This window comes from Haliotis asinina, chromosome 5, assembly GCF_037392515.1.
Source record: "Haliotis asinina isolate JCU_RB_2024 chromosome 5, JCU_Hal_asi_v2, whole genome shotgun sequence".
Taxonomy (NCBI): domain Eukaryota; kingdom Metazoa; phylum Mollusca; class Gastropoda; order Lepetellida; family Haliotidae; genus Haliotis; species Haliotis asinina.
Window position 1 is genome coordinate 35,129,609 of NC_090284.1, and position 119,734 is coordinate 35,249,342.

Below are 119,734 nucleotides of genomic sequence, written 5' to 3' on the forward strand. Positions count from 1 at the left end.
CCTTGCATCTTATGTCAGATGAACGATTATGGCTATAGACTTTTAAGCTGTAAACTGTGCATTGCTGTACAAGGGCACTCTCACTGCCATAAATGATAACCTCACTTACAGCGCCCTCATAAACGCCAAACACATTCCTGTCCAGGGCGCAAGTGAAACGTACAAGCACTTTGACGTCAGACCGTGAGTGACTTTGTAAAGAGAACATATCGTGTTCCCGACCTGTGGATGACACATATTTCCATCCTGGCGGGAAACAAGTTCACGTAAGACAGCCTTACCGATGGGAGATTGAGACAGGAAAAACTTTCCCAGCAAACCTATCATTATATACATATACTTATATACTAAGTCTCAATCGCAATGGACGCAGTGGAGTGAAACAGATCGGGTAACACCTGTGTACAGTTCACTGCAGATGTACTGATTAGACATCTTAAAGATCGTTTTCATAACTGAATACTCGGGTTGCGGTTAAGTGGAAGAATGTAGCGATCGAAAGTCGCTGTCTATGAATAAATATGGCATGAGAGGTGAGAAACTGCCATTAACGAGGAAGTATCACTTTTGCCCTGGGGCATCTGCAAGAACATCACAAACATTTACTGACAAACGTCTGCAGTAGCACAACAGTATAATATATACTACTTAAGTCAGATTGTGAAATCAGTCATTTCGTGGGAAAAAAACCGAATAAAACAGTTATCGATATATTTGAGGGTCAACCATTTCGCGTCGTTTCGTGTAACAGCAATCAATATACGTCTGTCTTTTCATGAAATTCCACTTAATAACTTAATCTGCAAAGGTTGATCACACATTCAACATCACTTATTGTCATTAACAGATAAAGCTATTGTGGCAGCGATTGTTGCACTTCAGCTTGACTTTGAAGCATTTACATCTGTTCTTTTAACACAGTATATCCAGAGCAGCCACACCTCACAAATGCCTGTCCACAACATATAGATGAAATGAAATTTCATGAAATCAGTGAATTGTGTTGATAGTTATACAAAATGAAGCGAAATGGCTGACCATCTTAGTTATTTCATGTTACGACTGAAACCCATAACCTGTATATAATTGTACCCATACACTGCACATACCTGCGTGAACGACATATCTTCCATAATCCAACTGTTCTTGTACCTTTCCATATGTCCAAATTATCATGACTTGAGAAGTCGAATACATGTATATTATTACATACTAGGCCAGACATAAACGTAGTTCCTTTTGGTAATACAAAGGAAACTTCCACTGTTGATTCACTGTAGACAATGAGATTAATTAAGCACCCCTGTATATTTGCAATGATAGGTTCTTAACACGTACATAAAACTTCTGGTGGTGACCACGATGGAAAAAACTCTTTGGTGTTTTTCTGACCAGTATGATCCTTTTACTCATAAAACTACGACAAAATGATTGGAATCCCTAAATATATTTAAAACACTAAAGGATGGAAATAGTAATTATATTATTGCAGGTGTTAACCTTACAAATTTATATGGACCTAACATCGATGATTCCAGTTTGTCTTTAAAACTATTTGAAAACATCTGAAATTTTCATACTGAATCCGTATTTATTGTTGGTGACTTGAATTTGGTTCTGAATTTTTCCAAAAATATTTAACAACCTCAAGGCCAGAGATACAGCTTTCGACAAACTTGAACCCTTAGATTTTATTGATATCTGGCAGGAAGTAATTCCTGATTTAAGAAAATATACACTGTGGAAAAAAAATCCTAGACAGCAAGCAAGATTGAACTTTTTCTTTTAATTTCGCAGAACATGTTTAATCTTTGACTGGATTTTGACTTCATATCTGGCTATAAAACTGACCATTCAACTATTAGATTTACTTTCTCAAACACTGTTAATAATAAAAAGAGGGAGGATTACTGGAAATTCATTACTTCTTCACTCTTAAATCCCGAAAATGATGGTGTAGTCAGATCAGTCTTAAAGGTGACGACCAAACAATACTCAGATATTGACTCTTATGTTGAGAATGTGAATGACTCCCATATCAAAATGAACATATATGACTGCTTATTCTTAGAAACTTTTCTGATGAATGTTCGAGGTAAATCAATATCTTTTTTATCTTAAAAAGAAAACAAAGGACAAAGGAGTTAGTAATTAAAATAACTGATTGCTAAGAAAGTATTAGAAAATATTTTCAAAACGTAGATGAAGCCTTACTATCTGAACTTTCTAAATTAAAATCAGAACTGCAACAAATTAAGAAGGAAGAGATAGGAGGAAATCAACTCAGAAATAGAATGTTATGGTATAAAGAAAGGGAAAAACCAACAAAATATTTCTGTCACTTAGAAAATAGGAACTATGCCAGCAAATCACTAAACAAAATTATTGCAGATGAGAAAGAAGAAATTACTGACAGCGATGTGATCTTAAATGAACTTAAAGATTCTTCTGATGAGAAGTGTGAGGACGATGCCTGTTATAGAAAATGTGATAGCTCCAACCTTGAGTCACCAACAGAGAGACACATTGGAAAAGGAAATAGACATAAATGAAATATCATTAGCAATAAAAAGTTTGAAAAATAACAAAAGCCCAGGTATAGATGGATTTCAAGTTGGACTTCTGGAAAGAACTTAAGGTCTGGATTTTCAGATTTATCAAAGATATATCAAAACGAAATACCATGTCTCTTACCAGGAAGAGGGGAGTTATCACCTGTATATCTAAAGCTAATAAAAACGGAACCTTGTTGAATTACGGGGGATCAATGGCTTTATCAAATGCTCTCTATAAATTGTAAGTGCATGTATATCAAATCGGTTTAAAACTACCTTTGACTCTCTTGACTTGATACATAAAAACCAAACTGGATTAATACCTGGCAGAACATTAAATGAAAACATAAGGTTAGTGTGTGACATTATGATGAAAATTAAGAAGAGAGACATCTCGGGTTTACCACATTTTGATCGACTTCGAAAGAACATTTGACACAGTTTCTGAGGATTTTATCAATTCTGCCCTTGTAAAATTTGGCTTTGGTCCAAAGATTATACGTTGGATTAATATCCTATCATATGACACATCTTCGTGTGTTTTTCAGAATGGGCATCTCGCTGATTTCTTCCCAAATCAACGGGGTTGTAGTCAAGTGGACTCAACTACTGAAAAGTATACTCTGTAATGAACTGTTTAACTGAATTGTGCTTGTAACACATGTTATATTAGGGATTACACTTTCTTGGTAAAGTACAAATTTTAGTACGTTTTTTGAGTTGAGTCCCATCCGGGATTCGAACCCACACCCTCAGAGTCAGGAACCTTCTCGCCTGCATACAAAGTCAGCCGCTGCCTATCATTCAGTTTTACTTACATGTACACAGGTTTCGCAATATGATACCATATATACAGACAGAAGTACACACACACACACACACACACACACACACACACACACACACACACACACACACACACACACACACACACACACACACACACACACACACAAACACACACAACACACACACACACACATGTAAAAGCCTATTTTATAAGTCCCTTTACTCACATTACCTACTCTACAACTCACATATGTAACCATTGTTCTAGTAGACACAGATGAATCAGTAATGCATGGTGACGAACAACAAACCCGGAGAATCGATAGACGGTCATTTATGTTCTTGTCTTGGAATCAATAATGCTATGAGATGCTTGAATAACTGTCGTAAACATTTAGAAGTGTCTGATAACAATGACATGTACCCTTGCCTGACATTAACATCACTTCCGTTAGGTCAATATTACTGTAACTACCACGATCCCAGATGAGACGCATGCCTAGAACAAACAGACAGCATTATCGGCTCTCCTCCACCCACTCCCCACTACTGACAGAGCTACTGTACATGCTGAATGTGCTTGTCGTTTGATAGTATAGAATGTCGGCGACGTTTAATACGTACATTCATATCCATGTTACGCTGTTATACACATGAGACATTTTTGCAAAGTCCACGAAAACAGGAGAGCAAGGTCATATGCCAGTGTAGATAAAAACACTTAAGTGTTTGCAATTCCGCTAGCAGTAAATGCAGAGGCAATTTTATGTAGACGCATGTACGTCAGTTTGTAGCTTGACCCGTTTTGTATCACGGAAACACACGGCCATATGCTGCAATTGCTTTTAGCTCAGGCACGTTTTGTCTGTATCAGACTACATAAAATATACCATTGCGTTGACGAGCTTAATGTTAAAATATCAACCAGTCCTTCATCTAAAACAATTCAACTGAACTAGTCTCGATCTCAATAACTCTAACTAACATCCGTAGACCCACCGCCTAAACAGTTTAGTGGATACAGAATTTGTCCAGGGAGCTGACTGACTGACTGACTCGGTTTGCTTTTACGACACTTTTAGCAATATTCCAGCAACATCACGGTGGGGAACACCAGAAAGGGGCTTCACACATTGTAGCCATGTGGGGATTCGACCTCTAGGCTTTGGCGTGGCGAGTCAAAGCAACTACTAGGCTACCTCATCGCTCCTAAGAAGATTGGCAGTTCGATACCCTGTCCTCAAAAAGACATGTACGTGCTGTTACCTTGCCTAGGGACAAGATAATAATGGCACTATTCTACTGAGGGCCAGGATTCAGTGTCCATGTTCAAAGTGAGATCTCGAATAATGCAACCACCATTTGTCTGAAAGAGGATGCACACACATCATGTAGTACGCCGCACTCAGCAACATGTCAGCAAAATGACGGTGATCTGTATATAATCGAGTCTGGACCTGACAATCCAGTGATCAACAGCATGAGCATCGTTGTTCTCAAGTGGGGTACGATGACATGTGTCATTACGTCAGCGAGCCTGACCACCTGATCCCGTTTGTCACCTATTACGCCAAACATGGGTTACTGACGATCAGTGCGAACCCAGCATCTTCACGGGTTACACATATACAGACAGACAGACATATACAGACCCGTTAGCTTGACTTGTTTTGCATAGGGACGTCACATACGTGTAGGGAGACCCATAAGTAGCCATACATGTAAAGACACGTTTTTGTGTAGGACAGCCATACATATACTGAACAAAAATAGTTAAGGATATATGTAAGTTTTGAAATCATTAATAGAGATAGATTTATTTATTGACACACTGATAAGATATTAAAAACAATACCACTATCCCTAACTTATTTGTCCAGTATATAATGAAATGATCCGTTAGTTTGGTTTGTTGTGTGAATATATAACCATATATGTAAAGACCTGTTAGCATGGTTTGTTTTTTGAAGGGACCCGTTAGCTTTGCCTGTTGTGTGAAGGGACGTCATATATATCCATACATATAAAGACATGTTAGCTTTGCCTGTTGTGTGAAGGGACGTCATATATATCCATACATATAAAGACATGTTAGCTTTGCCTGTTATGTGAAGGGACGTCATATATATCCATACATATAAAGACATGTTAGCTTGAACTGTTATGTGAAGGGACGTCATATATATCCATACATATAAAGACATGTTAGCTTTGCCTGTTATGTGAAGGGACGTCATATATATCCATACATATAAAGACATGTTAGCTTTGTCTGTTATGTGAAGGGACGTCATATATATCCATACATATAAAGACATGTTAGCTTTGCCTGTTATGTGAAGGGACGTCATATATATCCATACATATAAAGACATGTTAGCTTTGCCTGTTATGTGAAGGGACGTCATATATATCCATACATATAGAGACATGTTAGCTTTGCCTGTTATGTGAAGGGACGTCACATATAACCATACATATAAAGACATGTTAGCTTTGCCTGTTATGTGAAGGGACGTCATATATATCCATACATATAAAGACATGTTAGCTTTGCCTGTTATGTGAAGGGACGTCATATATATCCATACATATAAAGACATGTTAGCTTTGCCTGTTGTGTGAAGGGACGTCATATATATCCATACATATAAAGACATGTTAGCTTTGCCTGTTATGTGAAGGGACGTCATATATATCCATACATATAAAGACATGTTAGCTTTGCCTGTTATGTGAAGGGACGTCATATATATCCATACATATAAAGACATGTTAGCTTTGCCTGTTATGTGAAGGGACGTCATATATATCCATACATATAAAGGCATGTTAGCTTTGCCTGTTATGTGAAGGGACGTCATATATATCCATACATATAAAGACATGTTAGCTTTACCTGTTATGTGAAGGGACGTCATATATATCCATACATATAAAGACATGTTAGCTTTACCTGTTATGTGAAGGGACGTCATATATATCCATACATATAAAGACATGTTAGCTTTGCCTGTTATGTGAAGGGACGTCATATATATCCATACATATAAAGACATGTTAGCTTTGCCTGTTATGTGAAGGGACGTCATATATATCCATACATATAAAGACATGTTAGCTTTGCCTGTTATGTGAAGGGACGTCATATATATCCATACATATAAAGACATGTTAGCTTTACCTGTTATGTGAAGGGACGTCATATATATCCATACATATAAAGACATGTTAGCTTTGCCTGTTATGTGAAGGGACGTCATATATATCCATACATATAAAGACATGTTAGCTTTGCCTGTTATGTGAAGGGACGTCACATATAACCATACATATAAAGACATGTTAGCTTTGCCTGTTATGTGAAGGGACGTCATATATATCCATACATATAGAGACCCGTTAGCTTGGTCTGACCACGATTTCTCAAAACAAACTAACCTACCTCATTCATGTAAAAAAAATAGACAAAGCAGTTTAATTTTTTCTTCCTTTTTCAAATCATGTTGATCTAGAGCTGTTTGAGATAAAAAAAAATCTTTTCTGAGATAGACAAAAGAACTATGCCTGATGTAGCATTACTTGTTCTGGAGTTCCTCACCCCGCCAATGAATGCCCGTGATCCTCTCACACGTGACTATTTCATCCCATCATGTGAGAGGTACTCATGTACTCAGACAATGACCAATACCCCATGGACTCGTGTTATGTGTTTGCATTGTAGGTTGGTAAATATACCCATAAGGCACGCGCATTGATCAGGTAAATCAGCGGACATTTGAGATTCGTTAGTTCAGATGTGTAATAACAATGTATGAGAACAGTGTGCCCGGTGTCACTGTGTAGATATGCCCAGTACAGCTCTGCAAACAAATCAGACAATCTATATATCACTAACATACAAATATAAACATTTGTAACTAACTATGAGTGTGGGACCTCTATAATGGAAATGAAAAAAAATATGTGTACTATTTCCATTTGACTGATGGTTTCCATATAGGTTAAATACTCCCAAATGTTGTGGTGATAAAATTTTCAGTAAATTGTTACTTATAAATTGAAATGTTCACTACGAATGATTGTTTCACTCAGAAAAAGAGACGATACCTTGCAATAAGGTAGAGATCATAGTGTACGCATTAACACCGTTATGATATCCCGTTGAGCGGACAATCGGTGCTGTAGAAGACAAGACTGTGTGTCCTTCCACGCCGCCTCGGACCACTAATTCCCTTCTCGTTAAATGTGAACACACAGCATGTTAGTTTGTTCAGACATACCATGTGTGTTGAAATATATGTTTGTCTAGCGGAACTACGCCGCAATTTGTGCGATATTGTCTGTTGTAATAGGCCATGATGACCTGGCTACACACTCGGTGGCGGCGACTGTGACCAGGCAAGCCCGTCGACCTTCACCTCGGGTAGTCTGAGACCGACTTCATCATTAGCGACCTTGATTAAGAAATTAGTGGTCACCAACAGACTAGCCGTCACATAATTAGTTATCTTTGTTCGTCTGGGTGTTTCATGTTGATATTGAATTGATATTCTAACATCAAGAGTGAATGTCTTAAACAATACAATCATTAGGTTTCCGTTACTTTTTTATCGGTTTGTAATGTGTTCGAGTTAAAGGGGTTTTATATATCAACTACATGCAGCACGACAGCATGCAGTTACTTCTTCCCATTCACCAAACAAAATGAAGAAGTTCATGTAAAAATCTTACACTCGCGTTCATCACTTTTAAATACACTTCAAAGACCATGAGATATGAATATTACAATTTAAACCGTAGCATACGCTTACATTAAGACCTCGCCTGATTGTGTTTAGATATGTACAGTGAAACTGTCCGGGAAATGAATGAGTAAGTAAGGCTGCACGCTGCTTAAGTAATATTCCATCAATGTCATCAGGAGAGCAATACACCTGGTATTGTAAACTATTGGAGCTCCGCGCTTATTGTAACATAACATACAGTGAGTTGTGATTTACATTTGTTGCCGTTGTGGTGTATCAACACACAAAACAATGTAATTTGTGATAATTGTTTATTCCTATTAAACGAGACGACGAAATTAAACGCCAGATTATATTTTGACTACGCCTTTGGCGGCTCGTTGCGTTTAATCTACCTGGTTTGATAGCATGGGCAGACATCAGTGATTTAAACAGATCTATCCATTCCTAATTATTTTAAACATACATAATGAGGGGGAAATTAGGCTGGAATCATAGCTTCTCGTTGGACATCACCCCGATGTGTCTCGATCACCCAACAAAATCAGCAGAGCAATTAATTAAGCGGATTAAAGACGTTACGAGATGTGTGCCGTGGATCCACTTTGCCACCCAGTGTGGCATAATGACAGTAATTGAAGGCCTTTGTTTTGCCACTTGCTGGTTGAATGTCGTAGTTCTATTGTAGAGCACTCCCGGACCAGTTACCTCTTTTCCCTCAGAAAGGGGATTATGTGATTAAGTGATACGGGTGTTTAAACATGTGTAATTATGACATCATTGTCTTTGTGGTAAATAACAGCTAATCCTCGCTCACTGTCTGCAGAGCAAACATGCTGTATCATGATAAGGTGCTCGTTTCATACTTAGCAGTTTGTAATGCAATCGGTTTGTCAGTTTTGCGCTATATCGAGGTAACGAAGGCCTGTACGAGGGCAATTGACGGCATTATTTGTCAATCGCTGACTGAATTGACATCAATTTCATGTTTGCCTCTAGATAAAGGTTTGTCACAGCGCACAATATATTGCTACAATCAGTGTCAGTGTATGTATTGTAGAAAGTGCAATAAACATTGTATTATGTCAGTAGCGACACTTTAATATCAATATCGAAAGTAGGTTCTTAGATAGAAAACTATTGGATAACGATATAGATGAAAATATATTTCAGTGGAAGTTAAGGCAATAAAGGTCCAGCATTATGTTACATTTGGGACTACTTTCTCTGTAAAGTACAGGTTTGGGTTCTTTTGTTAGGGTGTGTCCCATCCGGGATTCGAATCCACCCCCTCAGACTGAGGCACCTAATGAACACATAAGGTCAGACGCCTAACTCGCTCAGCCACCACGGCTTTCCCGGTGTGACTTTGTGTGCTGGCGATTAGGTACCTCACACTGAGGATGTGGGTTCGAATCCCAGATGGTACTCAATCTCACAAAAGTATCAGACTCTGTGCTTTACTAAGAAAGTGAAATAAAAAATATAACATTTGTTAATTTGACCACTTATGGCATTGCTTAATGATATCAGTATACGTCAATAAATAACAATATCATACTGTCAAAAGTTACGTAACACGGGTATAATAATGCATTGACTACCGACAATACATTTTTGGTGAAAAGACACAAGAAGACGCATGTATCTGACATGTACCTGTAGGGCAGTTGTTCCTGTATTCTGTTTCTATAGAGGCGTTACTCCCATGGGAAGTTTTATATGGCAATATTTGTTTCGAATGGTATTTGTTTAATTAAAAAACAGATCATCTTTGATATATACACCCACATTCAATCAGATATTACACCAAATGATTTATATAAACAGTGATCTTTAAAATGTTTACATAAACCAAATCGATTCGCCAGAGGCATGAAGACCTACTGCAGTTTGATTCCTCTTCTTTAATAACAAATGAAACTTTGGTGTGATACGGTCATGTGAAGCATCGGGTTCTTCCTTACTTGAGGTGTAGGATATTATTACCTTGACATCACGTGCCGATTGATGACTGCGAGATTAAATGTACTCTGTAACTGTCTCTATTGCCTCCTATCAAATATGACACATCTGCAGTTTCAGCTGTGTGCATAGATGTTATCAAATCAACGTCTTCATAACAGTTGACATTAATAATACAGCTTTAACAACATGTCAGTCTGTATCTGAAATATCTTCGCAGCCTGGGATAAATATAATACATAATATTGAAAACATTCGATATGGAATATCAATGATATACGCGTCAGCTGACCCTAGCATAACCCTGGCAGGGTGAAGGCTCAGCTTACCATGCAAGACGTGAACGTAATGTGGCGCTGAACGTCAATATTTGCGCGGCTGTGACTTGCAAGGATTCGTGTGTTGACTCTGTGATTGTTAAGCATGTGAAAAGAAACCAATGGCCATCATTGATAAGTAACTGGAATGTTTGCTTTATATGTACACGGTGTATAACATGTTTGCCTTTACAATTAATGCTTGTCCATCGAACGAATAGAGGGCTACTAACTACCCGTCCAACTCGAGGTGATACTCACCGCAAGACTTCAGGAGCAGTATGGCTCAACCCACTTCTATTTCCTAGTGCATGAACAAATATCGGTATTTCCTAGTCCTGCAGTCTGTTATCACATGCTTACGATTGCAGTTGTCGAAGTCAATAAGCTGCGGACAGAGACTGTAGTTCTTAGCAAAACAACTCTATCTGCAGAGAACTAGTTTCATTTATAATAATGAGAATATCTATGACACCTTTTTAAAGCTGGATATCGTGCTCAAAACGCACTATGTGATCATTATCACTCCGGGCAAGCCCATGCTGTCTGTCAGGAGCTAGAAGTTTATAAGAATGAAGATTTTATGGATATCAACTTCTTTATATGAGAACACAACGTTTCGGAGTTCATGCTTAGAAGTTTATAGTCTCACGAACTTTCACCGGGTACTAACTTTCTTCTGGGAGAACAGAGGAAATTTGAAATTGTTGTGGAGTAGGACTGAAGTCCTAGAAACTCTCAGGAGTCAAGCTGTCACACACGGTCACCCATCCAAAGACACTCCGCACCCAACAGTGGTTAACATAACCAGATTTGTGACCTGAGCTATATACAGAGGACCACATACCTCCACATTTATTTCTATAGTTTCATTTTAGAGGCTTCAGTTCACTGGTCTGATCGGCAAAACAACAAGTTAGCTTGCCATTAATGTAGGTCCATGTCCGTGGTGTGCCCGTGATAACGTGTCGGATCTCGAGATGCCCTGCTGAATAAATGATGGCTGGACTACCTGGCCGGTCCTCAATCAATTACAGCACGGCGTCATCACCTAGATATACACGTCTATTTCATCCATGTCTAGTTCGCCATGATAAACACACCTTATCCTGACAATGTTAACCATCATTTTGAACTACATGTTTAATCTAATCCATCAAGGAACAAATGATTGTCACGCTCTTGTTGCTATCATATTAGTCTCATCAAAAACATTTTACTCTGAGAAAACTTGAGAACTATTCTGTATAGTCTCAAATATCCATAATTTAATAGTCAGTGCTTCAATGAAACACTTGTTTCTGGCCACGTATAACGGAAATCCCTAATGACGTCTCACAATCTCCCCTTTGTGTGGAGGGGATTTCTTGTACTAGTGAGTGTGATTTATGCGGTAACAGCATTGCGTGCACTATACACAATCCTACAACGTATAGGTTTGCAAGCAAAGACTTATCCTGAAGTAATTCAGCACCGGTGTATTATCCAACCGGTACCCTAACCTTATTATATCATGAAATGACAGGGAAATACGATTATTCGATTGCTCATGCGTCTCAGACAATTCTTGATTCTGGGGCGTAGAATCTATAATCGTTGTTGATACCTTTGGTTGTAAAACGCCTTGGCCATTTCGGAATATTCATTTACCCAGATTCATTCCAGCCCGATTATTGTGCAGACGTGAATATACTAATAATATCACATACTGGACCTAAATATCCTGGCAAACCAGGCAGTTGGTTCATGTCTACGACAGTTGGGGAAATTATTGTCTCGCAAGGGGTGACAAATCAATAAAAACACGACCGTAACAAAGTCGTAACATTTATACATTTCTAGACACCGAAGAAATTTTGAGTCATTTTTCAAGAGTAAATCCAGTGCTTACGTCAAGCGCGTGTTTAAATATTGACCATCACACTTCAGCGGTATTGAACATGATCTCCGACTGTCAGTTCAGTTCTCAGAAAACACGATCGGTGGTACAAATGTATATATACACATAATACAATACGTATTCAATGTAGATAAAAAAATAACTTACTTAATTACGATCGTAATTTGGACATTTTAATCTAATACTACATTTACACGTGCAATGAATCTCGGTTAGTGTTTCAATGTTGTCGTTTTTAGGTGAGTATGGTTTTCATAATTTACACATATTTTGTCACATAAAAAATCTATTTTGGATGTGAAGAATTATTTGTTGGAAAAGAGCTTTGCACTTAAAACGCTAGTGGAAGTTATCCCGTTAAGGCACTGCCTCGCGAAATTTGGATTTATAAACTTCGCGTACGATTTATCGCTCTCATTCATATTCGGTATGACCCGAACATTGTCACAGCTGTTTACGGTGTTTATAATGTTCATCTCCCCTTCCTAAAGTACCTCTCGTATTTGTACTTTCATTAGTCAGTACACAACACAGCATGGTCTATGAATGTCAATTTCACCCCCGTTGTTTACATCGCTGCCATTGGCGCGCCAATCAACATCGGCTCAGCCAATGACAGCGCAGCATATTATTTATACCGGTTTACATTGTTGCTAAGCCGAGTCTTATTCACCGCGAGGGCTATTTATTTCCACTCAATGAATCTGACCCTCAGTTGTGACACGGGCCCTATTCGACGGGGAAAACGTGTGGATATTCAACAAAACAGAAGTAAATAACAACAAGTGCACATTACTAGTGGGAGGTCGGAATCAGTTTTGGTCATATGAGAAAAGGGTTCCGATTGCAGATGCACTTTCCACTTGGATTTTGACGTGTAACTCATTTTCACCGGCTCTCCAAACCGGCAACACCACAGCTGATCGGACTTCGTCAATCTGCTGAATGACAGGTGTTGATATCAACACGCCGCCGTCAACAAGACCCGTCGCCACAACTCACTAAAACACATCAAGTAAGTGCAACTTATCTGTTTCAAATACACACACGGAGCGACATAGCATGACAACTCATGGTTTTGTTGACATTTAACGGGTAAACATTTAAACGCCGTTATGATATGACGGGAGCCAAAGGCGTGTTGAGACCGGCGTCAAGATCGGCGCTTTCTGTCAGCGGGCTCTGCAAGTCTGTTGGAACTTGTCTTCCTGCAATCACCGTCGGTCAGCCGGGAATTGGGACCTTGTGTATTTCAAGGGCAGTAGTGGATTATCGTCAGGTTTTGATAGTTCTACTCTAATACAACAATTCCTATTTCTTCTGTGCACGAGGAAGGGCCACTGTTAGCCATGAGGGACTGACCAGTGGATATTGGCTTGCTTGTATGTATTGATTCTTTAAATGACATTAATTCTCTCATGGTGTTTTCACTTGGTAGATATTTACCTTCCTATATATATAGAACCGTGACTATGAGGAATGTAGTAGATTTCACTGTAGCCTCAAAGTGATGTTTTGATGTCACATGCCAAATGTCATGAAAATAACAACGTGTACCATTCCGGACGCACCTGTTCGTGAGGACGACACAAGTACATTTGTATTTATTAAAACAATTCCTTAATTACACGCTTTCTTATTCTCGCACCATTTGGATGGATCGTTGAACCACCCACTGTCCAAACCCGTGGTGATATAAACAACCTTGTCGATGAAGGAAATCCCTGCTAATGACATTACGTCATCGTTATTGATTTCCTCCATATGCTCAGCATCGCGGCTTCCACGAGTCAGATGTCCCCACCGTGGGTTTACTGTAATTAAGACCTATACTAGTATTCAACCAAGGTATTGATCATAGTTCCAGGACGCCCGACATCTCCGGTTTCAACATGTAGGATGTGTTGTGGCATCGCTGTTACATACAGTATTTCATTTCATTTTGTTGTTGTTAAACTCAAGATGCACTTAATAAGTGTTCAGTAACTGACACTGTTGCTCAAGCCTTGTCTTTACTAGTGAAGTTCCATTGAAGTATAACATGAAGGAGGCCTATGGACTCACTTTTATAGCCACTGATCATCAAATTTCACTATCTGTCAACCCACAAACTACACTGGGGGCAAGTTTTCGCAACAGGGTAAAAATTCCCAGACTTTCACGTGTTGACGCCTGTGCAAAGTTTCAATATAACATTATGTATATTTTAAATATTTAGACAACGAAAGGACAAAGTCTTAACTTGTATTTTAAGGTCTTGAAAGCCATCCATGATAGTTGACTATAGTGAAACGTTCCTCTACCCACTCCCGGACACCCATGAGAGTAGGCCACGCCTGACCGGCTTCACTGGGCTGGGGATCATTAGTTTTCGCTAGTTGGACCGTTATTGATCGACGGAGCAAGGGTCGATAAGTACGTGCACAGATAACCCAATTAAGCATGAAGCTGATTACTCTAGTTAAGTCTGAGGGTGCAAGGCTATCGGGACAGTCAGTAATATATGTGCAGAACCATGGAGCAAGTCACGTCACGTACGGGACGTCCACCACAAGCCAAATGTAGCCATTCTCTAGCTGGAACTTCTACACACCTGTATAGTGTCCCTGGACAGCTGGACACAATACTTACAGGTCCTTGTAGGGTCCGAGGACGTAACAGCTAACCACAATAATATAGGGGATTGTCAACGATAAGCTTGTAACTGTAAGCTTTTGCTTCCTCGATTGTTAGTGACTGAGTTTAGTTTTACGCCGCACTCAGCAGTATTGCAGCTATATGGCGGTGGCCTGTAATTAATCGAGTCTGGACCAGACAATACAGTGATCAACAGTATGAACATCGATCTGCGCACTTTGGATTCGGTGACATGTGTTAACCATGTCAGCGAGCCTGACCACTCGATCCCGTTAGTCGCCTCTTACGACAAGCATAGTCGCCTTTTGTGGCAACTTGCTGAAGACCTAGTCTACCCCGGATCCTACCACTGATCGCCTATATTTTGAGGGGAACATGTCTGTATATAATTTTAGAAAAGAACCCATATTGTGTTGGTTCTCAATGTACCATTGTAGAAAAGCACTTCCTCTAAAACACCCCTGCTATATGCTAGGTTTGTTTACTTTAAAATTGTTATCATTGTTTCGGGATGGTGGTTTGACACTATGTCCTTGCTTTCTTCCAGTTCATTTAGTCCACCAGCAAGTATCCAAGACGAAGTTCCCCAGCAGCTGCACGTTCAGATCCCCGGTCAAAATGCCAATTTTAACACGTGACCATTTGGCCAACAAATTCCGTCAGAACTGGGCCGCCAAACACCCCCTTGATTCCTGCAGTGGGGGAGGGGTCAATCTAGATGACAGCTTGACCAGTCTCAGCTGGCTTCAAAACCTCAACATCATGAACATCACATCTCCCACACCTCCCCCTAGTCCAGGGCCACAAGACACCTCCAACAGAGCATTCAAGAACAACAACAACAACAACGTATGCGTGTTGACCACCGTCCAGCCCCCAAAGGTTGACTCGCGTGTAAACCTGGCCGACCCCGCCCCAGCCTGCCTGGGGTACGGCTCTGACTCCATCGACTACAAGGCCAACCCATATGTGAAGCCCCCCTACTCATACGCTACACTTATCTGCATGGCAATGAAAGAGACGAAGAAGAATAAGATCACCTTGTCTGCCATATACAACTGGATAACCGAGAACTTCATGTACTACAGAATGGCCGAGCCAAGCTGGCAGGTGAGGACAAAACTGTTACTAATATAATCATATAAATTCCAATAGTTTCAAACAAGTATTCAATCAACTCATTTCCTTAAATGGCTTAAAAGTGTTTGTTCAGATACAAATCTCATCAACTGGTATAATACGCTTGCTGTGCATGCCGGGTGTTTATTGAGTCAAGAAACCGTTGTATAAACTTATATGAGTCATACTAGTTGTTAGATATTGGCATATCAGTTTGAATTAGTTCAATAATTTGGAAGACAGAGAACGTCATTTCCCTCATAACAACAGTCCTCATTCCCTTACTGAGGAAGACAATGGGCAGAGCCACTAGGGAGCCATCTCACCTTCTGTAGCCTCCCCACCTCCCACCCCTTTCCCAGCCACACCTTCAGTGCCAGAGGTTATTGCATCCACAGCAAGACAGAAGAACAAAGGCTTCAGCTGCCGTTACAATGGCTATCTTGATGTATCTATTGATTTTTGTAAATAAATAAGCATGTTAGTCCTCGTCTTTGCCCATGAGAGCGTGTAGGCGTTGCAAACACGCGCTAGTACATCCGAACGTGTATGCTAGTACGATTACCTTTCTGGATATCTTGTATTTGGATATGTTTTCATTTTCTGTGGAAATCCGATTTTAAACTGAAGTTGTTATGTCTTTCAGAATTCCATACGCCATAACCTCTCTCTAAACAAATGCTTTGAGAAGGTCCCTCGGCGCAAGGACGAGCCGGGGAAAGGTGGCTTCTGGAGGTTGAATCCCGATTACAGCGACATGATCGAGAATGGTATCTTCAAGAAAAGAAGAGGGAGCAGGGATTCCTGCCCAGCCCCACCTGCCAAGAAGATCAAGAAGGAGGAAGACCCCTACAACTTCTCACACGAAAACACCAAGAACCAACGAGAAGACAAGTTGTTGAGCAACGGCTCAGTGATTCATTTCAGTTGCCAGGATGAAGACGAGGAGGAGGACCCAGCGTTAAAGGGGGACTTCAACTGGACCTCTATACTGAGTCAAGACATTGAAATAGCTGGGATAAAAATCAAAACAGAACAGCTGCTTAATGACGATTCCGATGCGGGGCCTTTAATAGCAATGAGCCCTCCTAGTTCAGAAACCAACTCGGACGATTTGGGTCTGGACGACTTGTTGTCCCAAACAGACCTCGTCAATTCAGATTTCGCTCTAGATTTCACAAACAATTGTCCCCTGGATTTAACCGTTAGTGGTACAGGAATCAAGGCGCCCGACTGGTGGGAGGTTGGGATGAATGGTCGCAGCAGTTTGACAGATATTGCCAACACAAATGACAGTCGTCTCTCAACACCTGTCCATCAACCTGGCTATGAAGATCATATCACATGGGATGACGGGCCTAGTGTGGCCGATATTGCCAGTGCTTTCGACGTTGATAATCTGTTTGACATTGAAAACATTCCAAGTCCTCGATTATTATGAGGAATCGTTTTCTAGACTACCATCAGCATTACATTACACATTCAGTGTGTACCCTATAAAGTTCATTGAGGAGATTACACCAAAACAGTTGATCGGGCTCAGGGCATGGTTGTGATATCAGTATTGTGATGATGACCTGTATATAGACGTGCCAAAGATGTAAAGAGCTTGAAAGGCGTTTTGCCTGAGAATGGACAACGACATAGGGTATCTTGTACATATCAACCTATTTATATGAAAGACCAGTGGTACATGTGATCATCCTTTGCTCGCCGTTCATAAACACGGTGTAGATTACAGGCCTCGGTTTCGCGACATACCATCAAACTAGAAAAAGTTTATTTATTTCGTATGTAATTGGCATATAAGTGCTATATTTTGACTAATATGCAGCTTTTGATTCCTGTTTTAGAAAACATGCGAAATCAAAACCACTCAACAGTGCATTCCAGAGTGTACTGATATGCACAGCTGTGTCTCTTTGATATGACGAGTGATTTATCACGCTTGACGTGTGTGTATTGTTAATGGAGGCGTTCCAGGGAACGTTCTAACATTGTTTAATAACAAACGATGTAATTCCGAGGTCTGATTCCCGTGAAACATGCACTTGTTAATGGTTGTACATTGCAGATGTCCATTTCATTTACCATATTTATTTCATTGTGTTGCGTGAGTGTGATACTGACATGCCCATCACAAATCCGTCCATATTTATCTATTTATATCAAACTTGTGATATTTTTCTAAAAAAATGCATTTTTTGCGAGAATAAATGCAATGATGTATTGGAAAAAATATTGTACATGTATTCAAAATGGAATCGCGCAAGAGAATAGTTCAACCTTGCAGGTATGGACAGGATACCTGGCCCAGTTTTTGTATGCCCTGATCAATTCTCACTGCATTTGTAAAGTAGTCGACATTATCGGCTGTTGAACAGGTAATACCCCTGTAACCACGGTAATCAACGATCTTACATAACATTTACAGTCAGTCCTCATGTTGGGTTAAGGTGATAAGTATTTGGAAACTAAACCTCTTGAACCCCTCAGCCGTATACAGGCAAATCTGCATATTTGTTGAATATAGGGGAGAAGAATACTTTGTCCCACAAAGCACACCACCACATAGAGCAGGACATGGTAGACTCTAGAATATAAACTGTATCACTGGACCAGTCCACATGTTTTGAGGGCAGTGAGGGGTGTTTGTATAATAGAATGTCTGATAAGACATAGCGGACAAGCGAGCTGGTAGTTTATTACTGCAATCTGTCAAGTTAGCTGTACGCCTTGATGAGATAAAATACTTGAAACACCACAAAGACTTTGAAAATTTGCCCCGAAGAGGCTTTAACAAACGACGTGCAACGTGTTATAATGACGTGATCTGATTTGAAAATATGACCCAACTTGATTAATTAATACGCACCACTTGCTTCATTTTGTTTTAAACTCTCTGAGATCTCCCAAGCCGTGATGGGGGAATCGAAAAAAAAATGTTCCCCTCAATATGTCATGCATTGTGCTGAAACTCGGAGACTCTATATTTCTACAAGGTAATACAAACCAATCCTATGGTTACAAAGAATACCCATGTAAATATTTAGTTTCAATTGAAATATTAAGAATGACTTGATCAATGAAGATACGTGGATAGGTAACTATTCAAGTTATTCAAGGGATAGTTTTCACCGTGTACAAAATCCAGATATGAACCTGACATATTATGATTATTCAAGATGTTAAGAGGTCCTATACTACTGTCTCCGACCCTAGAATTTGCAAGGAAATGTATTCATGGCTGCGTCACAGATGTCTGTGAGGGTTGTTACCTCTGTGAGAATGCCTCTTGTGAGGGGCCTGTACCCCGGGGAGATTAGTGCTGGTGTAAGGGGCAAGTTCAGACAGGCCGTCCTAGGTAACGCTATAGCCCGGTCTTGGGGTTTCTCTTGTACGTGTTATCTGCAGCCTATATCGCGTGGCACTCCAAGCGACTGTTAGGAATTATTATTAGTCGTGTCACTTATCAGAGGCATTTAAATTGAAATTAGAGATACAATCTGTTTTGCGTAAAAACAATTATTATTGGAGAGTGTAATAATCTGTGCACGGTGATGTGTCACCTTTGTACTCTGCCTTCAGTGAAAATGTGTCAATTTAACAATTATTTTGGTTTTATTAAAATTGGTTCATGTTGAACGATACATTTATATTACAATTCTGTGCAATGTATACAGATTTTACACGTCGTGCTCAGGTCAGCAAGGTATACATACTGAACATGGAGGTATATACAGACATACGACACAAGAGAGCAATTTGACGCTTGCCAAGGGTCGTTTTTTCACTGGCTTGTCAATTTCCTGTCAATCATAACGCGTGTCGAAATACATTTCATGGTACTGCTTTGCTACTGTGTCCGGGGGAGAACTGAATTGGCTTTGTGTTGTTAATCCTGGCGTTTGATTCGTTCTGAGACGTGCAGAGACAAGCGCGGGTGTTTGTAGCCTCCCAGCGTGCCGGGTCTGCTGACTGATCTCCAGCAGTATTGGACAATATGGATTGTCAATATCTACAACATGGATATCGACATGACACCGAGAACATACATACTAAAGTTGCTACTGGTGGTCTGTATAGACTATCTCAAATGACATACTTTATGTGAAAGATGTTTTATCAATTAAGTTTTAAACACAACCTTCACGGCAGTGTTAGTTATAGCAGTTGTTTAAAAACAGTATTATAGGTTTTGTATACTAGATGTACCTTAAGAGTAAGGTATTAGAGCTCTATTCAAGCCTGATCCACAATCTGTGATATTTCTGTGGTAAACTAGACAGTATTGATGTAGTCAGGTTGTGTGTTTTCACACACAGATGTTTTATTTGTTTACCCATTTTACACTTTACACTTTGAACCATGTATAATTCCTCTCATTCTGTATTCTATAGTTTTATCAGTAAAACCCGATTTCAAAAACCTGTGATGGTGATATGGAACCTTTAGCAAATATTTCAAAAATTAACTTTCTCAATAAAGACATTGGTGATAAATGTGCATGTCACTTTGACTAAACTGAAAGCCAGTTGTTTATGAACCTGCTCAATGTTTACAGGCGGCACTATACCATGTTATATGTGGAACGTGTTTAACCTATATGTAATATGCTTTAATTTGCAAAAGCGGTCTCAGTGTTAAGATAGACCCGTGTTTATAGTATGGGTGGTACGAATATCTTAGCAGTCCTCTGTGGTGACCTGGTCGTGGCTTGTTAACCAGGCACACGTGGTAGATATCGTTTTTAACACATTACCGTTTTCACAATATGCAGCACTATTTGTTCGTTACCTTGTTCAGTGACTTGCTTGTCCACAATGATAATGTGACCAGAATAGGTGTGCATCTCTGTGTGTGAGAGGACAAGTGATGGTAACGTTATCACCTGCTGTACATCATACTGTGTGATTCCTGTGATATTAGATTTCAACTAAATATAAGGCTTGTACATTTCCGTCCGGACCCGATCCTGTCCATATATATAAAAGCTAACATAACCATATTGTTAAAAAAGACATATGACATACTGTTATTATTTCATGTGTTTTTATTGACATGTCTTTACTAGCCCACAGCTCAAAATTTGAAAAGTGCATATCAAAGATTTTTCATCACAAAATATTGAAGATGTACTTTTCTAATATTATCATTATCTCACAAAAGTGCAACCCAATATGCAGTCATATTCTCCTAATATCTAGATATTGTTGTTAAATGATTTCAAACACATATCGCCAGTATTCCCTCCACGTGACCAGTATTTCGACATGTGCCAGGCTGTCACGCCTTGCTGTGTCATCTGACTATATGTTATATAATGTTAGTGTGGTTTGTACGAGCGGCAGGCTCGGCCTGTGTGAGGACATGGTCTGTGATGTTGTGAACATGACAATAAAATATGAACAGATACAATCAATACTTGGTTGTTAATATGACGAATGTATGGAGCTGAGGTGGTCGATGCCGAAGTAAAGTGTTGCGGCAGGACGACGTCGCAGTCGTCACCACCTGCAGTAATCAGGGTCTGGTCAGTATACTGTGTGTACCAGAACAAGTGTGGGTATACAAGTTCCTCTACATCACCCACCAAGTAAGTTCAATGGGTTGCGCGTCTGCCCCGAGAGCGGAAGGTCGGTGGATCGATCCCTTGGCATCGTCATTCCCAAAGTTTTAAATGAAAGTACTTGTCACCGAGGCTGGCGCTCAGCATGCAGGAGATTGAACAAGGACTGTTCCACATAGTCAGTCCGTCATGTCGGAGCGGGGTGTGCCTGTAACATAGTACAGCATTTGTCTCCTCTTGCTTGTCGTAAGAAGCGACTATTACGGGGTCGGGTGGTCAGGGTCATGGACTTCTTTGACACGTCATCGTATCACTGTTGCGTAGATTGATGCTTATGCTATCGATCACTGGACAGTCCAGTCCAGATTCGTTCATTTAAATACAGCATCCGGACCTGTGAAGGTCCGTGGTAGAATATGCCTTGCAATAAAAAGGCGACTATACTTGTAGTAAGAGGGGACGAACGGGATTGGGTGGTCAGGCTCGTTAACTTGGTTTGACACGTCATCGGTTCCCAATTGCACAGATCGATGCTCATACTGTTGATCACTGGATTGTCTGGTCTTTTGCTGGATAGTTGCTACGTGCGGCGTAATTCAACAAACCAAACCGTGGGACAATGAACCAGTACAGGCAGTCACATACACATACATGCTATATACAGTACATGTATATAACATTGAAAGGACATTAAACCCATCTCATACTACCTAAATCTACATGATGGTGTGTAACTATCCTTCATCGTTCTTTACCTTCATCATTGACTGAGAAGTAAAGCAGAATTACTAGTCATAATGGAAGGGCACCTTTTAGCGATGTTTAATTTCATATGCGGATCCCAAATGCCCCAAATACACGCATCCTTGCACTATTGCCCTCAATAACGACAGTTCACATATATACAACTGAGTCCTGTATGTAGATGGTCACTTAACGAACTGGCTAACCTTCTCAGCATTTAAATCTGACAAAAACCTTGACGGTAATCTCAAGGGTAATCCGGATTCCAGATTATCCATTTAATCCATTCACACCGATACCTCCATTTCACCACAGGCATGTCACACACAGCTGATCCAGAATTCAGTTACATGTTCACAGACACTGAACATTTATTATGTCAGAAATTCTTGGCCGAATATATTATTGAGTAAATCCCCACGACAGCGCACCGTGATTGTTAATGACCTGGCTGTGTTGAACGATGTGTGTGCTGTAGATAAGCCATGAAGTCCTGGCTGATTGTTCCGACGTGTTTCTTCAGGTCTCACTGCAAGTTTCATTTAATATTTGAAATGTAACTTCACTCTTGTACATTGCACGGTCGTAACTGCGATCTTAAAGTGAAACACAAACGAAAGGGTATATTCTGAACAAAGTACGTGTGTGCGTGCGTGTGCGTGCTCTAATAGAGGGGCAATGTTGAATAATTTAAGAACACTCACGTACATATACAAAGCCTGTTTGTATTCTATCCAGGATAAAGCAAGCATATGCATAAATAATACATGGTTTCTCTCACCGTCAGTTCTATGGTCTTTGCGCATATGCACACCTGATTTATAACACGTGTCTTTGGCGGAAGTTCCATACTTTGATATTAATGGTGTTGAATACAGTCCAAAAGTGGTCAGGCCATTTCACTCTGTTTTGTGAGGTTTTATTTGAAATTCGATCCACTTGACACAGCGATATTGACAATCGATTGACGGACATTGACACTTATGTACCTAGCACTCCTGTTTCGGGCTTGCCGGGTTCCCCTGTGTTCCCATGGTGCAATGCGCACAAACAACGATCAACACATTACTCACATAGCGTTATATTGAGCGAAGACAACGTTGAAGGAAATGGCCGGTAAAATACATGGCGGTGTCCTATGTCGCAATCGATTCAAGGAATAGGCGTCATCAAGAAACTGCTTTATTGCGTGACCTGGTGCAGTATGCGATGTAGTGCATACACTGATAAAAGGTTAATATAGGTAAATACACAACGACACTACACCCTGAGTGTAGCCAGTGTAATTCATTATGCAGTAGACCAGCTGTGAATACGGGGCACGTCAAACGTGTACCTGTTGTGTGAGAAGTCGTGTCCTGTAACAACACCCCCAAAATAGATCACTTAGTTTCAATCTTACCCGTTGGCTAGTGAGTGAGTGTGCTAGTTTTACGCCGCTTTCAGCATATGGCGGCGGTCTGTACATAATCGAATCTGGACCAGACAATCCAGAGGTCAACAGCATAAGCTCCGATCTACCCAGTTGGAATACGATGACATGTGTCAACCAAGTTAGCCTTCCTGACCACCCGTTACCGTTTGTCGCCGCACGAACATGGGTTGCTGAAGATCATTTCCAACCCGGATCTTCACGGGTTGGTTACCCGCTGACACGTAATAACGTCCTCACACTTTGAGTTCATGATATACAACACCAACAGGCTGATATAGTGCACAGGTAAATGTTGTTCGGGGCCAGTAATGCTCCTGTACACCAACGAGTAGCAGTATGCAATCGTGCCTTGACCAAACCATTGACTAAAAGATGGCAGAAACGAAGAATAGCATCGAGGTTCAATTCTGGGAAACTGTTCCTTCGTGGGATTCCAAATGGATAATTTCTCAGTAAAATGAAAACAAAACCGATGTTTTGTTCCACTTGTCATAGTGGTCATGTTTATCATTTCTGTGGTTCCACAACGTATTTTGACCATACACAGAAGCATCATATAAACTGTCACAGTGGTATTGTGCTAGTTTCTCTGCTCCATATGTATTCCCACAGAGACTGTGCCATTCTGTCTCACCGAATTGAGCAGGGAGTGTGTAAGGTGTTATGCTTATAGCAATATTTCAGCAATAACACCGCAGGGAACACCTGAATTGGGCTTCACACATTGTACCCATGTGGGGAATCAAACCTGGGTCTTCAGCCTGACGAGTGAACACTTTAACCATTAGGCTACCCACCGCCCAAACTGACTGAAGAACCTGCCAAGCAACAATGTCTTTATACAAATATGAAGCTGGTTTTGTTACCAGTAGTTACTTTGGTGACCTGTTCATCATATATATATTCTATTTATTCTTAATGTTGCCATGTCCCAAAGTAAGGTTTTGTAACCAGCAAGTTTTTCACACATACTGTCTAAAATCCTATTCTCTGGTCTAATGAGAAGAGTACTGTGCCAAGCATGAAAGAAGGTAATGACAATACCACAAAAACTGTCCATATTAAATATTAAACATTTATTCATTAACCCATCATGGTTGGTACTTAAGCACTGGAGACATTTCTGAACCTGCTGCAATGTGTGTAGAACATTCTGTGCAACTGGTTTTTACTTCTCATAGAGCAAAACTCAATAGGACCAATGTCATATGTATACATTTGTTTGTCTACTGATTAACAATCACTGTGAAAGAAAGCCAACGCTTATGAACCTTATGTATATTCATAAACCTACAGAACAAATGAATGTGGCACTGATGGTAAATAAATGATTTATTCCATGTCTTTACAATGGTATGTACATGATCAATGGAGTATGTTACAACAATGGAGTAGAACACAAGGACATGAGGAGGTAAAATCCACCCATGTCAATATCACATCGTTATGAACATGAAGATCAATAAATCAGCAACTATGATGGAACTGGGTTCCTTCTCTATGTTGAGGTGTGATGCACCATCTATCTGAAACCAGTTTAATAGCCTAGATGATAGATGTTACCAATTTAAATGAGAATATCTCAGATTCTTCTCCTGAAAAGGTTATTGTAAACTTTTTCGCATGGAATCCACAAAAGTACATGTGTAAAACAACTTATGTTATTGTTGTTCTTGCCACATATGGAGACATCCTATTTTACACAGACAGACATTTAGGCATACCAGAATGAAAACCTGCAATAGTCTCTTATGACCACAACCAGTGATTTCACACATATCTTTTCATTAAGGTTTAATCAAAATGGACCTAACTTATCCATATTAATTTGTTGGTTTATAATTCAAAAAGAATTTCTTCAATCCTACTAATGAAGCTTCACCAGCTCTGGCCCATGTAACAGTCTTCACTTCTTGGACCTGTAAGAACTGATTTTTGTGATAATTCATTCTGATTGTGAAAGTGTGAGTTTTGCAAGGTGTTCTGCATAAAGCACCACTTTATATTGGCATGACAAAACTCTGCCATGCACTACAGAGCCTGATACAGGAAGCATGGAAACATCTTGCGAACACGTACAACATGAAGATGTCTTGAAATCTGCGGAAATAGCAAGAGTTCCAAATGAATCCTCTGATCTGATGCGGAGCACATGCTTGAGACAAGTGGTGTTCCCCGTGAACAGTAACACTTTCTTACACTCCTGTTATAATGCATAAGCACACAGCACCACACTGGTTGGTTTAGTATACTCACTGCAGATTCTGGCCCTGAAACAGAAATTTTGTTCAAACATACAGGTGAAAGTCTGAACAGGAAACACAGTGTAATCTGTCAGATATATACTATCATCTATAAAAACAATTTAATGTAACAAGTCAGAGCAAGTTACCTGCCCCTGACCCATGTGTAGTGCACAATGCCCCCTACTGTTTTTATCATTCACCTGGACTCACCTCAGAACAAGTCCTCCATTTCTTTCATGAACTGATCATAAGCATCGTCTTTGGTTTTGGTTTGTGCTGCAGCCACGGGTGTTGGCACTGAGGACGAGCTGGAAGATCGTTTCTCCTCTTCCTTGCCTAGAAGGAAAGTGTTTCCAAAATAAATAGTCTGATACATTGAGAATTCTGCAGACCTACTGTCCCTGAAATGGTGTCTTGAAGGATGATACTAACCAAAATTAAAAGAAACATGTCCAGGTATAAGAAGAACTGAGTACTTCTCACAATACTGACTAATATTTTAACTAGTCTTTCTCACATCACAAACAAGCTGTTTGCACCATAGTATTGTGTTCTTACAGTAGTCACAGCGATAAGCCATTTGTTTAGTTTCTACACTAACCAGTTGTTTTGACTCTCCCCTTCACATCCTTGATCCCTCTCTTGACCTTGAGTGCCGTGGGCATGAACCTGGTGACATCTCCCAGAACATTCTTTATCTGTGGTTTGGCTTCGATGGTGGCTGTGTTCTTCTTCTCCTCGTCTATAGACTTGAGAGGGGGTTTCATGATGCTTGGTGGGGCACTGAGAACATTGGGGTTCATTGGTGGTGCCATTCCTGGGGGGAGGGGAATACCTGGAGGGGGAATACCAGGGGGTGCTCCAGGCGGCCGTATCATTCGAGGGGGACCTACACCTACAACAGTAGGAAAAGAATATTGTTTATGTGTGTATAAACGCAATTGTCTCAAATGTTTCACAGTAAACTCATCATGTATTTGACACTTGAATTCTTTAAGAAGTATTTACCAATCTTACCTGGATGACCTGGGTGTAGGCGTGGCCCAACTCCTCGTAGACTTGGTGGCAGGCCTGGTGGGGGGCCAGGTGGAAGACCTTGAGGTCTGCCGGGTGGGGGTCCAGGTGGTAACATCCTGGGTGGGGCCCCAGGGGGTGCTCCTCGGAGTGGTGGGGGACGCATGAACATGGGTGGAGCTCCAGGTGGTGGTCCTGAAAGCATAATAATATAAGAAATCATAAATTTCACAGAAACTGCTGTTGTCAACAACTATTCAAACTAATGCTTATCAACAAAGTAAAGAAGGACTGTATTATGAGTGTGTCACTTTTGTCCTTAAACAGACATGAGGCACTGATTCTCTGATATAGTTTGTTTCCTGTCACTCACCTGGGGGAACACCTGGGGGTACACCGGGAGGCGCACCAGGGGGAGCTCCAGGAGGGGCACCAGGTGGGGCACCAGGAGGGGCACCAGGTGCTGTATGGGCTGGAGGGCCTGGGGTGATCTTTGGAGGAGGTACAGGTATACCAGGAGGATCCACTGGCTCATCCTGGGTACCAGGTGCCTTCATCTCTTCATTTGGATCGTATCTTATTGGTTGCTTCTGAGGCATGGGCAGATCGTCCTCATTTTCCTGTATAAGTGAAATACACATCTATTCAACAAACAACAGAAATACAACAAAATTTAGAAAAAAAATAAAAATCAGCTTCACAATATCTGTGAGGAAAAATTTCAGCAGTACATTGTTTATATCTGGACAAACAGATCCCTGATCATCCCCACTTTATCCCTAGATGTCAATCTGTCACACACTGACCTCATCCTCACTGTCCTCCTTGTCAGCCTGGTCCACATTTCCCTCGTCCTCTGGCACCTCCTGCCCAGCCATCATCAACATCCGTGCCTGAAGAGGAGACACCTTAGACTTTGACTTGGAGGTCAGCCGCAGTCTCGTGTCTTTCTCAACCTCATTGGCATCTTTAGTGTCGTCATCCTCAAACCGGATTCTACGAAGTTTAGCTGCCAAAGGCAAAGGACAGAGACCTTAACAGCTTAAGTTCGATAAATGAGTAACGATGAAATTCAACACAAATGGAAATGAAATCCAGTCTCTTGCATTAATGCTGACCCATGAAGATATGGGTTAGAACTGGTTTTAAGCAGTCAATACTTATTGTATCTGTCTAGAACATTCTATGTTTATCAGAGTTTATGCATAGGATCAGCCTGATCAATAATCTGACTTTCATACACAGAATCCACTATTGAAAAACTAAGTCATGATAATTGTTCCCATGTAAGGCAAAGTTAACACAGTTACCTCCCCTGAATCCCTTATAATACCTACTTCTAAACCTACAATGCCAAGACCAGTGTCTATTTGTGAAAATCCAAAAATCCATACACACAGCTAAATTTGGATAACAGGATCAAAATATAAAGGATAGAGTCACATATCCTGGAATCTCCTCCCCTAACCATCCACACGACAAGCAGTCATGTGACTGTTTTGGTGGGAAAGTATTCATGGGAGGCAACTTTTACGTCCTCTTCAAGGGAACTACAAGGGATTGATGGGTTCCACTATCATTTGCATAAAAAGAGGAGATAAGCATAATAAGCAGGAGTCAGGATAGGGAAAAATATTCACACTTTAATTCACAGATTGCTGCTGATAAACTCGTCCAAAAGATATATGACAACTGAATATTGGAAATATATTGGGAATATGACACTACGAGATCTAGATGAAACCTGAATATAGAAGACTGTTTATTACACTTTACTAACAAGTATACCCTTTGAAACAATGTCACTAAGTTTACAGTATATACTGTTGTCTAGGTTGATATTTGTAATTAACTATTGTTTATCATAATCTATTCAAAATGGAACAGGGCTGGGAAACAATAAGAGTGCACCTAACTAACCCATTGGTACAGACTATCTTGAAACCTTCAATTACATACACCAGTGTGTTGTGGTTGATATCAGATGGCTTACCTGGTGGTTCATCTCTGGCTCGGAAATCTGGTGGTGCTGTGACTGTTACTCCAGCTGGTATGACATCCCCTGGGGGAGCCACCTGTCCGGGCATGGGGATTCCCACCTCCTCCAGCATCTCATGAGCATGGGCATGAATATGTTCCATATCCACATCCACTGTCCCAATGTTCTCCTCTATCCCTGCACACAGAGAAAAACATGCTCAAATGCAGTTTACACTATCAAATCATACAAACATTTACCAATAGTTAAGGTGATGACCTGAGTACACAAATACTATCACCCTTGTTATGACTTTTCCCTTTAGTTCTCTGTCCTGGCAGATGTAGTTTTGGGAAAACGACTAAAGTGCTACAGAAAAAAATCAAGTCAGTCAGATTAATGATGTGACACAAAGGATGACATTAATTTTTCATACCATAACAGAGTACATATTCATCCAATTGCTGTCTTGTTATTATTACCAAGGTTAACAAGGTCAATGTTAAAGGGATATACTTTTCCCTCAGATGACAACACTGTAACAGCTGCTATTATAATTGTGGTTACAAGAGTGATAAAGTTTGGGAAAATCTGTCACCTTTAGCAGGGTCATATTCTTCATCTTCACTGTCACTGAGCTCAGGTGGGGGACCAGGAGGGGGGCCAGGGATGTTCTTCCTCTTCCTGGCAAAGTACTCCTCCTGCATGCTGAAACACAGTGACATCTGGAAAGTGGTTGCTTTGACTACCCCACACAACCCCACCATATAACCACCACAGACACAAGCATGACAAAGTCAGTAGGTCATCTTACCCAGAGTATGCGGAGGTTTTCTTCAGGATCCCGATCGGTGGGCGGTCCGGGAAAGGGAGGGGCATTTCATTGGGCAGTGGGATCATGGAGGGGACTGAAATCAGCAACATAAGCCGTTAATTGTCAGTCAAGAACATGTAGTAGCCATAGTTTCAGTTGACAAGTATTAAATGTTTCCCAATGATTCACTGATACGTGAAGACTCAGCATAGATCCTGAACTATCCACAGCTGAATGTCACAGACGAAACTTGTAAAATAATGTACATATGTAGAGATGTGAATATTATTACCCAAAACATTTGTATCTGGAATAGCAGATGATAGCCATAACCTAGACGTATGAAGAAGAAATAATGCATACTTTACTGACACATAACAAAACCAATCATCGAACAGTTTTGCAATCATAAAGTTAAAACAAACAGGAGTAAATTTTTATAAGAAAGGAAAACAGATCCTATCTAAAACCAACATCACAGATTATATCACGTACTGGTTGTCTCCACTGGCATATCAGGCAGTGGAATCTGATCAAGCTGCACTCTCTCTGCATTTTTCACTTGCTCTGAAATATACATTGATTTCCTGTTATTGAAACAAAGAATCCTGATATCACACTGACAACATTCAGTCAATACATGAAGATCACGTCTTCATACCATCCTGTCATACAGAGTTCTGTTGACATGGTGAGAAGCCCACAGCAAAATGAGGAAATGATGACTTTAAAGAGAGGGGGTTCATTCATTTAGTACAGCTGTACAACAAGGCTGACACCTGATATAGTCTGTCACCTGTTCAAGTAGAGGTGTCCTATACAGCTGACACCTGATACTGCCTGTCACATGTCCAAGTACAGCTGTCCTACAAGGCTGACACTTGATACTGTCTGTTGCCTGTCCAAGTAAAAGAGTACATCTTCGCTATCTCCAGGGTGTATGTTCTGAGAAATCTCCAGTATATACCCTGGATCCACTGCAAACAAAGGCTTCGCACCTATGATCGCGATGTGTGTTCACACTGGCAAGCTCAATTGTAACGGCAGCTTAGTTGATTGGCTACTGTGAGAATGTGGGGAAAGCAAAAGGGAGGTAACAGATGCAGTGTAGTGTAGTGGAGATTTATTGATGATGTACCTTGGAGATATCGAAGATGATGACTATACTACTTGTCCAAGTACAGGTGTCCCACAAGGCTCACACCTGATACTGTCAGTTACTTGTCCAAGTACAGGCGTCCTACAAGGCTCACACCTGATACTGTCAGTTACTTGTCCAAGTACAGGTGTCCTACAAGGCTGACAACTGATATGGTATGTGACCTGCCCAAGTTCAACTGTAGTACAAGGCTGACACCTGACAATGCCAACTTACCAAAGTACAGCTGCATCTGCAGTCTTTTCTTGTCATACTCAAACTCAGCCTTTTTCAGTTCCACAGCATATTCAGGGTTTTCTTTATCCTGAAAAGGGCAACTTTGGGTAGTTTGCATCAACATTTTCAAATGTCAACAAAATATCACTTTACCTTTGCTGGTGACAGGGAAATTGGTTGAAACATTGAAAAATGATAAAATATATGGAAACTGAAATTCATTTATCAAATCTTTCTGAAACTAACACATACACACCAAACATACCATACACCCTCATGGTACATACATAAAGTCTCAAAACTCTCTGAAATGTCTCCTTGAGTTTCTTTCTCTTGTCCTTCAGTACTTTCTCATTCAGCTTAGGAGCCTCAATAGGATTGTACTCTGTAAGGAAGATGGAAGTTACATAAGCAGGCAGTTCTCCATATCCATTTGTGGGTGACACATATGTTGTATGATACATTACAGTATTAACATGATTCATGCAAACGTTATGACATTTCTAACATTCATCGACCAGACTGCTTTAACAACAGGTTGATTAAGCAAATAGTTGCCCTGAAATTCAGCAATTAGCCAGTCTTTCCAAGAAAATTTGTTTCAACAATAACGGAATGCACACATCCAATGAGGACAGAAGGCTTTCAATACCCACCCATGGAATCAATCTGTTCCATTTCTTCCAGCAGCTTGATTGGATCCTTCCCTTTGAGAACAGCTTGTCGAACCAGCATACGCTGCTTCTTGTTCTGAACACACAACACACAAAATATTCATTAACAATTCCACACATTTTGGCACGATCATTTGGCCAACATTAAGTACATTGGAGCATATTATATAATATTATGTACTTTAAAGCAATAACCGATTATTATCGCTTCCCACTTGCCTGAAATTGATAACTGAACTTCAAGGTGAACAGCTTCCAAATAGAGAACACTTGCCACATTTAGAATGTAAACAGTTGCTCCATACATCGAAAACTGTCGCATGTGGTGTTGTCCATGTTTGCTGAACTGGTTTCAGTCACAAGTTGTGTGGATGTTTTTATCTAAGACTGAGTTCAGCCTCCAAAGGAGTTAAAGGATATTCATTAGGGCGATCCAAGTGACTGTGGGGTTAACTATGATTAATGTTAGGCAAGTAGAGGGTGTGAGAGTTGATGTAATGCAATAATGTGTTAATTCTGTCATATATTTTAATTTAATAACACTGTAATCTAAACATGTAAAAAAACAATGGGAATAAATTATATGGTTGCTTCCCTGAGAGCTGATCATTGAGGGAAATGCATTACTCTTAGAGAAGTGTGATGTGAAACAGTACTTTAAACGTATTAGCTTACACATTAAAAAAAACCCCTGTATTACTCTATTGTTACATTCTGAACATTATAACCTGATACAAATCTGCAGACCTCCTACAGGTACAGATAAGTTTTAAAATGTCCATTCCAAATCCTACGACTGTTGTAACTATATTTTTCAATAAAATATTTACAAAACAAAAAACTTGTTTTTTTTTCTTGTGAGACCACCCTGACCGAGCCATACTAAGCCCTTTACTGTCAAAAGCAGACAACAGTCTTCCTTCCTTCCATATCAGACAGATTGAGAGTAGGCAGGTAGCAGTATCCAAGGAGGACTTTCTTTAAAGAATTCATAACATCTATAGGTTTGTATTATTCTTTTTCAGAAGAAGTCTTCCTTAGACTACACATAAGCTAAGACAGAAACCCAATGATATTTTCGCCAGGAGTGGCATTCTATCTGGCAACAACTAAACTTGTGGCAGAATGAAATCTACAACTGATACTGAAACAGAAGAAACACACTTACTGAGCCACCTGACCGCTGATGTCCAAGTTCATAGGACAATTCAATTAACGTAAAACAACGTAAACCCCATCCCCAACCATTACACTGAAAGGAATGTGTGGGGACATTCCAAACAACTCCTCACCCTAAAAGAGACCAAACCAGGAAAGTGAGGCAAAAGGTACAATGGTAGGGAAGGCATAAAAAACGCGTAAAAGTGAACAGCCTATGAGTTGAGCTAATAAGTACAGCAAACTTCTGCTTGAATGCACCCCTCCTGTTTGGAAGAAAGCTTTGCAGGGACTTTGATAAAACCCAGAGAAATTATTAGCCTCGCTAAAACTTTCTGAGGAAATTGAACGAGTACAAACTGAAAAGCAGGAGCAGGGTAACTGTAAGCCATCATCACTCAAAGTGCAGCTTATCACAGACTCCCAAATACCGAAGTTTCGGGAAGAGGGAAAAACTGTTAACGTACAAAAAAAACCCCTGGATAGTGAATATATATATATGTGTGTGCTCGGATCGGAAGTTTGAGCTCGAAGCCCCATCCCGAAAACTTTGGAGCAGCCTGACAATGCTGGGTTTACTTCGTGTACACAGGTAGAACCTTGGTGCATCAACATGATTGGTAATTCCGTCATACTCAACAGTTTCTTGGCAATGGCGTAGATAGACAGTAGGCTGAGACCTGAGCACTGGGCACTGGGGATCTGCTCCATACCAGGTCCAAAGCCCAGGTCGCTGCTGGTCTGATCCCAAAACACATGGGAGTAGCCTGGCAATGCAGGGATCCCTTGCAGCAGCTGGGTAGACCTTGGAGCAGCGAAGTGATCAGCAGCCTCCTAGCCAGGGCATTGGCAGACTGTAAGACATCAGGCCAAGAACTGAGCTACAAGTTTTCTGCTGAAGCTAATCTGCAGGTTCAGAGTCTGAATCCAGGTCCCAAGACACATGGGTAAACCTCTGAGCATCCAGTTGAGCGGAAGCTCGGTAGCTCCATATCACTCAACAGCCTCCTGGCCTGGCCATCAACAGACACCTGCTAGTCCCCAGGTTCAGAGCGTCCATGGAGCCGAAGCTTTGGTCTGATTGTGACAGGGCAATCAGACCCTTCCCAGAGCTTGAGTTTGGGTTGGGACCTCTCCCACATGATAGTGCAATCTTTAACCATAGACTGGGTACTAATCTCCTCAAAGAGCCTGGCAAGCACATCTGCCATAAGAGAGTACACCGATGATCGCCACAGCTGCTATAAGTAAGGAATCAATAGTTAGTGCAGCAACATTTAAATACTAAACATAAAATGCAAAGCAGAAAAGACTTAAGCTGCACCTGAGTGAGTGAGTGGGTGAGCGAGTGAGTGAATTTTAGTGTTACGTCACTTTTTAGCAATATTCCAGCCATATCACGATGGGGGACACCAGAAAATGGGCTTCACACATTGTACCCATGTCAGGCATTGAACCCAGGTCTTCGGTGTGATGAGCGATGCTTTAACCACAAGGCTACCCCACCACCCTTAGCCGCACCTGTGTACATACAAAAGAGTAAAGTTGAGCGATACAAAACAAACACTCTAACAAAATTACTCAACCACGATCGACTACAAATCCACTGAAAAGAGAGAGAATTCAGGCAAGCGCACCATACAATATGCAGATATAACACATCAACTTCCTTGCTACCAAGAACAAGTAGCATGGAAACCATGATCGTGCAGTCTGCTATTTTGACTGCCACAGAGCTGGAAAACAGAGAACCCATGGCAAAGTTACAACAAAAGATGAATGAAAATATCCATATATGAATTCCATGCAACATCCCTGCATAAAGGAAGGAACCATACATATAGACTGAGACTCTTTTACACTCATCATACAGGCATGAAAAGGTAGGAGAGCAAACTTTAAGCGAACACCATGCATGTCTATTCAACAGAATGACAGCATGAAAAGTGAGGTATGAGGTAGACGGCCAGGGTTACCTGTCCTTGGCTGTAAGGAGCTTGGTAGGGCTCTGTAGGGGTGGTCTCGCAAGACAAAAAAAGTTTTTTGTTTTCGGGGATGGCAAAGTGAAAATTGGTTTTCAGTTCAAAACTTGATATTGTGTCATCGAATGGGGGTTCACACAATTCACAAAACTGAAATAAAATTGGCAGAAATCTGTGGATCCGTGGAAAATTGGTATCCCTGGTTTGGTAATATTTTGTTGACAAATATAGCTACAACTGTCGCAAGATTTAATAAGGACACTTTAATGCTTACAGGTACCCCAAGGAGGATTTCTTCTGAAAAAGAATGACACAGCTGATGACTATAAAAAGTCAAACAAAACAATGAGTTTTCATCAGTTCACATACAGGTACTCTCCATGCTCATGATACATCATTAAGTCTTACCTTTTTCAGTTCTCTCTTTCTTGCCTCCTTTCCTGGTAAAATCAAAAGAAATGTATAAAAATCACACTTTACCATACTTTTTGTACCATGAGATACATGAAGTTTTTCACTCACAACATACTGGTCAAGCTATGTATGTAGCCGTTTGTAAACATGTAGTTAGATGTAGCTCTGAGGTACTTCATTCTCTGTGTTTCTGTTGTTTGACAACACTCTTGTCAATATTGTATCTGCATTACCATGGTATGACAACAAAACCACCTGGCCTAGGGATGGATATCATGAGCAACAATCCACAGAAATGTGGTATGCTGACACCATATCAGCCAAGACACTAACCATGTCTTTTTTTAAAATATACTTTTATTTCCCATAGTACAATCATCATGCATTGCCATGTTACTAATAGTATTAATACAATCATCACCATGTATTCCAATGGTAACACAATACAATCATCACTATGTATCGCCCTGTCATATATTTCTATACTAACCACATCTTTATCTCAAACTAACAAATGGAAACTACAAAGTTTGTATCCAAGGTAAGAATATATGGATCAGCTTTTCCTCTGCTGTTCAAAACTTGCTTATCATGGATAAATATGTTGGCATTGTGTATTCTTAATTATAAAAGTAACTACATCATCTACTTAGATTATGTCAAACATGCAATGAATATTTTCTAAACCACATAAAAAGAAAGTCACATAATGTAATAAAAGGATTGAACTGTAAACTGTAGCATCTATTTGGTCACATGGTGTTTCGTATTTCATGACGTTTGTGGTTTGGAAGAAAACAAATCAAAACTTGTGGCATGATGTGAGGACCTGTGTCTACACAGCTGAGTTAAAAAGGTATGAATTTTACTGAAATATAATGGTATTTATTATGAACATGTCTCTTGACTTTAATCTTTCTTTCCTACATGACCTATTAATTATAATTAATATGTGTCAGTGTTCAAATTACTGATGTATCATTGGCAAAACCTGTCGATCCCCGGTCACAACTAGAAGAATCAAAACACTGCACCATCCAAAACAACAGCTTCAACAATTGACCCCTTTCTGGTCGTAAACACTGATAAATTGGCACTGATAAGGTGATTGCAAAGTTGGCTCAAAACAAAAAGGAAACAATGCAAAAATAATTTGAAATTTAAGTGAGTGAGTGAGTTGAGTTTCATGCTACACTCAGCAATATTTCAGCTAGTATATGGCAGCAGGATGCAAATAATAGAGTCTGGACCAGACAATACAGTGATCAACAGCATGAACATCGATCTTCACAACTGGGAACCAATGATGTGTCAACAAGTCTGTGAGCCCAATCATCTGATCCCATTTGTGGCCTCTTACGACAAGCATAGTCACCTTTTATGGCAAGCATGGGTTGTCGAAGGCCTATTCTACCCAACCTTCATGGGTCTGATTTCAAAATGGGACACACATAAGCAAACTGATGAGGAATTGGTTTTCAACTGGTAACACCATTCAAGTTGTTATGTCCAAACACTGAACATTTGGCTGAGAATATTGGACATGAAAATTAGTTCTGATTCCTGACATTTAGTGCGCTATAAAATAATTATAGAATAATTTCATTATTCTTTATTTATACTTTGACACAATTTGAGCATTAGTAAAGAAAATGTATTAGGGAATGAATCAGGATAGCTGCACTATTATCTTCTTGATACTTCTTAACCAACTCATTGTTGAAATCATTATGTTAGATTATATCCCAAAGCAAGCTGAATTCGACGTTCTGGTGATTTCGATGATTACATTGCTAGATAAGTACATGCGCGATTGGAGTGAACAAGCAGTTTCATCTGTAGGGCGGATGCCCAGTTCCTGTCCTGAGACGTTTCATTGCCAATTGAAGTCCAGAATTTAAGTTATGTAAAGAGCAAATAATTATCAATACTATTCACCCAACATTGTTCATACCACTTCAGATGCATAATCAATTGCCTGTTTAACAAAAGATAGCGAGGGAAATTAAGCAAAATCAGTCGTCCACTGTTGATAGGTTATGTGTAAAACAGGAAGCCACATGATCAAAACACTCTCTCACAGTGCGGAGGTAAAAGTATGGCTCATCGTCGAAAACACATACAAAATACACTGATGTGGCAAGTTTGCACAGTTTCGCCGATATGATGTCATCAACGCTATTTTTTTGGAAACACTTGATATTTTTATGTGAAATAGATAAATATATATTTATCACTTAATGTTAGCAAAATCAAATCTTTAAATGATATTTAAGATAAAAATTACGTTTTGGCCTTATATTGTCGAAAACCCCTTACACCGGGATACTTCTTGCCACCTTGTCACAGACAGACTTTGCATTGTTGGCTTGCTCATATACATCACAAGATGATGTGGACTATACAAATGTCAAATCAAGTCCTATACACTTGTTGTTTAAGAAATAATCTTTGAGATCACTGATTGTGACTGAACACGCTTTACAAATTTCATGACTGCATCTCCAAGTACAAATGTATTACTTTTTGTACAAATAAAAATTAATTTAGGACTAGACCGTTTCATTCAAAAGAAACAACTGACAGTCATCTTCTTTCGCCTTGGTGTAAATGTGAATGCATCTTTCTGCTGCTGTGTAACAGTTCTTTCTAAAAGTTCTACTGGGATAAAGTACTGCACAAAGTGAATACCGTACTTCAACCAGTACTTACTGAACTGATCCGTGGGGTTCATATATTTCCCACTCTTGGTGGTGTTAATTGACCGTCTACCCATTTTTGCTGACTTTATCAGGAACACTGGCACACGAGGAAACTGCAAACAGCACCTAAGTACGATTGTTCTTGCACTTTCAATCTACATTAGCGTAAAGCGTCCATGACAGTCACGTGACAACTGGTGAGCAGGTTTTTGGTACTTCTTTGCGACATTAGATTTCAACAAATATGATACATATGATGGAAACTTTCTCTTTTACTCTGTGTAATTATGCATTGGCAAAAACGCAGATAGTCGAAAACGGCATGGGTCCTCCATTCCATAATATTACGGCAAATACGAAATCAGGCATACTTCTTTCGTGGCCATGTATCAATATTAGTTCATCTTCAATGAAGCAAACGACGTCAAAATGGATTTGTCGTTATTTTTCTGGAGTGTTGTAATGACATCTGATTTCACTGATTAATATATGTATTGCATGGTGTTTATTTTGATAATTAGGTCATATGTCCAGTAACTGCATTAAACAAGTACATATTTTAAATGTTTGCAAGATTAACCGATCCTGTGCGTGGAGCTCGTGTCACAAATCAGTTGAAGTTAAACAATGTTGAGCTCGGACAGTTCTTGGATGGGTGACCATGTCTGGCAGCTTGACTCCTGCGAGTTTCTAGGACTTCAGTCCTACCCCACAACGAAGGGAATGATAAATGTAATCTCACCTTAGGCAAGTGAGTTTGTTCAAAATTGCCTCTGTTCATTCAACCGAAAATGGGTACCCGGTGGGATAGGTAATGTGGCTATAAACTTCTAGCGTCTGACAGGCACCTTGGATTGTGCGGGGTAATGATATGGCTGCTTTGACTGTTAGCACTATGAGCATTCACCTTGCGAATGGCGTTCACAATTTCACAGCGATCCCAATTAACTTCACTTGAACATACTTGTGCCATTAAGCGTTTTTCACATGTTTTGTCGGTGTACAAGTTTCTGTTCTCTACTCGAATGTAAAACACAATGCTCACCTTTCCTATTTAAAAATCATATGTACCTGGTTAGCAATGGTTTTATACTATGTCAAATCTCATATAATTTCATAAACGGCATTGTATATCTCATCTAAATTTCAGTATCCGTGAAATCTAATTTGTGATGTGTACGAGCTGTTGTATGAACTCATATGGTCTGTATAAGTCTCTGAGCCACATTGTTTTTTCCTACTACCTAACACTTCAAGGAGCCTATATATAGATGTTGTAGATTATCCTGCGGCAATGCACTAAATGAAGTAAGTCAATACTTCTCCTACAATGAGAATCATTATTTTAGATGGAATTAAATGGATTTATTTGTTAATGTTAACATTAAACATACTTTGGAGCTAAGCGGTAGTCTAATGTCCTTTAAATCACGTAAGATCATAATGAGAATATCGTCACCTGGAAATAGTATCGAATTTAGATTTAAGTAATAAAATGCTATTATTGATATTAATATTTATGATATTAATCCTCCACTGAGTTTCATTGTGTTTCATTGTTTCACATTGTTTCATTGTGTTTTACTTTTTAAGGACCATTTTCCGATGAAAGAAGTACGGTTCCTCGGTGCTTCCGCCTCTCGGTCTGTGCCTTCTTGAATAAACATTTCACGCAATGGATGATATCGTAGACTTAAAGTATGACATTGATCGAAAGCTCGAAAAGGTAGGTTGTAAATATTCAAAAGTCTCCAGGAATGGCACTGTGCCGTTGATGAAATGTTTTGATGAGTCAGCAGGCGGGCAATGTTGACCAAATGGTTGACCGTACTCATTCACGTCATCGACTGTAAATTATATTTATGCTTGAAAGAGGATTCGGAACGTGTCCATTTGCATCAAGTTCCACTTTTTATGAAAACGGCACCAAATGAGAGTTTGATATACACTAGAGTAACCATGTTGTACCAATGTTTCAAGTTTGTGTTGTATTCAGGAGACCACAAATCTCTCGACATTGAGGGAATCGCTGAAGAAGAGCAGCACCAACACACAGAACATGCTAGGCATTCTCACCAGCTTTGAGAGCCGACTACAGAGACTGGAAGATACAATTGTGCCTGTTTACAATGAGACAGAGAACCTCAGGCGAAGACAAGAGAGCATCCTTTAAAAAACATCATATTATCACTGTTATAGGTAATACAGTCCATATAAATTTCTAAACAGGCTTGTTTATCATGTTTATAATCTGGATTATGTCAAAGATGTCATGAAATTCAGAACTTAGTAAGGTTACTTGTCCACTGAGTTTGTTTAATTCATAGATTAATTGTATTAAGAAGTCCTTAACTCCAGTAAGACATTGAAAAGACACTTCACACTGTGGATAATGTCCTAGGATACTACCATGCTGCAAAAGACGTGGAACCGGTCATCAGAGAAGGGTGAGCATCTCCAGTTTATCCTCATAGACAACACTGTTTTATCTCTGACGTTTAATGATCAACAAATTAAACTCTGCTATTGAAATAGGAATTGTCACCTTCTGCACTATGTGAAATGTAGAACTGAAGTGAAACTGATGCACCAGTGTATGTTTAGTTTCAGACAAGGAAATACTTGCACTTACATGTAACATTATTGTCAGTATTGATACAACTCAGTACTCACAGTACACAGTACTCAAATACTGACTACTAGGTTTATGACAAACTACCCTCACTGTTTGGCCAGGAAAATATCACAGACTGAGTTATTATTAGCCTCTCAAGTTTACTGCTAACTATAGTGACTATGAACATATCTCCTCCAATATTTACAACCAAGAAGTTTACACAGAATCAGAAGTGAATAAGTATATCAAGATTAGTGTTCCCGCTAGGGTTCAGAAAGGGCAGGGCAAATTAATAGAAAAGGGCACTTCATAATCTAAAGGGGCATGTTGGTGAAGATTATTGAAAAAATAACACAATGTATATGAATTCAAATCGTCTTATAATTTCAATTCTAAATTTCATTTTTTACTCTTCTCATTATGTATTTTAAGATTATAATTAATCTGTTATCACATTTTGTTTACAATTTCACAAAACACCTGAACAACAATAATTTATAGTTTTCTTTCCTCCCTTGCCAAGTATCTGTTCACAACTTTCTTCAAGGAAAAAAACTGACTGGGATTGATGTGAAAAGGGAAGGGCGAAAAACGAAAAGGGCAGAGCACGAAAATCAGAGCGCAGCACTCTCCTGAATGTGCCTAGTGGGAACACTAATGGTACATAGTTTATTGTTACCTATGTTTTGTGATAAGTATAGCATTCTGACCCAACTGCTACACCGCTATAGAAAACATGACTAACATGCTAAGTATAATGTGATTAATTGAGGTAAGGACTGCTGCTTTTCATCCTATGTTGTAAACCATGTAGTTACTGGGGGCAATCCCTTAGTTCAATATAGTGTTTTTTCTACTGATGACCCTTATCCATCTTAGGCCAGGCGCCAGTGATCTTGACACCTACATTTCTTATATGGACAAATTACTGCGGGCTATGAGATACTTTACTACAAACAACCCGGCCTGTAAAGAACTTGATGAACTGGTAAGTCAGTAACTTTTGTGAATAGTTGTTTATAAGTGTTTCACTTTTGTGTTGTTCTTTCTATTCAATGAACTACTGATAACATCAGCAAGTCTTTCATAGAGTACATCCCTCAAATATTGACCAGGATGTATATGATCATGTAGTAATTTTTACATTGTTAATCCCACAGACAAGGATCTATGATGATGGGAAAGAAAATCTACAGCATGAGTTCCGTGCCCTGTTGACTCGTCATGGTCGTCCTGTACCACCCATCCTAATCATGGACCTGATAGGCACTGATGAAGGTATGTAGAAGGGGCTCTGATGAAGGCATCTGTTTTAACGGATTTTACTTTAATGAGCTGTCAGTGTCACCTTTAAGACCAGACTGTCTATCCATGTATATCCCTATGCCCCCCTGTGTTGTAGAACTGCCCCCGGTGGGAACAGACACAGACCTATTTGCTCTGGAGCACCTGCCAGAGAAGGTAGTGGAGCAGCTCAGTGATATCTCCAAGTGGCTAGTAGCCAACGACAGCTCCACCGAGTTCACCAAGTACTACTACACTGCAAGGGCCAGCATGCTGACCAAGTCACTACAAGGGTAGGAAACTAAAACCTAATTATTATGACCATAACAACACGTTTGTACCTTTGTGTTATGTCCTTTCCTCAATGTCCAGGTTTTGCATATAGTGAAACCCTTTCTTGCTGTCCCTTGTTGTAATGGGACTTGAATGTTGTTCAAAAAGTATAAAACCACTCCCTCCCAAGTCAAAATGAAAGTCAATAATTTTTCCTTACTCTGACTCATGTTTCTTATGCCTGTCTTCTTTGTCTGTGTGAATGATAGTGGAACACTTGAATCCCTTGTACTCCCTTTGAAGAGGACTTAAACGTTCATTCACCTATTATTTGCCTCCATTAAACCCTTTTCTCATCGAAACAGTCAGGTGACTTGCTGTGCTTGTCCTCTCACCTTCATCTCCCAAGCAGATGAGTGGGTGAGCATTGGAGTCACGTGTACAGGACTATATCCTTTTTATACAAATTAAACTGTGTGTGGTGTTTGGCTGTAACTAGCTTTCATTGTACGTCGAAAGTTAAAAGAATTATCCATAATCTGTGACATTTATTCATCATGATGTAGTTTGATTACATTTGATGAAATCTTGCAATGACTGCAGGTGCTGGTTATCAGCGGCTTATCCCCACCCCAACGGTCGTCATGCATTAATCCACATTCTTCCAGCTTGCGTTGTAGATATTGTATTAGTATATCAGATTTGCAATAGTCATTATTTGTGTTACATCTATAGACATGCGATGGACCAAGTGAGGAAGGCATCATAAGTCCCTGGTGATAAATGTGGACATAATGCCGGCAAGTGAATGTTGTTAACTACTGCTGTAATTCATAACTCAGGTGATTTGCTGAGTACGTTACATGGGCAGTTGCCTGTTGCTGGTCAGGAGTTAGCTGATGACACCTCAGCGTTCTCAAGTGCTTCGTGTACGCCACTTCAGTTGCAGCCTACAATGCAGAACTTCGCCTAGGCTGACTTCATGAAGCTGTTTACAATGAAGGTGATGGCCACGATGGAGCATTGATTCACTGAAGAGAGAGCTGCACAGAGAACCTTATGATGACAGATGGTGCTCAGGGAATCATGGGCCTTTGAGAACCTGTTACTGATCCTCATCCCACAAGTATATGGCTGAAGATGACGTTCGAGAAAATGTTCACGTTCAGAAGTGTTCACAAAGGGAATATTTGCTAAAGGAAATTTTGTGAAGGCACAGTTTGGTGGACCTTAAGAGGATGTCTTTTAGAGGCAGAGGTCACATTTTGGATTGCAAACAGCATGGTCTAGGTGTCCACCTCTAAGGAATCAAATGCTGATCACATACAAGATGCTGGAGGATGACTTTGACACTCTCATGATTCCACTGACTGAACTATTGAACTGATCTCCAATGTGTCTGCAAACCTCCATACAGCATTCAAGAAATCAACCCTGTGTCAACATGTACCAATGTTCAGTGCTAAGAAGGTCTCTCTGTATCACATGGATCCTTTATGGGAGGGCCAGACCTGGAAGACAACTTGAAGTTGATCAATGACTCCCATAACAAGTCTTATAAGGTGGAAGACAAGAAGATTGCTGAACTTGATACCACAACTAGAACTTTCTTTGGCCTGGCGAGTTCTAGAGCAGTCAATGAGACATTGATATCCAGGTTCCAGAACCCTAAGACTGAAGAGGACAGAATGACATTATCAGCACTGATAATTCAGGTGAAGGTTGAAACAAGAACAACATGTTCACACCATCTAGTTGGAGATAAAAGTTGTGACCAACACCATACAACACTGGTCAACTGAATGCTGACAGTTCACGGACAACTCAACATTGGCGCTATACATAAACCGAGATAGATCAAAGAGATCACCAAGCCTGCTTCAGCTCACCTTCCAGTTGTTCAACTCTGCAGACAAAATAAACATCTGGCTAAAGATGTGTCACATACCTGGAGCCAAGAACGTGCTATCAGATGTTCTATCTCGCCAACTTCATCCGTCACCCACAGAATGGGTGCTTCACCCAGACATGTTCTGGCTCATCATGGTGAAAATAGGATCTCCCCTCATAAACCTGTTTAAGTCGACACAGTGTTCACCAACTATTTCCTCGGAGACATCATCACTGAAGATGTCTCTGGCATTCACCAGTTTGGGTCACTTGTTGTAGCACGACAACCATCAGCTCCACAAAGGTGTTGAGTTAGAAATCTCACCCTTTATCACATTGACTTGTTGATAACCTACACTCTGGAGAGAGTCCACATGCACCATCTACAACAGACTAGCATGAGTGATTAAGACTATGTGCAAGTAAAGATCTTACCTGTACATTAAGGGGCTGTAATGATCTTATCAACATTTATGAGTTGTTTGTAGATAACTAGTAAGAGGGAGATACTAGTATATTCCAAATTTACATGAATCTACGAGATTCACTTGTTTTACATATGACCATAGGTGGTTCCCCTGAGTTGACAGTGGAAGTTGGAAGAACAGGTTCCAGGAAGTGCCATTACACAGTTCACAATGTTGGGGGAGGGGGTGGGGGAGGTGGATACAGGACTTATATAACGACAGCTAGTGAATCATGAAGTGGCCTGACCCATCAGTTTCCGTCAGATTCTGGAAGAATAATAAGCGTGAGTCAGGATTTAAAAAAATCTGTAATTTTTTAAGTAAATTGATATTTTATACTTATTCTGTCTTATGGTGTCAAGTCCTCCCAACCTACCTTCAGAAGGCATTTCGGCTTTCCTAGGAAACTGAGGTGCAAGGGCTTATACAAGAGAGAGTGACAAGCATGACAAATCACATAATTGTTTTGGTAGTAAAATGGTTTAAGGGATGCAACTCATGGGTGCGTGAACTTTTAAGTCCTCTTCAAGGTAACTACAAGGGATTCAAGTGTTCCACTATCATTAGTGTAGAAGAAGATTATAAGCATAATAAGCATGAGTCAGGATAAGTATAATAATCAATTTTACTTAAAAAGTTACTTTTCTGTTCATCTGAACGTATGTGAGAGGTGCTAAAGATGAGATACATGATGTCAGTATCAATATTCCAGAGACCTGTAACTTCTTTTCTGAAGTCATTTCTTCTCATTTTTCTTTGCATTGCTCAGTCTAATTATTGTAATGTATTAAGATTGCCATTTTTCTCCTCTAGCTAACGTATAATCCCTGTCAGCAGTGTATGTTGTTCACCAGTGATGTTTTGGATGTGTTCATTCAGTTTGAATATGTCCATTATCCCTGACAGCTATGTTGCTGTTTATTGTGAATGTTTCTGACAGCCTGAAAGAACATTTGAAGACCTCAAGTGGAAGCAGTACCACCCATGTGGGGCAACATTCTCCAGCCACGGTGTGTATAAGATGCTGAGTGGGGACTGATGTCTTATAGTCTCAGGGAAAATACACCTGTACATGTTGGTATGCCATGTTAGACAGAATGCAGAGGATGAATATGTGATCGTTGGTTGTGTGTTGTAGGTAGTAGATAGTAGCTCTATGTAACTGTTAAGATCTGTGTTGAATTTAATTCCCAATTCCTAGTTCTAGTTCCTAGTTAATGGTATTAATGTCAGGCTGTGTCCTTGATTGATTGCTGCTTTTGCTTACAATTGTGATAAGTTATTGTCACTCATACAAGATAAGGTTAAGTCTCCTGCTAGCCTCAGTTATTAGTCAGTTGCTGATTTTAGAATCTGTTACCAAGAAATCTGTAAATAGTACAGGTCTGTATGTAACATATTCTTTCATGCTACAAAAGAGTGTATGTTTGACATATTTTCCTGATTCTTTTAGAATAACAAATTCCGTGGGACCAAAGATACTCCTGTAAGAAAGAGCATGAAGAAAATAAAGTAAGTTGAAGTCTGCTGTTCTGAAGGATGATGAAAACTAGTGAGTGAATCCATAACACGTGCTGGTCAGTTCCTTGAAAACAGTTTCAGTATTAAGCCAACCTGCTTTTGAGTGAAGTATCTTGTCACGGTTAAAGTTGTTTTTAAATCTTTTTCAATTTCAGGTTAAAAGGTTTCAAAAAGGCATCATCCACACTCATGGCAGGGAGGTCACCATTTGAACCAGGTGAGATTGTTGTGATGTTAAATTGTTGGATATCCTCAAGTTGTAGTCCTTAGCTGTGACAGTATGTGCTTGTCAGAGGTTCTAGGTCCCAGATCTGTCAATATACTACATGTCTGTTTGTTTGGGTATAGTGTTGAATGTTTACAACCTACTCCGCTTTGGACTGCTGGAGGGGACACAGTACTTGATGACATTATCACATGCTCTTTCATGTTTTATGAGATTTCATGTTGTTGACTGTCAGGTCATAGGAGGCAGGGGTCATCAACAGAGAGCATCAAGGAGGAACATTTGGATGTAGAGACTGACCAGTACATCACACAGCTCACAGCTCTCCTGAGACTCATGCAGGTAGGGTGGGGAGACTGACCAGTACATCACACAGCTAACAGCTCTCCTGAGACTCATGCAGGTAGGGTGGGGAGACTGACCAGTACATCACACAGCTCACAGCTCTCCTGAGACTCATGCAGGTAGGGTGGGGAGACTGAACAGTACATCACACAGCTAACAGCTCTCCTGAGACTCATGCAGGTAGGGTGGGGAGACTGAACAGTACATCACACAGCTCACAGCTCTCCTGAGACTCATGCAGGTAGGGTGGGGAGACTGACCAGTACATCACACAGCTCACAGCTCTCCTGAGACTCATGCAGGTAGGGTGGGGAGACTGACCAGTACATCACACAGCTAACAGCTCTCCTGAGACTCATGCAGGTAGGGTGGGGAGACTGAACAGTACATCACACAGCTCACAGCTCTCCTGAGACTCATGCAGGTAGGGTGGGGAGACTGACCAGTACATCACACAGCTCACAGCTCTCCTGAGACTCATGCAGGTAGGGTGGGGAGACTGACCAGTACGTCACACAGCTCACAGCTCTCCTGAGACTCATGCAGGTAGGGTTGGGAGACTGACCAGTACATCACACAGCTCACAGCTCTCCTGAGACTCATGCAGGTAGGGTTGGGAGACTGACCAGTACATCACACAGCTCACAGCTCTCCTGAGACTCATGCAGGTGGGGTGGGGAGACTGACCAGTACATCACACAGCTCACAGCTCTCCCGAGACTCATGCAGGTGGGGTGGGGAGACTGACCAGTACATCACACAGCTCACAGCTCTCCTGAGACTCATGCAGGTGGGGTGGGGAGACTGACCAGTACATCACACAGCTCACAGCTCTCCTGAGACTCATGCAGGTAGGGTGGGGAGACTGACCAGTACATCACACAGCTCACAGCTCTCCTGAGACTCATGCAGGTAGGGTTGGGAGACTGACCAGTACATCACACAGCTCACAGCTCTCCTGAGACTCATGCAGGTAGGGTTGGGAGACTGACCAGTACATCACACAGCTCACAGCTCTCCTGAGACTCATGCAGGTAGGGTTGGGAGACTGACCAGTACATCACACAGCTCACAGCTCTCCTGAGACTCATGCAGGTAGGGTGGGGAGACTGACCAGTACATCACACAGCTCACAGCTCTCCTGAGACTCATGCAGGTAGGGTTGGGAGACTGACCAGTACATCACACAGAACTCATGCAGAATGGATGTTGGGCTGGTCAATTGACTGAGAAATCTTTGTCCTGAAATTGCTAGATCTGATCAACTCCAGACAGGAAATAGTTTTAATTACTGATGTTGGTAGCTTGACATAACTGAAACACTCCTTTACAGAGTGAGTCTCATCTGATGATGGGCATCATTCCTGAGAAGTATCAACGCAACATCTTTGACAACACCGTCCAACAGGCCCTGGATATGATAGTCAGTGAAGGAGAGGTATGTCACAGCAGACTTTAATAATGATCATAATGTTTTTGTTTTACCAAGTGTATTTAAATGAGAATGGCAGCATTGTTCATCAGTACTTGTTGTCCCGGATACTTGTGAATTGGTGTTCAGCAACCCATGCCTATGACGAAGAGGAAACTAACAGGCTGAGTGGTCAGCCACACTAACCTGGCTGAGATTTGTCACTGTGTCCCAGCTGCACAGATTGATGCTCATGACGTTTGTCACCATCTTGTTTGGGCCAGACTTAATTATTTGCAGACCATTGTCATAAGGTTGGAATATTGCCTAGTGCTGGAATATGCCTAGTGCTGGAATATTGCCTAGTGCTGGAATATTGCCTAGTGCTGGAATATGCCTAGTGCTGGAATATTGCCTAGTGCTGGAATATTGCCTAGTGCTGGAATATTGCCTAGTGCTGGAATATGCCTAGTGCTGGAATATTGCCTAGTGCTGGAATATGCCTAGTGCTGGAATATGCCTAGTGCTGGAATATTGCCTAGTGCTGGAATATTGCCTAGTGCTGGAATATGCCTAGTGCTGGAATATGCCTAGTGCTGGAATATGCCTAGTGCTCAAATATTGCCTAGTGCTGGAATATTGCCTAGTGCTGGAATATGCCTAGTGCTGGAATATGCCTAGTGCTGGAATATGCCTAGTGCTGGAATATTGCCTAGTGCTGGAATATGCCTAGTGCTGTGTTAAACAAACAAGTAATCCAGGATTATGGTTGTGTTTTCAGATGTTGGATGCAACTGCCAAGAGAAACATTGGTCGGCATGAATTTACAGCAGTGTTGTCTATATTCCCAATAGTAAAACACCTTCGAACAGTCAGACCAGAATTTGATTTAATACTTGAGGTAACCAGCAAATGATGTCTTATTGTCAGTTTGCTAAAGTCAGGGTAAAGTACTTTGCACAGTTGTCTCCTTTAGATTTCAGTGGTGTCTCATAACACTCTACCAGACAGACTTACATACCTTTGGTCCTATCTTCAAATAAGTTTTCTTGTGAGAGATCAGTTTTACTATTTGTTTAGAAAATCTGATAGCAAAGAAGTTTGATTAATTTGAGATTTTCTTAGACATATTTGAGAGAATGTATGCAGTGTGAACTAGTGTCAGCCTTGTTTTCATCAGTGCCTGTATGTGATTCAGGGATTAGTAGTCTCAACCTTGAGTTGATTAGTGCCTGTACTGTGATTCAGGGATTGGTAGTCTCTACCTTGAGTTGATCAGTGCCTGTTTGTGATTCAGGGATTGGTAGTCTCTACCTTGAGTTGATCAGTGCCTGTACTGTGATTCAGGGATTGGTAGTCTCTACCTTGAGTTGATCAGTGCCCGTATGTGATTCAGGGATTGGTAGTCTCTACCTTGAGTTGATCAGTGCCTGCACTGTGATTCAGGGATTGGTAGTCTCTACCTTGAGTTGATCAGTGCCTGTATGTGATTCAGGGATTGGTAGTCTCTACCTTGAGTTGATCAGTGCCTGTACTGTGATTCAGGGATTGGTAGTCTCTACCTTGAGTTGATCAGTGCCTGTACTGTGATTCAGGGATTGGTAGTCTCTACCTTGAGTTGATCAGTGCCTGTACTGTGATTCAGGGATTGGTAGTCTCTACCTTGAGTTGATCAGTGCCTGTACTGTGATTCGGGGATTGGTAGTCTCTACCTTGAGTTGATCAGTGCCTGTACTGTGATTCAGGGATTGGTAGTCTCTACCTTGAGTTGATTAGTGCCTGTACTGTGATTCAGGGATTGGTAGTCTCTACCTTGAGTTGATTAGTGCCTGTACTGTGATTCAGGGATTGGTAGTCTCTATCTTGAGTTGATCAGTGCCTGTACTATGATTCAGGGATTGGTAGTCTCTACCTTGAGTTGATCAGTGCCTGTACTGTGATTCAGGGATTGGTAGTCTCTACCTTGAGTTGATCAGTGCCTGTATGTGATTCAGGGATTGGTAGTCTCTACCTTGAGTTGATCAGTGCCTGTACTGTGATTCAGGGATTGGTAGTCTCTACCTTGAGTTGATCAGTGCCTGTATGTGATTCAGAGATTGGTAGTCTCTACCTTGAGTTGATCAGTGCCTGTACTTTGATTCAGGGATTGGTAGTCTCTACCTTGAGTTGATCAGTGCCTGTACTGTGATTCGGGGATTGGTAGTCTCTACCTTGAGTTGATCAGTGCCTGTACTGTGATTCAGGGATTGGTAGTCTCTACCTTGAGTTGATCAGTGCCTGTACTGTGATTCGGGGATTGGTAGTCTCTACCTTGAGTTGATCAGTGCCTGTACTGTGATTCGGGGATTGGTAGTCTCTACCTTGAGTTGATCAGTGCCTGTACTGTGATTCAGGGATTGGTAGTCTCTACCTTGAGTTGATCAGTGCCTGTACTGTGATTCAGGGATTGGTAGTCTCTACCTTGAGTTGATTAGTGCCTGTACTGTGATTCAGGGATTGGTAGTCTCTACCCTGAGTTGATCAGTGCCTGTACTTTGATTCAGGGATTGGTAGTCTCTACCTTGAGTTGATCAGTGCCTGTACTGTGATTCAGGGATTGGTAGTCTCTACCTTGAGTTGATTAGTGCCTGTACTGTGATTCAGGGATTGGTAGTCTCTACCCTGAGTTGATCAGTGCCTGTACTTTGATTCAGGGATTGGTAGTCTCTACCTTGAGTTGATCAGTGCCTGTACTGTGATTCAGGGATTGGTAGTCTCTACCTTGAGTTGATCAGTGCCTGTATGTGATTCAGGGATTGGTAGTCTCTACCTTGAGTTGATCAGTGCCTGTACTGTGATTCAGGGATTGGTAGTCTCTACCTTGAGTTGATCAGTGCCTGTACTGTGATTCGGGGATTGGTAGTCTCTACCTTGAGTTGATCAGTGCCTGTACTGTGATTCGGGGATTGGTAGTCTCTACCTTGAGTTGATCAGTGCCTGTACTGTGATTCAGGGATTGGTAGTCTCTACCTTGAGTTGATCAGTGCCTGTACTGTGATTCAGGGATTGGTAGTCTCTACCTTGAGTTGATTAGTGCCTGTACTGTGATTCAGGGATTGGTAGTCTCTACCCTGAGTTGATCAGTGCCTGTACTTTGATTCAGGGATTGGTAGTCTCTACCTTGAGTTGATCAGTGCCTGTACTGTGATTCAGGGATTGGTAGTCTCTACCTTGAGTTGATTAGTGCCTGTACTGTGATTCAGGGATTGGTAGTCTCTACCCTGAGTTGATCAGTGCCTGTACTTTGATTCAGGGATTGGTAGTCTCTACCTTGAGTTGATCAGTGCCTGTACTGTGATTCAGGGATTGGTAGTCTCTACCTTGAGTTGATCAGTGCCTGTATGTGATTCAGGGATTGGTAGTCTCTACCTTGAGTTGATCAGTGCCTGTACTGTGATTCAGGGATTGGTAGTCTCTACCTTGAGTTGATCAGTGCCTGTACTGTGATTCGGGGATTGGTAGTCTCTACCTTGAGTTGATCAGTGCCTGTATGTGTCTCAGGATTACTATTCTCTATTTTGTATTGATAAATTTTTGTATGTGTTTCAGGGATGCCAAGCTCCAACAAGAGCCAAGTTGATCTCCTTACTTTCAACATTAGACAGTACTGTAAGTAGTTCCCCTTTTGTGTACCCTTGGCCTAATCATCTTTATCAAGTCAGCACTGTTATTAATAGGACCGCTTCCACGATGTAATGGTTAGGGTGTCTGCCTAGAGAGCAAAAGGTCAAAGGCTAGATCTTGGCCACGTCATACCAAAAGATGTTAAAATATGGTACTTGTTGGTCCCTGCTTGGCACTCGGCATTAATGGGTACAACAAGGATTGGTCGGCTCAGAGTCTTTATGTGTCTGAGTGGAACTTTCATGCTTAATTGTGGCATGGTATCTCAGAGCTAGCACTTAGAAAACCAGCTTAGTCTGTGCTAGTACAAGAAGTCACACATACACACTCATGCACGTCATCATATGAGTGAAATATTCTTAAGTGTGACGTTAAGCCCCATTCACCTCACCTCAGCTGTTATGAATAGGAGACGGGATATATTTTGAGAAAAGTTCTTGCTCCAAGTTTGTGTTCTTGGTTTCTCCTGATCAATGAGGTGATCGTTGTTATCAGTGATGAAATAGACTTGTCATGTGTGTAGCTATGTTAACCGTGTTGAAACTCTCTTGTTTCATGTAGGGAGCCAAGGCACTAGAAGAATTCAGTGATAGTGTTCGGGTGAGTTTGTCAAATCATCTAAAAATGAAAAGGAAAGTAACAGCTTAAATTATTTTTTGAAGTATAAAGATGGAAGATTCTCTTGAACCTGTCAAAAGAACAAAGACTTTGGGTCACTCCAATTTCCTTAAGTTTGTTGTTTTTATGTGAAGTTTCATGAATATGTATATTTCAATAAATAGAATTGTCAGAAATAGTATAATCTGGTTAGAGATTGTATGGATGTATGAAGTATTATTTGGAAAGTTATATTCCTGTACCTATGTTGAAGATGTTACGTGTTTTCAGAATGATTCTGACAAAGCTATGCCACGAGATGGTACTGTACATGAACTAGCCAACCATGTGAGTGTTACCATTGTTTCATCTGTACTTAATGTTGTCCATATTCACTCATTGTTAGAGATTGTGGGTCCCTGACAGCCATCAGTAGTTTATCATGAGTACTTCACAGGGTCTTGTATACTCCACATTGCTTGATCATAATGACATTTCTCATGTAACATGCCACTGGCTTCTGAACTACTCATTTTCAGATTGAAGATCTGGGTTAGAATTGATTTTCAGTAACCTATGATTGTCATAAGAGGTGGATAAAAGGATCGAGTGGACACATGTCATCATATTCCTAATGTGTAGATTGATGTCAATCATTGGATTGTCTGGTTTCGACTTGATTATTTACAGACTGCTGTTATATAGCTGGAATATTGCTGACAATGGTGTTCACCTCGTTCTAAATATGTCTGAATTGTCAGACTGGGGTTGAGATAAAGTCTATGAGACACATATCATTTGTGAAATTAGTCAGAATTAACTACCCTACAAACTGACTGTGTGTGTTTACAAGGAATGGAGGACAATAGTTGAAGTATTGTTGATGGTGGATCTTCAGATTTCTGATATACTGAACGAAGTATTTTTAAACTAACAGGATGATGCCCCGTGGCTGGAATGCTTAATTTTGAATAGTTTTACATAAGTTATCATGTAATTGCAACAGCTAGCAGGTGATTTCAGTCTGAGATTGTTTTGCTGTGCCTCCTGACCCATGAAGATCCAGAATTGATCTTCTGTAACCCATGCTTGTCGTAAGAGGACAAGTAACAGAGAAGAAACTCTGACTTGCTTGACACAGGTGTGTAGGTTGATGCTCATGCTGTTGATCACTGGATTGTCTGCTCCAGATTCGATTATGTACAGGCCGCTGCTATATAGAGGGAATATTGCTGAGTGTTGCGTAAAACTATAATCACTCACTGTGCCTACTATGTAGGGTAGTGTTTTATGTTGACTTCCTCACAAGTCAGATTGTATTTCCATATCCTTTTATGTACCTGAGACTGCTATGTTGCAGACCATCATCTTCCTGGAACAGTTGCAGGATTATGCTGAGACTGCAGGGGCCATGTTGCTGATGCACGGTGAGAGTAGCTGTAGTGTGGAGTGTCTCTTGATGTGTTGTACACAGCCTAGAACAGGGATAGAGAAATATATCATAGTTAACTCGTGCATCAGCTTCGTATCTGAGTTCTGAGAACTGAGTTCTAGTAATAAAGAAAGAATTTAGGTGTTTGAAATTTTGTTATCTTTAGCATGACTAGTGTGTCAGTTTTAATTTGTCTCATGAACACATGTCATCACAGATGGTGGTGTGTTTTCTAAGTTTACTGATATAATGTCATCTTGATGGAGTTAGTGATGTTTCTTTCAGGCGAACAGGCGGCCCCTTCACAGACAACGTTAACAACTGATGCCTGCAGGCTGAAACTAGCTGATTATACAAGTAGGTCCAACCAGGCATTTTGTATTCTCAACAGTCAGTGATTGCTTCAGTATTTTAGTACTGAATGATTGTATTTGGTAAATACTTCTGTATAAGTTCTGGCGAGTTTATATACTAGGAACCCATGAAGATCTGGGTTAGAATTGATCTTCAGTAACCAATGCTTGTCGTAAGAAACGACTATCAGGACTCAGTGTTGTCAGGCTTAATCATGTATTAGTACTGACTTGTACTTGTGTATTAGCTCTGAATAGCGCTTGTATTTTAATACTGATTAGTACTCATGTATTAGTACCAATTAGTACTCTTGTATTAGTACTGATTGATATTTGTATATTAGTACTGTTTAGTATTTGTGTATTAGTACTGATTAGTACTCATGTATTAGTACTGATTAGTGCTCATATATTAGTACTGATTAGTGCTCATACACCTCTGTTGTGAACAAAAATACATTTGAAATATTTCATCATGTCCCCTTTTTCTTATTGTTGATGTATTCCTGTTTCATGTGGAAGGAGGATAGGTTAGGCTGTAGTAGAAATTATGGTTACATTCGATTACATTGTCAGTAAGCTTCATTATAGCAAAGGAATTATTGTTGAAAGTATGATTTCCTCCTGTGACATGTATATTGGTACTGCTGTTTGTCCTTCCAGCGAGGGTGCTATCTGCGCTGGGCCTCAACCTCACCAACAAGGCAGAGATGTACAGCGATCCAGCCCTTAAACCCATCTTCATGGTCAACAACTATAACTACATTCTCAAGTCTCTCAAGAGGTGGGCTCAACAAAAAAAATAATCAAGCAGTAAATGGATTAGATATCAAGGTTTGCTTTTTTATCTCCAGCTCTACATGCCGAGAGATATAGTTGAAGCCTTGTCTGTCCATCTGTGTGTCCATTTGCTGTCTGTATGCTATCATTTTATTTCTGGAACATATCTCAAAAACTGTTCATTCTTTTTCATCAGAAGTCCCCCTTTGAGTACATATAAGCATTTTTGTGTCCATTAATCCTATGTCTATGGTAACTATATTTTGCAATTAGAAATTTACAAAACAAAAAGCTGTTTCGTTTCTTGTGAGACCACCTCAACCAGGACCCCAACAGGAGCCCCTGCAGCCAAGAGCAGGTACTCTAGCCATCAACCTTGCTCTTTTCATGCTGCCGTACATGGTGCATTCAAGGTTCAGTTTCTATATTACAAAGTCCAAATGAGTGAGAAAAAGTTGCCTTCTATACATATGGTTGCTTGTTTTCCGCACATGTGCTAAATGGAATTCATAGGTTGAGATTTTCATTCCTGAATTGTTGTAACTTTGCCAATTGGGTTCGAATCTCAAGCCATGTGGCGGGCTGGATGGCAGACGGCGTGGCTTACATTCGTCTTTTGTTGTGTAGCACGTTGCACTCTCCCAGCATGTGTGTATTTGTTTTTATGCTTGGCTTGCCTTATCTTTTCGTTTTAAGTGAAAGTTTATTACGTTGGTATTGGTAATGTTAGCATGTATGTTTGTGTCTGCAGTATATTATGTGGTCATATGTAAATACTGGTAGCTTGCATTTTCTCCACTTGTTCATGAATGTTCTTGTTAAGCAGGTTTAATGACTTTAACTTTGTTGCAAATTGTTAACACACATGCATTCCTCTTTTTCATTCAACACACATTATGTGTATTTCTGCAAGCCTATTGTTACTGTACAACAGCTACCATTACCTGGTCTGTTAGTTACAGTTCTGCCCTTGCATTACTCAAGGCTGCCCCAGAAGTCACTCTTAGTCTGTTTGTGTTGCCTCGCTGAGGGACACCAGGACAACCAGACATGTAACAAATGCCAGGCTCTCAGCCCCTGAACGATTAAGTCTCGGTCTGCCGATCTGCTGTTTTATTCTAATCTGCTGCAGACAGTGAGAGGGGACACCCTCAAAGGACAAGAAGAGTTCCTCCTCTACCACTAGTGTCGGTGGTAAATGGGCCAAGGTGGTTGAAAGCCCCCTTCCACCTCTCCCCCTACCCCCTCTCCCCCTCCCACCTCTCCCCCTACCCCCTCTACTTCTGTACAAGCCAATGCCGCTCCTGCATCATTAACCTTAACTGATTTGTCTTCTCTTCTGCAACAGCAGGTGACCCTTGATCTTGGACTAAATGTCAGACCTCCGGCAGAAGGAGATCATCATCTGTTAAGGGGTTAGGTTCTGGGATTGAAAGTGCCTCCTTTGGAGTGCCTTATTCGAGCCTCAGCTCCTGTGTCAGCCTCTCCACTGCTACCACTGCGTCTCGGCTCCGGTCAGTCAAGCTTAACGGTGCTGGTCGTTCATGTCTCGCACCATGGGCAGCCGTCACCCTTGCTGCAGGTATTTGAGCGCTAGAACCACTGGTTACCTTGGCACCTTCCAGTGTTCCGGGGATTCCTGCTCTGGCCTCGGGTGTTCCCTCTGGGTCTCGGTGACTAGGCAAGGCCTCGAGTCTAGAGTCGGTTGTTCAGGGCACCTCAGCTCTCGTCTGGATTTATTGTCCTTGTCCATGGATCCTTTGCCTTTATAGGTGACTCTTGATACCAAGGGCTCTCTCTTGGAATAGCGAGAGGAGGAAGTCATTGACAGGGATGGGGATTAGGAGCAGTTGGAGGAAGCTAGCTTCTCATTTGGTTCGTCCCTGCAGCAGGTACGCAATTGTTTCACTACTGTTTTACCAGAGGTGGTCATCCCATTGGACAGCCCTGACCCCACAGAGTTTAACCTTCCTGGTGAAGTGTTTGCTCAGTGTTGGGTCGCAGAGACCCAACTGCCTATTTTGTCTTCGCTCATTAGCAAGGTCATCAACCCCCTTCTGTTGGATAGTCACTCTCGGTTTGATCTCCCTGGGCTTAGTCACTGCTACTTGATGGGGAAGGAGTGCATTTATGCCTAAATTGCCTTAGGGGCTCATCTGGTGACAGCCAAGGGTCTGCTGGGCAGGGCATACACAGGACTGGAATATTGTTGAGTGTGGTTTAACTCACTCACATGATGATAATTCTTAAGGGTATCTATCATTGGTGGGAAATAAATGCGTCAAGTTTCAAACAGAATGTGACTGATACATACGTTACTACCATAAACACGCAATAGTGCAATCATCCCATGTGGCGTAAAACTAAACACACTCACTTACTTGAACTTTCCTTTATTCCATGCTTGTCCAGCTGTGTGACCTGGATAGTCATTGTTTTGGCAAGCCCCCTATATTTACACTCCTCTAAACCTGGGGTTGGTGGGAGGGATGGGGTTTCTTGTGGGTGTGGCACCTTGATTGACATCAGTGGTCAGGTGACTAGGTAAGTGCCATTTTCTATTTTCATACGGTTATAGATTGTCACTTCAAATGGAACCCTATGTCAGATAGAATACCACTTCCAGTTTTGTTATCTTAAGGAGTCTCTTAAATGCTTATATGTACCCCAAGGAGGACTTCTTCTGAAAAAGAATTCTACAAGCCTATACATGTTATGAATTCTTTGAAGAAAGTCCTCCTTGGGTTACAGCCATTCTCCTCCTCTCATTCATTCAACATGATAAGTGAGGTGTGAATTTGATGACTAGAGCCATCGGCTCTTGACTGTAGGGGAGACCATTGGGGCACTATAGTGGTGGTCTCACTAGACAAAAATGTTATTTCATTACAAAATATTCTTACAACTGTCTTAGGATTATTACTGGACATAAAAATGATTATTTTTACCCCTAGGAGGACCTTCTTCAAAGAATTCATAGCCTGTACAGGTTTTTATACATATTTGTACAAATATTTTATACAAATTGGTAGAAACAGAACCTTTTGCTACTTAAATGTTTACAGATTTTTGTCATTTATATTTTTCTGGGTTTCCGCCAGAAACGGTTTGGACTATGTCTTCAAAGGGAGGGGTGGACTTCATTTCTGGAGCATAACTCAAAATCCTTTCAATGTTTCAAACAGCACCTAAGGAAGTGCCCTTTGCTATTTACAGGTTTTTGTGATTTATTATCTTCTTGGTTTCCATGAAACTATTCGGAGTTAGTTTCAAAAGGAAGGTATGGGCTTTGTTTCTGGAGCACAACTCAAAAACTTCATAATATCTTTCAGTAGATCCTATTCAGATATGTGAGACAGGACTTGAATTGGTGCCTTTTGCTATTTACAAATTGTTTTCATTTTTATTTTTCTTGGTTTCCATGGAAATGATTCGGACTTGGTCTCAAAAAGGACGGATGAGCCACTTTTCCGGAGCACAGCTTGAAACTTCCTAATATCTTTCTGCAAAACTTGGCAGATATGTGAGCTACACCCCAAAGTGATGCCTTTTGCTATTTACAAACTTTTTGCATTTTTATTTTTCCCAATTTCCATGGAAATGATTGGGATTTGTCTGAAAGGGAGGGATGGGCTTCGTTTCTGGAGCACAACTCATAAACTATTTGATATCTTTCAACAGATCTTGGCAAATATATGAGACAGATCTTGAAGTGGTGTCTCTTGCTGTTTACAGATATATGGCATTTATATTTTTCATGATTTCCATGGAAACAATTCAAACTTAGTCTAAAAAGACAGTGAGTAACTGTCACCCTGTCCTTTCAAATATTTTAGGGACCAGGGGGATATGTCATCTTCTGATGACACTTGTACCATTTACAGATGTTTTGCATTTTTGTTTTTCTTGGTTTCATTAGAAACGATTTGAACTTAGTCTTGAAAGGGAGGGGTGATCCTCATTTCCTGAGCACAACTCAAAAAGCGTTCATTATTTTTCAACAAAATTTGAAAAATATATTAAACAGAAGCTAAAGTGCCTTTTGCTGTTTTCATTTTGTTTGCATTTTTATTGTTCTCAGTTTAAAAGGAAACGATTCAGATTTAATCATGACGGATTTGTTTCGTTTCCAGAGCACAACGTAAGAAACATTCATTATCTTTTAGCAAAAAAGCGTAGATATATGAAACAGAATCTAATGTGTGGCCTTTTGCTGTTTGCAGTTTTTTAGCATTTTATATTTTATATAAATGGTTAACTTGCAAATGGCATTCACTAACTAACACTGCTTTCATGATACTGGGTGAGCAAAGAAAGGATAGGGTGTATCATGGGCTGAACTTCAATAATCATGATAATGGGAATTGTTCTGACGAAGAGTTACCTATGATTGATTATTACATATGACAGGAAGCAAGATACATGTTGCCTATGTTTCATCTTTTAACACTTTTGCGTAGGGTTACGATATGGTTTACTACACTGACTGTGTCAAGTTTTGTTCTATGTAGAGATAACATTATTTTAGAGATAACATACAGTAGTACTAACATTTAACATACAGTAATGCTAACATAGAACACACAGTAGTACTAACATTTAACATACAGTAGTGCTAACATAGAACACACAGTAGTACTAACATTTAACATATAGTAGTGCTAACATAGAACATACAGTAGTACTAACAGTTAGCATATGGTATACTAGCAGTTAACATACAGTAGTGCTAGCAGATTCAGTTTTACACTTCTCTGTCTGGCTTATTAGTGTCATTCTCATAGTGCTCCATCTTATCTCTGTGACCTCCTCCATCCCTACATTCCACCCAGATTGCTCAGCTCAGAATGTCACCAGCTATTACTTGTGCCTAAAGTGCCTACTATGCAGTTATGACACCAGCTATAACTTGTGCCTAAAGTGCCTACTATGCAGTTACGTCACCAGCTATTCCTTGTGCCTAAAGTGCCTACTATGCAGTTACGTCACCAGCTATTCCTTGTGCCTAAAGTGCCTACTATGCAATGGGCCTTTTCCCAACAGCCTTTCATTGGAACAGTCTCCCAGTAGAACTTTGTACTTGTAATAGTACTTGTACTACCTAGTTTTCTTTCCAGACATCTCTTAAGACTCATTTCTTCCACCAAACATTTGCCTGAACACTCGTTTTCCTTCTTGGTGTTTTGAGCAAGATATTCATCCAGGAATGGCGCTGTATGAGTAGACTGTTACTCTTGTTATTGTTATCATGCTTTACAGATTTAGATAACCAATGCAGCAGATAGGGTTCGGGTGATCCAGGCTCATCATCAGCTCAAGGCCCTCGCCCCGTCTACACACAGCCCAGACAGCGAATGGGACTTCTCCCAGGAATCGCTGCTTAGTTAAACTCACCAAGTACTTTCTGGAGAATATGAAGGCTCCCCAAAACTGCAGCCTTCTGCATTACCCAGTTTGTCAGAAGGGCTGTGGCCCCGATGGAGAACCCGGGGACTCTGTTCATCTGGGCCAAGGGTTCGTGAGGTACCAAACCAAGGGCACTGTGAACAATGGGGAGTCTCATGACAGTGTACTTGACATTAAAAGGCAAGGTCTGCATACTTAGCATGCTTTTCCTGAATCTTGCCAATCAAGTTGCTGTCAGTGGTGTAAGTACATTCATGAGCTTTATCAAAATGGACAAGATCAGGTTTGTTGGCAGATATTCTTCTGTGGCTCTATATGGGCCTATTATTACTATTATTATTAGCATACAGTACTACTAACAGTGCTTGGAGTGTGTGTTGCAGGTCAGGTCTACTGGACTTTTCTGTTGACAAATCTATCATGGACTCTATAGCTGCATTAACTTAAGAGTTTTCAGTTCTGGGAGTGTACATTGCAGGTCTGGTCTGTTGGAGCTGCTGCATGCATGGAACCCACAGGTGGCAGAGGTGTATGAAGCACAGATAACTGAACAGAAGAGGGCGTATTCGGAGAGGTGTGTTTTCTTTGTTTGGAAAACATCTCAAAACATAACTTCAAGAGATTGCTTGAGTTTTGGTTGAAAAATATGTTGGCTTTTCGTCACAGAAAGTCATGTATGCCCTTGTGTTTAGATTACCTGACTGGAAGATAGATAATGTCTCAGTAAGGTATGCTGAATTGATAAGGAGGTGTTAGTGAATTTCTGCTTCAGTAATATGAATATCACAGTAGACATTTCATAGGACTGTCTGATATTGATTCACATGAGATAGCCCAAGCTGTTTGTTTATGATTGATATGCTGTTAAGAGACAAATCCATCTTGTGGTTGTGCTGAATCAGGTATGTGGAGTGATCAAGGCAAAATGTCATCTGTGCCACTTTCAGGTATTTGGTGCTCCATTAGCATGGACTAGCTGTCCCACTAGATGGATCTCAATGGCAGGGCAGAACACAGGTCCAGTCAACATGCCAAAAATAATCCTGTTTTCAAAAATCCAAAGTAAATACTGTGCATATATTTCAACTACATTTTTCTATCTTATGTAGCTGGAACAAGGTGTTACATTTCATCATGGAGGTGGACAAGCCAATCTCAGTGCAGAGGACACAGAATACAGAGGTTGTTAAGGTGAGCCCGATATATAGAAGGCTGCTTGATTTGCTTTGTGCCATCAGTTGCCGACACTGACTGGCTTCAGGATGTTCTCATTTTTCTTAAGCGCCACATGTCTGTAAACCAGACAAACTCAATGATTGTTCACCTCCAAAGCATTTTACGGGTGGTATTAAAATGCACTCCATCCTACCGTGCATCTGTGCACGTCTTTTCCAGATTAGAACTTTGAAAACATTCCCCTTTTCTTCACCAAACTTGGCACATGTTTGACTTTGACTAAATTTGGTGGGTGTACTCTTTTTCTGGACCAGAACTCCCAAACTGCTCTATATTTCTTCACCAAACTTGGAACATAGATAGATTTTGTGATGTACTTGTGCCTTTGGTAGTTTTGGAATTCTGAATGTAATATATTTCTGTGTTGTCCTGTCCATGGCAACAAGTTTGACTCTGAATTTGGCGGTATTGTTCTTTTCCAGAGCAGAACTGTAAAACCTTTCAATATTTCTTCGCTAAACGTGGCACATAGATTGGTCTGGTGGTGTACTGGTGCCTTTTGGTAGTTTTGGAATACTGAATAATATATTTTAAATACTCTCCTTCCACTTTCACAAAACATTTGACATCATCATAACTAGTAGAAATCATATTGATAAAGAGTAGTTTGCTATTGCAGATATTGGCGATATTGATGACTTTCTTTTCTTGTTTGGATCCTGCTTTGGAACAATCTTTATGAGCTGCATAATAAGTTCTGTTATGTTTTCCAATTGATGTACCAGTGCTACATTGTTTTTCTTCAGTTGAAAGATAAGGACCGACAGAACATCAAGGACAGGTTCACTGTGAGTACATTTAACTCTCTGTGCATTAATTAGTACATAACTCATCTGAATGTTTGAATGTTTTAACTTCATCAATGTGTGAACACTGAGGACAAAGTCAGTGTTGATATTTTATATAAGCTCCCACTGTCCCTCCCAATTTTAATGGTGCATAGTATGACAGATACCATTAAAATTCCCCATGGAGTAAAATATGTCATATTTGGGATTACACTTTCTTAGTAAAGTACAAATTCTAGTACTGTTTTGTTTGAGTCCCACCTGCTCTGCCACCACAACTCCACAAAAATGGAAATGGGACAACTGCGTACTTTGTGTACCCCTCTGATGAGTGTAATTTGGCACGGAACCAAGGCCGAAAGCGTGTGGCCTAAGGCCATTTAGTAAGAGTCAGATGTATCATATGTCATATTTGGGATTACACTTTCTTAGTGGAGTGTATTGAACATAAGTTACTATGGAAAAGAACTGATATTTAAATTTGTTGATGATTGGGATGATTGCAGTATTGCGTGTTAATGGTAGTAATGTATGTATCAGTCACATTTTGTTTGAAACTTCTTATACTTATTTCCCACCTGTGATAGATACCCTTATGAATTATTATCTAGTACATGTTTCCCAGCATATATCTATTCAAATCAGTGTTGAATTGTGTGTACTGATATCCTTCATCTATTCGTGCATGTGTATGTCTGTGGGTGCGTCTGTTCCCTGTCCTTCTGTCCCCTTCGGGTTGTGCTTCTCAAATCCAGTTTATTGCTGTCAAATCTAAGTCGAGGATGGGCAACATATATCTGTATAAATGCTTGTTTGCAGGGCTTCAACAAGGAGCTAGAGGAGATCTATAAAATCCAGAAGGGTTATGCTGTTCCAGACCCAGAACTTCGCGAGTCACTCAAGGCTGACAACAAGAAGTACATCACACTCCGTTATGAAATGTTCCTCAATAAATACAAGTGTTTGAACTTCACAAAGAACCCTCACAAGTATATCAAGTATGAGGTTGTGGGAGTGGAGAACCTCATTGATAAATTCTTTGATGCATCTGCATAGATATCCAGGTCTGGTGGCAGACAGTGTGGTCATTTGGTTTATTGTTGGATGAACAAGGGATAAGTTTGAATTGGCCATGTGTTTCACAGTATGACATATGCTCAGAAGTGTTGTTGTTGTTGTTGGTACCAGAGCTTTGTTACTGGAATTAGTGAATGTAATCCCAAACAGTTATTTATGAGTCAAGAAGCCCAACTTGAAGTCCTCCCACTCTCAAGTACTACAAATATTATTATAAATATTATGTCAGTACATTTGGAACCGGTCTAAAGGTATAATGTAGGAACAGGTGTTTAAAAGTAATTTATCAGAAAGAAAAGGTTGGCAGCAGTGACTTGTTATAGATTTTTGGGTTGTTGAAATCATCTGTTTTTGACCAACACAGCCATTGAAGAACTATGAGTTGTTTCCTTGTGATGTCACTGTTGGATGTTGCTGACCTCCCTCCTGCCACGGACTGCAACGTAGAATCTGGTTGCATCATGAATTGTGCAATATTCTTTGATAATGCATATACATGTAATACTTGTAAACTATGTTGTGTATCACATGTTGATTGTTGTGTTTGATATTTTGTATAGATTCACATGTATGTAGGTTACTTGTTATGTATGCTGTGCAATCATCATACCATTACATTTCCATCTTGTAGGTATGCTGACTTGTTGTTTGTTGATGAATGATTTCTAGAAGTTAAGTGAGTGAGTAAGTGTGGTTTTATGCCACTTTCAGCAATGTTCTTGCAGTAGCATGGCGTGGGAGATCAGAAATGGGCTTCACACATTGTACCAATGTAGGGAATCAAACCTGAGTCTTCAGTGTGATGAGTAAACGTTATAACTACTATAACCCCTCCTGAAATTAATATGAACGTGGGCTAGAGAACTGAACAGTCAACAGATGTTAGTGCCAAAGGACTAGATTATTCAGAAATATTTCTGAAACACCTTTGTGCAAGTACAAAGCAACAGATTATGATCTATGGATGTACTTTTGCATCAATATTTGCTGTGTTTGCTGCTTGTAGATGTAGTTGAAGTTATCGTTTCATCCATTCATTGTACTGCACTGGTATTTATGTGGAGAGATATCTAAATTAATGTCATGTCACTGTACTTTTTCATACTAGTCATATACAAATGTAACCTCGCACTATATGAATGATATACTGGGAAACATAGACCTTGTACAACATAAAGCAGATAGTTGAGATGCACCATGAGACTATGTGCAGGAGAAACGGAATAAAGCTCTTGTCTGCATTGCATTAATCTTGGTTCATCCATGCAACAGTTTGACACTTTCTTTATGGGTTGGTGTAAGAATGCCAAGTCCATGGCTCTATGCGTTAATGATGTCTGTTGTGTGTATGTGATGTTGCTGTAGGTCACATTCAACAAAACATTTTCATCACTGCAACTCTTTCTACTTATATTTATAATTATTGAAGGGTCATTCATGTTGTGGAGGCATTCACAGATAGGATTACTTATTTCTTACATCCTCCTACTGCATATTGCAGATTCTCCCTGTCATTGATCCTACAGCATGACCCAAACATTTCTCCATACCACAGGTTAGTTTGACCAAGGTCACCAATCAGTTACCTGCCCTCATTGTACTGTCATTTTCCATCTGATTTATCTTTAACATACATGTTGGTGAAGTCAAATTTGTTATAATTGACGAAATGGTGTCTCTTTCTATTGTTCAATGACTCATCATTCATCCCCAAGCAACACAATACACCATGGTACCAGTTACAAAAACGACAGAAAAATATTATTTGTGTTACTATAGTGATTGGTAATCATAAGACACCATCGTTCAGTACATTAGCTGGAGTTAAACAAGGTTGTATTTGAAGTCCTGTATTATTTATATTCTTTATCAATGAACTTGTGCACAAAATGTATAAAGCCTGCAAGTATGGAATATTTGTTAACCTAACAATAGACGGCTTAATGTTGCTGTTATTTGCAGATGATGTTGTTTTATTTTCTTTCTCCACTGTTGGTCTGCAAAGACAATTAGATGTCTTATTTGAGAATTGTTCGAAATGGGGACTAAGTGTAAACATATACAAATAAAAAATCTTTGTCTTCAGAAATGGAGGTATACTTTCCAAGCATGAAAAATGGACTTAAAATTGTATAAATCTTGAAACTGTGACTTATTACAAGTATCTGGGTATTGTGTTTTCCTCAAGATTGATATGGACAAAAGCATGTGAAACTTTGGTAATTCAAGCAAGTAAAGCAATGGGACCAGTGTTATTATTGTTAAATAGCAACACATACTGATTTTCAGTCTTCCTGTAAAACTTTCATTCCAAAATATCTCCTGTTCTCACATATGGGTGAGAAATCTGGAGTGTAAAATACCACGAAGTTACAGAAAAAGCACAAACAAGCTTTTTCAAAAGATTTCTAGGAGTGGGTAAATATGCTGCAAACAAAGCTTTGCCGTCTGGCAGTCTGGTACTGTCAGGAATTTCTGGCAGGAACTGGGTAGTTTAGTGACACGATACAGATTGCTTCGTCAGTTGCTGCCAGATTGCAGTCATCGTTGTTTCTTACGTTACTAAAGATACAAAGTGAATGACAATCCCTTTGTAACAACTGTTTGGAAGATAAGACGTTTCCAGCACCATTGTAGTAATCTGTCTCATGCACATCCTGAAATCTAAGACAATTATATATTCGCATGATTGTAGTGAATCTTGCATCGATTCATAACGCATGAGCTACAGTCTGTATGCACATGTACATGTAGTTTATACCTATCACCTTGTTTGATACGAACATATCTTTCACGTATGTGTATTATCAAGACAATGGTGATAAGCTTAAAGTATGCCGAAAGCCATTAAAGACGCAATTGGTATTTGTTGTCCTGAAACTTACAAAACTTCAACAGAGGATGTAGGGATAAAAGGCTGATATTCTTGCCCATTTCGAGTTTGAGTGAGTCTCAGAGCATTCCTCATTTTATGAACTTCGATGCTTATAAGTGAACCTTTGACATTTCTCGTAAACACAACTACATTCACGCAACACGTTGTGCACGTGCATTACCTGCTCCCAGGTCCTATGAAAGCACAGGGAATTTTGAAACTGAATCACGTTGAGAACATGCCATTTTTGACAATAGACGAAAAGAATGGGGTTCTCGATATGGTTAGCGAAGTTACTTCAGATGTGATAACTGTCAGGCACTTGAATGTGCATCCATACACCGTTGGTCAACCCAGACAACGTTTTCGGGCCACCGGAAGTTTTGCATTTGTCCACAACCTGGTGCACCACCAGCTCGACAGGACCGCAATATCCGAGTTTCATACTTGGAACTGCGAGAAGACAATGTCATGTCTGTGCCCAAACGGTGCGAAGATGCCTTAACGCAGGTTTAACGTACCCTTTGCTGATGGACGTCAACGGTTTTATCGACGTCGGGAATAAAGGCTAGCGCCAAACAGTTTTTTTAACATGGTCGTTTTGGAAAGGCTGGTGCCATGACCAAACACAAGGTGCTGAATTGACAACGGCCCTTCAACTTCACTGGCAGACCATTCCACAGCTGTTTCCGAGAAATGTTTGTCTTCCAATACCCCTGGAGACTGTCTGGCGTGACTGACGTTGTTGTTGACTGGACATTTTCCTTCGAAGTTATTCGCAGATAATTAAAACAAATCTGCCAGTTACATCTATATACGTTGTGTGAGCAAAGGAAGTATGTATGTCAAATTGCGTTTTAATGGCTTTCAGTACAGATTTAGTAATGCTTTAAAACCATAACTATTTCATTGAAATACCTTTTTAGAGCCAATCACATGGAAAGGTAACTAAAAGCGGTTATGTGTTTACAGGATCGAAGATGGAATTTGAAATATTTTGTTTTAGAGTATGTTACGATCTTAAATATGATAGTATGATGAATATAATTATGCACCGAACTGAAACCTTAACATTCTTGTATATATTTGTTAAAAGGTTATGTACCTTACCATGTACATTATATACCTCTTTGGAACAGCAGATAGAGCAGTTTACTCCTGTTCACTGAATCAAACGCTTTTTGGAAGTCTACAAATATACAGTAAAATTTACCCCTCTTTTTCTAATATATTTGTGAATAATGGAATGTAAAATAAAGGTGTGGTCACTGGTGAAATATCCCTCCCTGAAACCGGCTTGAGACTCTGAGATAAGACGTTGTGTTTCCACCCACGACTGTATACTGTCGTTTATAATGGAAAGAAAAAACTTGACTTATTGTGTCTAATATTGAAATTCCTCGGTAATTCCCTGGATCGTTCTTTACACCAGACCTAAATAAAGGCACTATTAATCCTAAATTCCAAGAAAACGGAAAACATCCTGTCTCCAGGATATGGTTAAATAATGGGTTTAACAAAGGCAAGAAGGGTATAGAGACCTCCTTAATTGATTCAGTTCGGTGCACTAAAACAACCATGACTAGTATGTTTAACACATCATGTGGAGTAAGACAAGGGTGTATAATGTCACCAGTATTATCTATAATGTATATTGATGAACTTGTAAATGAAATAATGAAATCTGATGACGCTGGCATATTCATTGATGAATCTCTAAAAGCATTGTCAATATTGCTCTTTGCTGATAATGTAGCAATATTTGCAGACTCTGTTATCAACCGTCAAAAGAAAATAGGTATTTTAGTAAGATATTGTGAGAAATGGGGATTAACTATAAACAAAAACAAAACCAAAGTTGTTTTTAAGAAGGGAGGTTTTTTGTCGAAATATGAAAAATGGTTTATTAATGGATCTCGGCATTATATTCTCCTGTAGAAACATGTTTGCAAAAACATGTGAGACACTTTCCCAACAAGCAGAAAAGGCCCTTTACCCAATCAAACTCTTTATCAACAAAATACTAAATCTCCCAGTTGAGGCAGCATTCAAGCTATTTGATGGCAAGATTAAGCCTATACTTTTATATGGGGCTGAACTCTGGGAATGCGAAAAACGTAAACCAATTGAAAGGGCGCATTCATGTTTTTGTAAATACGTATTACAGATTGGCTCTAGGGCATCAGGTAAAGCCGTGTTGGCAAAATGTGGTCGTTATCCAATTGAAATGCATGCCCGTATTAACCTTTTGTCGTTTTGGATCAGGGTCTTACGAAAACCCCCATACAGATACACAAGGAAATGTTATGAAATGTTAAAAAGACTAAATGATAATGGAGACGAGAATTGGGTATCAAAGGTGAGAATGTTAGTATTTAGATATGGCTTCGGCTACGTGTGGATAGCACAAAATGTTAGTAATGTGAAATGCTTTCTTGATAATTTTAAACAGCGCTCAAAAGATATCTATTACCAAGAGTCGCATCAACACGTGGTCCTTTCCGAATCATTGACACTCTATGCAAGAATAAAGACTGATTATTCTCTTGAAAATTATCTAAAAGCTATTGGTTCAAAAGATTTACGGAGATGTTTGACAAAGATTCGTTGTAATGTACATGATTTCAATGTTAATTCTTACAGACACTCCAAAACTTATGAAACTGCGTTTTGTACTTCTTGTGTGACTGAACTAGAAGGTGTGTGTCCTCTCTGCAGTGAATATCGTGCTAGATATTTACCTGAATATTTTCATACACACCCTTGTGTCCAAATGTTTCTTGAATTGATGAAAACAAGCGATAACAATAGACTCTTAAGACTATGTATCGTTTTTAAAAAGGTGTTTGTACTCCGATCGAAACAAAAAAAGCTGTGAATATATAATCATATTAATTGTACTAAGATCCACATTTACAGTGTGGCGCATATGTATGTTTCTGCCTCACTGTTTACACATGTTGTACTGTTGGCCTCATGGCCATCCATACGTTATAAAGAATCTCTCTCTCAATCTCCCAATAAATATAATTATAACGCGAGAAAGAAAGAAAGAAAGATCAGTTTGACAGCAAAAATATTTTATTTAGAAAGTAACAGTAACAAAATAAATTAGAAAAGCATATCACAGCCTTTGCTTACAATTCTTGTAGATGATCAAGGCATATACATACTTTAGGCATACAGCCAACTTCCAGGATTACACTACAGATAAATGTGAATCATTGATAGGAATTATTATTCAGACACATATCATGAATGTAGCTTGATCGTTTGCCTGATGATTATCACACATGTAGGTTAGACACATATAGGTTTTTATGCACTGGTTATGCAGGTGTTAGAAACGTAAGTTCTTGAAGAATGCAAACTGGCTCCAATGATATTTATTAGAAACGATGAGCACGGACCATAAGGTCTTTAGTCGTACAAGAAACATAGAGATAAACTTGCTAACATGAGTTACACACCATTCCTTCCTGAATGTTAAACTCACATCATCTCAGACCATATCATACAAGTGGCTCAGCAGCAGCTTTTGAGCATCAGAAAGGAGAGTTATCTCCCCCATCAATGGTCGTCCTTCATTCGAAAAACTCCCGCCTTTCCGTCAAACCGGGGTAATCACTTTCAAATGGGATCTGTTGCTGTTAAATCTAAAACTGTTTCTTACTAAGCTTGGTGTAAGAAGATTAGTCCCATTTTTACACACACCAGCAAGATGTAAAGACAGGAACAAGGAAATGGACACAACATGTACAGCAGTTTCAAAAATTAAATTAAATTACAGAGTAAGAATTCTCAAAACTGCAGCTTCATCATTGCCGAAGTTCGAAACTACAGAAATTGAGGCAATGGGGAAATATTAACTGCGGGAACAAATAAGAAAAAATCAAGTATTCCTTTAGAATTGTCCTTTTTTCATTACCAGTTTGGAAAAGCGCTATAGGAGGAAATCCGAGAATAGAAGGAACACTGAAGTGGCGTTCCCTGGTGTGTTTCCCTCAGTACATTACTTCCGTTATTTAGCAACAGATAAACATTCTACAAGAATATATATAAGCATGTACTTTCCTTATGTTTATGCACGTTCATGCTTGTACTTGTCAACTGACAAATTCATACGAGTACGTTGCGAATATCAGCAGTAATTAAGTTTGTCTTCAAAAGCTATACCTTACACAGACCAACACACTCTGGCTCAATAGAGTTGAAGGGACATAATTTGTGTCATTACCAGATCCATGGCTAGTCACACATGAAGATGCAAGGCACGTTTTAAAGGTTTTGGGGATAGAGTAACAGAATCATATAAGGCCTCCAAATCTGTTCTTTAAACCATAAGTTCACATCATGAAAAGGGTTGTCATGACAACCAGGACACTTGCGATGGCAGACCTCTTGATGTTTTCTGAAAAGAAAGTATTTTGAAAGCAATATTTTCAACAAGGAGTGACTGATACAAACTATTCATACGAAAAGGCAACATCTTCCACATGTTTCACTTTTATTACAGCAAGGGATGCAAGGTTTCCTTGGGACAGACATACTGGGTTAAAGAGGTTGAATACAGTACGTGTTTTGTGCGCATACCGTATTACACGGGGTGTGACAGAAGGAGCGTGTATTTATGTTATACAGTTATTTCCCTTTTGTTATCTCCTTTTATCTTGCTTCTAATCATACTTTGGCCTCACAAGCATTTATCCTGAGGTAAACCTAGTCTAGAGTTATCCCACTTTATCAAATCTAATTCGGGTATGTTGTTTTATTTGGAGATAATGTTGATAACCTATGGTAACATGTTTTTTTTATCTTTTAATATTAACCTAAAATTCATTGTATAAAACATCTTAAAATTCTATTTTCTTCACTGATGAATCAATATTTTTTTTAAATTCCTGTTTGCCTGAAGTTGTGTTAAACCCAATACACTGCCTTGAAAAATGATTTTCCTTCCTTAATCCACATCAATACTAAAATATCATTTTATAGAAAAAAACAGATACTGAATAATAAAAGTAAACATTTTACTTTTAAGAGAGCTTTTACTGACATATTTCTTTTTACAAATAGTCCCAAAAGGCGACGCCGCCGGTCAAACGAATGCTGTGGTGACTTTTTTTTTATTACATTATTAGATTGAGACACATTGTTCTACAAAATGATACCAAATTTAGCGGTTTCTTGACACTTTGCATTGCTATTTTTGTATCCAACCTCCTTAAGCAGTGACTCTCACATTAAGTTCAAACACATTTTGTTTTTTGACATTTGAAAATTATTAACAGACAATGATCGGCATATGTAATGCATCAGGACTTAACGCATGCATGATGCAATTCTGTTTCCATCGACCCGTTGAGATCTGCTGTAGACTAGGTCTTCAGCAACCAATGCTTGCCATATAAGGCTTGTTGCAAGATGCCACTGATAGTATGGGAGTTCAGGCTTGCTGACTTGGTTGACACGTCATCGGCTCATGCTGTAGATCGGTTGATTGTCTGGTCTAGACTTGATTAGTTTTAGACCGCCGTCATTTAGATGGAATATTGCTGAGTACGGCAATATTGGGGGACTGCCATGAACGTACCTGCTCCGCTGTCCTTGACGAGGTTGTAGCCTCCTGCAGAGATGACCGCTTCAAGTTGCGCAGGGTTGAACATTTTCTGTTGCTCAGCAGTGATTCGTTGAACCTGGGACTTGGACAAGCCACTGATCTGGGTCACTGAGAGTGACTGCAAGCAAATCGTATATTTGGGACATGTACAAACAATATGTAAGACACGTCAGACATGCAGGCCACGTGTACATAACACGGTTGTACAACGAGAGGGACTGTAAGACACGTCAGACATGCAGGGCACGTGTACATAATACGATGTAAACATGTTTATGGTGATACATTCAACAATGTCACAGTATTTGCTAAACAGTACATACTTGACACTGAAAACCGATCAGAATTTTGCAGATACATCTGGTTGGATCTTTCATTGAGTTCTATGTGCCATGAAGCTTCAGAGAAGATGTGTATAATAGTTATGGATGACTAGCCTCACGGAATAAGCTTTCATTTATTTCTGGAGTAGAAAAGCATACACTGATTGTGGCGGGAGGTAGAATGGCTATTGTTTCTGGTCTGATTTCAGCTAGGTGATTTCCCGACAGCTGTGACAGCTCCGAACCAGTCAAACCACCTGGACGACAAAGAACACATTGAACTATAACAAAGACAAGAGAAATTTCTGTGCAAACAAACCAAAAAATAAATAAATAAATAAATAAATAAATAAATAAATAAATAAATAAATAAATAAATAAATAAATAAATAAATAAATAAATAAATAAATAAATGAATGAATGAATGAATGAATGAATAAATAGACAATGTGGTTTTTTTATTATTTGGAACAGACCATGGCTTTATGTAAATTAGAGTGCGACGATGCTGTTTTACAAGGGACACTTATAAAATGTCAAGTTTGAAATTAGACTTGGCTTCATTACAAACGATAGCTGAAACTACTAATGATGTAGCTACCATGGGGTCTCATCGCCACTGTAAAAAGATATTGGTAGGCGCGGTCGTCTCAAAAGCAAAACCAGGACGGATGTAGCAGACGATGGCAGGGGTCATGTTTGGGGACAGAGATATCAGCCAAGATAGGATAAACCTTTAGGAGCATTAAACTGGGGAAGTACACGGCATATAACAACATTTTGCAAATAATGTTCAGTCCTGTCGATCTTCGGGTGGTCATGCCACTTGTATATTTTGAGACATTTAATACGATGCTTTTCTATGGGTATCAATTATCATACATATCGCAACATAAACTTTATGAAAGAAAGACATGTAAGATGTTAATAGATGAGACATAGATGAGATCCGGGGTAGGATAGGTCTTCGGAAACCCATGCTTGCCACAAACGGCGACAAGGCTTGTAGTAAGAGGCAGCTACCGGGATCGGGTTGTCAGGTTCGCTGACTTGGTTGACAAATGTCATTGGTTCCCATTTGCGCAGATCGATTCTCATGCTGTTGATCGGTGGATGGTCTGCTCCACACTCGATTATTTACAGACTGCTGCCATAAAGCGGGAATATTGGTGAGTGCGGCGTAAAACTAAACTCATTCACTCATTATTCAACACACACGAAAAAGCGCAAAACGTGATGTATTATTTGCGATGACCCCTTGTGCCTGAAGGCAGCGCATGGACTTCATGCCAGGTGAGTCGACGATCTGTCGTCATACCAGCTATCTACAGTCTGATGTGTTGTTTTCAGCAGCTGTTCGTATTTTCCCTTTTTACAAGTAAAACGCTTTTCTGGATATCCTTCCACGGAATGCCCAGTCAGCCCAAAGAGGGTTATTTCGACATATGGTATTTACAGTTGTTTTAATTTTAGGGATACAGGGTAACAGCCTCAAAACAGTTTGTTTTCTCTTTCCGACAGTACGTTAGTCGTAAATTTCAAAATGTCAGTATGTGGAATATCTGGAAAATAACCAAATCTAACTACCAGATAATATATCAGTACGATGAAAGATTAACGCCTTGCCGCCAACAAAAACCAGACGGTTCTATAAAACACCAGTCTCAAATTCATGGATTACTTTCACATCCAAACTATATTTGAAAAACACAGTCTATAATCATTTTCTAACAAGTGTTGACTCAATATTCAAGTTGCACAAGGTGTCACTTATTCGCCCGTTCTCACAAATATGGTGCAAATGAGCAAGTGTCGTAAGACAAAAAGCAGCTACTCAAAATCTGAGTAAATTCGGTTTACCTTCCTTTTGTACATCAATTCTTCCATCCCATCAAAACAATGAAACATTCATTTCAATATTCATATCATTCAGAGGGGAGGCCATCTCTTTACCAACACATAACTTATTACGTGAAAATAAACATCATTAAATAACACTGATAGCCAGTTTAAGCATTAATGCTTTAAAAATACACCCGTTTCTGGCTTCAAATAATATGAAATTTGAGTACGAAACCTTCAACAAATGTTGTTAGCTACGTCACCATCTGTCACGCTTTCCTGTTTGTTACGGTGGTGGTTAAAACACAAAATAACAACTTGAAAGAAGTACACTTTGTAACATGTTGAACATGACGTCTTTAGTTATTGATACTATCACCTGAATTATAAACAACATTCCCTCATAAAACTGATGTGTCTGCTGTTTGATGACTGTCGTCACAAAAATTAGGAAAAGCCAAACATCAATAGTGTTGTTTTTATCACTTAATTCCGTACTCCCAAGTAATGTATGTGTCGGTTACGTATGCATTTTTTCAATGGTTTTCATTTTCACTTTTTCAACTCTATACACACTTATAGTCTACTGATCGTGATATGAGCTGTTTCACAATACTGGAAATACGTAATGTTGATATCATGTTTTGCTCTAATTGGAATGGTAACGTATGTACTGCTTGATTTATGGCGTTGAAAAGTATTTTTTTCCAGTATTGAACTACAATTGTAGTGAAAGTCTGTCGTAATTAATGCAGCGTAATAAGTATATTGTTCTGTAAAAACTTTAAAGAATCGTCTCCGACATGGTGACAGTAAAGCACGTGTTGTTTTGCCAACTTTGAGTTTTCCTGCATTTCCAATATAAGGACAGAAGACCTAAAACAGTGTTTAATGGGTAGGGTGAGGATATGACTTTGTGATTAATGCATATAATGGGCACACTATTTGATAGACATCAGTTGCATCTGACGACATCAATTGAACCTCATAAGTGAGAACGGGCGTATTAATGTTTCCACTGACTCTTAGACTCCCACTTTACCAATGACGTTATTGACGTTGGAGACAGTGGCTGTGGACCATGTGTTGACGGCACCAAACACATTCTTGGCCTTTCCTGCCAAAGCCTTTAGCTGAGATTCCGAACAGTTGGAAAGTTCGCCAATTTTGATGACAGCGTCTCTGTAATCACGGATCAAGTAGGTGTGTCACGAATATGTACAAAGCACTATGTGGTGTACACTGCGTGGTACAACTTTGTGTACTGCTATTTTGAAAGTACTGTCAACATGTATCTATAGGGGACGACTGGGGAATTAGTTCAGAATTAAGATGAAATGTGCGTTGAAAACGACAAATGATTAGTTGAGTTCAAACTTCTTTAGTTGCTTACACAAGTCATGGCACACAAGGATATATGAATCAGGAGAGTGGAGTTCCAGCTCAACCCCAGGGTATTTATATATATATATATATATGAGAATTCAGATTAGGTTATAACAAATATGTCTCATATAGTTTGGCTACATAGTTTTGGGTTGTAAAAAAAAATTGGACGATGGCTGTCCTGAATAAGATACTATTACAATACTACATGGGCTATCGAACGAGAACGTTCTAGTGAGATCCTTCACCGACCTCCAGGAACAATACATAACATTAATTAGGTTGTCCTTTTTTCTCCGAGTTCCGTATCATTCAAAAGCGAAATTCCGACGTAAAACAATAAAATGTTTTGTCATGTCAGTTTTGCCTTCCTCTGTGGCTATGTATGGCCTGATGTGATGTTACCCTCATTACAACACCCAGTCACATTCATCTTACTTCCTTTACAAGTATTAATACACAGCTTCCAAAGGAAATCAACACCATAAACAAGATAACATATTATCACCAGTTTCATAAAATGCGACACACATTTAGATAAAATATAATTGTATGTTTAAAAATTTCGCCTGCCCCATTGCTGGTTAACGGTTGGAGATGAGGAACATTCTGCTGACCTTACCCTACTCGACACTAGCCTGACCTATTGCTTTGACCGTTGAAAGTGTATTAACCAAAATCAGCATGGCCTCATTTCAGTCCAGTACAATCAGTTTGTCTGCTTGCTATAGAGAGTCCATGCTCCTACTAGTGGTCTAACATGTGGATATGTTGGGAGATGCAGAAATGTGTATATTTCCAGTGTGGCCTGCTTTGAAGATGAATAAAAAGCATTGACAGTGGTGATCTCACATTGGATGACATGCATGTTGTTAATGATTGACCATTAAGGGTCAAACGAAATCATGTGCCACAAATACTGTATTTTACTTCCCACAGGATTTCCCAGCAGCGTCAAGTCTGGGAATCATGTGAAGACCAAAGTCTCGTCTGAATTACTTATCAGGAATCGAGTGACGACGATTCACAGTGACAGGACAAAAGACTGTTTGCCATACATAAGTTAACAATATCCCCATATCTGACCTCCGTGCATTATATGTAACCACTGACGACGTACCCGTAGGCTGCATCCAAGATGGACCCGATCTGTGCGTCAGTGAGGCCACAGGTAAAATGACCGATGGTATTCAGTTCCGTCCCCGTGACGCTTCCGGCATTGTTTGATTTCAAAGACATGAGCCATTTGCTGGTGATACTGGCACGCTGTTAACACACACAGACATAATGTAGAAGACCTGTCGTTGTGATTCCTTGACCAGCATTTATTTGCAGGACGGGATTGGTGATATGGTAGGGGCATTTTATATTTATTTTTACATTTGCATGGTTTTGAACAAACAACCCAAAGTCACAGATATTTCGTTTGCAAGGTACAGGCATTTTTGTGATTATTTTTTCATTCGCATGGTACTGAACAGTCGACCAATTGCCTTGAGACAATTTTTATTCATTGCTTCAGGTTTTCAGGTCGCATTTCCTTTTCGAAACCACCGAACGGCTAATTAGGACATAACTCGCTATGATACATCCCGTTTCAAAAACCTCATACATACCCGTTTTAAAGAGTTCATGATGGGCTTATATGGGTAGCGTGGCTACTTTTTCTGCAACACATACAACCTGAGCTGTCCAGCACTGACCTGTTCTGGGGTCCAAGTAGGGCGAGCTCCATGAACGCCGAGAAGTGATGTTGTCCAAGTCAGTTGCCCCAGATCGTTAGTAGAGAGTCCCTCCAACAAAGTGCCCGAGTCAAGGATGTTGTTTGTGGTCCATGCAGTGAGATTGTTGTTGTGAATCTGAAACACAAGAACTACGAGATAAAGGATTGTGTTCTTTGTCTCCTGTACTTGTATGTTTCAATATTTATCAAACAATACATACTTGTGATGCCCGCAGTATGGCGAACAATTCAGGTTCTTAAGTTTAGCCTGCTCGTGATTTATACTCTTCTGCCTGTGTATAACTCCCGCACGTGATAAAAAATGATGTAGGCACTGACCGCTGGAGTTTTCAGACGACCGGCTAGTTCTTCTTTTTGATCGGTTGACCACTTCTGCACTTTGCCGAGGGTTGCCAGACACTCCACGACAACTGCATCTGAGAGTTCCTTCAGTTGGGGAATTGTCAGAGTTTGGGCCTGTTGCTTCATAGACTTGATGTCGGCACAAGTCAGGGATGCTGAAACACAACAGAGACACACTGGAAACGTCTGTGTCTGTTCGTTAGGACCCTTTTCCATGAGACGAAAACTGCGCTGAAAGAGGCCTCGACGTTTTCATGCTGTGGTTAGCAAGTAAACCATCTCTAGTATAACTTGGACGCCCGTGGGTAGTACAGCATCTTCAGCAGAACGGATTGAGCAATAGCTAATGAAACATCTCTAACATAACTGAGATACCAACAGCTGGTGAGACATCTCAAACAAAGGGGAGAGATCAATAACTAGAGAAAAAGGCATAGCAAGACTGACAGGTCAATAACTAGAGAAACATGCCCGGTGTTTCCCAAAGGTCAATAAATAGGGAAACATATCCAGGAAGATTGAGAGATCAATTACTAGCTATAGGGAAACATGCATAGCAAGACTGGGAGGTCAGTGACTAGTGAAACATGCTCAGCATGACAGAGAGGTCAATGTATAGAGAAGCAAGCCCAGCATGACGGAGAGGTTAATAACTAGTGAAATAACCTTCTTCCCCAACTGACCTGCAGCTCTCTTCCGGCGTCTGGAAGCAGATGTCGCAGCGGTTCTCACGGCGATTCTGCCTTCCACCATAGCCTTGACGACTTCGGTGTTACCCCTTTTGAGTGCTTCTGTGTCCACACCGTCACGCAGTGGTGCCCGCGTCTCAATAACCATGTCTAGCTGGTCCAGGATGTCCGATATGTAGTCTAGGGCTTCAGATCTGACAGCCTGCAACACGCCAGTGGCGCTGGTTCTGGGTCGTTTTACAAGTTGATATACTGGTAATACGACTTTGCGACTGGATGATTTACTTGCACTAAGTCTCTACTATCACATAATTACGAAAATATTATTATCATCTTAGTATTACTGTATCTCAATAGCATGGGGTTCAGTCATTTTCAAAACATTTTAATCTCAACGGCAAACTGTATTATTACCGTAATGAATATTTCTTCTGGAGCTAAAACTTCAAGACAAAGTGAAGTGTTTATATATACAAAGTGTCGGTGCTATTAATGTACGTTTAAACATCATTATGTTTTGCTGTATGTTTATATCTTGCAGTCAGATTAACGTAAAGCAGTTGTAATTTTGACATCATCAACAAGTATGACTGAAACGTTTTGGTTTCCCTGAAAGGTAAGTGTACATTTTGACATTGTATTAACCCCCTACCTCAGGGATCCTTGCCAGCGTAGCAGCAGTTTCGTACGTCAGGTAGGGCATGATCATCCCCATCTTCTCGCTATCCAGAGACGCAAGATCAGTGATACTGTAATACAATGTAATGCGTGCATCATCAACATTATTGGCACCTTTGGCCCGCCGGGTATTATCATTGATTACTCAGTCGTGGGCTCCAATTATTGGAGAATTGAACAAGGATGATGAGCGCGACGAGCGAACGTTTTAACGATTTGTCCCCTACGTTGGCATTTAAATGTAAATGTTGCTAGATGGTTCTGAAATGTAAATGTTGCTAGATGGTTATGAAATGTGAATGTTGCTAGATGGTTCTGAAATGTAAATGTTGCTAGATGGTTCTGAAATGTAAATGTTGCTAGATGGTTCTGAAATGTAAATGTTGCTAGATGGTTATGAAATGTGAATGTTGCTAGATGGTTCTGAAATGTGAATATTGCTAGATGGTTCTGAAATGTAAATGTTGCTAGATGGTTCTGAAATGTAAATGTTGCTAGATGGTTCTGAAATGTGAATATTGCTAGATGGTTCTGAAAAGTAAATGTTGCTAGTTGGTTATGAAATGTGAATGTTGCTAGATGGTTATGAAATGTGAATGTTTCTAGATGGTTATGAAATGTAAATGTTGCTAGATGGTTCTGAAATGTAAATGTTGCTAGATGGTTATGAAATGTGAATATTGCTAGATGGTCATGAAATGTAAATGTTGCTAGTTGGTTATGAAATGTGAATGTTGCTAGATGGTTCTGAAATGAATGTGAATGTTGCTAGATGGTTATGAAATGTAAATGTTGCTAGATGGTTCTGAAATGTAAATGTTGCTAGATGGTTATGAAATGTAAATGTTGCTAGATGGTTATGAAATGTAAATGTTGCTAGATGGTTCTGAAATGTAAATGTTGCTAGATGGTTATGAAATGTGAATGTTGCTAGATGGTTCTGAAATGTACATGTTGCTAGATGGTTATGATATGTAAATGTTGCTAGATGGTTATGAAATGTTAATGTTGCTAGATGGTTCTGAAATGTGAATGTTGCTAGATGGTTCTGAAATGTGAATGTTGCTAGATGGTTCTGAAATGTAAATGTTGCTAGATGGTTCTGAAATGTAAATGTTGCTAGATGGTTCTGAAATGTAAATGTTGCTAGATGGTTCTGAAATGTAAATGTTGCTAGATGGTTATGAAATGTGAATGTTGCCGGATGGTTATGAAATGTAAATGTTGCTAGATGGTTCTGAAATGTAAATGTTGCTAGATGGTTCTGAAATGTAAATGTTGCTAGATGGTTATGAAATGTGAATGTTGCTAGATGGTTATGAAATGTAAATGTTGCTAGATGGTTCTGAAATGTAATGTGAATGTTGCTAGATGGTTCTGAAATGTAAATGTTGCTGGATGGTTATGAAATGTAAATGTTTCTAGAAGGTTCTGAAATGTTTCTAGATGGTTATGAAATGTAAATGTTTCTAGATGGTGATGAAATGTAGATTTTCTAGATGGTTATAAAATGTAACTATTGCTAGATGGTTCTGAAATGTAAATGTTGCTAGACGGTTATGAAATGTAACTGTTGCTATTTCTTTATGAAATGTGAATGGTACTAGATGGTTCTGAAATGTGTAAGTTGCTAGATGGTAATGAAATGTGAATGTTTCTAATTGTTTATGAAATGAGAATGTACCAGACGGTTATGAAATTTAAATGTTGCTAGTTGGTTACGAAATGTAAATGTTGCTAGATGGTTATGAAATGTGAATTTTCTAAATGGTTACGAAATGTAAATGTTGGTATTTGTTCATAAATGTAAACGTTGCTAGACGGTTATGAAATGTGAATGGTCCTAGTTAGCCATCCAACTGTGTGTGTTGCTTGTTGGTGATGAGTTGTGTGTGTTGTTTGTTGTTCATGGGTTATATGTGCTGTTTGTTTATCATGGGTTGTCTGTGCTGCTTGTTAGTCATGGGTTGCGGGTGCTGCTTGTTGGGCCTGGGTTGTGTGTGTTGCTTGTTGATCATGGGTTGTGTGTGTTGGTTGTTAGTCATGGGTTGTGTGTGTTGCATGTTGGTCATGGGTTGTGTGTGTTGCTTGTTAGTCATGTGTTGTGGGTGTTGGTTGTTAGTCATGGGTTGTGGGTGCTGTTTTTTGGTCCTGGGTTGTGTGTGTTGCTTGTTGATCATGGGTTGTGTCTGTTGTTTGTTGGTCATGGGTTGTGTGTGGTGCATGTTTATCATGGGTTGTGTGTGTTGCTTGTGGGTCCTGGGTTGTGTGTGTTGCTTGTTGATCATGGGTTGTGTGTGCTGTTTTTTGGTCCTGGGTTGTGTGTGTTGCTTGTGGGTCATGGGTTGTGTGTGTTGTTTGTTGACCATGGGTTGTGTGTGTTGCTTGTTGGTCCTGGGTTGTGTGTGCTGTTTGTTGGTGATGAGTTGTGTGTGTTGTTTTTTGGTCATGGGTTGTGTGTGTTGCTTGTTAGTCATGGGTTGTGTGTGCTGCTTGTTGGTCATGGGTTGTGGGCTGCTTTTGACTCATGGCATGGGCATGGCATTCACTCACCTCACAGCAGACTTGATCGCCTCCTTATATATCGTCATGGTTGCCGCGTCCATGGGTGGACCTGTTGTCTGCACCGTGCTCCCCGCAGCATCCTTAACAGCAGTCGCATCAAGGTCACGGAACATTGACCCGAGGGAGAAAACGTAATCTCCCAATTCCTGAGCCACGTCAGTAGTGATGGAGCCGGAAGTAGCGCCGGTCTGTGACACGAGGAACAGAACATGAGGCGAGAATAGGTAACCACAAAATGTGGAAACAACTTTCATTCCTAATGTGTGGCTAATGTGGTACAGTTTTGGCTCAGCCAAATGAGAAATAGGACGACTAAGCTAAAAGGCTTTTTTCTGATACACATTGTATATGTTCCCATTAAATGCTCATTCAACTTCGTTCCCCACAGACTATTATGGAATTGACCTTAACCTCATCAGCTTTTTTTCTGTTCTGGAGATGTAGCTTGGAATGGTCTTCAAATGCGGCTCATGCTTTCGTGATCTACCCGTGTGTGTGATGCTCACCAGACATTTTCGGAAGAACTTTGCCTGTTTCTCGATGACAGACTTCACCACTTTCGTTTTGTCCCTGTTCTTCAGGTTCTTCAAAACCTCCTGACAGAGAGAAAAAGGGACCGTATTCTCAATTTCAGCGTCACTGAAACGAAATGGCAATGTCCGTCATGATCTCCGTGTAGGGTGTGTATGGCAGTTGGATTATACCACCAGCAACAATTCGCATGTTAAACCACTGACACTCTTTTTGTCAAAACTATTTTTCGTGTTCATATTTATCCTTTTTGACATCACCATGGTGATCATTATTTTTTTGTGTTGTTTACTTACTCGTAACCGTTCAACACCTCCGCCAAAACAGAAACTTGATCAGCTGTAGAAACGGTGTTGTCGCCGCTGTAGTATTCAGTAATTTTCGCTTGGAGAATTTTCCACTGGAACAGTTTGGATTGAGAGTAAGTTTAAAGCAATCTTTTTACTCATTCAATTGTTTTAAGTAGTATTGGGAATTTGCTGAAATCTCACAATTGATGACTGACTTATTTACATTGCGCAGTCATGGAATGACTTTGGTTAACGCCATTATTCAGATTTTCTCATTCAGGTTATTATTGCAGGTACTTATAACATTATGCAAAGTGATGACTAATATATCATGAACATATATCATATCATAAACATATCTGGAGTCTTCAAGAAATATGCAGTCAGTGAAATATATTCAAGAATTCAACACGTTTCCCGGCCACGACTACTTCGACAATATGTCCCTTTGTCAAGTTTTTTGTCACAACTAAAACAGTAGTTTCAAATCTTTTGTGATCGAGTATAAGAAAATGTGACCGGTCGTTTGGTCAGTGTGACCAATCTTCGATTATTTCAAATAATCGCAACACCACTAGTTTTAAGTACATTATGTGATTTAAACCTGATTCCATTATCAACACACGTGTCCACGTAGCGAAATCATGCCCGAAAAACACTTCGTCCTGCTCATATCATACGATATTCCGTCAGATAAGATTAGCAATGCCGATATCAACTACATCTACTATAAGCCGTATGATAATACTGAGCAAATTGTGAACACATTACAACTGCTAGTGAAGTATGATGATGACTGATATGACGTTAACGATCTTGAAGGACGATGAGAGGGAACTTTCACAGTTGTCAAACATTCATAATATCGCAGACAGATACTGGCCTCGAGTCACCCAATGGTAACAGGAGTTGATTATGTGCCACCCTCTCGTGACGCCTGACCGGGTTCAGACAACGTGGTGCGCAGCTTAACAGTATATTTTGACTGACATCATACACGTATTTGAAATTCAGGAATAACATACCTTGGCTTCGCTCAATTTCCCTGTTCCCACCAGTTTGATGACAAGTTCGGGAAGCTTATCATCAACAGGGAACATGTTGAACTGTTCCTTGGAGAGTCCTAGGAAGATCATATACACCGATCTGACCATTTGTGTGTCGTACTTATCATTGCTGGCCCCAGGCTCACCCAGACTGGCAACGAGGATCTCAGCCATTGCACCAAACTGTCCAGATTAACACGTTCAGATGTTACTGATTGCAAACTCAATAGGCCATCATCTAGTGGCGTGGATGGGTGTATTGCCACTTTCATCCTCACCTCAGTTACATCAGGGAGTGCCACAACATACTTAGGGAAGTTAAGACGCAAAACTCTAATTGGATGCAGAAGTGTTTGCTATACATTTCAGAACCAATAACCAGAAGTACGCTGCCACCAGACGTATTATCGTAATCAAGGTGGCTAAAAGGATTGAATCCCGTAAATATGCTTCATAAAAACGCGTATGCGTAATTAATTGCGGTGGCTTAAACCGCACAAATCTGCTTGACAGTGAGAAAGTAAGTGAAAAGCTATCAACGACAAATCTTACCTGCGCCAAGTTGCAGTATAGCTTGCACGTGCTAGCACCCCCCGCTGCAATGATAGTGTCCAGGAAAGCGGGGTCCCACGACTTGATCTCCGCCAGGGTCAGGCCTTGACACATTTTCCCCAGAGAACACACACTGTCCGTGATGTTTCCTCTGGCCCGCTTAATCTGCAAACACGCACACCCAGGCATGCCACTACACCTTCTACTCTATATGTCAAGACTCATGGGCACCGCATCATTAGCTTCGACATATGCACTCTCTGTCTACGAACGTCTGATATAACAAAACCAGTGACATGTTTACTGTGCTAAAATGAAACAAATATAACTGATTACTTATCTTTATTGTAAATACATAGTTTGCGATCGTGTAGATGGAATATTACATTCTTTTGGTAACAAACCTACATTCACTCTATTTGGTTTATCATACACAGTCATCGCTATAGGCAATCAGGTAACTGCACAGAAAATCTATGTCTACATTACAGTGCAATGAAATATGAAATGTCAGTTGGGCTATGGTACACTGGTAACTCTTCCCTCCAGCCATCACTGTCTGTATAAGGACATAGGCAGTTAAAACAAAGGTGTTTGATGTTTGTTATGCGAGCTGGTCATCTTGAATGGAAACTGTGAGCGTGGCACGATGATAAATCACTATGTTCCGGATTAAGGGGTATAAATAAGGCGCGAGTCTTAACCATCACTTACACTCCATAAATAAGGCGCGGGTCTTAACCATCACTTACACTCCATAAATAAGGCGCGGGTCTTAACCATCACTTACACTCCATAAATAAAGCGCGGGTCTTAACCATCACTTACACTCCATAAATAAGGCGCGGGTCTTAACCATCACTTACACTCCATAAATAAAGCGCGGGTCTTAACCATCACTTACACTCCATAAATAAGGCGCGGGTCTTAACCATCACTTACACTCCATAAATAAGGCGCGGGTCTTAACCATCACTTACACTCCATAAATAAGGCGCGGGTCTTAACCATCACTTACACTCCATAAATAAGGCGCGGGTCTTAACCATCACTTACACTCCATAAATAAGGCGCGGGTCTTAACCATCACTTACACTCCATAAATAAGGCGCGGGTCTTAACCATCACTTACACTCCATAAATAAGGCGCGGGTCTTAACCATCACTTACACTCCATAAATAAGGCGCGGGTCTTAACCATCACTTACACTCCATAAATAAGGCGCGGGTCTTAACCATCACTTACACTCCATAAATAAGGCGCGGGTCTTAACCATCACTTACACTCCATAAATAAGGCGCGGGTCTTAACCATCACTTACACTCCATAAATAAAGCGCGGGTCTTAACCATCACTTACACTCCATAAATAAGGTGCGGGTCTTAACCATCACTTACACTCCATAAATAAAGCGCAGGTCTTAACCATCACTTACACTCCATAAATAAAGCGCGGGTCTTAACCATCACTTACACTCCATAAATAAAGCGCGGGTCTTAACCATCACTTACACTCCATAAATAAGGCGCGGGTCTTAACCATCACTTACACTCCATAAATAAGGCGCGGGTCTTAACCATCACTTACACTCCATAAATAAAGCGCGGGTCTTAACCATCACTTACACTCCATAAATAAGGCGCGGGTCTTAACCATCACTTACACTCCATAAATAAGGCGCGGGTCTTAACCATCACTTACACTCCATAAATAAAGCGCGGGTCTTAACCATCACTTACACTCCATAAATAAAGCGCGGGTCTTAACCATCACTTACACTCCATAAATAAGGCGCGGGTCTTAACCATCACTTACACTCCATAAATAAAGCGCGGGTCTTAACCATCACTTGCACTCCATAAATAAAGCGCGGGTCTTAACCATCACTTACACTCCATAAATAAGGCGCGGGTCTTAACCATCACTTACACTCCATAAATAAGGCGCGGGTCTTAACCATCACTTACACTCCATAAATAAGGCGCGGGTCTTAACCATCACTTACAATCCATAAATAAAGCGCGGGTCTTAACCATCACTTACACTCCATAAATAAGGCGCGGGTCTTAACCATCACTTACACTCCATAAATAAGGCGCGGGTCTTAACCATCACTTACACTCCATAAATAAAGCGCGGGTCTTAACCATCACTTACACTCCATAAATAAAGCGCGGGTCTTAACCATCACTTACACTCCATAAATAAGGCGCGGGTCTTAACCATCACTTACACTCCATAAATAAGGCGCGGGTCTTAACCATCACTTACACTCCATAAATAAAGCGCGGGTCTTAACCATCACTTACACTCCATAAATAAGGCGCGGGTCTTAACCATCACTTACACTCCATAAATAAGGCGCGGGTCTTAACCATCACTTACACTCCATAAATAAAGCGCGGGTCTTAACCATCACTTACACTCCATAAATAAAGCGCGGGTCTTAACCATCACTTACACTCCATAAATAAGGCGCGAGTCTTAACCATCACTTACACTCCATAAATAAAGCGTGGGTCTTAACCATCACTTACACTCCATAAATAAAGCGCGAGTCTTAACCATCACTTACACTCCATAAATAAGGCGCGAGTCTTAGCCATCACTTACGCTCCATAAATAAGGCGCGGGTCTTAACCATCACTTACACTCCATAAATAAGGCGCGGGTCTTAACCATCACTTACACTCCATAAATAAGGCGCGAGTCTTAACCATCACTTACACTCCATAAATAAAGCGCGGGTCTTAACCATCACTTACACTCCATAAATAAAGCGCGGGTCTTAACCATCACTTACACTCCATAAATAAGGCGCGAGTCTTAACCATCGCTTACACTCCATAAATAAAGCGTGGGTCTTAACCATCACTTACACTCCATAAATAAAGCGCGGGTCTTAACCATCACTTACACTCCATAAATAAGGCGCGAGTCTTAACCATCACTTACACTCCATAAATAAAGCGCGGGTCTTAACCATCACTTACACTCCATAAATAAAGCGCGGGTCTTAACCATCACTTACACTCCATAAATAAAGCGCGGGTCTTAACCATCACTTACACTCCATAAATAAAGCGCGGGTCTTAACCATCACTTACACTCCATAAATAAAGCGCGGGTCTTAACCATCACTTACACTCCATAAATAAAGCACGGGTCTTAACCATCACTTACACTCCATAAATAAGGCGTGAGTCTTAACCATCACTTACACTCCATAAATAAAGCGCGGGTCTTAACCATCACTTACACTCCATAAATAAGGCGCGAGTCTTAACCATCACTTACACTCCATAAATAAGGCGCGAGTCTTAACCATCACTTACACTCCATAAATAAGGCGCGAGTCTTAACCATCACTTACACTCCATAAATAAAGCGCGAGTCTTAACCATCACTTACACTCCATAAATAAGGCGCGAGTCTTAACCATCACTTACACTCCATAAATAAGGCGCGAGTCTTAACCATCACTTACACTCCATAAATAAAGCGCGGGTCTTAACCATCACTTACACTCCATAAATAAAGCGCGAGTCTTAACCATCACTTACACTCCATAAATAAACGGATCACATCTGTGCTCATGGTTCCCCAACAACAAATTTCACAATCTCAAAGTTCGGTCTCTACTTCCCCCAAACGAAGATTCTTCACAAATTATCAACCAGACGAAGTGGTGTTTTGAGACCTGTATCCCACGATTTAAATATCATAACTTGTTATGGTAGCACACGCCATGGTCTAGGATAACTGATTGAATAGTTCACTGAGAATCCATAATGATATCAAGCAATTATCTTTGCCAATCATTCGCATGACTGCTTTACGGATTTTTATACACACCTTTTCAATAACCTTCAGCTGATTCTCCACAGGCATTTCTTCGAATCTTTCTTGCAGTATCTCCAAAATAGTGTCATTTTCTATTGTGGAATCAGGGATCTTGTCAAAATCTTCACCATCTAAACCCTTGATAAAAATGTCTACTCCAAGCTTGTCTGTTACGTCTGTAGCGGTCAGTGCGCCCTGGAACGTAGTCAAACTATGTAATACAAAACATCAGTTTGATGAGGAACCCTGTCAACGCACAGGAATACATTGACATGAATTGATATGCAAACACTGCAGCAGCAAATAGACAAAGCTGTCTTTGATGGTGTGACCGAAAAAGCACTTACGTCATCACGTATGCTTGTCAAAGCAACTTTCCCAAAGCGTCTTGCCTGCAGAGAGAAAAGGGGTGAGTGAGATGATTCAATACCAACGACAGTAGCAATAACATATCAGGCGGAGAGGGAGGGGAGAGTGAAAGTAGGTGTGTGTTTTGGGGCATCCTCCTCCTCCTCCTCCTCTTCCTTCTCCTTTTATTACCATACGTTTACAAATACATATAAAGCATCATGGTGATATTTTTTAAACTATGGCTTGAAAAAGTTTATTATTTCATACTGACAGAAGTTATGATGGAAAGGAATTTATACAGATTTTGTAATTGCTTTACATTATGAGTCCCCAATAAGACTGACAATTTATGATAGGGTTGTTTACAAAATGATTCTTTAAATACATATTTCAGCGATCAGTAAATTTACATACAAATAAGTAACAAGACACATATCCGATTTGGGAGGGACATTTTTTCGTGGGAATATTTCCCCAGCGAAATGCTTCAATAGGCAATTTATGTTTGGAAGTTTTAAATTTGATGAATATATTACAATGCTTTGCTCCTAGTTTACGTTTCAGTAAAGAAATACCATAACGAGATTTCATACATTCATAGATAACAGCTTTAGAGGAATATGCTATGGTGTTATTAAAACAATTGAAGCGACTGACCTGAAAGTTGGACAGCATTTTTGAAGCACGAGCAGAAGTGTATATCTTGAGGTTGCCACATATTGGACATATCAATATTTTCTAATATAGTTTTAATGTGGCTGAGCTATTTATAGTTGTGATTGTATTTTATTGAGTCTGTTAATGACATTAGATATAATGATGTACTGTATCTTCTGGTTTAAAATATATAAAAATCAGTTGGAATCCTTTCAATTGCTTTTACAATTTCAAATCCCCATATTTCGCTCCCGAAGTGCAAAATAGTGCAGAGAGGACAATCAAATAAAGAGAGTTTACATTCTATGGACATGTCAATACTTCTTAATCGCTTGTACAACAAATGTATCGCTTTTATGGCGTGGGTAATAACAGAATTTCTGGTATTTGCAGAGGAAGGATTGTTACTGAAAAGACGCCAAGGCATGTATATTCGTTTACAGCTCCATGCTAACTTGTCCACCCATAAAATTATAATTTCTTGTCGGGCTCTAGACTAACAGCTAGTCTCTGAAATGAACATATTTTACTGAAAAAAAATAACATAATGAAATGGAGCCCTGAGACTTTCTTCATTTTCAGAAGCTATGGAAATCTAGACTTGCCACATTTTCTAGACTTGCGTGTTCTTTCTTGGATATATATACTTCAGGGTCTGTACGACGGGCTCCTCGTGCCGAAGATATACAATCTTGGCCCTTTGTGTAGTTATGGCCTTGTTTTGAAAGAGTAGGCGTGAGTGTTGGGACCAAGAAAGTGATAGATGAGGGTGGGAGAGAGAATACATACCTTGTCCTCCTCAATGTCTGCTAAGTCTTTCAGGTCGCCGTCTTTGAATGCCTGCCCTAGAGCGTCGTCGGGTAGATCTTCAATGTATTCCGTGGTCATAGACGCTAGTATAGAGCCAATCTTTTTAATGTTTGCAGTTGTCTGTGCAGTTGCGTCCCTGTATTTAGTACTCTTCTTGACTCTCTCTGCAAGTGCACCGAGCTGTGTAAAACGGAAACGTAAAATAGTAAAATAAATACCAGCTGTCCATGGGATCGTTTAGTTGTATCGATCACGTTTCTCATGGAAATTGTTAAATGGTTTATTATTTATCTTCACGGAAGGTTTATCTGCGTTTAGATCACCTCAGCAACATATCCTTTACATTACTCATTACTTGTTTCGCATGTTAAACACAAACCACGTTTTAAGTATTATGTGTCGTCAAAAGAATCGAATCTCAGTATTACACGTTGACACGTCATTCAGATGTAAATGTCAGCGTTAGCAGCATATGTGAATTAGTTTTACTTGAGTCGACATACCTCTGTCCGTGATTTGCCCTTGGTCTCCTGAACAGTGAGTGAATCAATGAAGGTTTCAACTGTTTCGTCACTTACGTCGTCAATAATCTCCATGCCAAGTCCAACTTCAAACATGCTGAAATTGCCAAAACAATCATGGTCACCATGTCATGTAATTACCGAGAAGCGGCCATTACGTCTGAGCGGTCCCGAAGAAACAAACGAGTTTCATCAACGTACGCAGGAATGCGATTACCATACAATGAAATGACATCATTGTCACTTCATGACACCATGCGTCGTTTCACTTATCACACTTTGCATCAATACCATTGTCACGCCCAACATCGATTCCAATGCCACACCGTGCATCGGTACTATTATCACACCTGCATCAATACCATTGTCACCCCTTGCATCAATGCGATTGCCACACCTTACGCCGATGTCATTGCAACACCTTTCCACAATACCATTGTCACACCTATCATCGTTGTCATTATACAGTAAAGCGTTGTATGAATGTGACCAGAGAGAATGTAAGGGCACTTAATTGTGACCATAACCCATGTCCCAGCTGACAACGTTCTCGGAAACAATGAAACGCTCAATGACTGTTAACATAAATCAGTCATCAACCTTAATCAGTATTTTAGGCCACATGGCCCATAGTACAATTGTATTATAAGGTGTACAGTTATGTTCACATGACTGTTAACCATTCATACACATAGTGTAAAACCACCACTACGTATACACACATGTGCCCAAACGATCTACCTGATGCCTTAGTATAAAACATACCTGGCCAATTGGTCTGAAGTAGTCTGTGTTTTGTTGGCGGGTAGACCGTCCCTAACAATTTTGCCAACCCTAGCCTTGATGGCCAAGTCTGTGTCATCTACACCTTCAAGGAACTCTTTAACAGCACCACGGATCTAGAGGGCGGAGAAAGAAGTGTCAAACAATAATCAATTATGTGGTTTGTCCTGTGGATCTTCGTATCTCATATATCAACCATCAATCATAGACCAGTGATTCATCATCTACCCATAGATTTCTGGATCATGACACAGATAAGGTGTTCAACTGTCCACAGTGATTTTCGTAGACTTCGCGATAGTGGAAATCTGTTCTGGATTGACACGGACTAGAAAGGCTGACAGATCCGCCCTCCCACAAACCTAATGAAGGGTTCGTTTGTTTGTTTGCTGATAACACCAAACTCACTGATGCTCTAGATATATAAGGAGGGGTTCATCTGCAAGGGTAAAGTCATCTGACCAGAACACCGGATCCCGTGAGTTGCCTCTTAGGTATGGGTTGCGGAAGATCAACCCATTATGACACCGATATCGCATCGATTTCGTTATCACACCCCGGATGCACCGGTAAAACCCCCCTAGACCAAACAATTGTCAAGTCATATTTCTTTTTCAAAAGGTTTGACCTGTTAGACAAAATGAAGTAACAGTGGAATTTTGAAGTTGTCTGACCTTGTAAATGTTGTTCAATTACACATAATTTAGTACTAAACATCTCAGCTTACATCAGTGAATTGAATCCTATGTAAATGACTGGTGACTTATATTCTGCTGTATTAACACTTACAGCATCCGGTTGGAAGTCATCGGCTTCTGATAATGTCCATTTTGTACCCATCATGTTCTTGATGTCTGCAACTGTGGCACTGCCAAGGGACCCCTTCGCCTGTTTGAATTTGTCCTTTAACACCTTACTTTCACCGCTTTTGATGGCCGTTTGCCGCAGGTTCTCGCTAAACACAAACCAACACAAACTTCATTAACTCTTTTAGAGAGTGTTAACGTTGGTTGAAGTATTAAGAAGTAATCACATTAAACATGTGTGATCCACTGACCCGAAGAAAGGTAAGTTTGGTACAGACAGTACAGTCGTGTAGTTATATCTGGACAACGGAATGCAAGATGACGCCCAAAGGAAACATCTACAACTAATCCCCCCCTCCCCTCTCCCCACCCCACCCCCCCCCCCCAAAAAAAAAAAAAAAAAAAAAAAGGGGGGGGGAGGGCGCCTCTTGGCGTTTTGTCTATACTGTTTCCACTGGCTCACTTTGACAGGAAATCCTCGGGATCAATCAGCTGCAGAATATCCTCGTCAATCGATCCAGTGGTGAGGAAATCATCCACATCATCTCCTGAGAGCCTGGACGGGTTGCCTTTCTTTGCCAGAATGTTCTTGTTCATTCGTTTTTTCTCGTACTCCTCCATGTCCCGAACCGCCTCCTGTACTCATAAAGACATGCACTGAGTGGCAACAGTATTAAAAGAACCTTAACGTTATTTCAAGATGAATGAATAGATTTGTGACAGTTTCTTTTCAATCGATTGTTCGTGTGTACTTCGCGTCAGTTCTATGTCGACTGACCTATGAGCCTTAGGCAGAATACATTTCTATCAGCAATACCAGTCAATGCTCGCCCACCCCACTTAGATGTGAGATACAACGTGACTTGGTACGAATGCTACATGGATTTCCAGTGTCATACCTCTTTGATGCTATCACAGTTCAGTGGACCATCCAACTTTTCGTACAGTTGCTTGGAGCCTGTGAATCCCTTAGAACATAGCTCCGCCCGCTGCTTGGGCGTCATGTTCTGTTTTAGCTTTGTCAGCGTGTCAGTCTGAATATAAAGAACACATTTCTTTAACACTATATATACACATGTTGAAGCCTTGACAACCGCAGTGTTACACTAGGCATGTGTCATCTTGAAAAGAACAAACTTGCAAAATAATGTATTCCTCTAGCATTGTCTGAGAGACGGGTAGAATCCTACACATACAAGAACCAACACCTCACTAGCGTCACACACACACACACACACACACACACACACACACACACACACACACAGAGAGAGAGAGAGAGAGAGAGAGAGAGAGAGAGACAGAGACGGACAGAGCAGCCTCTGTATTAAGTAAAACTCCGCAAAACCATGGTAACCTTTATGATTTCAATGACTTCCATGGGGACACAGTCAATGTTCTTCTCACCAAAGTCCTTGTGGCATCCAATGTTAACGTGCAGAGGTACTCACGGTTGCAGAACTTAGACATGGTATTTGGAGACATAATATATCTCCCAGATTTACTCACTGTCATTCTCTCGAGCATGGTGTCTGGTATGTCCCGAATTTCACCATTTGACATGGAAGTGATGCGACCGCTTATGTTAGCAATAAGCTCCTTTTCTTTCTCAGGAAGCCTTTTGTATTCCTCAAGGAACGCTTTCAAGGTATCCGGATCTGACAGCTCATCAAACTCAATGACATCTAAATGTAAGTGATAAATAAAATAGTTCACCGTAAAACGGGAGGGGTTTCGCATAAATGCTCATCCTACTATGTAGATTTATAACATAATTTAAACAGATTAACAACAAGTAACATTACCCTTAAGATAAATTTGGCGAATTCTGATTTGTCAGTAGCTAAATATACCAAACCTCATTACTGTTAAAATAATTGTGTCGTATTCTGACTAGTTAATAGCCAAAGCATACGAAACCATGTGGGTGAATTTGTCAGGGTGTACGAACCGCACACCACGTCAAATCTGTCACGTGACACACTACACGCGCTGTACGAATGACCTTGACCTAATATGGGATATAGCTGCCAAACGGCTGATCGCTTCGAAATTTCAAGAAATTACGTATACAATTATGAGTATTAACAGGAATAAATTGCCATAATTTCTTATTTGTGTGTATCAATAAATGCACCCCCCAAAAAATGTTATGTGTGTTTCTCTTGTCGTTTAACAAAACCAAAAATTTGATATTTTTTGTCATGAACTAAGCCATTCCAAGTTATCTCCCTTTCAGTAAATATCATGTTGAACGTTGGCGTATAAAGACAAGCTAGATTAAGAGATCTTAAGGGTAATACATTCGTCTCAGTGCGCCTCGGGAAATACAGTCCCGTGCACCCTTTCAAAACACCGTGTAACTAATATAATCTGTCTGAATGGACTGTGTAAGATGTCATGTGTAATCGCCATCTGCTCTCAGTAACTTTGGGTAGGAGAGAGGCTTCTGAATGAATTCTTGGGGTGGTTGTGACAACTGTAAAATGGTTTGAAATGTTAAACATCAGAAAATCTCTTAGGCATTTCTGTTTCACATCTGCATGACGTGTGTAACAATAAATATTTACATAATGTGTGTTCTTTGCGGTTTTTATGTTTGGTTGTCTCACGTCACTCTCAGTAATATTCCAACTACATGGCGGCGGTCTGTAGATAATCGAGTTTTGACTATCCACTGATCAGCACCATAAGCATCATTACACTTAATTGGGATAACATGTGGCAACCATGTCAGCGAGCCTGACCATCCATCCTGTTGGTTGCCTATTACGACAAGCATGGGTTACTGAAGACCAATTCCTGCCCGGATCTTCACGGTAATGCGAGTTGTAAACGTTAAACTAAATACATAGACCATTACTAAAATACTGAAAGTACAAATGTACGACTCAGTGTTGCGTGATTCTTTATATCAGGGCAGTTAGCAAAATGCTCATTACGACCATCGTGTGAACCGGCTTTGGAAAACATGCACTAGCATTAATCTGAATGGTTTAGTTGACTATGACCGGGGACACGTTGTTAATTCATCGAGGAATGATATATTATCTGAACTGGGGACACCTATTCGAGGTATGATGCAATATCTGAACTGGGGAACACGTTCTTAATTCATTGAGGTATGATACACAATCTGAAACGTGGGACTCCTTGTCATCGTGGTGCGATACATTATTTGAACAGGGGGAAGCGTTGTCATTGAGCAATGATACACTACCTGAACCGGGGGACACGTCTTTAATTCATCGAGCTATGCTGTTATGGTTCAGTAACTATGTTCGACCAATGTTTCAACGTTTCACCGATTTGGACATGCAAAATTAGTGACAACTGCAGTATTTTAATTCTGATAGGTATATCACATGTGGTACACTCGTCCCACAAATTTGGGATGCATCCTCACTTCTTATGCCTTGATGTACATGCTCGAGGAAGCTTTCAGATCTGGATTGGACAGCCAAAGACAGTGTAACATTACACATTGCGTTATAAAATATATTACAAGTTATTCAGTGATTTATATCTTAGATTACGCCTTATATAATTGCAATGTACTATACATCATACATTACACATTACATTGGGTCTACTCCCACTTGTGAGACTCCCAGTTATGAGACAATGGGGAAGGTAATTAGCAATGAAAACCCATCGTACTCCCCTATCTGATGGAATAGATTACCCTCAGCTAATTATCTTTTAGCTAGCTGATTAGGGTTAGCCATGTAAATGAACTTTGTATGTGACAGACATTTTATTCTATAAAAACACTTTGAAATATCTAGAATGGGTGAGTGAGTGAGTTAATATTTAACGTCACATCGGCAATATTTCAGTCATATCGTGACGAGAACATAACACTGAAATGGAATATTTTTATATTATAAAAACGTGTTGACAAAGGACAGTAAAACAACTAGAATATCATAGAAATGAATATAAAGCTAGTAATTATACTTAAGACAGTTTATCTATAGAGGACAATGCAATATAAAAATGGGCTATAGATTGCTAACAACTGAAGGTAGATCACCATACTAGGGACCATGGGGACTTACAGTACTTTTGCTACCTGCATGGATCCTAGCTGGATTTACATCATCCCCTCAGCCGTCAGCAATTTGGGAAATCTAGCCGAACAGTAAAAAGACACTTATTCTACGATTAAAAACGTGGAAAATTTGAAATTACTTTGAATGTTTGTTGACTTACGTATTCTCTCGGGAGGACAATAGTTTTACAGTACTTCAACACCCTTTGAGGATACAGCCACTAACAAGCACAGTTACGAATCTAGACTTCCAATAATATAATATTCATCTATTTACGGTTCATTTAATAAATCCAATTATTTTAAAAATGCAATGATGAAATGGGAACTTTCATCCTTCATAGTTCTGGAATTAAAATAGATATTCCTTGTGATGGAGTATTCAACACAGTCATGCTTGACTGTGATTCTTTCGTCACAAGGGATACAAAACGGAGGACCTTCACCTTGGAGCAAATATTCATGTGTATATCTTGTGTTGCCAATACGACATTATGACCTCTTCAAATCTGCACTGACACCCCAAATAGGTGTAACCAATGTAGGGTTTTATTTCAAGTAATTTGTTGATACCTACTTGAGTGTCCCACCTCTTTTGCATCAGATCACTGATGTAAGATCTAATGGCAGCTTTATAATCAGTGTAGGGAATAAGAAGTGGTGTCACAGTTTTGTTGAGTGCTGCTTTAGCAGCAAGGTCAGCCAGTGTGTTCCCAGAAATGCCCACGTAGCTGGGTGACCAACAAAAGACGATGTCATATTGGCCAGTAGCAAGTTTAAATCCTTGTTGTATAAATCCTCATAAAGGGGAATCAAAACACAGTTATAGGCAGGGTTAGATTCATTAGAGTATAATTTGGTAATTTATTGTAAAGACAATTTTATACGACGTTGTGTAAGAGATGGTTCATCAGCCCCAAAGTAGAGACTGTCAAAAGGTGAAGTTCTAAAAGACCCAAGACAAAGTCGTAAACCTTGGTGATGGATAGAATCAAGAACGGACCAGTGATCGATATAGGTGTAAGAGGGTCGCTTGATCCCCTCTCCACTTCGAGTTGGAAACAACTTTCAGCAAGTCAAGAGCCTTCAGGCATTTAGTTTTAAGGGATTTAATATGAGGTAGAAATGTTAAATGTGAGTCAAAGATTAGGCCCAAGAACTTGGCCTTCTATACAACTTTGATGAGAGTGCCATCTAGAGATAGTTCTGGGTCCTTATGTGGGTTATATTTTCTGCAAAAATGGGTACAAGTAGTTTTGGATTTTGGGAAATTTAAAGCCGTTTTCAAGACACCATTTATTTATTTAGCTGCAGTTGCCGTTCAATAGTATGCATATTGTTACCACGACACGAAATATCAAAATCAATCACAAACAACGATCCATCAATTGGATCGTTTAAAACTTTTGATAAACTATTTATCTTTATACTAAAACGTATGACCGACTGCCTTGTGGAACACCCTGATCCTGGTTGTAATGATCAGACAGAGTAGAACCCTGTTGTTATTTAAAAAGTTGGCTATGAATGACCCTGCAAACCGAAATCATGTAAATCTTCTTAAAATGCCATATTTCTAGGTTGTGTTATATGCTTTTTCAAGATCAAAAAAGATAGACACAACGTGTTGTTTATTAATCAGCGCGATTTTACAAATGATTCCAAACGCACTACATGACCGATAGTACTTCTGTTTTTACGGAATCCACATTGTATATCTGTTATAAGGTTATTTGTTTCCAAGTACCAAACAAGTCGATTATCAATTATGCGTTCCATGCGGTCTTGTAAACAGAGCTAGTTAATGAAATTGGTCGACAATTGCATGGATCCGTATGATCACGTCCAGGTTTAGGTATTGGTCCTACTATAGCATCACGCCATGAATTACGCCCGTGAAGGTCCCGGGGTAGAATAGGCCTTCAGCAACCCATGCTTGCCATAAAAGGTGACTCAGCTTGTCGTAAGAGGCGACTAACGGGATCGGGTGGTCAGGCTCGCTGACTTGGTTGACGCATGTCATCGGTTCCCAATTGCGCAGATCGATGCTCATGTTGTTGATCACTGGATTGTCTGGTCCAGGCTCGATTATTTACAGACCGCCGCCATATAGCTGTAATATTGCTGAGTGCGGCGTAAAACTAAACTCACTCACTCACTCACTCACTCACGCCATGAATTAAGGAAATTTTGCTGAATGTCCAAATATCATCAAAAATACATAACAGCGTTTGTAAACATGATTCTAGTAAGTGCTTCAGAAGTTGATAATGTATGTCATCAGCTCCTGTAGCAGTATTGTGAGCTTGATCAAGAGCAGTATGGTGTTGATAAATAGAAAATGTTTCATTATAATCTTCCCCATTGAAATGAATAGCTTTCTTTTCTTGTTGTTTTTTATATTGTTGGAATTTAGGCACATAATTAGAAGAGGAAGAATGTTTAGAGAGAGTTTCAGTCAGTTTATTTGCAATATCTGATTTATCCGTAAGTATTTGATCTCCATGTTTAAGATGATGGACACCAGATTTAGTACCTTTTCCTTTAATTTTCTGGACCATTTTCCATACCTTGGACATGGGTGTCCGAGAATTTATTTTTGATACATAATTTATCAAAGTTTGCCGTTTGTTCTGTTTAAAATAACGCCGCGCTTTAGCGTCTAAAATTTTGAATTTATTTAAAGTATGCACCATAGGATGGCGACGGAAATAATGTTCTGCTTTTTTACTTGCCTTCCTAGCTTGTTTGCAGTCATCGTTGAACCATGGTTTTCGAACATGTGGATTTGAAGAGGACTTCGGAACACATTCATCGGCTATTTTATGAAGTTCGTTAGAGAAAGAATTTATAGGATCAGGAACATCAAGAAAACACATCAGGTGTTAGTTTATTAGAACAAAGAATTTCATACAAAGCCCAGTTAGCTTTTGCAAAGTTCCATCGTGATGACGGAGAGACATCCGACGGTGTCACAGATTTTAATGAAGTGGGAAAATGATCACTTCCACAGAGGTCATCGTGAACTGACCATTCGAACTCACTTAGCAGGTTACAATCAACAACAGCTAAATCCAGACACGAATACGTTCCAGTTCCTGGATACAGATATGTAGAAGAACCATCATTAAATATGCATAAGTCATTGTTTAAGAAAAAATCCACTAAAACTTTACCTTTCATATTGCTGTCATTGCTACCCCAAAGTGGGTTATGGCCATTGAAACCTCCCATGATTATACAGGGTTTCGGGATTTGGTCATAAAGTGACTGAAGATCATGTTGTTGAAGGCAATATGACGGTGGGATATATAAAGCACATAAAGTGAACACGGCATTTAATGTCACACGAACTGCAGCTGCTTGGAGAGGGACAGGACTATGAATGACACCCTGCCTCACCAAAACAGATGATCCTCCAGTTGCTTTATCGCCTGGGTGAGAAAAGTGATGATATGAGTCATACTGTCTTAAATCAATTTTATCTGTGGTTTTGAGGAATGTTTCTGGTAAACAAAGGACAGATGGTTTTAAATCTTGGATCAATAGCTGAAGATCAGATAAATTGTTCCGAAGACCTCTACAATTCCACTGTAATAAACCGTCAGGGTAGTTCATGGGGCATAATAGGAGATCGTGAATGAGGAGAACCTTTATGCTGCAATGGCAGCGACGGAGAGACCTCCATATCCAGAGATTCAAAGAAATTATGAGGGGAAAAGGCACCTCAATATCTTTGATTTTTTTCTTAAGCTTTTGTTTTTCCTTCTTTGTAAGCAGGGTACGTAGTTCGTCCCAATAACAGGTTCAGGATGACTCTCAGTTTCTGGTATTGTTTCAGCAGATACATTAGTTTGTGGGGATGATGTGGAACGGGAAGGTGTGACTTTAGCATCTATTTCATAAAGAACAGTCGGTACATCAGATATCCAGTTAACTGACGTTTGACATCCTTGATCAACCTTTGGAAGTGAGGAAGAAACCACAGCAGAGTAAGACACAGTAGAATTGGAAGAAGAGGACTCCTTTTCTATTAATGTTCTGGTCTCAGGGAAAGAAACATCTTTATAACATTTTATGGTGAAAATTTCATTTTGTTGCGCATAGCATGGGCATGATATTGAGAAGGACATGTGGTCGCCACTGCAATTTGCACACTTAATTGCATCTGTGCAGTCTGTACGGTCATGTTTCCCACTGGAGCGGGAGCAAACTTTAGAGTTACGGCAAGATTTTGCACCATGTCCAAACTGTTGACATCTGAAACACTGGAGAGGATTTGGGATATATACATCAACTCCAATGTTGAAATACCCGGCTTTGATTGATGAAGGTGTTTTGGGTAGTGCAAACGTGAAAAGGTAAATGTTGGTTTTGAATACTCTCTCAGCATCTTTCCTAGTGAACCGTCTCACATGCGTAACACCTTGACTCTTCAGCTCTGGTGTAATCTTATCCTCTGACATATCTGAGAGGCCCTTCACACGGTCGCGGACAACACCTCTGCATTAATTTAAAGTTTTGTGTACGTAGACAACAATTTCAGTATTTGCAAAATGATGGGCTTTGAGGAGATTCAGAGACTGTCTCCGAGCACATTCCACGAGCAAGGAACCAGACAGAACCACCGGGTAACATTCTTTACGTTACCACATATGCCTTCAATTGATTTCGAAATTACAAAAGGATTGATTTTGAGGGGTTTACTATCAACACCTGCCACGACTGAAGACCGTGGCCAGTGATCAGAATTGTGTACAGATTCCTCATCTGAAGAATTAGCAATATCTGCATCAACATGTCTTCTCTTAGTTTTTGGCCCAGAACCAGTTAGGTGTAGGGTAGCCATAATAAGGAAAATATATTCAACAGCCCAGCTCCCCACCCACCATGGAGTGTGGAAGCCAACTACAGACACCAGGGTTACAGGGATGCTGTACTCCAGCAAAATGGACACGGGAAGCTATTTTTGCCAGCCAAACAAGGTATAAGTCAGACTGGTTCTGTCCCCGACAGATCACTGAAGACAAACAGAACCCGGAGGGCAAGATTGCCAGATTGACCCATGAGCCACCGCCTTCTGGCGTAGGACTCTAGGCAAGTTATTATATATATAATTTTTCATGGACCCAGTTACAGAAATGTGCACAAAATAATTACCACGCACAGAGCTTAGCCTGATCAGCCGATTGATAGAACCGGGCCAGTTCTACCACCCGTCTAGGTGAAGTCAGGACCAAAGCGGTGTGTTAAGCAACAGGAACACGGTTCCAGACCCCTGTTGCCCTCAACCACCAGGATCCCTTCCTCCACCGACACAGGGCCGCAACCCATGGCAAACGGGTTGGTGGACCAAATATGCCCCTGGATCCACACTGGGGGTTGGCGAGCATTAGCGTTACCCAGCACCCACCACGAGGAGGTGGCTCGCCACGGGTGCCTGGTATCTAGAAGCATATAGTGGAAGACGGTATAATATCATGTGGAGTTCATCACAGACATCTGTGTCTGTTACATTTTTCAATCTAACGATGTCCTGTTTCATTAGGCAACCTATAGATTGAGGTTCTAAGTTTAGTTAACCAGAGTCTATAGTAATGAGGTATTTGTAGCAAATAAAGTTCTGAAAAGGCAAATAATACAATACACTTGATTAAAATCAGCATTTGAAGACTATAAATTGTTCATAACGTTATATAACATGGTATTTAATTACATTTTAAAAATATTTTAACCAGTTTGATTTAATGCTTACTGTTACGGATGTACTGATGGGGCATCTACCTAATTCAACGTAAATGATAAAATCTGACTGCAATAACTCTTTAGCCGTAATTTACATAAATGTATTTATCAACCTCTTCTGCTCTTTTCGATCACTGTTATATGACAGCAAGTACCGATGTCGACCTGGTCGGATCATATCTTTGACAGTATCTTCTCATTATTTCTGTATCTGTTGATTTTCTTCATTGAAAACAATAAATGCTCTCCAAGAAAAAATGTCTTCTTCGTTAATTAACTCATTGTACATGTTATTACACATTACATTGTGTTACAGACTACAATACTCTTTACATTACTTTTACAGCACACTTTACACAAACTGTTACAATACACCGGTGAGGTGGGTGGAGCAGCAAACAGGATTACTTACCTCCTAATCGCTCGCCAGCTTCCAATAATTCGTCTTGGGTGCGTTCGTCCATTCCGAATGAGTCTGGGATGTTTGCAAGTCCTTTAGCTATGTCGCTTACTGACTGAATGAACACAGAAAGAACTATTCATTAAAGATCAGGGCCCAGATTTTCGAAGCTCTCTTAGTTCTAAGATAATCCTAAGTGTCATACATTAACATAAACTTACGACTATCTTAGCGCTAAGAGACCTTCGAAAATCTGGGCCCAGTATAAGGAAAGGATATAAACGAGGACTGTAATCAACCTACTCAGCTGGTGATCATTCAACAAAATATATATTAAAAAACAATTAGGGATCGTTGACCTTTTCCATTGACAATCGCATGGATTAAGACATGATGTGAAATATCATGGTGGTACAACCCCGAATAAACTCGAATGAAAACGGTATACGTAGGACTAGACGTGTGGTACTGTCCAACTGTGCACCACTGTGAAGATGATTGATGGAACTTCATTCCCAAAACAATGCCACTCCTAAGACGCCATCTACAGGCCCCAGCATAACCAGGCTGTTGGAACGCTTAATGCCGGACAAACACAATGGGATGTTGCCGCAGTCTTCGGTGTGTCCCATAGTTATCTCCAGACTGTGGACGCGGTTTCAAGGAACTGGTACAGGCACTGAGAGACCAAGGACAGCTACATCGCTACATTGGCGCGGAAATGGATAAACAGTTCAAGGCTGCAACATGGTCACACATTACGCCTCAGACTGAGAAACATCACCGAGCTAACCTGAAGGCTTACACGCCAGTCTTGAGGCCAAGATTCCTCCCACTACATCGACAAGCAAATCTGTTTTTCAACGTGAACGTCTTTGGGAGCCAGCATTTTTCACAGCTGAGTCGATGTTCTGACTTTCATGACGGCCGTAGGCAAGCGTTACTGACAGAATCTGGTCGCTGAACACGACCTGTTTGGCGGTGGATCTGTCATGATTTGGCGTGGGACTTCTCTCATGGGCCGTACGGAGACGGTAGCCATACAACATAGAGCCCTCAATGCTATCCGCAATCGTGATTAGATCCTTCATCCAGTTGTGAGGTTATTTGCTGGAGCTGTAAGGCCAGATTTCGTTTTAATGGACGATATGGAAAGGGAGACAATTGAGCATATGGAGCGGCTAGCTGTGTCTCCGGATCTTAATCCCAATTGAACAAGTGTGAGATCAGGTACAGCATCGACTTTCAGAGCTTCCGAATCAATGACATACTCTGGATGACCCCGAGAATGCACACAGGCAAGAGTGGAACACTCTCCCACAACACAACACCGTCAATCTCATTATGAACACGCAACGGAGATGCCAGTCTGTTATTAGGGCGCATGATGGCCATACTCATTATCAGTGTGACGTTTGTTCTGTTCTGTACGTTTCAATCCTTCTTTCTACCAGCTGCTCAATCTGCTTAATAATTATTTGTCATGTTCGTGCGTCACAAATGTCTTAAATCGAGATTCGTCATTACATATAGATGAAAGATGGTGTCACAGTGTGACGAATTACACATTTGGAAAAAAAAATGTTTGTGGTCTTTAGTTTTTGTTGTCCATTATATTAGACTAGAATTCTTATACTACGTTGCCATGGAGTAAACGTTATTCAAATGGAATAATATTTAGGTCAATGTAGTTTGTTTCTAAAACGTACTTACCTCTCCAGTTGACGTCAATCCTGCAATCTTTTTCAACCTTTTCTCTTCTTCCGATGTTAAGCGCCCCGCTTTAAACAACCCTTTCAGCTTCTTCAGCTCGTCATCCCCGAGGACTCCGCCTTCCAATGCAGTTTTCACCTCTTCTATATCTGCTTCATTCAAACCCTCTGCAATTCTTTTGTCCAGTTCATCGCGCTGTTCTTGAGTCAAGTTTCCTTTAAGTTTCAGTGCCTCTAACTTTTCTATCTCATCTTCAGTGAGATTTTCCCCTGGCCGCCCCAGTCTTCTCTTCAGTGTATCTAGTGCTTCTGTGCTAAAATTCATCAACGCACCCATTGCCCATTCTTCTAATTCTTCTCGTGTTTTCCTGAGATCTTGTGATGTAATTTCATTTTTCTCATCCAGGGCCCATACAATGAGCCGTTCAAGTTTACTCAGATAGCTAGCTTGTTTAAACTTCCTCAATATTGCCTGCTTCATTTCGTCTGTAATATTTTTTAGCGCGAGTTCAGCAAGCTGGGACTGTTCATCCTCAGTAAGGTTGTTTCTCACCATCGCAAGTTGTTCAATTTCATCTTCTGTCAGATTTTTATATGGCAACCTTCTAATAAGCCCCTCCTTCTCCAGCTGTGTAGGTGACATTGGCATTGGCTTGGTATCGTTTGACCTTTCCGTTGTCCCTGGACGTGAATTTGTTTCTGACGGTTTGGACCTTCGTGTCTCAGAGTCTGTTTGAAAACAGACAAACAAAATGCACTGTCAATGTTTTCTCATAGGTTAAGCTGCCACAATGAAACAAAAGAGAGTTTAACAATTGTGTTTACGTGTTCACTCGGATGACGGATTGGCAAACTAACGACACGACCTACATCATGCATGTCAGTAGATATTCGGCTACTTTAATATGTTCCAAAGAAATTGTTCATGTGAATATATCATGGTTATTTCGTTTCTAACATAAATTATATCCTATTCAACTAAGAGTATGAACCGATGATCATTTGTCCAAGTTTGATTGGATAATACCAGCTTGTCAACCCACGTGATCAAACTAATCACTCGCTAATCACTAATTACATACTACTGCATAATTATTATTCAGTTCGGGCATGTTTTCTTTGTGTAGATGTGCAAAAATGAATTTGAAGGAAATGTGTGGAACCAGTTAGGTTACTCTACAATGCATTTAAATAGACTATATCCACATGTTGTGTATCAGCACTTACACAGTTATACTCCATATCGTTAATATTTTATCACATGAATATACTAAATCTATGCACATCACAACACAGGAAACAGACAGCCAACTGGTGACAATTCTATTGTAGAGTTCCTACTGTTTTATCATGACGATAGGATATAGTTACCGTTTGGACATCTACTACGAGACGAGACATTAACTGTGTCGAGGCACTGACTATAAATTACCTACTTTTTAATATGCATGCGCAAGTTTTAAACATCCTTTTCACACAAAGTTCAAAGAAGAGGAATTTAAATAAGAGAGTTTAAGTTTACACTGAGAGCATGATGATGTTTTGGACGAACGCCCTGAATCATGGAAGGTGGGTAAGTCTATGGTAATGTGGCGTCACGATGTTTTATCTTTGTCTGCTCAATCTGACCCACCTCCCTATGGGCCACATTCATGTGGGCCACCTGCATGTTTGCCATTTCCACTTGGGCCAGCTTCATGTGAACCACCTCCGTGTGGGTCAACTTACATATGCGCCACCACTAACATATAGGTCACCTCCATATGCTCCGCCACCATGTTGGCCAAGTCAACGTGGGTCACCTCCATGTGCGCCACCTCTATGTGAGCCACCTACATGTGTGCCACCTGCACGTGGGCCACCTACATGTGTGCCACCTGCACGTGAGCCACCTACATGTGTGCCACCTGCACGTGGGCCACCTACATGTGTGCCACCTGCACGTGGGTCGCCTACATGTGTGCCACCTGCACGTGGGTCGCCTACATGTGTGCCACCTGCACGTGGGTCGCCTACATGTGTGCCACCTGCACGTGGGTCGCCTACATGTGTGTCACCTATATATGGGCCACCTCCTTGTGTGCTACTTCCACGTGGGCCGACATCATGTGAGTCACCAACATGTTAGCCAACTCCATGTGGGCCACCTCTATATGGGCCACCTCCATCTTTGCCACATCCACGTGGGCCACATCCATGTGCACAGCCGTGTTGGCCACATCCATGTGGGCCACCTCCATGTGGACCACCTCCATGTGGGCCACCTCCATATGCTTTATTAGCAGTTTGCAATAGGTTGCAAGTATATGCTGTAGGTGAAATAGTCATCGTTACATTCATGAACTACAGGAGTTGTACTAGACAACTCTTGTAAGAAGAAAACCATCTCTTAACAACACAGTTGTTTCAAACTAAACCTGTCTTGGACGCACACAAATAACGATCAACCTAGCCTTTGTTCAACGTACTGTTTTATCGATTGCTCTGTAATCACGTGTTTCGATCCTTAAACCTAGCGCTTACAAAAGTACAGGGACACTAAGGAAGGTCTGGAACTGAAAATGCCAATGACTTAAACTCCCTGTTTTCACCGTCCGTAAGCTGGTAGCTGGGGAGCATACACAAGAACGACAAAAAGGGAGGCTGGGGATTCAATAACAGTATAAATATAGACAGCCTAGAACACTAGAACAATAAACATCAGTGTAAATGGTTGTCATAACAGTCTGGTTTTTGCATATTCTTATGTTTGAAATTAAATATATATATGACACTATTTGCTGAATTGATTATTGATTATGAAATGACGTTGTCCCTAGTAAGGCCGCATGTGTCTTACCCGTCAGTTCTAAGTTGTACATGTATGGTGCTATCTGCGCACATGACGTGCACTGCAATGGAACAAACTCAGCACTGATTGACCGATGCTTGTGCAAGCGTCAATGTCACTGCGTGCTCTCGTTGTTTCCATAGAGGACAGAAAACATTACGTATTAGTAGTCATGTTCAGATGAGGAATACAGCACATTGGTGTAATTATTTGCCTGACTCTTTGAATCTACAATTGCATGGAATATGTAAACTGCCTTTAACAAGCACATATTGTACCGTAAATGACAAGATTTTTAGGCCCACCTGTATGAACACGGGAGAAAGTAATTATTGTGTCTTACACTGTTCACGTGTGGCACCATCTTTACACCATGTTTACACCATGTCAACATCAACCAGCCAGTAGTATCGTGGGCACCTTTGTTCCTGATTGATGATGATATTACCGCACCTGTTGTCAGCCAGATGTTGGCTTCACGGCCTGTTGTCAGCCAGATGTTGGCTTCACGGCCTGTTGTCAGCCAGATGTTGGCTTCACGACCTGTTGTCAGCCAGATGTTGGCTTCACGGCCTGTTGTCAGCCAGATGTTGGCTTCACGGCCTGTTGTCAGCCAGATGTTGGCTTCACGGCCAACTCCCAATCTTGCCTTCTCTGTACTGATTTATTTTCACTGCGGACGCTTTCTGCTGCATTAGAGATACGTGTTTACATCCGTGTTTGTTATCCGCCAATCGAGTAATTTCTTTTAGTCTGATTTCAGCAAATACTTTAAGACTATTTTTGTTACGATATTCCTGAATAGCCCAAGTGTTACTCATTCCAATTTTGTCTGTTTATAGCTAGATATGTCACTCGTTGTATCTTTATCAAGTAATTCGTAAACTAGGAGAGAAACTTCAGAAGCCTTTCCCGAAATGAGTTTTCCCCAAAAGAGTAACATTCGTACAATAATTTTCAGTTTCCAGTGGATGTCTCCCTAGATGCCATAAACCTTCAATGAAGGGGTCATTTTTTCCTGATAGGGATTCTTTTAGACATTTCATATTTTCGACCCAAACCTTAATACCCAAACCACATAATTCACGCCCATTAAGATAACCAGGGGCAACCAAACAATCGAAAAATCAAATCAATCACAAGACAAATGAAGTGTTTCAACGTTGTTTAAAACAAAATACATAGTTTTGATGGCCTTCCCAGTCAGATCCGTTTTTACTATTTACATAGTACCTTATTAGTAGTAAGGAAGCTGAGATCCTCAACGCGATAACAACTTCTTATTTGAAGGAAAACCAAGTTTTACGGATTATAGGAGAAAGTGTTTCGAAAACTGACGTTGTGTGGCGCAAAGTATTGACAATTTTACCTCGCATCGAACCTAAGCAAAGGCACCATCGATAAATTATCTCAATTCACTTGTGAGTCAATTACTTATTTATGAAATGTATGAATACTTATTGGTTTTACATAGAATTTCTAAGTTTACAATCCACAAAGCAACTGTTTCCATGTGATTGCTCCCAAACATACAGAAGATCTTAAATGAGACTTTCAGGATGTGTTTTGGTGTCATGGCAACACCGAATATAGTGGTCTCAATGAGGACTGCGCGTCAGAGCTTTGTGGTATAGATTGCCTTCAGTCCGTCGTATTGACTGAAATAAACTAGACAAATGGTGTTTACTTTGTTGAACCCTGGATTTGTTCCCATCTGCATGTAATTCAAAGAAAGAAACAAATATGCGTGGGACTCGGTCGGGTTGAAAAGAATCATCCCGTTTGGTGGTGTTTCATGACATTAGCAAAACACCCCTGTCAGTCCCAAATAAATGCGAAATATTTGCTTATGGTTTTCGAGACAAATGAATATCTAACATGCAGTGACCTTGCACTCACCTCCACAGAATATTATACCACAATCACTTACGCTACTGAACTAAATGAAACCTGTCACCTCTCCACCGGGACTAAGGTCCCATTCAACATTATTTTACAGTCGTTTGTAAATAGGAAGGAGTACCGTTATGTGCATGACCTAGTTGAATTCATAAGTTTCATGTAAAAGCAGAATCTATTAAGTATATAGAGTGAAAATAACGTAAATAAAAAGCTTGAGTTCCACAAATAATACTGAATTAGAACACCTAACATAATTCTGCCGAACCTTCAAAGATCTACTCGAGCAGAAAATTACAAGTTCCATTAAGTTCCAGATTTCACTACTTATAACATCTGGTCTTAATCTGTTCATTGTATCTTGTCTGACTGGAGTTTGATTTTTATATAATGTAGCCCATTTGAGATCCCTACAAAAATGCAACATAAATATGCAACGTCAATACTTCAGGAAATAAACGCATCAATGATTAATTACATGCACTATATCGTTATTATCTTCACGACAGTTCATTTAAGTCGTGTAGAGGTTATTTTTTGGGCGAAACTACGGGAATCTGCAAGGATGTTTGACAAATAGGTGGCAAGAATATTTCCGAAGAAATCAAACACACCTTGACAATCATGAAGTACCTGACCTCAAACAGCTCATTCAAGGGTTGATATGCCAGATTTGGCAGTGCAACTCAGGTTCGGTTGTAGCAGAGGCATGTTTTCTCTTGTAACCAAAATACCTTACTGTGCACATTTATTCATTAAGTAAGAAACCGTATAGATAACGCGATGTTTACAACTTGCTGGACGTGTATGTTGTCAGTTGCCACACGTCATGGCGGTTGCCCAAGTGTTGCATGTGTTTCTGAATGTGTCCAAGCAAATCGTAGATCGACGCCGATCTTAACGCCCATTGGTACCGCTCGCAACAAGAATTGTGCACGAGTACGTGCCCAGATGTGTGAAATAGTCTTCCTAGGAATCATGTGCGACCACACGTCTACATGTCAGCTTTCAATGTAGGTCACTGAATCACTGACGTCAGTGGTGTAGGGAACGGAAGCACAGAGACAATGTGCATTTAGGCAAATGTTACTTTGTCTGATGAATCAAGTATGGCCCTATGACTTCCACGAAAGTGATTTACGTGCAGTCTGTTCGTGTTGGAAAAATAATAACGAGCCGAACTGCACTTCATATAGTTAATTGCGAAGCTAAAGATGAAAATAATGTGGACAATATCTCGGCCCGAGTTCCGGTGCTGTTTACACGGCATGTTGAGCAACGTTTCCCTTTAAGATGTTATTGTACATACACATCGTGCCTTGATTTTGACCCACTTCATCTTACAGCCAAACATGTACGTCAGCTTCAAAATCCGCCCGCTACTATCAATATGGCAGATGTTGTTGTCCAGGTGTCATTGGTTGATTCATCACAAGCGTTTCCCCTTCTCTGATCAGAGGTTTTTTTTGTATATCCCAGATTAGCGACACTGACTGTCAAATGCTAATGCCGAATTTAATCCCTGACCTCAGAAAGGACCAAGTGTTCCACAATTTTAACACACCAACCATTAGATCACATTAGAACGTATCGCCAGTAGATATAACTGTTATTTCCATCTGCCAATACCCGATGGTGCTGAAGATGTGCCTTGATGGTTCCCAATGCCTTACATATTTCACATGGTATATAACAAGTAAGGTTTCACCGCACGCCTTGTCAAATACATTGATCGTTGAGAACAATGGGTGGATTTGCTTGAGGCAATAAAATCTATCAATACCTAACGTTTTGATATCCTTATCACGTATAGACACAATGCACATTCACTTTACCGGATGAGCGTACACTCAATGTCACCATGAAGTAATTGAACCATTGTTTGCTTAATATTCGATAGCAACCCATCTAGCTTCATATTGACATCAAGCTTTGTATACAGTGGTTGTATAATTGAGTTGTTAGACGAAGATCGATATCATTTCTATCACTGTTTACGAAAGTTACTGGAAATTACTCCAAGGTAAGTTTGGTTTTAGTTGGTAAAGCAGCAGCCATGCTTGTCTTTCAGCGGTGTCCAGATTTTTATGGGTAACAAAAAGGCAGCTGTACATAGAGTTGGGATTTCGGACGTGTTCATCCTGCTGTAGTCAGTTTTGCGATGCATAGATAAACACAGCTGTAGCTAGCTATACGATGTATAGATAAACACAGCTGTAGGTAGCGATACGATATATAGATAAACACAGCTGTAGGTAGCAATACGTTACACGGTATAGATAAACGCAGATGTAGGCACCGATACAATGTATAGATAAACACAGATGTAGGTAGCGATAGGATGTATACGTAAACAGGGCTGTAGGTAGCTATACGATGTATAAACACAGATGTAGGTGGCTAAACGATGTATAGATAAACACAGATGTAGGTAGCTATACGATGTATATACACAGATGTAAGTAGCTATACGATGTATAAACATATGTGTAGGTAGCGATACGATGTGTAGATAAACACAGGTAAAGATTGCCATACGATGTACATAATATATAAACACAAGTGTAGTCAGTGTTTCTGGAGGAACACAACTGGAAATAGCGACACGATGCATTTATATATCTTGATGTGTCGGTGCGAATTGTTCATATTTCTAGACATGACGGCGTGTTTTCTTTACGTATCTAGGTGGGACGGTGTACCATGTTTACATATAAAATATGGCGGTGTGTTTTGTTGAAATATCTGTGAGATAGCGTTTTGGGTTAACGACCATAGACCATGGGTCAGTGAGTCAGTTGGATTTTACGCCGCGTTTGCCAATATTCCAGCAATATCATTGCCAATATTCCAGCAATATCACGGCGGGGGTCACCAAAAAATGGGCTGTACACATATACTCAATATACTTCGATCTATGAGGTCAAGCCATAGTCTGATGTACATACAAAGCAGGTTTTCCTAAAGTTATATGACGAGAGAATACAATCGTTTACATCATGTCAAGTTCTGTTGTGAAAGGACTAATCTTGAATTACTCAAACAGTTCTCGCTAAACAATAATATTGATAATAAGGAAACTAATAATAATCATTAGTAATAACAAAATACTGTTGTTGCAGTATAAGAACTACTACTCATGCCGCTACCGCTGCCGCGGTATTATATATAATATTATATAATATTATTATTATTATATTACAGATTACAATTGAAATGCAGCAGAGAGGGTTTGGGTGATCCTGGCACAGTCAGGCTGGTAAAGCTCATCACCAGCTCAGGGCCCTCGCCCCTTCTACACGCAGCCCAGACAGCGAATGGGACTTCTTCTTCGAACCCACCTTACTACTACTACTACTACTACTACTACTACTACTACTACTACTACTACTACTACTACTACTACTACTACTACTACTACTACTACTACTACTACTACTACTACTACTACTACTACTACTACTACTACTACTACTACTACTACTACTACTGCTACTACTGCTACTACTACTACTACCAAGTGCAACAAATAGGCCACTTACATGCCAGGGAGATACATGTTAGTCCAACTGAAACAAAGAAACACATTTATTGAAACATTGAATGAACTGTAAGTCTTCAGGGATAGTCAGTTTTATGTAAATCATGTAAATGCAAAAAATATAAACACACGCATGTTCCAAATATTTACATGAAGGAATTTATGACAATGCTGTGTACATTTAAACTTCATCAAATCGTCATGAAACAATAACGATATACTGTAATAAACGATTCGGATGATTGTTGGGTTAGGTGCGACAGCCAGCAAGAAATGTTGTAGTCGTTCTTTAAGGTCAAGAACTTACCCAGCCACCACAGAGCGAGTCGCGTCATTGCTGTTCCAAGATCCACGCCTTGTTTCTGTGATGACTAAATGACAAGTGCCGCATATACAGTGGTAGACTGTCGGATGGTAAAATCTCACACATGCGCAAAGCGCCTATGACGTTTCCAATCACGTGGTGTAATTTAATCTGTAGTACACATATGATGACAATGTCCTCAAACTCCGCTTTACTGATGCTGGTTCTGGTACTTGCATACAAAACTCATTTGATTTGTTCCTTCCCTGTCGGTCGATTCTGTTTAGCCAGGCATGGAGTCTACTGGGATGAACATAGATATTTTGTTAGGGTTATTAGACAATAGTGAGTGTGTGGTGATTTGCGATCGAACGTGCATGCATCTTTGAGTGGTATGCATGGTACATTTATTTAAGACGTTTTGTCATCATATTTAAGCGTTAGAGTCTATAGTCTCCTTCTTCCAACTCCCGGACCAGCTCCTACATTACCCGTGTTATGTCCTTTGACTTGTGCGGCCCCTTATGTTGATTGGTTGTTTTAAAACACTAAAATCTGCTTGTATCAGATCTAAAGCAGCAATATAGACTTCTAGAGAGCGTGGCCTCTTCTTCACTCTAGTGCCAAGCGGGGCAAAGAATGAACCTAACATTGGTAACTAATATTCTAATGATACCTACACATCCCACACATGTGTTTATATTGTAAAGCTTGTTTGAATGTTTTTTGTTTTTTCTGGGTTTTTTTGTCTGTTGCAATGTATAGGTTTAGATTAACATTTTTACGCCGAATATATTTTTTAACATTTTTCACAAACATTTAAATTTAAGTCACCACCAACCTATACACATGAGCATTATTCAGCACCACTGGAATCCATACCCTTGAACACAGTGCTTTACGTGAGAAGCACATTCCTCTAGCAATATGTTAATAGCTGAACGTAGCATTTTCCCAAGCTGCAAAAGTACTAAGCACATTAAGCAACGACTTATATATCTGCAGTATAGCGCACCAAAGTTTTCCGATGGGATTTACTGATAGTGCAATGTGTACTCAGCGGCAAATTACTGACAGCACAAGACGTACTCAGTGTCAAGTTACTGACGGGACAAGATGTACTCAGTGACAAGTTACTGACAGGAAAAGACGTACTCAGTGATAAGATACTGACACGACAAGGTATACTCAGTAGAAATTTACTGACAGTGCAAGGCGTACTCAGTGATAGGAAACTCATAGGATAAGACGTACTCAGTGGCAAGTTACTGACGGGATAAGGCGTACTCAGTGGGAAGTTACTGACGGGGTAAAGGCGTACTCGGTGGGAAGTTACTGACGGGGTAAAGGCGTACTCGGTGACAAGTTACTGCTAGGATAAGACCTACTCAGTGACAAGTTACTGACGGGACAAGACGTGCTCAGTGGCAAGTTACTGCTAGGACAAGACGTACTCAGTGGGACGTTACTGACGGGACAAGACGTACTCAGTGCTCAGTGACAAGTTACTGACGGGACAAGACGTACTCAGTGGCAAGTTACTGCCAGGAAAAGACGGTGACAAGTTACTGACGGGACAAGATGTACTTAGTGACAAGTTACTGACGGGACAAGACGTACTCAGTGCTCAGTGACAAGTTACTGACGGGACAAGACGTACTCAGTGGCAAGTTACTGCCAGGAAAAGACGGTGACAAGTTACTGACGGGACAAGATGTACTTAGTGACAAGTTACTGACGGGGTAAAGGCGCACTCAATGGCAAGTTACTGACGGGACAAGGCGTACAAGATCAATGATGGGAAAGTAGCAACGTTGCCATAATCGGATTATGTCAGCAAGGAATTCATTTATGCCAAACACAATGACGAGGCATTTTCCGGAGTGATAAACATCTCATGTTTGAAACTGATTAGATACAAATTCAATACAAAGCTAAAAGAAGAGCAAGAAGGGAAGTGTCGACGTTTGGGTACACATAATATAATTAGCTATGGTGAGAAAAGACGCTACTGGTGTATGTAATAAACGTCAAGGTGCAAACATCCACACATTGTCGTTATCCTCCCACGTGTAGTTTTACCACATGTGTTGCTAGCATAAAGTCCATGTCTTTAAACTGTTCATCAGAGAAGAACAGTGACCCGCTGCATATTGAATTTGTTCACCACCAGATACAGATCCGTCCAATATATTGGATCTGTAATACACTATTTTCTTATTTCCACCTATATATGGGATCAATCGAGAGGACATCCAGTCAACTCGCTGAACGATGAGTACGGCTGTTTTTTCAGTGTAATCAATAAGCACAGCCACAAGGTTTACTGTGGCCTTAACTGACAAGTTGCTGTCATAGTAACAAGAAACATACTATTGTCTCCAAACCCTGGGTTAGATGTTCGCTCGATAGGTTATTACGTCATTGTGTCGCCTATATTTGTAACCATCTGGTGGACACATTGTCTGTGTTTTATACAACCATTAAGGACACATACATCCTTGTATTTCGCGAGGCTTCATGTGCTCATACCTCTCGATAGATGAGGTTGTTTCAATTAACACCCAAGTTCTATGACAGGACCTGCTTGTTCACAGGAAAGTATTTTACAGCCAAAATGTTCAAAAGACATATCAGTAACACTGAAGCCAACAATAAAGAATCTGAATGGTATCATCCTAATGACATACAATGTAATAAAACTGTCAATAAATCTACGGTCATCCATAACGGGAAAGATGATGAACAGTCCCAGCTGATACAAGCAATCCACCAATAAGGTTACTAGTTCCGGAAACAGAGGAGACAGTTTCTTGGTTAACTTCCCTCCACCCGGATGACGTTTTGAACCCTCGTCCTCATTGACTGCACAGGACGCTGAGGGTGGTGGGGTAGCCTAATGGTTAAATCATTCGCTCGTCACGCCGAAGACACGGGTTCAATTCCCCGCTGAATTCGATATTGGGACAACCTGTTCCATTCTTGGTGCAGTATTTGCTTTCATTCAGCAATATTCTGACGGGTCTCTCTGAGAAACAAACAAACAAACAAACAACCTATCCCAAACATGCTTGATGGGATTTAAATCAAGGCCTCTGGCTAGCCGAGGAAGGGTGGTAATGGCTTCTTGATGCAGGAAATCAATAACTGCTCGTGACTGTGACCTGGCACTGTCATACATGAAGACTGACCGTGTCAATAGGGGATGATTATCAAAATGATGGACAACATGCCACCTCCATGAGAAACCTGGTTCCACCGATGCCGGTCACTCCTGACGTGAGTTAAGGGAGTCCTAGCTCCGCGTTCTAGCTCCGTTTTCTAATAGGAGTACATGATAATTGAAATCATATTTTCATAACACGAAGGGTGTGTTCACCCACAGCGCGTACATCATGATTGAAAATTTTGTTGTGATTGAGACAAGTGTGTATTATTGTTTTTTTTTTCATTTTCACATTTTTTATATGGCAGTTTGTAAGATATTGAGAGAGAAAAGTATTACTGTACATTGATTTAAGCGTTTAGGTGTTTACTTTGTGTAACTTGTGTTTCCTATAGCCACTACAATCATGTACTGTGTTCTAGTATGTCATGGAAACAGCACATTTTGAGCTTCGTCTTGCTTAGATATCCATCAGGTATACACATAGATAAACCTCGGTTTCAGGCAACCACCAGATGTATCAGTTGTGTTACCAGTTGCTCCTGATGATGTTATGGGGATTCAGCGCCATTCCTCTAAAAGAACCGGTTTCGTCAGTAATGTATTCCAAGTTATTGGTTACAGAGGTCCGTGAGTCTTCATAAGGGTTCATATCCTGCTAACATGCCGGTTACATCAGAACCTGAAAAGTGGGGCTGGCAAGGTAATCCTGAACAATTGGAGCAGGAACTAATCACTGTGTTGCTGGTGAATGGTTCCAAATGATGTCCAGTAAGAATGGTAATATCACCGGTTGAAGAACCTCGTCTCGATACGTTGTGGTTACCATTAATGATCACCAGGTATATTTTCTGAAATCCGCAGTAGTTATATAATGTGGGTTCTATTAAAGGGTACCTTATAGGTTTGTGTTGGCTTAATTCCACTCCCAGCCCCCAGTCCAGAAAGTATGCCCGAGGGTGTAAGACATCGTTCGTTTTCCAGCTCGTCAGCCTCAACCCATTCCGTGTTTCTGTTTTGGGCACCTCGGTTTTTAAGCAGAGATCGTGATAATCACTGAAATGTTGGCAGCCTCGTTTGTTCCACACGTCGAGGGCGTGCTCGTATTAATCCTGGGAGACGTTCGAAGTCGGTCAGGTGGCTGTAAAATTGGTCGATCGCAGGCAATCTCGTCTCGTCGAACCTGAACTAATCATTCATGTATTCATAGGGGTATACACCCTTCCTCAACAGAAAAAAGACAGAATCGTCGCGTCGGTGTATAGACTGGTGATAGCAAAGGTAACGCTGGCCTTCACCAAATGGTTTCCAATTCTCGTCCAGTGGGAGATGGGCGTGAGGCGTTCTACATTTGTTGTCCATATACAGAAGATTAGCCCATCCATCAACAGAGATGAAGGCTACTTCATCCCTGAGGTTTATCACCACTTGCTCAAGTAATTTGCGTGCAACTCCGCTCTGCTATTGTAGATTCACCCATGAGTCCATCGCAACTCCACTGGCTTCCCAACAGAACTTTATCATCTATGCAATCATCTACGTGTGTCAATCCCTACTGGCTGCTAATCAACATCCCTTGTTTATACAACCATCTACATCTTCTACTGGCTTCTATCTACCTCCATAAACTTCATCTGTTGTACAAACAACTCACTTTCGCCTCACCCCTAATTTCTTGTCCCAATACCTCATGCATATATATCACCCTCAAATTACTTCAAAGTATCACTTGCGTAACAACATTAGAACCTACGTCGAAATGTCACAAATGCAAATTAAGAAGTTGTATATCCATTAAATAGTCCTCGTCCTTCATCTACCAAATTTCTAGAATGACAAACAAAGAACTCAATAATGGAATATTGCTGAGCTGGGTGACTGACCTGGATCATTCAGTGTTGTTGACGACAAGGGAGTTGTCAGTTCCTTAGTGCATACAGAGTCGTTGGTTTTTTGGTTTTATGTTTGTAAGATGGAGATAATATTTAGACGACAGTGCAGAAACTAACATTGTGATTTTATCCATTTGTTCATCCTCCATCTTTCACTGCTAGTCGGAAATCAATAATATTCCCTAATGCATAAATGTGTTTGCTATGCGGATTTCGCGAGGTACATTTATATAACAAACCACAAGTTCTAATCTGCATCATCTGGCTCGATTGCCCCAACAAGACTGCAGACACTTGACGAACATAGGTCAATACTTTAAACAGGCAGATCAGCTTGCAAACAAAACTAACGTCACATAATTTGTAGAATGACTGTGGCCCTGGAGTCTAATCCCGACATCTGTGGAATGTGAACAGTACAAATACTTACCATCATTGACTCTTAGATAAACATCTATGTTCTTTGTACACGCTTTTGGTTGCATTCGGGAACTAAAAAAGACCTAAGGATTCGTTATTACCATGGTAAAAGATCATGGAGGTAAAGCAAACTTCAATAAATGTTTCACCTCTCCGGGCGTCTAAGTACTCCTACCCTTTCTGAGAGTCAGACTGAGTGAAAAGCAGGAAAATATTGTATGGGAAATGTGCATGTGATATACTGAATGAACATAAGAACTGACATGGCCAACTGGGTGGACCGATTGTTATGGTGCCTAAATGGGTATTAACGTATTAACGTAAGCTTTGTACTTTATGAGATACTAAAGCAGATATATGCCTACAAATAATCTTAGCATCTTACCAATGATGTCGGCATAACCGAATGTTTAAAATTTTCGAAATGATTGGAAACATGCAATGCTGCTGCACACGTATAAGCATTTAGCCTCAAATTGTCAGAGAACACCTCGGTGGTGTCAGGAGGACGTGTGTGCCTGGCAGGCGGGCGGGCGGGCGAGCAGCATGGTCTATTGATCAGAGTAAGTAAGTAAACAGTTATGTATGTCTTTTAAAGTACATTGAATATTGATGGATTGGAATCCCCTTCAATTGATTAGGTAAACTGACGCAGATCACCAAGGCTACCACAACTGGAACAGTTGTTGTTGATCCTTAAGTCGCAGACTAAGTACAGTAGCAGGTCAAGGCTACCCTGTGTTACCATGGGAGCACTTAGAACTCTTAGAGTAGGCAATGCTAAACATCTAATATGCTCTGGTGTGATCTTATTGCTACGCCCCACAAATATGTTGCCCCCTAAATATGTTGTCGGGATATGAATGTAGGGGAAAGACGTTGAGTTAATTCTGAAAGTACATGTGTCGCGAATGCGTGAACAATTAAATTTCTTCAGTATTAAATTCAAGCGTGGTGTCTCAGATGTAAATGCTGAAAGGTTTGAAAACATTTTTGTATGAAGCTACAACGTTAACCCATCCTCAACATTCTCTCGTATTAGTATTGTTATTTGCTGCGACTCCAATGATCTCCAAACGCTCGTTTTTGTCGCTTAGCACGAAACTTTGACGTCTGTAGTCATTATTTTTCAGTGGGTTCTATCGTTACCGGACGTGTAAGGGCATTTTGCTCATGATGTCCGACTTCAAAACTATATTTCTAGCAGGTTATCTTGCATTACAGAAAGGTCCCCTGTTAGAATAATATTTCTACCCTGTTTGTCTAACTGTTACCCCTTTACTCTAAACTTCAGACATTTAAACATTTCATACAAAGAACTCATGTAAACGTAAAGGTTTAAAAAGAACTCTTTGGTAGTGCTGTGATCTAGTTCAATAATAGTGATGACAATACATTGTATTATTCTACCGACACAAACTGAAGGCCTGCAGTCGAACAGAGGTAATATAACGGTTCTTAGATAAGGCATAACTAACAAGAACTGTGACTTGATCTCCTAACAACCCCTATCTCCTTTGTGTTCTAGTGTTCACACCTTCAAATGTGTGTACTGCGAATTTACATACACATCAAATGCATAAATTAAGCACTACGACTTAGACATGCAGAGCTTATATGTGCCAAGTCTAATCACATGACACAGCAGGAAAGTAAATACCATTTGTTGTGGAAGGTGGTCCGTGGTTGTGCCACAAAGCAGTGAACATCGCCTCTCCGAGGTTTCACAACTTAACCGTGCATCATACACTGCATGACTTCGGGATTTCCTCCAGCTTCAAGATATTGCCACGTGAAGTGACAGAAATATTGTCCGAAGCAGTGTTTGAACATATGCCCATAAACTCATTCATTGCTATATATACTCACTCAAAAAAGAAACGCGTATATAGTTTTAAGCTATTTTATATCAATCAATTGAATACACAGTATTGTTCTTAATAATTCAATGAAAATCTGCATAGGGAACGTTGAAATATCCGTCTTATGCACGGAGAAGAAAAGGTCCAATAGG

General features: G+C 40.3%; 4 protein-coding genes across 5 annotated transcripts; 2 read left to right on the top strand and 2 right to left on the bottom strand.

Moving 5' to 3' along the window:
• Nucleotides 1-12,967: 12,967 nt before the first annotated feature.
• On the top strand, nucleotides 12,968-18,269 carry LOC137283677 (forkhead box protein J1-B-like). 2 transcript variants are annotated; one of them, XM_067815322.1, is made up of 3 exons: nucleotides 12,968-13,289; nucleotides 15,459-16,021; nucleotides 16,677-18,269. In XM_067815322.1, exons 2-3 carry the CDS (start codon nucleotides 15,530-15,532, stop codon nucleotides 17,469-17,471), a joined length of 1,287 nt encoding a protein of 428 aa, XP_067671423.1. In that variant the 5' UTR covers nucleotides 12,968-13,289; nucleotides 15,459-15,529; the 3' UTR covers nucleotides 17,472-18,269. The 2 variants fall into 2 exon arrangements, with proteins under 2 accessions (XP_067671423.1, XP_067671424.1); XM_067815323.1 differs by having other exon boundaries at nucleotides 13,278-13,656.
• Nucleotides 18,270-25,092: 6,823 nt separating this feature from the next.
• Nucleotides 25,093-38,537, bottom strand: LOC137284149 (WW domain-binding protein 11-like). The gene is made up of 15 exons (XM_067815838.1): nucleotides 38,146-38,537; nucleotides 35,428-35,459; nucleotides 31,862-31,955; nucleotides 31,493-31,590; nucleotides 31,206-31,293; nucleotides 30,326-30,397; nucleotides 29,831-29,924; nucleotides 29,615-29,724; nucleotides 29,032-29,214; nucleotides 27,845-28,047; nucleotides 27,412-27,658; nucleotides 27,042-27,233; nucleotides 26,626-26,919; nucleotides 26,235-26,360; nucleotides 25,093-26,048 (listed from the first exon to the last, which is right to left on the bottom strand). The coding sequence occupies exons 1-14, from the start codon at nucleotides 38,207-38,209 to the stop codon at nucleotides 26,236-26,238; spliced, it is 1,896 nt and encodes a 631-aa protein (XP_067671939.1). The 5' UTR covers nucleotides 38,210-38,537; the 3' UTR covers nucleotides 25,093-26,048; nucleotide 26,235.
• A 1,195-nt stretch (nucleotides 38,538-39,732) lies between these two features.
• Nucleotides 39,733-64,747, top strand: LOC137284154 (exocyst complex component 7-like). The gene is made up of 22 exons (XM_067815845.1): nucleotides 39,733-39,861; nucleotides 40,132-40,297; nucleotides 40,498-40,582; nucleotides 41,632-41,740; nucleotides 41,913-42,030; nucleotides 42,155-42,329; nucleotides 45,607-45,676; nucleotides 46,120-46,178; nucleotides 46,343-46,404; nucleotides 46,649-46,755; nucleotides 48,092-48,196; nucleotides 48,951-49,070; nucleotides 51,758-51,817; nucleotides 52,394-52,432; nucleotides 52,721-52,777; nucleotides 53,790-53,856; nucleotides 54,147-54,218; nucleotides 54,878-54,998; nucleotides 60,879-60,974; nucleotides 61,510-61,591; nucleotides 62,383-62,424; nucleotides 63,244-64,747. The coding sequence occupies exons 1-22, from the start codon at nucleotides 39,811-39,813 to the stop codon at nucleotides 63,478-63,480; spliced, it is 2,100 nt and encodes a 699-aa protein (XP_067671946.1). The 5' UTR covers nucleotides 39,733-39,810; the 3' UTR covers nucleotides 63,481-64,747.
• Nucleotides 64,748-69,439: 4,692 nt separating this feature from the next.
• On the bottom strand, nucleotides 69,440-112,366 carry LOC137284656 (uncharacterized). The gene is made up of 27 exons (XM_067816554.1): nucleotides 112,246-112,366; nucleotides 111,940-111,966; nucleotides 103,670-104,397; nucleotides 101,969-102,071; nucleotides 93,267-93,442; nucleotides 92,657-92,791; nucleotides 92,221-92,393; nucleotides 91,741-91,906; nucleotides 90,934-91,067; nucleotides 90,151-90,265; nucleotides 89,627-89,827; nucleotides 88,177-88,221; nucleotides 87,842-88,024; nucleotides 83,986-84,150; nucleotides 83,413-83,616; nucleotides 82,394-82,497; nucleotides 82,073-82,205; nucleotides 81,555-81,754; nucleotides 78,976-79,072; nucleotides 78,318-78,525; nucleotides 77,611-77,789; nucleotides 77,252-77,407; nucleotides 76,669-76,814; nucleotides 75,205-75,344; nucleotides 72,479-72,576; nucleotides 71,970-72,114; nucleotides 69,440-70,787 (listed from the first exon to the last, which is right to left on the bottom strand). The coding sequence occupies exons 1-27, from the start codon at nucleotides 112,271-112,273 to the stop codon at nucleotides 70,723-70,725; spliced, it is 4,254 nt and encodes a 1,417-aa protein (XP_067672655.1). The 5' UTR covers nucleotides 112,274-112,366; the 3' UTR covers nucleotides 69,440-70,722.
• Between the last annotated feature and the right edge of the window lie 7,368 nt (nucleotides 112,367-119,734).

What these genes read in the sequence shown, in the direction of transcription:
- LOC137284154 (XM_067815845.1), top strand. Translation starts at nt 39,811, where the DNA reads ATGGATGATATCGTAGACTTAAAGTATGACATTGATCGAAAGCTCGAA. An exon ending in CCTCAGGCGAAGACAAGAGA is followed by an intron (nt 40,298 to 40,497) that starts GCATCCTTTAAA and finishes AACTCCAGTAAG; the next exon opens with ACATTGAAAAGACACTTCAC. An exon ending in TGATAGTCAGTGAAGGAGAG is followed by an intron (nt 48,197 to 48,950) that starts GTATGTCACAGC and finishes TTGTGTTTTCAG; the next exon opens with ATGTTGGATGCAACTGCCAA.
- LOC137284656 (XM_067816554.1), bottom strand. Translation starts at nt 112,273, where the DNA reads ATGACGCGACTCGCTCTGTGGTGGCTGG. An exon ending in CTACTTGGACCCCAGAACAG is followed by an intron (nt 76,815 to 77,251) that starts GTCAGTGCTGGA and finishes GTGTGTTAACAG; the next exon opens with CGTGCCAGTATCACCAGCAA. An exon ending in CGTCAAGGACAGCGGAGCAG is followed by an intron (nt 70,788 to 71,969) that starts GTACGTTCATGG and finishes CTTTCTTTTCAG; the next exon opens with AAAACATCAAGAGGTCTGCC.
- LOC137283677 (XM_067815322.1), top strand. Translation starts at nt 15,530, where the DNA reads ATGCCAATTTTAACACGTGACCATTTGGCCAACAAATTCCGTCAGAAC. An exon ending in TGGCCGAGCCAAGCTGGCAG is followed by an intron (nt 16,022 to 16,676) that starts GTGAGGACAAAA and finishes TATGTCTTTCAG; the next exon opens with AATTCCATACGCCATAACCT.
- LOC137284149 (XM_067815838.1), bottom strand. Translation starts at nt 38,209, where the DNA reads ATGGGTAGACGGTCAATTAACACCACCAAGAGTGGGAAATATATGAAC. An exon ending in GAACCCCACGGATCAGTTCA is followed by an intron (nt 35,460 to 38,145) that starts GTAAGTACTGGT and finishes TGATTTTACCAG; the next exon opens with GAAAGGAGGCAAGAAAGAGA. An exon ending in AGCCAGAGATGAACCACCAG is followed by an intron (nt 28,048 to 29,031) that starts GTAAGCCATCTG and finishes TGCCTTTGGCAG; the next exon opens with CTAAACTTCGTAGAATCCGG.